Genomic DNA, 140,644 nt, shown 5'->3' with positions numbered 1-140,644 from the left:
GTACACTTATCTAGTAAAAGAACAGTCAATTTTTATATTGTATTTTCAGAATGTGTTGGAATGTTTTTCCTCTTCCAAAAATTGTCACTACCGAAACATCACATTTACTATAGTAAAAAAGTATTATTATTGACCTGTTCAGATTGTGTTTCCTTCCCTTCTCTGAAGAGTATTTTTACAAATATTTCTTGAAGGTTTTCACAATGAAATCCATAAAAATGAATTTTTTACCAAATTTTCAAGTTCAATTTATACAATTCATCAAAATCTAAGTGCAATATTTCTTTGTAAAATGCTAAATACTGATCATATTGATTCCAGAGTTGTTCATTGATGATATTGAACATACATTAATCCAATCAGTATCATAACATTTTAGTTGATTACTCAATATACTTAATTTTTTACAAAACATCCTGTGTTTCGGTAGTGCTGCACTGTTTCGGTAGTGACATCCAGTGTTTCGGTAGTGACTGCACTGTTGGATGGATGTTCATTTCTCTCCCAAAATCTTCCAAAAGGTGCTCTGGGCCGCCCTTTAGTCAACACAACACATTTATTTAAAAATTATGGGATTGAACTACTTACCAATTCATTTTGTCACTACCGAAATCATCTGGTCACTACCATATGTTTCGGTAGTGACTGTTTCGGTAGTGACAATTCTAGCTAACTTTAAGCATAAATAAAGAATTCTAACAAGCACACGGCATGCAAACACATCTTTGAAGAGGTGAACACACATACAAACATAAGATTTTCCATGAAACCCCAAAAGGTTTACTTAATTGAAGAAAACATGCGTTTCGGTAGTGACAATTCTTAAGGTTACATGTCGATTTTCAGACTTTGGAACACATTTATATAAAAACTATGGGATTTAGCTACTTACCATTCAACCATGAGGGTCAGAGATGCAGTGTCACTGCATGGTCAAAAATGCAGGGTCGTGGCTAAAACACAGGCTCAGCCAATGGACTAAAACTCTTGTGTTTCGGTAGTGACATGAAAACTAGGGACATGATTTTTTGAGTATAGAAAATTGATTTAAAAATTAAACCCACAATAAATCTAAATATTCCAAGTTCTGTTTCAACCCAATCATAAAGATCTTTGAAATTAAATCATTGAAAAAAATCTAAAAAAATTGAAAAGTGTTATTTAAAGGCATTGAAATTTAGATGTCAGGGTTGGGGACAGCTACTTCCCAATAGAAAGTACCCTATAAATGATGATTTTGTATATATTTAGCTTATCACTATCTCATGTAATGCATTGGGTTTATATAGACCATAACATTTTCTAATTAAATATCTATGCCTAAATACCTAATTGTTTTGTAAATAGTTTTTATTGTTGAGGGACTGCATATTACACGAATTCGGTAGAATGGCCCATATACAGTACATAGTAGTACAACAAACATTGCCCTTTTTCTTGTTCAACAAGTTTTCCTTTCAATGTTTCTTTTTTTCTTCTCTCTTGAATAAGATAGCAAGGCAAAACTGACTGTAAAGAACACTAATTGACCAGATGAGTTGTCTGGCTGATAAATAAATGCCTCAAATCCTGCTAGAATCACAAAACCAGAAAGGAGAACCACAAACAAGGACTGTCTGGACTCTGACTGTCCCAAATGACGGGAAGGCCAGGCACCATTTCCCATAGGACTGCAGTGGGCAAGAAGGAGCACAAGCTTGCATGATGGAGTTCAGGGTTCAATGGGTGCATTGTAGTTTTGCAGCCCAGACTGATTTCAAGCTTGTTTGGGTAAATTAACACAACAGAATAAGCAGTCGGTGTCAGTGTTTCAGGAAAATGGCTTATGTTTGATGCCCACGTGAATTCCTGTGGTGTTTTTGATGCTAGTTGAGCCTGTTGTGGGATGAAATGCCAAGCATGTCAGCCATGTTGGGCACAGATGCGTGGATGGATTGTGGGGTAAATACTGCACTGTCACTTCCTGTTGTTGTGTCTGGGTAGAAATAGGGATTCTTGTAAAAATGCTGTTTAGAAATAGGGATTCTTGTAAAAATGCTGTGTAGAAAAAGGCCAAATGAGGGCAACACACACATAAGTCACGCACTCGTATAACACACACACACACACACACACTCTCACACACACACACACACACACACACACACACACACACACACACACACACACATAGCAACAGGGAAAGAAGCAGCATTACAAACATAACCATTATTATTATTATTATAAACATGTATGCTGTGTCTTCTTGTTATTGTTTTTTAATTGTAATCAGCCTATTGTGTATCTGTGTGTTTGTTTACCACAAAATACTATTGGGCTCTGCAACGGGCCAGCCACTTTTTACGTAACACCTGATGGAGAGAAACCTGCCTGGTGTTCCTTGGAGCCATGAATTTAAACCAAGCCTATTCAACTGGTGGCCCACGGGTCAGATGGGCCATTAAAAACATTTTGTTGCCCACCAGCAGCCAAGTGTTGTTGGCATGTGGACGCTTTGATAAATAAAATGTGCAGCGGCGATTGGCTGCTACGATTACTAGCGCGTAGCGCTTCAGAATCGATCATTATCCATGTAGAATCGTTGGAGTCAAACTAAAATAAAACGACGACAATGAATGCAGCCCAGTACTTAAGGTTCTGAGCCACATCTGGGCCATATTTGAGCCACATCTGGTTTGCATCTGAGCCACATCTGGGCCATATCTGAGCCATCACCTGGCTGAGGGAAGATTTGCTGTTCAGGATACTGTTCCTAGTTTCTTTTACAAAAGAAAAATCTATAGTTACATCTGAATAGGCCCATCTACTGATTCTGTTTGGCTGGCATATTTGATTAAGCACCTTATGTCTAATCGAGATGTTGTTTTTTTAAAAGGCAGTGTACAGTAATTTCCCCACTGACACAATGATGTGTATAACAATGACAATTACAATGAAATGAAATTATATGTATGGTTATATGTTTAGTCTGGGTTATTATTTTACCACCCAGATCTGTTTACATGAATGACAAAAGTCAGTTTAAGCCTGTCTGAGCTCTATAGCTAATCATAGCTCATTGAGAGAATATTGCTTGTTTGTCAAGGTATTGTTTCACTAACAAATATGTGCATGTGGCCTACTTTTGTTCTTCAGGATACTATTTCACTGGTTTCTTTAACAAATTACAAAAGGTCCATATGAATTGTAGTTGTATTACCCATCTAATGAATGTTTTGATTGGTTATCTGACAAATAACCAATAAATGGGAGCATTATAAGCACCTTTGGTCTGATGAGATGTTTGAAAAATGTGATCAATGATGATCTCAGAATAAAGTTATGTGCATCATATCCAGTGTTTATGAGAATCTTTTACTCTGACTATTAAATGTGGTTGGGTATGAATACCTGCCACTTGACAATCTACAATAGGAATATATTTTTAGTGGTGTCGCATTTTATGTGGCCCCAAAAAACCCAGTGATTTTACCATTTGGCCCTCTTGGTACTGAATATGAATATCCCTGATTTAAACCATGTGGCTTACACCTAAAAAAAAAAATAGCATATGATAAAACTACTATTTGTTTTTGGAGATCAACTTGTTGTCTGGCAACATGGAGTCATTGCAACGTGAGACTGTCATGGCAGCCATCAATAAATCCAACATCAACATGCAAAATGTCAATGTACTGTTGAAAGTCATGACTGTGCATTGATGTGATTCTGTTGACTTCAAGACAACTACATATTGTCATGAGAATTTCCCCAATTGTGACACATTTATTTACAAGGATATCTCACCAGCGTCCTCTGCTGGTGGTACTCAAATCAACATTGTGGACTAAACTAGTTGAGTCGAAAATGAAAATCTCATTCCAGCCACCAGAATCTTGAGAAGGAAAACAGTGACTTAGAGAGAATGTGCCCATGATCTTGCTAATCAAATGAACAACATCCTGAAAAGCGAACGCCAAATAACTTCTATTGAATTAGGAAGAAGTTAAGCAGATTTGTGTTTGCCTATGTTGCCACAAACAGATGATATAAAGCCAGAAATTACACCAGCATTCCTGTATAACTAGGTGGAAGAGACAGTGAAGCACCTAGTCCTTTCAGACATCCTCCAATCCAGAGAGAACCGAGAAAGGATGTCCCATGCACTAGACTCAGATACCATCAACATACAATCACATAATTCCAGTCCTGTTGAACTTTTGCTGCCAGTGTCAGAATTCTCAAGGGCATCACCAGAGGTGTCCTGCACTGACAAAAGTGGTTTAAACCATCCTGGTTTCAGTGAACAAGCTGACCTTGACTACCAGTGAAGCTCTGGCATCTGTCTCAAGCCAGTGTCAAGCAGACGTGCCAACTGCCCAAAATACTGAGTCCCTCCCTTGCATGTCTGAAACACTTGATAAATGGCCAAAGACTGTGGAATATCAGGTTTGCAAGGAACAACCTGCTTTCAAAACAGTATCAGCAGTTCAGATGAAGCTCTTGGATCTGCCTTTAAACCTTCAGCTTCACCACAGCTGTCCACTCCACTAGTGGTCCCCACATCCCCATGACTAGGCACTGGTCACCACAGCTGTCCATTCCATCAAGGGAGGCAAATGCATTGGTGTTTCACGTTTCCCAACGGGACTACATGTGGAACACGAACCTCGCTGAAGGCTGCTTTTGCAGGACAGTTGGCTTGAAGTTGTGAGCAGACTAGGTGCTAATCCTGAGCTAAACTAGCCACTGACTGCATTCGCTCAAGGATGATCGCGGGAGAAGAGGACAACCTATTTCCACTGAACTATAGGCTACGGGTAGTCGTGAGTCGATTACTTTTGTTTCACCTCAAATTGACGGTTATGAGCTCCAACGAAAGTGCACCATCTTTAAATAATACTGGCCAGTAGAACATTTGGTATTGTGTGCTATGTATGCGGTGTTTAACTTTTTGCTTGTTAATATGTTGTGTAAATAAATATGTAATTGTTTTTTCAAAACTGTGTCCGAGTTGGATAAATGGTCATTTAAATTAGCAACCCACCACCGTAGTTATATTTTCTCCAGACAAAATGAAATGAGCCATATCATTGGTGGGAGGGCTACATACGCTAGCTTGTAACTATTGATATCTTATGAATTACTCATCATAATACAATAAAAAAACGATAGTTTAAAAATAATGGTTTTAGACAAAAAAACGTAAAGTTTTTCAATTCTGATCAGATGACAATTTTAAAACCAGACATATATACATGTATATATACATTATATATTTTTTTTAACAACTAGAGCTCAAAATGATGTAATCACTTCCGGTTTCTGTGCCTCACCAGCTACGAACTTCACGGCATGTCACTGTCCTGAACAGTACCTGGGCACCATTGAAAGCATCCTGTCCAGCTGCATCACTGTGTGGGGCAGACGCTGCACTGAACACATCAGAAAAGCACTAGTGAACACAGCTAGTAAGATCATTGGTGCCCCACTCCCTTCCTTGCAAGACACATACACCACCCGGCTCATCCGGAAAGCTACCCCGATTGCGAGTGACACCAGCCACCCCGCACACAGTCTGTTCAGCCTCCTACCCTCTGGAAGAAGGTAAAGGAGTCCGTTGCCGCACCACCAGACTCAGAAATAGCCTCATACACCAAGCTGTCATGAAGCTAAATTCTCTTCCCTCACTCCCCCCAGCCATATCCGCCAGTCTGACAAGAGGCTGAAATCCCCCTCCCCTTAATCACTCAGGACTCTGCAACAAAACTGTCTCTTGCACTTTAATCACTTACGTTTACCACCACTTACTGTTTTACTTGCACTGCTAATGTAACAAATACATCTTACAGGATGTTTTTTGCTGCTATTACCCAATTGCCTTTTTTTGCACTACTATAACCTCACCTTAAAAGAAAACGTATGCTGCTGTACGTGTAGCTGTATGTTTTTACTTAGTATTAATGTCTTGTCTTATCTGTTGTGCCTGTCCACTTTATATGTTTCACCGTGGGATAGTGGGAAACGTCCTATCAATTCCTTTGTATGTCTTGACATGTTAAGTAATTGACAATAAAACTACATTGATAAAAGAATAAGCAGCAGCACTCGGAGTGATTCAGGAGAACAACTCATGCTTCATGCCCATGTGATTTCCTATGCTATTTATGTTTATGCCAGTTGATCATCTTGTGGGATGAGGTGCCAAGTAGGGCCCATGTCAGCCATGTTGTGCAGATGCTGAGATGGAATGTGGGGTAAATGTTTTATTGTAATTAAATATGGCTATTTGTGGGCTACAAAATAATTTGTTTAAGATTAACCGTTTCATAGTAATGGCTTATTTGATTAGAAGTGATTTTTTCCTTTCTTTCTCTCTGGCTCAGGTGACGAGAAATTAAAAATTCCGAAAGCGGGTAAAAGTTAGCCAGATGTTCGATATTCGACAGATATTCGTTTTCGAAAGACGTGTTCGCATTCTGATTGCATACATGTTCTCATTTTGATTGCTGTAGTAGTTGCCAGTGGCAGCTACATACTACAGGTGAAATCTTCCTGATATCTGCCATCATAGTGAAACAGCATGCATTTAAATGTTTAAAATATGCACCAAAACTCAACCGAAAGATATTTTCTCATTCGGAATGCTGTAATAGTTGCCAATAATAGGCGGGTACTTACTACAGGTGACATTGTATTGATATCCGCCATCGTAGTGAAACAATATAAATTTGAATGTTTAAAATACTCACCAATACTCAACCGAAAGATATTTTCTCATTCCGATTGCTGTAGTAGTTGCCAATGGTAGGCGGGTACTTAGTACAGATAAAGTTTGGCTGATATCTGCCATCATAGTGAAACAGTATGACATTAAATGTTTAAAATATTCACCAAAAATCAACCAAAAGACATTTTCTCAGTCTGATTGCTGTAGTTGTTGACAATGGTAGGCGGCCACTTACTACAGGTGAAATTTGGCTGATATCTGGCATTATAGTGAAACAGTATGAAATTGAGTTTTTTCAATATTTACCAAAAATAAATAAAAAGATATTTTTTCATTGTGATTGCTGTAGTAGTTGCCAATGGTAAGCAGCTACTTACATGTGAAATTTGGCTGATATCTGGCAATATAGTGAAAGAGTATGAAATTGAGTTTTTAAAATATTCAACAAAAATTAATAAAAATATATTTTCTCAGTCTGATTGCTGTAGTAGTTGACAATGGTAAGCAGCTACTTACTACAGGTGAAATTTGGCTGATATCTGGCATTATAGTGAAACAGTATGAAATTGAGTTTTTTAAATATTCACCAAAAAACAATAAAAAGATAATTTTCTCAGTCTGATTGCTGTAGTTGACAATGGTAAGCAGCTACTTACTACAGGTGAAATTTGGCTGATATCTGGCATTATAGTGAAACAGTATGAAATTGAGTTTTTCAACTTGCATTTGAGAATGAGGCCCAATGTTAACTAAAGGAAACCTTGAGAAGCACCCAGCTCAGATAGTGGGACACATCTGCCTGAAGACTGCTCAAAAAGGGTAGAAAGAGAAGGGAGTGAGGCCTGAAGGAAGGGAGAGGAACAATCCTTGAAATTAACCGTTTGTTTATCGTGTAGCCCTAGCTCCATTACCCTGCATTAGTCACATGTGTCTACCATTTTATCCAAAGCGACTTACTACTGAGGAATAATACAAACGGCAGGAGTAGTAGGCAAAGCCATTGAGAGTAAGTGTGACATCACGCAAGGTCAATCAACCTGACATTAGTATCATTAGAAGCACAGAGCACAAAACTGTAGGGACACTGGTTGCACACCTACTTGTGTGTGATATGGGTTTGCTACTTACACAAAGAAAAAGCAATGCATATCGATACATCCTTTTGAGAAACCTTATTTAGACATACACTCTCAAGCGATGGACAGCTCACTGATGTATTTTGTAGAAGTTTGTCTGCCTTCTTGTGCTATGCAACACTGTAAAAGGGAGGTCTATTCATCGTATTTAGTCAAACCTGGACTTTCACAAATTACCAATGTTTTGTTGGTGCGATAGCCTACAACACAAGTTGTGCTATCACTATTGGTCACTTGATGGCACTGCAGTACAATGAATCCAATACTTTCGTTTCACATTCATATCTTCCTAAGGCAGTGGAACTACACTCAAATACTTTTTCCTCAAGTCACATTATTACTATTAACCAGACACCTTTTTTTCACCTGAGGATTGTGTCAATGGGTCTCTTACGTCACATCCTTTCTCGTAACAAACTACACTTCCCATTCTGTCGTCCTTCCTCTCACCCCTCTTGTTCTCACCTCATCAAAAGCAATTTGAAAGGTTTGCTGGGGCTGCAAAGGGGTTTCCTGGGAATGGCTTTGCTATACCAAATCCATTGATGCGCTCATGAGCAACTGGGAAGTGTCCGAGTGGGACAATACATCTCAACATCTGAAAGAAATTCGTTTTTTTCCCCACATTTATTGCAAAAAAGTGTACAAGACATACAGACAAATGCTCAGCACATCAACCATGAAGCAACAACAAACAAAGCAATATCAAATAAAATAATAAATAAAATAAGATGGACACATGGGATAGATTACATAAATTGGAGACAAAAAGTTGATACAACAAGGGAAAAGGATGATACTATTCACCATTGAAGAGAGTATATCAAACTACCCCAATTTCGCAATAGTTCAGAGAAACCACAGTGTACCTCCTTTCTTACGCTGCTTGTGTCACTGCACAATGAAGTAGAAATAAATAGTCACAAACTTTCATTACCAATAGCATGGAATAATAATTACAAATGCAAATTGCAAATGTTATAGGCCGAATTGACCTACTCTGATACTTCAAAAGTTATTACGCTGGGAAAACTACAAATTGTACCCCCTCAATATACGGGTCAAATCACTTATTAGAGGGTGTATAACAATATTCTGAAATAAAAAATGGGGAATTGTTGTTCGCGTGGATTATGCAGCCTTTCAAGCATGTTGCCTATTGCTCGTATAGTTTGAATTGACATACATTGATATTGCAAAAGTATACGCCACGTGGACGACATTTCCCTCATACAATACCCCATCTACTTGCACTTTTTTACTCATGGAAATAGCTGCACATAACCAGTGTGAAGCATTAAAATTAATAACAATTGTTCATCATCGGCAGGGAGCTCCCAGCCCTGCAGGACACCAACCATACCATGCCATTTCATGGGATGGTGGGTCAGGTGCTTGCACTGCCACCTCACAGCAAGAAGGTCCTGGGTTTTCTGTTGGTGCTGTTGGTACTGGGGGCATGTTCTCCCCAGGCCTTTTGTGCTCAGGTGGGATATCTCCAGAGCCTTTCTCTATGGAGTTTCCATGTTCTCCCTGTGTTCACAAGGGGGTTCCTCCACTAAGAACCCCAACAGAAGAACAGAACACTCTCCTGTCCGTCCCTGACCAAGACTGACGGATCACTTGACTTGGTCCCCTGGCGCATAAAGGCTGTCCACTGCTCCTGGCTGCCCTGGAGGAAGGGCAGTCCAGGAAGGGAAAATGCAGAGTAAAAATTCACTGCGACCTGTGTGTGTGTGTGTTTCCTGTGTCGCCACCCTAAAATGCATGTGTGTGTTGCTGTGTGTCGTGTGTGCCAAATAAAACTGAATTTGAAATAAATAAAACTGACTGAATATACAACGCCTCAGAAAAGCTCGCAGGATTCTAAAAGACTGCTACCACCTGTAGCACTTGTCTGGGGCTAATGATATGAAAGCACTAAATATCTGCCTAGGTTCAAAGGAGAGGTAGACCTACTACAAAGAACAGTTGAACAATTGATTGTTTATTTCCTCGCAACGTTGTAAGGCAACATTATAGTATACACAGTATAAAACAATTGAAAAAGTGAAAAATAAAGAAAAAAAAGTTGATTAATTGATGCTGATGATGATTCTTTCAGTGTGTGTGTAAAGTCCAGGATATAGTCCTTCAATTCCTTTCAGTGTGTGTTTGCATCGTTCTGGTCCGGGTCATCATACTGTGTCTCAACAACCTTTCTACCTGTCTTCTTGATATGCAAAATCAATTGTGATCTGGATCCACGGTTGGCCTCACCGCATCCACAATCTGGGTTAGCTCGCCATCAGGTTCAAAGGGTTCCAAGTTTCTAATGTGCATAAAAAACCAATCGGAGTTTTCAGTGTGGAATAACCCTATGGAATTGCTTCAGTTGATCTGTCAAATTTGGTGTTAAAATCCGGGAGCTCATTCTCAACGCGTCTTACAGCCAAATCTCGGGAGGATAAAAGAACGTCTTGTTCGCGGGGATTTCCCTTGAACGGGACGCAAGTGGGCCCTCTCCAGGCAACAACCTGCATTTCTAATCATATTAGTAGCCCTAATTTCATAAGGGTTACACCACCATCCTTCAGACTTTTTACCCTGTTGCCTTCTGGTAATTGTAATGTTATGTTGTGTTATGTTATATTATGTTATGTTATGTTATGTTAGGTTGATGTGCGGTGTCTTGTCTTAAGAATTTCAGTGTCCAGTCTCACACTGTGTTGTTCTGTGCATCTGTCAATAAAAGACTTGAAACAATTTTTGTAATTTCTGTGTGTTGAGGGCATCCAATCATAATTGCTATAATATAAACTACCAAGACTTACAAAAGTTGCTTACAAAAGTTGCTGGTAACCCAATCACAATAACAGAATCAGTTAGCTATTCTGTACCATCAGTTAGCTATTCTGTACCATCAGTTAAACACCTAATGTCCTCCTTTCTTAAACTACAAAAATATCTCTGGCCTATGCATTTTCCTATCTGAGAACTATTACTGATGACCTGATATGTTTGTGTACAAACATGTTGTTCCTCAAATATATATCGAAATCTAACACACATTCTTAGAATTTACATCAAAAAGTACAATAACAGAGCTACTTCCTGGTATGTAGTTCCCATGAAAAACAGTGACTTTAATGATGTCAGAAGTATAATTTTAGAACGTATTTTGTCCTGGAGCATTCTCTCCGCGGGCGGGTGGAAACTAAGCTTATCTCCTTGGGAGTCATCCTGTACGAGGAGTGTAGGAGCCGATTTGGAGTGGTAGCTGAGAGGCGAAAAGCAGCCCCCAAGCAGAATAGAAGGAGGGAACAAGAGATCGAGCAGTTGGTGTGGAGGCGGTGCCAGCTCCGAAAGCAGTGGAGGAAAGCAAGCCAGGAGGAGAAAGAGGGATTGAAGCCACTGTGGGAGGAGGTGAGGATGAGCCTCTCCAACCTGAGGGCAGAGCGGATCCGCCAGCGCAGGAGGAGGAAGGAGATAGAGAGGAGCAACTTCTCCAAGAACCCCTTCAAGCACGCAAAACAACTGCTCGAGGACAAGAGGAGTGGGAAACTGGAGATCACAAAGCTAGAGCTCGAGAAGCATATAAGGGAGCAATACAGCGAACCCAGCAAAATCACCCCGCTGAGATCCCCAGGTTAGGTTTCTCACCCAGCCCCTCCAGTCATCCCATTCAACACGACTCCCCTAAACTCTAAGAGGTTGCAGATGTGGTTCGGAAGGCAAGAGCAGCCTCAGCCCCTGGCCCCAACGGCGTACCCTACAAGCTGTACAAGTACTGCCCAGGGGTTCTGAAAATCCGGTGGCAACTCCAGAAAGTGGCGTGGGAAAAGAACATCATCCCTTCAGAATGGCAGAGAGCTGTCTCAGTCCTTATTCCGTAAGAGCAGAACTCCAACTCGATCGGCCAATTCAGTAGCATCGTGCTATTGAATGTAGAAGGGAAAATCTTCTTTTCCGTCATGGCCAAGAGGTTGACCAGCTACCTCACAAGTAACAGCTACATAGACACCAGCTGTCAGAAGGCCAGCGTCTCAGGGTTCCCAGGGTGCGTGGAGCACTCAGCCGTCATTTGGGAGCAAATCCAGAGGGCAAGGATAGAGAAGAGCGACCTGCATGTTGTGTGGCTGGATCTTGCCAACGCATACGGGTCCATTCCGTACCAACTGATCGACTTCGCCTTGGGGTTCTTCCACACTCCTAACTGCATCAAAGACCTGGTGGCCAAGTACTTCGCTGACCTACAGATGTGCTGTGCCCATCAGGACTTCACCACAGGCTGGCAGCACCTTGAAGTGGGCATAGCAATGGGATGTTCAATCTCTCCCATCCCGTCACCACCATCCTCCAGACAGCGGCATGTACAACAAGACTGCTGAGGAGGATGGACGAGCTTGTAGGCTGGGCGAGGATGAAGATCAAAACGTCCAAGTCACGAAGCCTGTCCCTCAGGAAAGGGGTCAGAGATGACCATACCATCTTCACTGCAGGGGGAGAAGAGATCCCGTTGCTCTCGAAACAACCCATCCGTAGCCTGGGGTGGGAGAGGCCTTGAGGAACCAGCTTGCAGACGGCCTGGCCAGGATCCAACGGATCCAGCTCCCGGGCAAGTACAAGGTATGGTGCTACCAGCACATACTCTACCATCGGGTGATGTGGCCGCTGAAGTTGGGTGAGGTCCCTTCCTCCATGGCAAGCAATCTGGACGGGCTGGCAAACTCCTTCATCAGGAAATGGCTGGGACTGCCAAGATGCCACTCAGTTGTGGGCCTCTTCGGTCGGAACACACTCCAACTGCCGCTCCACTCCATCAGCCTGGGATACAAACAGGAGAAGGCTCGGATGGTCTTGGAGTTGAGAGAATCCTCTGACCCCCTGGCCAGGGCAGCAGGCACCCAAGTGCGAACAGGAAGGAAGTGGAAGGCAGAGGAAGAGGTCAACAAGGCAATCGGGAGGCTAAAACATCGCGAGGTGGTTGGCAGAGTCCAAGTGGGTCGAGCAGGTCTTGGCCGGAGCGAGACCCCTCTCTTCTGGTCAAAGGCTTCCAAGCAACAGAGGAAAGCCATGGTGGTGGTGGATGTGGCCAGGTCTGAGCAGGAACGCTATACCATCAAAGCGGTGTCTCAGAGCCGGCAGGGGGGCTGGTCATCATGGGAAGGCATCTTGGACAGGCCGATGTCATGGCCCGACCTGTGGAAGATCCCCCAAGCCAGAATCAGCTCCTTGATCCGAGCGACCTACAACACCCTACCTTGTCCCCAAAATCTCCACCTGTGGTTCGGCACTGAAGGGAGCTGTCCCCTCTGCAATACCATCAATGCTAGCCTCCAGCACATCCTGTCAGGCTGCAAGACTGCACTGTCCCAAGGTCGCTACAGATGGCGGCACGACGCTGTCCTGAAGAAGCTGGCAGAGGTGACCGAGTCGTGCAGACGGGAAGCAAACAGCGGGGCAGCTGCCACAGCGAGGCACACCATCCAGTTTGCAAGGGCTGGCGAGAACATCAATGCCCCCCGCCGTTCAAACATGGGAAGGCTCCTCTTACCCGGCATCAAATGGAGCATGAAAGTCGACCTCGGAAAGCAGCTGCAGTTCCCAAGGGAGATCACCGAAACATCGCAACGGCCAGACATGGTGCTATGGTCCGTGGCCAGCAAAACGGTCCTCTTGGTGGAGCTCACTGTTCCATGGGAGGGGGGACTGGAAGCTGCGCATTAGAGGAAACGGGCAAAGTACTCAGACCTGGCAGCTGAGTGCAGGGAGGCTGGCTGGAAAGCCACTACAGTTGCAATCTAAATTATTCAACCCCCATTTCCCTTTTTGGTTTATTGGCAAAATATACAATTTCTCAGCTGTTTGCAATAAACAAATTACACTAGAATGTTTAAAGTAGTTTAATGAAACTAATATTTATCCAAATTCAACACAAAATGCTACTTTTAATGACTTTAATGAATTTACTGCAGTCTCTAAATGATTCAACCCCTTCATGACAGGCATCTTCAAAACTTAGTAGAGCACTCTTTTGCTGTTATGACCTGCTGCAAATGTGATGCTTAGCCAGACACCAGCTTCTGACAGCGTTCCTGAGGAATCTTAGCCCATTCCTCATGAGCAATGGCCTCCAGTTCAGTAATATTCTTTGGTGTGCGTTTTGCTACCGCCTTCTTCAGATTTTCGATGGGGTTCAAGTCAGGCGACTGTGATGGCCACTCTATAATTGTCCATTTCTTCTCCTGAAACCAAGCCTTGGTGGACTTTAAGGTATACTTGGGATCATTGGCCCTCATTCTCAATCTTTTTCTGTAATTCTTCAGAAATGTTTCTTACACGACTTCGCAAAAACAACGTAAGGGAAACGCCTCCGCTGCATTCCTGCACGCTTGAAAATGCGTTCATAAGCAGCCGAAGTCTTCCCAGCTGTGTTCCTTCCGATTAGTTTCTTAGATTGATGCACGTTCTCGTGAAAGTGGATTTGCATACATAGACTCCCCGCCAGCTCCTTATTAGGAGACGCAATTTTAGAAACGTGTGCTGTCGGAATCTCCTGAATCCACACGAAAGCAACTCGTAACAGGTGTTCATTAATAAGGTGGAGATCTTTTATTACGTTGAACTTCCGAAGTCCGTAAAACACATTTAAGAAGACACTTAAAAAAAATAAAAAATAGAAAAATAGCCACCATAAGTGTGAAGACAGGTCATGAGTAGTAGTATAAAATTCAGTCAGTGCATATCATTGTTATTTGAGATTGGGTTTAGTGTTTATTTATTTATTCACTTACATTTGCAGTGTTCGTGTATATTTACATTCACATTCAGTCATTTAGCAGACGCCTTTGTCCAAAGTGACGTACAAGGGAGAGAACAGTCAAGCTAGAGCAATAGAGACCTAGGGCCCTATCTTGCACCCAGCGCAATTGACATTGTCACCGACGCATGTATCATTCCTATCTTGCACCCGGCGCACAGCGCGATTTTCCCTCCAGAGGCGCGCTTCGAAATTAACTTACGTCGACATGGGCGGGGGCGGAACAGAGAAGGCGTTTCTCTGGCGCAAGTGGTATTTTGCAGTTTCAAAACAACGCCGTGCGCCGTGCGCCATTGACCACAAAAAAGTTGGTCTAATGTCAGAGGCGCAATGTCTAAAATCTTCACGAGAGATTTACACCAATTGTTTGGCAAGCCATATATAATTACAAGGAAAATAAAGTATTTACCACATGATGAAATCATTGTGATATCCGTATCCAAGACATTTTAAAACTAGGCATACATCTAGCGTACACAATTGACCCAAATGATTCAGGTTAATTGAAGCTGCGTGACATTTGATTTATTGTATGGCTTTGTTGCATTTATTTAATGCCAGTATTATTATAAATCTTGTAAACTCATCTCAGTGTATGTGGACTTTATTTATGTACCTTGGGTTTGGTCAGCTGGTGCACTGGCTTGGGTGCCGATTTCCATGCCCCCAAATCCCTGCACGCTCTCAGGCGTGAGGGTAGACGTGGCGAATGTCCTCTGCTGCCGTCAGATCCTGGGTCGAGGCAGATCCACCTCCCGTGAAGCCACGAGAACGTGCGTTACCTTCCAGCTTGGATGTCCCACGTCTCCGGACGTCATTATAGCGTTTTCGGCAACGTTTTCGGATGCCCCGTTGCAGAAACAATCACGGCAATATCTTGACATGCTTGCTTGACTTTGCTTACTTTTGGAGGGTTTCTCGCATCTCCATATATATCTATCTCCCGGCTTTTTACAAAGCCATACAATAAATCAAATGTCACGCAGCTTCAATTAACCTGAATAATTTGGGTCAATGTGTAGGCTACGCTAGATGTATGCCTATTTTTAAAATATCTTGGATATGGATATCACAATGATTTCCTGAAGTGGTAAATACTTTATTTTCCTTGTAATTATATATGGCTTGCCAAAAAATTGGTGTAAATCTCACGTCGTCTCCTCGGCTGTGAACTTCCGGTCTTCCACCAGGTAATTCCGTCATCAAAATAACAAGCCGCTATCGACTATGCGCTCCTCGCTCTTAAAGGGAATGTGAGATGACGCTCGGATTGGTTTATTGCATATTACGCCCAAACCACACCTATGGCTGAGTAACCTCCTTTGGACCAATCCTTTTGACACTTGCGCTGGACGAAAGTGTGTTTTTTCCGCCGTTAAAATAGCAACTGCGCCATAGAGCCGCCCACACAGCTACTTGCGCTTGGCGCCGTCCTACTTGCGTTTCTGATCGGCAAGATAGGGCCCCTAGTGTAACAATAAATACTACCTTGTAGAATCATGACGTGAAACGTAATTGTTAATGATAGAAATATTCTCGTATTTATTATTATTATTATTATTTTTATTATTATTAGGATTATTATGTATTATTATTTTAATCTGAGGATGTCTATAGAGTTGATGTGAACGCAATCACCAACGATTTCTCACAAATTCAGCCGTTAAGCCTTTTAACACGGACAGATTTAATGTGATTCCACAAATAACCACAAGATGGCCCCGTGGAATCGCATTTGAGAAGATTCCGGAAGAGTTACGACTGCTATTTCGCGTTCTGAAAGTCTTCTGAAGTTCAGAAGAATTCGCAGACGAGAAAACTATGGAGAATGGCAATGGTTTTCCTAAATCCACCGAAGCGGAGTTCAGAAGAAAGTCCTTCTGAAAGTCTTCCCAACTGCTGTCGAGAATGAGGGCCATTGTCCTGTTCACAAGTTCAAAGTTGAAGGAACAGTGGCTACACTACCTGGACGTGGCAGAAAGAGGAAGCTCTCAGCGGCTGCCACCAGATTCCTGAGAAGGCACGTGGTCAAAAACCCTTGAGTGACTGCAAAACACCTGCAGCAAGACTTGGTGGCAGCAGGCACTGAAGTTTCAGTTTGCACAGTAAGGCGCATACTAAAAACTGAAGGGTTCCATGCCCAGACTCCATGACGCACACCACTACTGACCCAAAAGCACAAGAAAAGTTGCTCCAATATGCTGAAAACCATATAAATAAGCCAACAAAGTTTTGGAATTCTGTTCTGTGGAGCGATAAGACAAATCTTTTTTTGGTGTGCGTCGAATGGATCAGCGGTATGACTGGAGGAAGAACAATGACGCATATGCTGAAAAGAACACCCTGCCTACAGTGAAGCACGGCGCTGGCTCAGTGATGCTCTGGGGCTGCTTTTTCTGCCTCTGGCACTGGAAACCTGCTGCGTGTGGAGAGCATGATGGATTCAGTCAAGTATCAGGGAATCTCAGGAAAAAACATCATGCCGTCTGTGATGAAGCTGAAGCTTGGGTGTCATTGGACCTAACCCTAATTTTTTCTTATATACTTAATTTCTGAGGTTGTTTAATGTATTTTGTTAATTCATTTTGTCTGTTTTGTTTGGTTATGGTTTGTTTATGTATTGTATTATGTACCCTCAATCAGGGCATTGCTGCAAAAGAGCCCTGTGCTCAATCAATTCTCCCTAAATAAATAATGATGATGATGATGACAATGATACTCGATACTGGTATCGGTATCAGTGCATCCCTAGTTTTAACTCATTAAGAAAGCTGTTGATTACACCTTGTGTTCATTATGGAGGCTACAGTTTGTCGTGCTGTTGAATTGTATTGCATTGTGCTGACACTATTTTGACCACCCCAGTCCAATCTGTGGGGCTGGGCTAAATAGTAGAGACACATTCGTGTTTAATTCCATACAGTTAAACAACACCACAAACTACATCCCTTAAAATGATTATACCGTTGAATTGCCACCTCTCTTAAATAGGTTCAACATAAACTCAATATGGGGATAACATGGGGGATTTTTGCAGTACTATTGCATTAGACTGCATTAGTTTTCACTAGGTGTACCTAAAAAACTGCCAACTGAGTGTATTTTTACATTGGATTATCCACAAGCATTTTTAATATTGCCCTGTGGCAAAGGCTCAACGCTATTGCTTAGGTAACATCATAAGGGAAGCTCAAATAAGATAAACATTGACGTTATAATGAACATTGCAACAAAAATATGAGTCACTGCATGCCAACCCACCCACAGCCTTTTTCATAGAATTTTATGAAAACATTCTGTTCGATTTGTCTATCTTATTAATAAATCTCTGCAAAATATGAATGAGCGTGCACACATCAATGTTTATTAATTACTATCTTAGTACTTTATTAGTATTTCTTCTCCAGACTTTGATCATATGTAGAACTTACAATAGATCGTTCAATCATTTAGTAAGTAAGAACCAGTAACCATTTTACACATATAAAAAGCAAGAAGGTACTATTTGTCACACCCTGTCCACCAAAGTTACATAGTTACAAGTTACACAAGTCAGTGTACCACCAAAATTATTTTTAAGCTGTTTTTTACAGATACAATTGTTACATAATGTTGCTTTAAGTCAGAGTGAATATAGCCTACTCAGAGTTGATTGAACTAACTCAGATTAGCTACTCTGGAACCGAAATTTCCCATCTCAGGGTTCATCTACTCAAAGTTCAGGGTTAGGCTCAGAGTTTGTTCAACCAGCTTTCTGGAATACGCCCCCAACACATGTGTTTGTTTTCTTGCCACATCTAGCAACCCTGGTAATCAAACTTTAGCTAGCCTACATTTGATTAGTAATCTAATCTACAGTTTAGAGACAATTGTTTATGTAAACCAGGCTTCCCAGTGAATTGGAACAGTAGATAGATAATTTTAACTAATATAAAATGGGCGCTACAAACACGAGCATTTGTATATTGTCCTCAGTCTATTTAACACGTTTAAAAGCAGTGTGCAGCCATAGCCGCAGCCGGTTGCTCTGAATCGGTCGTGATCCTGTCGGAATTCTGTAGAGCTTGAGTCCGCTGCTGGCCGCCGATTCTGACAACCGGTCACGCAACATTTTTATGATGATGGCAGTTCTGTTTAATGGTTTTATTTATTAATTAATTTTAGTTCTAGTTAAAGTTTGCATGAATGGGTGGCTGGGGCAAAACACCACTTTCTTTGCCAACATGCGCGCGCATATTTAGGTGATAAGGGAGGTTCCTTTACATCTCCTAGGCAACCACGGTGACGTAGGCGAATAAACTATCCACCCTTAAATACAATGTGCCCGACAGAGCTTAGGTAGCCATTGTGTGTTTATGCTGTCGTACGGTCGAAAGAAGCGATTCAGTTAAGGATTTCCAGACTTCGGAAGCTCGTGATTAACTTACGGTTTTGACCTCGTAACTTTAACATTCTGTGCATTTGTGTTAATAGACACTTATGTTTTAACATTAGTGTAGTGAATTTACCACAACCAAGCAACATTAGCTAGCTACGTGCACCGCCCAGCATTCCGGACGATTGCTTTTTTTCAGTGAGGGGATAGCCGTGTAGCAAGTATTTAAATCAGTAGCAAACAGTGTAATTTGCGCAACGTAACGTTACAATTTTAACTGATAAGGCCTTCTTTTCAAGAAACGGTTTCCTATTTAGATGGCAAGCTTCCCAGATTTTGTAAACGAAAATGAAATAGGTAAGTTGACAATGTTCTACTCTCTTGACCGCATTTTTGGCGTGTCCATTTCGTATCTTGTTTGCGGACATAGAATGTGGCCATCAGCGAGCTAGAAAGCTAACCATAAAACAGGTTATATGAGCAAACGAATTAAGTAACAGACTGTTCCGTAAAACACTAAAGTAGACATTAGTTTGCAGTGTTATTACTCAGTGATGTAATGTTATTATCGCTTGGGTGTGGTGTTAGGATGTTATTGTAAGATAGCTAATGTTAGTTATCGCTACTTTAGCGAGATATGTTAGCTATGTAGATGTACTTGTAGTTACTGCTAGTTAACGTTAAGTTGGCTATTATTATCGAATATAGCGAGAAATGTAGGTACTTGTTTGCTTGTGATAACATTATTGATTCAGCTCGCCTATAATCTTTGCCTAAGCTTATTATATCCAAATACATATCCCTGTGTTGGGTATGTGTCAACCCTTAAAATGCAGTTAACCTTGTTTTGCGCGATGGTCGCGGTCGACGTTTAAGTTAACCCAATGGGCGTAGCTGTCATACTTTTACATGTTCTTCACTGAAGTTACCGAACTAATCATCTTATATTTGTAGTATGGGTCATAGGAAAGACCTATTTAAGACCACATGTAGGATTAAAAATGCTGGTTTGAAAACACTTGCCAGACTTTTAGCTACCATTCTACCATCCCCCGTTAGTCACGTCCACTACCCCGAGGAATGGAGGATGACTCATATTGTTCGACTGCGAGCTGCGAAATCAGATGTTGGTTAAGAGGTTTAGCCTCATTGAAACGTTGTTGATCGTTCGATTCTCATGACTTACCATATGCATGCAAAACAAACGTTTTGGTATAGCATTTAATCACCTCTGCCACCATTGACACTTAGCTGATAAGTTGTATAGAATGTTTTGATACGGCGGTGTGGTCCAATGCTGCAACATTTTATAGCCCTGGCTGATTTATTGCTTTAAAAGTGTGACCTGAAAAGATTTGCATTATATATTAATGATGTTATGTCTCCTCACCCCGCCATCTTCAGGAAAGGCTAAGTTTGTTGGGGAACTCTTAGCTCCAGTTGCTCCCTTTGACCAGAAGTCTGGACGGGAGACTTGGACTGTTGCTTTTGCACCTGATGGTTCCTACTTTGCTTGGTCTCAAGGGCATCGTATTGTGAGGCTCCTACCCTGGTCAAAATGCTTGGCAGATCTGTGAGTATGCTTCACTTTCTTGTTTTCTGAACGTAAAACAAATTGCACTCTCATGGCTCATTTGCTGTCAGCGAATATATTTCAAATCTCATTATAAGGAGCTTGCCTTGCATCATCTTGACTTTTATCATCTTGCCCTGCATTATCTTCCCCGGCTATTTACATGCAAAGGCGATAGCCCCGTAAATCAAATCTTATTGTTTTCTTTCATGGAAAGCAAACCAGTTATTGTGAGGCTCATATCTCTAAATTTTGGCTGCCTGCCATAGGGTGCAGTGTTTGTTTTGTATTCAACTTGTGATTCATGAAGCACCCACCTCTGTTTCACATACAAAAGTTTACAGTTTGTTTTGTTTTGTCCCCTGTTTTATTTGAAAGTCTCAGCCTGCCATAAAAAAAGTTTTATTCACCACCTGGGATTTGTGTAAAGTCTGTCCCATCAGTACAGATTAGCAGCTTGGTTAATTTTCAACAACAAGGCGAAACAAAATCAAAGTTGTTTTGCCGAACAAAGCAAACTATATGAAGTTGCCCGAATGACTCCTGTAGAAAGGGGTCATAACCATAAAGACATTCTTGCATTCCACGGATCTAGTACACGTGCCTTGTAATAAATATACGGTAGATAAGAGGAAGTTGGTCATATCTTGTTAATGATTAGCTGTGAAATAAATGTGAAAATACTCATGGCAGTTTTATGTCCGTTACATTTACTCATTTGGTGGATGCTTTTATTCAAAGCATCTTAGAAATGAGTTAGAGCAGGTCTCACTCTCTGGCAAAATTGAATAGGCAATGAGCAAGACTTGCATCCAAGCATGTAAGTTTTAAATAAATAAATAACGTTTAAAAAAATCTATCATCCTGAATGGTAGATATTGCAGTTAGAGTCTCTATGGTTGTTGTCCATTATGGAATTTCCATACTTCTTACTGGTGTAGTTACAAGTGAGTGGCCTTCGTTGTATGTGTGGTGAATACAAAAATAAATTATATCTTGGTAAAAAGAAAAATGAAACAGAACAGAAATTCTGAAAGATATGGTTCATGTAATTACCAGGAATTTCAAGGATAGACCAAAGAAAACTCAAGATTGTACAATGTTGTTTTTACAGGGTTATACTGTGCCTGTCAGTTGATTGCGCACCCAGAATGTTCTAGAATCTAGAAGTTCACAACTGTCCCTTCACCTCCTGTTCTGTGGCTGCATAAAGAAACCTCTGTCTGTTGTTCAGCTTGCCAAGGACACGTGGCCTGTATTATCTACTACCATCCTGCCACATTCACTCTCATCGCTGCACAGTAGCTGTCTGTGAAAGCCTCTGGACTCAGTTTTAAACTTGGGTCAAACAATACCTCCTTGTGAACAATTAAACGTTCCCTAGCTGAAGCATAGGGTCAGCCTCTTGAGAGGATGGATTAGAGCGTAGGACTAACTCTCACATTAGATAAAGCAATCGTCAGCAGTTTAACAAGAGACATGCAATATATTGTTCAGAACGCTTGGTTTGAGTCTTGTTTGAGTTGCTTCAACGGGAATGCATATTTTGTAACGTCAGTTGTAGAGTAGATGGTTAGCTACCCAGGAAATGTGAGCCATTTTGCTGAGGTTCTTTAATCCCCCTGCCAGCTTTTCAGCCATCATACTTTATATTAGAGTACTGCATATAAATGTCAGTTAATTTATTTTAAAGTGATGACTGCTCTAGTGCAGTGGTTCTCAACCTTTTTTGCTCCATGACCCACATTTTTAGGGGTCAGCTCATTTTTCCGACGCCCCATTGGTCCGATGCGTCAATATTCCGAAAATGTCCCATTGATCCTACAGCCCTTAGTCTTACATAGATTTTCACCGATAAATTGAAACCCTTTGTCCCGACAGTTCAATGTTCCGACCAAAAGCTGCTTTAGATCACCGTCACCTCATGATAAAATAATGCATGCCTACAGGCCTATAGTATTATTATTATTATTGTTACTATAATTATATAGGCTAAATCGATAGAAAACTGTGAATCTCAAAACCAAAGCGGAATCATCTTTCCATGACAGCTCTCGAAAAGCAGCGCAAACAGGGTTCTTTCCATTAAGCTATCCTCCCGTCCTCGAACTGTGCGTGGCTGCAGTAGACCTATGCTGCTGTTAGCCCATCCGTAGTTGGTTTGTTTTGTTTATTTTACATTTGCAAAGACGCTGCTGGCCTAGACTTCACTAGCTCGACCAAAGATCGAAATAACTTGTCCGTATCTGTCTCCATTGCGTCTCTGGTGTCTGGGCGCAAAGTAGAGCAGCAACAACGTGCGTCTGCAGTCCTTACAGCGGCAGTCTACTTGGCACCGGGTAAAAGAGGGGCGAGGAACATACGACCTGGGGAATTATGTTGACCGACCCCAAACAGCCATTGGTCTGAACATTGAGCTGTCGGAGCAATGGGTTTATGTTAATCATTTCGAATTAGTGGGCTGTAGGATTAATGGGAAATTTTCGGAATATTGACGGGTCGGACCAAAGGGGCGTCGGAATAATGGCATGCTACCCATTTTTAGATAACAGTGCAGTTGCGACCCAACAATTAATAATCAGCGTGAATCATCAGGCCAATCATTTAACAATTGTATTATTATTTTATTATTATGATTACTACCACTACTAATACTCTACCACTGTTTAACCATTGGAAACACATGCAACTGTTTAAAGTCAGGATCAGTTATGCAATCATGGACTTCTGAACTTCTTTGAACAAAAATGGACTTTAGCCATACATTTTCAACTTTTTAATAGGAAATTATGAACTTACATGTTCAACTTCTTAAGAAGAATCCATGGACTTACATGTTCACCTTTTTAGTCAGAGATGGACTAACATGTTCCACTTATCACAGGACTTATGTTGATTTTTAAAATGAGAAATCCTTACTTACATGCTCAACTACTTAATGAGAAATGGACATGTTCAAATAGTAAATGAGATCTCTGAATGTTTTCCTGTCATCGAGGCTGCCCCATCCGTTGTCACACCAACACACTTTGACCAGGAGAGCTGATTGAGATAAAGTATGTGTCCATTGCAGAAAAAAATCTCTGCCGCCTGCAGTGGTAAATGTTGGCAAATCTGAATTAAATAAGAACTGCTCTTCAGTCATCATTCCGAACATACTGCACGTAAACCAAGAGAATGGCATGGCTAGCCACGTCTGTGGATTCATCGAGTTGTAAGGCAATATAGTCAAAAGTGCAGAGCCGTTCAGTGAGCTACTGCTCAACATCATTTGACATGTCACATATCCTCACATGAACAGTGTCGTTTGTCACGGGAATTGTCTTTAAGTTCGCTGCTTCTTTTTCACCTATGAGTGCAGTGCACAAAACGATGGCAACTTCTGCAACCGTATGGGACGTTTTGCTCTGAGCTAGCCGGTAGGAGACCTAAACAGTGATGGCACGTTAAAAAAAAAATGTTTTGTTTGTTTTGTTTTTTTGGGATGCCTCGAGGTTTTGGTTCATACGTTAAAAAAAAAAAGTCTTTATCTTTATAGACAGTTGGCCTGCTTTGTTTCAAAATGTATCTGCAATTTCGAAGGCTTCATGCTTTCATTAGCCAGTATTTCGTTGCATGGCACACACAACGGCGGGTGCTCACCATTCACGCAATACGTAAATCCATATTTCAGAAATACCGGGTCACACGCCTGTAAAACTCCCTCTTTGGTTCTTCAGAAGAAGTCGAGAGCTGGAACTCGTTTTACACGTTTACTTTTTGCCTACACTAGTCTTCTCTAGGCATTCTCCGGTCATGTCAGAGCATATTATTCCGCAATACATTTGAAATATCTTGTATGCAAATTTGATTGGCTGAATGTTCGAACATGTTATCGTTAGATAGGCCTACATGCAAAACCATTACCGGCTTATATAGTTTAATGTCAGAATTGGGGGCAGGGATTCCCTTATGGACAGAGGGAGCATGGCTTGAAAAAAATGTTTTAAATTTAGAATTCGTCTCGCGACCTTTTCAGAAACTCTGGTGACCCAAATTTGGGTCGCGACCCACTGCTCTAGTGCCTAATGGCAGGGAGATTACATGCAGAAAATATCTTGTCAGGCCATGTAACAGGTTTGCCTAACTAGGTTGGCCAGGCTAAAAGATATGTCAACATGAGTCAAGAGATTTTTTTTTTGCAAAAATATATGTCTGAGGTCAGCAAATGAACTGAGAACAGTAATGGCACCCAGCATAAAGCTTTGTGGCACACCACCAATAATATCATGCTAGTGACTAACACATGTTAATATACACTATGTTAATGCGTAGTATATGTTGTTGATACAACATATAACAGACATGTGTTATTGGAAGGCTTACACATTTGCCCAGTCACATGTCATTTATTTTATTGTGAAAAATTGATTATGTTTGCAGATGAACAATATCATGTGTGAAATATGCACCTTTTTTCCCCCTCTTCCCTTACCTGTCCTCTTCTGCAGGTCTGTAAGGAAGGACGACCGCAACACTGGAGTCGGACTTCAGCGTCAGTCGCGGCAGAACAGCATTGGCAGTGTCACCCCGTTTCCAGGCGAACCACGTGAGCACACCATTGACTGTGGTGATGTGGTGTGGGGGCTTGCATTCGGCTCATCGGTGCCTGAGAAGCAGAGCCGCTGTGTCAACATTGAGTGGCACCGCTTCAAGTTTGGTCAGGACCAGCTGCTCCTGGCTACTGGCCTCAACAATGGCCGCATTAAGATCTGGGATGTCTACACAGGTAAGGCGATAAATCTGCTCTGTCAGTTTGCCATGATACGAGTTGCATACCTGGAAGTTCATACCACTCAACGAAAAATGTACATCATTCTGCAAATCTGCAACAAATAACACTATAGACCTAGAATGTGTATTCTAGAGCTATCAGAACATTTATGTTTTATATATTTACTTATTTTTCCTTCCGTGATTTTCTAAAACTCAAAAGCCATTCAACATGATCACCCTACAGGCTGTACTGAGATTGATAACTTTAAACAACTAATGGTTTCAGTCTTAATCACTATAACTAGTGCAGTGCCCGTAGGAATTATGCATTCTGTAGTGTTGGCAGACGTAGGTGTAGCTGTTGTTCAGTGCAGAACTGGGAGGATAACATGACGACGTGGCCCAACATAACTTACAGCGAGATTTGTGCGTGTTTTGTGGACTCCATAGCAACAGATGGGAAAGCAATGGACAATCTGAAAGCCTCCGAGGCTTATCAATATAAGCTACCATTTGTAGCGGTGTAGTACTCCACTCTTGCGTTGTGATTTTGATTGGCACCCAGCCGTTTATTCATACACTCTGACAGGTTTAATGAACACAGAGCAAAGGCGATCACATACATTATCTACGGAATGATAGCCTCTCCCAGCCAGGGTAAATGCAGACTGAGGTTTATAATATTGCAATAATGAGAAAACAAAGTACACAAGAATTACAACATATACATCGGGACACTAATACATCGGAAAACCTCTCTCATTGCGTCAGTAGATGCATGAACGCATGGTCTCTGGTCTAGGCTAACCAGCAACGTTGAATAGAAAGCTAACTCTTATACAAATACATCAAACTACAATATACTACTTAACATGGTAATGAGAGTTGGTTACATGCAAGGCCCATACGCGTCAGCTGGGGTAACATCTATGACGACGACTGTTCTATGACTGTGACATCATTCACGTTGCGCGGGTCCGCCCCTCTTTCTCTGAATTACTACACTGCCCATAGTGCCTACGGCAAACGATAAATAGTGCCTACGGCAAACGATAAAATACAAATATGTCGCAAACTATGAATTCAGAAATCTTCAAAATCAAGGATGCACAGGTTCATGACATGCGTAAGCTACATGCGAAATCTCATAACTAACGTAACTAACCTCAGGGAGATACGCCCTAGACAGACTGACTGACACACAGAGATTTCTGGATTTATAGATAGATTACCTTGCTTATCCTGCTTATCATGCTCTCAGCACTAATGTAATAATTTTCAAGCTTTAATCATCAACTTTTAAAATAAAGATTGAACAGGTAGTTCAAGTAATGCAGGGTCACAGTGGTCATTCCATTTGGTCAACATTTGTAATGCCCCCTCCTCCACATCCTGTTTTTGAGTCGTTAAGTGTGTGTCAGAGGTTTTGCAAAGGTAAGGTGTTGACCTTCTTTCTTCTACTGGATGGCATGCCTGCCCTTTTTTGGTTTTCCCGTCTCTCTCTCTCTCTCTCTCTCTCTCTCTCTCTCTCTCTTAAAATGAACCTTTGTCTGTCACCATTCTGTCGTGCTGTTTGCAGACGTCTAGCCTTGAGTGAATGTCCCTGAAACAAACAAACCGCATCAAAGTGCAGCAAAATACCACTTCCCACCCCTTCTAGTCAGTCATTTGCTCAGGTGACATGTCTTTCCGTGCATTTCTCCTTATGTCATAAGGGTTGGTAAGGTCTATGTCTCTCTGTAGGAAAGAGAGCCATACAAATTGATTTTGTGAATAGGCCCTTTCCCTGTGTTTTGCAGTGCATTCCAGTTCACATACTGAGGGGTGTGTTTTGGCGTAGCAGAAGGTGGGTGTGTAGCACCACAGGCCCGCAGGCAGCGCCCCGTAGCTATTAATTGCCAGCTGTGTTGACATGTGTGAATGCTGGTTTGACTGTTTCAGAGGGGCAGGTCCTGTAGCTGTGCTGCAATTGGCTGTTGATTCTGCTGCAACATGCAAGTTGTTTCATTGTTGATTTTTTTTACCTTGCCAGTGACGCAGGAATATATTTAACTTGCTGCTGCTCAGAATGTAGTTCAGTTGAACAGAGGTGTCAGAGCTGTGTTTGCAGTGCTTCAGTGATTTATCAGAATTCTCAAAATTAAACTTTTGAGAATTAAGCTAACTTGAAGAAATCCCGTTGGAAATGCACTAAGCACATCAACCACAATCGTTTCCTCTCTTAGACTTAATGTTCATGTACTGCCTATTATTTTTGAGCCAGACCATTATACTCCTGTCATACATGTCACAATAATTCCATCTCTTGGGTGAGTTAGGAATGGTTTGATTTAATGGTGGTAAGTATTTGGAAGTCGGAAGTTTTTTTTTTAAGGATAAGCCTTTTTTAAGTAGCTGCAATTCAATTGCTGTTCAGGGCTTTGGCAATGTGGCGTAGCTAGGGACCTTCTGTAGTTACTGCTGCCTCACCTAGGATACTAATCCTGTTTTGTGAAGAAGTACAATTTTTCACTGTAAGGGGTACAGTTTTCCTCTCCTGCCATTTGTTCTCCTGCTGTTTGTTCTTCTGCTGCTTCTGCACCTTCTGCTCCTGCCACCGTGGGAGTCCACAGAACTTAGTGCACTGACTGGGAACAGTCCAAGCAATTAATTCTTCCCCCTTTTCCTTAGGCCATGTCAAGTCTTCTCCCACTTCTAGCACATTATGTAATCTTCACAATTCTACTTTTCTTTTTTTTACTTTGTATGCATCGTGGGTCCTTCAGATGATGCATTATCTCATCTTTGTTCTCCTAGGTTTGCTTGGATCCATTATTCCTGGTTACAACAATTTGTATTTGTTTATTTGTTTATATACCCTTTCTAAGTGCATATGTGTTACTCTCTAATAGTAGTGTTTATTGTGTAACTGTTTCTTCTCACTTAAACCTCTTCTTGTTTAGCTGTTTCTGAAGTCATATGCCTTGTTAATTGTTTCTAATTGGTGGTCTTTTATTCTTGTTTTGACAGGCAAGCTTTTGCTAAACCTGATGGACCACACAGACATTGTGCGAGACCTGACATTTGCCCCTGATGGTAGTCTGGTGCTAGTCTCAGCATCCCGTGATAAAACTCTACGTGTGTGGGACCTGAAAGATGATGGTAAGGATGAGGCCAAAACACTCACACATGGACACGCATCCTTCAAAGCTACCACTGCTACTGTTACTGCTACTCAACTCTTAGATCAAGGTGCTAACAACAGCAGGAGCATTGAGGAAGAGAGGGTATATCTTGCCTGTAATGGGTGTTCATATGCTCTTGGCAGTGCTGGCTAGCTGGGCGTTGTGGTCTAAAGTCTTAAAGGGGTGTGTGTGAAAGCGAGGGAGTGTGTTTGTGTGAGAGCTTGTGTGCTCAAGTGTGCGTTGTGTGAATTGTGACAGAATGTGTGTGTGTGTGTGTGTGTGTGTGTGTGTGTTCCTTTGTTCAGTCACTATAGTTCTGTGTCCATGTGTGTCCACGTCTGTGAACATACACGTGATGTAAACCAAAGATGAGTCTTTGTGAAGCGGGAAGTTTGATTGTTCCCCTCACATGTGTGGCTATGTTGTATGTATGCAATCCGTGTGATTATGGTGTTCAGAACGGTGAAATAGTTAGTAATGCATGCAAGACCCTATGTCTCTGGGAGACGATACTAACAATAACCCTTGGGAGTTGTGCAGTGTAGAGCGGAGTGGCTCTATTCGCTTCGTTTGCAGGTTATCTTCAGGATTACTTGCTCAGCTTGCTCCCATCAGAGAGTTAGCTAGCATGCTTTCTGTTATCTGCTTGCGCTAACATTTTTTAACACAATACTAAATGAATACAGAACAATCCAACGGGTATGTCAAGACTGTAAATACAGTTTTTAAATTCCTTCATCTGAACCACGAGGCCCAAGCTGCCAGAACAATTGGAGGTCTAACTTGTTAATCATGCGGGGATGCTTGACTGCAAAATATCACAACAGAACACAACAGTTGCACAACAGAAACTGGATTGTTTTCAACAAACTCTTTAACCATATGATGCACTAAAGCTTTTTATGGTCTACTAATTGGTTTGTGTTTCTGCAGGTAACATGGTGAAAGTGTTGCGGGGCCATCAGAATTGGGTTTACTGCAGCGCCTTCTCTCCCGATTCCTCAATGCTGTGCTCCGTAGGGGCGGGCAAAGCGGTACGTACTTCCCTTTCTTACTTGTCTTGTTTACTTGTTGTCCTGCTTCTGCTTGTGAGTATGATGTGTTCCAGGTAACTTGAAAGTCAAAATTTCAACTTGATGGGGCTGAGAAACAGGTTTATTTCAAGATAACAACTTGGTATAAGCCGTTCCAAGCTTTTTTTTTACCCTCTCGCAGGTTTCATAATTTCGAGTTTCTGAGTTACCTGGAACTGCAGAGCTTTGTTTAGTTTAGCACTGCTCAGTGTCGTACTTGATCATCTGTGTAGTCTGTAGGTACAGATATTGTTCTTCCTGAAAAAAAACATGTTGAGGATAACTGTGTGTTGTATGAAATGATGAAAAAAAGCTTCCTGGATTTATGAAGTGTGCATGTAGATTGTATGCACTGTTTGTGTATGATTGTTGGGTTTAGCCATGGCGTAACATAGCTGCACGGTAAACATGTTAAATTGATTTAAAACTCAACTGCTTTTGCATTTTTTTATTCTTTATTTTATTCTTTTTTTAACGTCACAAATTGGCTCGCCTAATACTGTTGCTATTTTGGTGCAGGCATGTGACAATTGTAGCATTTAGCAAATGGTATGAGGACCTGTATACATCCTCTCGTATATATACATATATATTTGTGTGCCAGAACAGGCAGTAGCATTTGGGAAAGCTATGTGCCTTGAACTTTGTTAGTTTAGAGGCCTAATCCTCCTCTGCAAAAATGCTAATCCTACAGCTTAAGGTATGTGCGCGTGTGTGGGAGGGTGTGTAGGTGGGTGGGTGTGTGCGTGCATCCGTAAGTGTCTTGCTTTTCCTGTCCCAGGTGGTGGCAGAGCTCTGTGTGTGAGTAGTATTGGAGGGGAGCACGCCGCTGCAGGCGCTTTAGCACGGTTGCCATGGAGGGCCGCCTCCCCAGCCCCTGTCCGCAGGATGCTCTAGTGCCCATGCCTGCAGTCCCCCCCTCCTGTTGCCATGGTGAGGGGGGGCAGCCTTTGCTCCTGACGGCAAGGCTACCTGCATGTAGGTGCTGCACTGCATCTGTCTCCCCAGCTTTCTAGTGTCATATTCCATTTTGAAGACAAGTAGCACACAAAAATAACTTTGCAGTTGTCTTGTCTTCTCTCCTCTCCTCCCCACCCACTCCTCCTCACCAACCCCCCCCCCCCCCCTAACCCTAACCCCCCACCCCACCCCCCACCCCTTCATTCTTAGTATTTCTGCAGACACATCTGTAGTTTCCCTCCACACCTCACATTTCCAGTTCAGGGATTTAGTTTATTGAATGTGTGAGGCACTTCTTAATTGGGGGTGAAGCCCCTTTAACCAGCGTTGAGGTCCTTAGTAACGTTCTTGGTAAACTGTTGTCTATCTTCCTCATGTAAGCCCAGTCTCCCCCATCCCCTCCACACACACACACACACAGACACACACACAGACACAGTTGCTTGTAAGGGGTCAGTTCATTGTGGCATAAACGAGAAATGAAAAGGCTCTTTGTTCCTCGGGCGGGCAGCTTGCATTTCTTTAACTTCCGTCATCAGCAGCAATGAAAGTTTTGATCCAGGCGTCTTTCTCTCAGGCTGAATGGTAGCGTTGCTAGCATTAGCACTGCTCTTGAATTTCAGCCTCTTATGCTCACTGACGTGTTCACGGTTTTACAAGGCTAACTTAAAGCATGACAAACATAACTGCCTCGTAAAAGACAGAAACGATTGTGTAACTACACACGAAACTGTGTCCTCAGTATACCCGGATCAAATGAGTAATGGTAAATGTGGATGTAGTAACTGCAAGCTTTTGCCAGCAGTGTCAGGCTCGAGAGTCCTTTCATTTCTCTTGTGTCTGTTTGAAGGAGGATAGCAACACTACTATGTATCCATGTAAAACTGCCCTCTTATTAGTTTTGGCTAGTTGGAATGTTAATAATATTTGCTCAAGTGCAATAACTGCAGAAGTCATGTCACAAGACCTTGGTAAAGGAACAAACATAGACCTATACAGTATATTTAGATTCTTTTTTGTTTTTTCTTCATTAGAAAGTGTAAGATAACACATTGCGCTGGAGCAAAAACAGCAGTTGCTGTGTAATTTCAGACTGTGTACTACTTAGTCACTTGTTCCTGTGTGTTTGCTGTGTGTTTTTGCCAAAGGTTGTTTGCCTTTTGGCCATCAAATGTTCTCTTCTCTTGCAGTATCTGTCTCTCCGTAGGCCTTCGCTGCCGGCGCGGGCCTTTTGTAAACAAGTGAACTAAAACTGAAAGGGGATGCCAGTGGAGTAACATTATGTTACCTTAAGTTACTACTTGTTTGTATATTCTTTTCAAAATTGTTGTAGTGTTTTTCTTTTTTTTGTAAAAAAATATAGAAAATATAAATAAATAGTAACTTTAGTTTAACTTACCTTTTTGGAATGTTTAATTGTATTGCAGAACATCTGGATTTGTAAGAAAATGTAGTTTTAAAGAGCTTTGTATGATGTACTTATTAACTACTGAACAATGTTGTGAATGGGATGGTAGTGGAAGGTGTAGCCATATTCAACTACAACATAGCCTTGCTGCTTGTGTGGCATGTGCACTATGCTTTTTGTTCGTTTTTGTTTTGTTTTTTGTATTAGTTTGTAAGCATACAACAGAGACACTGAGCTTACGTTGGAAACACCATTAAATTGTGTTTGTAAAATCTTTCATTGAGTATAGAGTGTTGCTGTCTGGATATGGTGAGCAGTCGCGCTATAACAGCTGTATTTTGCTTTTCCAGGTGTTCCTGTGGAATATGGACAAGTACACGCTCATCGGGAAGCTGGAGGGCCACCACAATGATGTGGTGTCGTGTGAGTTCTCCCCGGACGGAGCCCTGCTGGCCACGGCCTCGTACGACACGCGCGTCATCCTTTGGGACCCTCACATGGGCACGGTGTTGTTGGAGCTGGGGTGAGTCATGTCTGAAGCTCCCTTTACACTAGTCCTTAAGTGGTCCTTAACTACTTTTTACATTAGCGAATTATTTAACAGACTTATTTAACAACTGTAAAAACAACAATTACAAAAAGACGCTATTATAGCAAAACTGGTTATATAAAGTATGCCAAATTAATTGATTAGACAAATGTTATATAATGTAAATATACAATATGTTTTTTTTTTTATACTTGCTGAGAACCAATAGGCAAAGTGTAGTTTTTATTTGGTATTTAGAATATTCTGTAGTAATATCACTGTGGGTCATGTTCTTAATAATAACAATATTCATATTAAAACTTAAGTGGAAAACACACTTCAATGGCAAAACTAGATAGACTACAGTGTTTTGATGGTATTTGAAATGTGGTTTGTTCTTGCTCTCTCCATAGTTTCAAAAACAGAATTCAGGAAACGGCTGATGGCTGTGTTCTGACACACGTTTGCAATCATTCTCCTCTGTGCTCATCTTTGACCCCTTTGTCTTCCCATGCAGGCACCTGTTCCCTCCCCCCTCGCCTATATTTGCAGGGGGGGCCAATGATCGATGGGTGCGCTCCGTGTCCTTCTGCCACGATGGCCGCCACATTGCCACAGTCACTGATGATAGGTGAGGAACACATTTTAAACTTGTGAGGTTTTAGTGAGGAAGTTGGTATCAGTTACTCCAGTTGGCTTCATTGAAACTATTTTCACTTTACTCTCGGCTAGTAAATATGCTGACCTCTTCCCTTTCATGTGATTGCTTACACAATCGGGATTCCTCTTTCAACAAAAATAGGTTATTGCATGAAAGAAGATCTCTACTCTGCCTTCACCCCCCAAATTCCCCATTAACTCCCGATACATTTCACACCATACTGATGCTTTGTTGCTTACCCTTAACCCGAAATTGTTTGTAAACTCAACTCTTCTATCCAACCCCAAACTGTGAAAAGTAATTTAGCACCAGACCCTACACACCAGTTTAGCCTGGGCTGCTCATAAGTCTGAAAGCGGCGGTGTTGCTTTTAGTGCGTATCCAGCGCATAGAGATCGACCTCGAAGGAACTCTTTCTCCTGCAGGAAGAGTCGAGAAGGGAGAGGGCCTGGAATCTCGTGCTTCTCACATGACCACCATTAATCACTAGTGAGAAACGCCTGCTCTCAGGGATCTCACCGTGTGATTGGAAAGCAGCTGTAGAGAAGCGGGGGGAGGGGCAGCTCTCCTTGGCCCTGGAGGCCTGAGGAGCAAGGCTGTTTTTGCTCGACAAAATGGAAGACAGAAGGGGGAGTACATGGGTGGAGCAAGGGGTGGCAAAACAATTTGCTCTCTGCTGTGGAAGTGTTTCAAATCTGGAAGAGGCCTCTGTGAATTCAGAGAATTTTGAGATTCAAAATAAAAACTGCAGTGCTATTTGTACAGCTTGGTGTGTAGTGCATCAAATGAAAATGTATGGAATTAGATTAAAATATTGTAATAGTTCTGTTCATATATTCTGCACACAAGTGGAGTGTTTTTCCATCAGTGTGTGTGTGTATCCGTGTGGGAGAGACTATATGGAGAAAAAGAGTATCTTTTTGGTTTGTTTAATATCTGGTCTTCTGGTTGTGACTTTAGGCTGCTGCGTTTCTGGAGCATTGAGGAGAAGTCTCCTCAAGCTATTGCCCCTGTCACCAACGGCCTCTGCTGTGCCTTCTCCACTGGAGGGAGTGTTTTAGCTGCCGGGTGAGTGGGACCAGTATTCATCCTTACCCCATATATACACACACACACACACACACCACACACACACTACACCAGTGGTTCTCAACCGGGGGTCCGCGTACCCCTGGTGGTACGTGAAGGTATTCCACGGGGTACGTGAGATTTTTTTTAAAGATATATTTAAAATAAGCCTCCATTCAAAAATCATTTAAAAATAGTTATTATACGACTCTTCAGAATGTTCCAAAATGGACGTTGATTTGTATGGGCCATATGTGGGTTAAATGTCTGCGTTCACAGGTTTGTAATTCCTTGATATTCACTGCTGCGGAAAGTTTATCACCGCTGTCATTGGCAACAGGTTTTTTGCTTCTAATTCACATTGCATATCATTCCGCAAGTATTCCGGTTAGTTAACGTAACGGAAGGTCATTGAAACTTGAAGTCAGAAGGTGGATTGCTCAGCATTTGCGTGCAGAACTATTTTTTTCTTAGCGGAAATCACAAAATGGCAACATACTCATTCAAAAGAGGTATTCTGGAGGAATGTCTTCTATCGTTTTGGCAAGTAACTGTATAATAAGCGCGATTTTTTTTTCCGCGAAAACATGGGAGCCGAACACACAACTGCTGCTGCACATTCTGTGCGTTTGCTCTCTCGAGGGAGAATACTCAAACGGCTGTTGGAATTACGATCTGAAGTACAGACCTTTCTGATTGAGCACAGATCCCCCAATGCCACACAGACTGGCTTGCAAATATGTGCTATCTGGCAGATATATTCAGCAAACTGAACGAACTGAATATGTCTGCAGGGAAAGGACACCAGAATTTTAAACCTGTATGACAAGGTGGGAGGCTTACCGAAGAAAGCAGAGCTGTGGAGAAGAGCCTCTGCACAGGGGGATTTCACCTGCTTTCCTCAGATGGATGATTTTCTCTCTAGTGAGGATGTGAACAGAGCTCCAGTCCAGTTGGTCATCGTGGGACATTAGCCCAATCAACATTTTAATTTTCAATTTCCTACTTTCCTGACATGGAGGAGAAATCTACACAGCTGGATTGGGTGAAAAACCCATTTCTCTTGTCCGAAGCATGTGGAAGCTCTGTCACTAATCAGGAAACACTCATGGAAGTGTCATCTGACTGTGGGCTCCAGATGAAGTTTTCCACATCCACACTCACACAGTTTTGGATGTGTGTGAAGCAGGAGCACCCTGACCTGGGAGAGAAAGCTTTGGAGCAGCTACCCTATGCCTCCACATATTTATGTGAGGCCTCCTTCTCTGCAAGGACTGTGATCAAAACAAAGCAGAGAAACAGACTGGAGAAGAGCTTGATCACAGCAGTTGCCTCCTTACCACCAAGACTGACAAAGATTTTCAGCGAAGCACAAGCACAAGTTTCTTACTAAAATGTAATTGCAAACGCACTCAGTTCAATGCAACAATATTCAATGTTCAATCTTCAGTGCTGACAGTTTAATAAATCAGACAATGATGGCATAGCGCTGTGTATAACATATTTTTTTCAATCAAAAATGCTTTGCGCTGGTTAGGGGGTACTTGGCTGAAAAAATATTTCACAGGGGGTACAATACTGAAAAAAGGTTGAGAACCACTGCACTACACACACACTACCTGCTCCAGCTCTATTGGCGCAGAGTGTCCATCACACAACATGTCCTGAGAAAGCTGAAAATGCCTTTTCACACATGAAGCCTAGGAGAGTAGGACGTAAGCTACAAATTATCTGGGTGGTTCAGACCTGAGAATTTCTTACACGTTCCAAGAGTAAACCATTCTCTATATTCCTTAATGATGATTGTCCTCATGGACTTCAACACTGACAGTGGGAGGGGGCAGCTGGTTTGGAATGGGCTCTTTATCTTTATCTTAAAACTCACAGACATTCAGGTGACCTGAATGCGTATTCTCTTCATTCCTTGCATTTTCTAGTATGACCTACAGTGGCATGCACAAGTTTGACTGTTGTATCACAGCATTCCCTACTTCTGCCCCTGTGGCTAAAAAACGCTAAACAAAAATGTCTGCTATAAATCAAAAAGTGTTTAATTCATGAACCTTAGACATTTTAGAAGTGACGAGTGTGTACACAATAAATTAAGTCTTGTTTGACAGCAAAGGGGGAGTTCCCTTGATTTTCTTGTTGTCGTGCTCTGTTATTGTCCTTTCAGAAAGTAATAACAATAGATAGCACTAGTATTTCAAATGTCTTTAGATGATAACCCTGATCTCAACAACGCCACACGCATAATATAGTTGTATTCAATTTATTAACTATATTTACAAGTTTAGTAATGAAGTTTAAAACATTTTAGATGAAATTAAAGATGCGGCAATAGAATATGGTTTTAAATTATATATTTAAAAAAAAAAACACACACACACAGAAACGGCCACTTCTTCAGCCAACTACCTGTCCCCTCCAGTGGCATTCTTTCTTTTCCTCTGACCCTTGAGAAATGCTGTGTAAGATTTGGATTTAGACAGCTATTGTCATTTTAAACTATCATACCTTCCGGCGGTGCCAGGGCCTTTTTGTTTGTTTTCTGTCCTGTGGGTAGATAACATCAACCACATGGAACATGTGCACATGGATCCCATGTTCTGCACAGTACAAGCAGTGCTGCACCTGAGCGTCCTCGTCCTCTGAGCACAATCACTTCTTGGGACCTGTAGGTCAGCCGGCAGCCAATTCGTGGTCAACCCTCTGTATCATAAACTAAACACCACCTCACCCCCGCCTCCACTTACGAAATGACGTTGGAGCCTCCTCAGTTTCAAATGTGACGTGCTGCTACTGTTGTACGACAAATTAAATTGCAACATTCTTGAGCATTTGCAATTACAAATTGCATTATTGTATTAAAATTACTATTTCAATTGTGGTGTTAATTGTGCTCTTGTTTCCACCAAGTTTCCGTGGTCGGAAAGTAACTAAGGACATTAATTATCTCACGCCCTCTCAGATTGATCTGGTGTCCCTGTATGTGAAACTCTATATAAAGTAGCTCAAACTAGGTCCACCTCTAGCAGCTGCAACATTAGCATGCTGACACACTGATGCTCCAGTATTAATAATTTAATTATGTCATTGAAAATCAGGCTGAATTTTGTATTGAGGACGTAGGAAAGGTTTTCCTGTGATGAGTCGTTTAGCGGCATACTAAAACAGTGCTGTTTAGAGGAGCCCATGGCTGCTGATTGCTAGGGCAAGGCTTGAGGTGTCAGGAATATTTATAAAGCTTTAATTTAAATTAAATCACCCGGCCTTTCCTAACGACGAAACCATAGTAATTAGGTAATCTTTTACTCGCGTAGCTATTTGCAGTAACATTTTGACCAGGGGTGCCCACATTTTTGCATGCCACTGTATCTACCATAGGTCATGCTTCCACACAGTGAAACAGAATACACTTATTATCAGATAGATTAGACCTGACTGACATTTTTGTTTAGATGTTCATTTTAAAATGACACACTGAAATGATTTTCCATAAAAAAAATGATCTCAAACTGGTTTTGACATTCTGTTAAGGGCCTCATCAAGGGCATTTTCACCCCATTCTGTCTTTTTTATATTTTTTCTCACCTGTACTTATCATCTGTCTTCACTCTCTACTGTGTCATTAATCCTTTCTACCTCCATCACTGTCCGTAGGTCTCGTGATGGCAGTGTGCACTTTTGGACGTGCCCACGCTCCATCGCCAGTCTCCAGCACCTGTGCCGCATGGCTCTGCGCCGCGTCATGCCCACGCAGCAAGTGCAAACCCTCCCCATCCCCGTGTGTATGCAGGACTACCTGGCCTACAAGACTATCTAGCCCAGCTCTGCGCCAATCCCACACTGTACTACCAAGGACATTTCATTATTTTGTAGAAAAAGGATAAACAACCAAAAACAGTTGTAGAAAAGAAAGAAAAAAAAACATGCTTTTTATGCAGACCTCTTAATGAATGAAGTATAAAGAGCTGTATTTTAGACATATGAGGTCATTCTTTTGTTTTTGTTTTGTATTTATTTATTTTTGTAAGTGTGGCTTTCCAGGGTTTTTTTTATCATCTGTGTTCTTCTTACTTGGATGTCAAATGATATATTTTTCTTTGTCTGTTTTTCCTTTGGAGGCGAGAGCATTTATGTGGGCCGGCCGATCGGAGTGGCAATGGTATAAGGCCTTAGCGAATACAGAATATCACCTCTGCATCACCATATGAAGCTAATAAGGGTGTGCAGGTCCAGTGCAGTTTTTCTTTCACCAGCGCCATCACTATCACTCTATCCTAATGCAATTGTCAAAACAGGACTGCCTGGATGGGATTGTAAAAAGCTTTTGCTGCTTGAAAATAAGTGGTAGTAGACGTGTGAATCCTTAATACTTCATGACTTGAAAGCAGTGCTTCCTCTGCCTTGACTTACTCAAAGGAAGGCAAACTGCACCTTTCTTGAGGACCGAGTGCACAAATGTGAGCGAGTGGTTGACTGAGATGAGGGAGGTGTTATTTTAAGGAGTGAGTATTTTTTATTGTATTTACTTCTGGATTGAAAGGCTATGAAGGGAAGCAAGGATGTGGATTGGTGTGCATGTGTGTGTGTGTGAGTGTACATGTATGTGAGAGACCTTCTCTGGCAGGTGAATGTGGAGTGATTTCAGGGAGAGAAACGGCTTCTCTGTGCCTCCTGAGTTGGTCCCAGGTCTTTGCACTGCCCAGCTGTAGCGGTTGTGTAACTTCACACGCATGTGGGCATGTATATACATATTTAACACACACACACACACTCTTATTTGTCCTTTTTAAGTGTCGAGACATGACAAGAACTTATTGGCCTGCTTGTTTTCTAATGCTGAAATGTACGTTTCTATCTGTACAAAAAAAATTGACATTAGATTTATGTATGTATGTATGTATGTATGTATGTATATTGTATTGTATGTATTGTATGACTTACAACTTTTTTTGTTTTGTTTTCACAAATCAATACACTAACTTTACAGGAACTTTAAAGATCCTGTTCTTTACGTCAACATCTCTGTAATGTGAAGAGACATGTACATGAATGATTACTATGTCTTAAATGAGTGGATGAGGAGGGAGTGCCTCTCCTTAATTGGCCATTGAATGACTGGGTTCCATTAATCTGTTGCGTGTGGGGGTGTGTATGTGTGGAACTCGGAAGCTTTATCTGTTGATGTAACATCTCTCTACAGTACACATTTCCATGGAAATAACTCACTTACATACTTTTACTCTCACTTTTACTCTCACAATGGTGCTGTTACCATGTGGATTGGTGTGTGCACTTCAGTTCTGTAGTGGTGGGTGTTGCTTTGGAAGGGTGGAAGTCTTTGGGACATGTCTCTCTCTTAAGGGCATTGTGTTGGTGAGCTGCAGTGGGAGAAACTGGGTGTACACACGGTTCAACGTAAACAATATAATGTGATAATGATTATGATGATGAATCAGAGAGTACGATTTCAGTGTGAATGTCATTGTTGTGCATAGTTTTAGTTAGTTCCATTTGTTTGTCTACTTTTTGTCTAGTTGTCTTCTTTCCCCATCCTTACATACAATGGAAACAATCTTGGCAATAATATTTGTTTTGACTTTTTTTACCATCTGTGCTGATGCCCAAAGACCCTTAAGATTTATGTGACTATGAAAGTGGCAGACAGTGATGGTTGGGGTTCTGTGTTTGAGTAAAACGGATCGTACTTTTTGTGTTCGTTTTCTTTTTCTGCGGTATTGCTTTTTTCAGTTTAAGCCAAACAATTAATCCTCAGCAACTGTTTTAAATTTTACTTCATCTCAAGAAAGTATTAAGTACAGTATTCATAACACATGCTTTGATATCTGTGGAAGAAATGAATGTATCTCCATTTTCTTCAGTGTGTTCATTCATATGTGGGTTTCAATAAAGTCTCATTCCAACTACACTTATATGTGTGTGTATATGTATGTGTGTGTGTGTGTGTGTGTGTGTGTGGTTATATATTGTTACCCTCTGGTAACACGTGCACACACAGATCAACAAAGACATAGGCAGAATGTGGTTATTCAGTGAGATTCATGTACAAGATGGGGAGATGTGAGCTGTCTTTGCTGGATCGTCTGTAAGGTCCTTTCAGTTCTTGCAGCTGTGGCCTCACTCCTCAGGGTATATTCAGTCTGCAACCTACCTAAATCTTGCAGTCAGTGGCTCAGGAGCAGAAAAGATTTAGGAACTACCATCACCCTAAAAGATGATCTACTTGTCTTTCCATTTTTCTTCTATCAAGCTGTATGAGGGTAATGAAACCGAGTCTTCAGCTATTAGTGTCAGTTTTCCACGTGGTGGAAATTTCCTATGTTGCCTGCAGTCTTTAATCAGTGTTTTTACAACGTGGTGTAAATTAGGTGATCAATGGCTGTCTGGCTTATTATTGACTTGATAAGAGGTTGACACCGCCGGGTTAAACATTAAGACCATGGTAAGTGTAGATAGTGCGTAGAGGACTATGTTCCCATGTGGGCAGTGGGCGATGGGCGGGGAAGTGCACTCTGGCCTCAGTGGATAACATGTAGGTGCCAGTAATTTTCCATGCCGCACACTTGTTTACGTCAGTCCATGCTTCACCAATTTAATGAGTATGTGTCTCGTGCATGTGTATGGATTAACCAGGTTCTGGAAAATTTGAATCTGGTATTATAGACGGTAAAGGATCTCAAAACCCAAAGGAAGAGACCTTTGCCCTCTAGTCATCTGAAAAGAAATGGACTGACATCATTTTATTATGAAATCTTGACTCCTTAACTGTTACCCTTGCTCTTTAAAAGAATATTTTTATTTATCCATATAATACAGGTCTGGTTCATTCACAAGGATCTTTTTACAGCAAAACTGGTTAATATCCAGACTAAAGTGGAGTGGGGTCAGTCAAGAGGGCATGATTAAGGCTGGTCTCAGTCAAAAGTGCATTATTAAAGCTGGTGTCAGTCGAAAAGGCATGATTAAGGCTGGTCTCAGTCAAAAGGGCATTATTAAAGCTGGTGTCAGTTGAAAAGGCATTATTAAGGCTGATCTCAGTCAAAAGGCTATTCTTAAAGCTGGTGTCAGTCAAAGGGCATTATTAAAGCTGGTCTCCCTCGACAGACTGTTAAGGCAAAGTCATGGATGGGGGTGGGGGGTTTCCGAAGCAGAGACTTCAAATGGGAAATGGAGAGAATGGGTGCAGTGGAGAGAACCATTGAGAGAACCATTGCGGTGGCAGAGAGTGGAGAGAACCATTGCGGTGGCAGTCTGCTCACTATGCTGATGATGGTGGATGGTAGACTCAGAATCTACCATTGTCCACTTTCACTCTCTCTCTCTCTCTCTCTCTCTCTCTCTCTTTCTCTCTCTCTCCTTTGGTTGACTTGTGACCTCTTCAGAGTCCTTTTGTGCGTGTATTCTGCTGACCACTATGCACTGTTGACTATGGCTGGCTTCAGTTTCTGGATTAGTCCCAGCTGTTCAGGTCACAGGTGGTATTAGCTCAGGCCAAAGACAGTCGTATTCTCCAGTCACTCTTTCAGATGTAATAATAGCCACCATTGGACCTCTACAAACATAAATCTTTAAACCGTGTTGTTGGTGTCTTTGTATCAGTGCTCATCTGCAGTGCTAGTCTGTCTTCCCCTAGTCTAATTGTTTCCCGTGCAGCCAAAGTACTTGTTTCAGTATCACTTGGCATGCAGGCTGTTACAGGAATGTCTGTCTTTAGTAACTTTACATAGGCAGCTTTCCAAGTAGTATATTTACTTTTATTATTTCCAAGTAGCACAGGATATTATCATACCATATCTCCTAAAGGGTTTATCATGTTCTCCTCAGCTTATCCTTTATCTTTTCACTGCTTGCTTTTTGTTAGTGTGTTGTGTTTTTCTGACTTAATTTACACAAGATTTCGAGGAAATATATTTTGTTTAGATATATAGATATACAGTATAAGATATATTGTTAAGGACATTACATGCAATCTCTCTTTTCTCTCTCTCTCTCTCTCTCTCTCTCTCTCTCTCTATCTCTCTCTCTCTCTGAGTATTGTGTCACTCAGTCAGTCTCTACCAAAATGCTGACAGTCTGAATGTGGACGAGAGCTCCCTTCAGATGTAATACATAGATTTGTACAGCAGCATGTTAATGCCATTAACAGAAGCAGCGGGTTGCGCAAATTCCTGCTTTTCCGGCCATTGTCTGTTTTTCCTGTTACTCACGCTGCCTCACTCAGGGTTCGTGACTCACTTCCTGGCCTTGACATATTATCAACTGCTTTGGTCTGTGGTCTCTCAAGCAGAGGGACTCCATGCTCAGGACTAGAAACCCCAGAATCATGGCTGATATGTGGGGAAAGCAAAGCAGCATCTCCTTTTTAGCATTCTGTGATCTTCAGAACAGATGCATTTATTGGTCTGTGAGAATTTCTGTCCAAAATCTGTGCATTTACTTTTGCACAGCAGGTGGCAGTATAGTCTCACGGATCAGTATGAATTACACTACACACAATCAGAATCATGTAAAGACCTGAAGAAACCGTACTCACACACACCGAGCAAGAGAGAGTGAGAGAGTGCATTTAGGTATTTTTCGGTCTGTGCATACTCACATAAGTGTGACCATTTCTTCCATAATTGTGACCATTTCATGTTAAACTATTATTTCACATATCCTTCAGTGTATACCCACTTATTTCCAATTGGGCATTCAGATTTGGTGTTGAATGCCTGAACATTTGCAGAGGACAATGTTGAATTTTCATCTTTTAGAATGAGCTTTTGATCTTTTAATATCGCCAATATAGTGAAAGAGCTTGTGTACCTACTTCTCTGTCAAGCAGAATGTGTAATGATGACAAGACAAGCTGAGTGTGTATCTTTACCTGCTGTATCACCTCTAAATCACCATTTAAGTCTACCTCTAAACTGACATTTCACAGAGCAATTACATTGTATCACATAATCACATAATTTATCATGTATGCATATTATATATTTTCAGAAAGTTTTCATTTCAATTTTATAATAAACATTGCTCTCATCAATCTACACAGTACTCCACAATGACAAAGCAATAGTAGGTTTTTGAGTGTTTTGTGATTTTACTGACGATAAAAGACTGAACTATTGCATTTTTTTTATCATGTATGGTATAGAGTGGCCAGATGGAAGCCATTCCTCAATAAAAGACGCATCACAGCCCGCTGGGCGTTTTCCAAATAGTACCTGAAAGACCAAGAGAAGCTAAATCTGGTCTGATGAAATGAATACTGAACTATTTGGTCACAATTCTCAATTGTGTGTGTGGAGGAAACCAGGCACCTCAGGAGTATCACTTCATTGATACCATCCCTACAGTCTAACACAGTGGTGGAAGCATCATGATAAATATAGATAGAGCAAAATATAGAGCAATTCAGAGTGAAAGCCTTTTCAAGAGTGCTCCGGATCTTATGCTTGGGTGAAAGTGACCATTTCAACAAGACAACAACCCAAAGCATGTCTCCAAGTAAAAAAATAGTGGCTTTGGAAAAACTATATGAAGATCCTAGAGTGTCCAGAGTCCAGACCTAAACACAATATAGAGCATCTCTGGAGAGACCTGAAAATGGCTGTGCACCAACACTCCCGAATCCAACCTGTTTGAGCCTAAACAATTCTGCCAAGAAGAATGGGAAACACTTCCAAAAGAATGCTGTGCCGTGCTTGTAGGTTAATTCCCAAGATGACTTGAGACTGTCACTGCTGCCAGAGGTAACCAAGCGCTAAATTAAGGGTCTGAAGACTTGTACATTTTCAGTCCTTTATTCTTAATAAATTAACAAAACACTCCACAGGGCTTTGCCATTGTGGAGTATTGTGTGTAAATTGGTGGGGGTGGATTCAATTCATCTTTAAATCTCACAAGTCTGAAAGATAACAAAACATTAATGAGATATAAATTGCATATAATTTTCTTATTTAAGCATATTTTAGTGTGCATCGGCATAAAAGTGCAACCATGGTGTCTCCAGGCGGGTGACAGAACTGAACAGCCAGGGCAATATGACATAAAAAGACAGCAATAAACTATGGGAAAAAAACTGAGATGCTCATTCTTCATCTTTCATGAGACTGAACTTAATGTCTGTGGAAAATGCTGTTGCTTTCCCCATGATCAAACAGCAGCAATTATGAGAATCTGTTGCTGTGGTTTCACAGCTTTAGTTTTTCTGAGTGGGCTGGCTCTCACAGTGATGACATCATGGATTCATTCTAAGTCATCAAAATTCAGGCATGCTTCCCACATTTAGCGCAGAAAGCAAGAAACATCTCACAGGGGGAATACTAAAACTAACAAAAATAGTACATGTGATATTAGATACACAACTGTGCATGAATAGTTCCTTTATGTAGTTAAACTTTAGTCCTGAGTGCAATTACATTTCTCTTACAGTATTTGGCTTGAAAATTACACATGCAGGGACAAATAATAGCTGTGATGCATTCATCTCGATATTAAGCATTTGAAACAGAAACAATAATCATCAATCCGGGTTGAGAGCCTAATGGAAAGGGAAAATAAAAAGTCGATCATGAGTAAATGGTCCTGGAGAGAGAAAAAAAGAAAATATAGCTTACCATAAAAAGAGTAAAAACTTCATTTCCTATGATGCACAGCGCGAAGATGATGCTACTAACAGCTGACAAGCAGTCGAGCCCTATGCAAACGGTTCTAAGGAAGGGAGGGGGATCTTATGAAGCCTAGACTGTGACAAACGCGACCTAGCTGTGTTGTCAAAACAGGTAGTGTAGCCTATAGCATGGTCCACCTTGGGATCTCCATCAATAATTAGATGATATATATTTTTTTTACAGCATTTGGGGCTGATAACTCAAACTTTGGGTAGGCTACATCTTTAGAACTGCAGCATGTGTTTTGCAATAGAGCTCATCTCCAGCCTGTCACGCCGTGTCAGTGCCGAGGAATGGACAGCGTGCCTGGCACAGGTGAAAACCATGGTCGAAAGTGATTGTCAGTCGGGCCAAAAATAGCGGGAGTAGCGCATTGATGGCTGCGCTTCACCAGTGCGAGCTCATCCAGAACATGATCGAAATTTCCATCTCTAGTTTACAAGGGCTGAGGACGAAATGCGCCGCATCTAACGACCTCACACAACAAGAGATTACACACTCTAGAGGTAAGCGCCAAACCTTCCTCATAAAAACTAACGTTAAAGTTAAAGGATCATGCTAATTACTTATCCTTAAAATATTGGCCTACGAGTGCTTGAGTTGCATGATGACACTTTGCTCTCTTCCCTCGTCGTCATTATGCTCGCAATCAAAATTGCTGAGACAGCGGTCACAGTTGTCTGTGTAGTGAAACGAACGCGACCTATGTATTAACTAGTTGTGATGGCGATATAGAATATTGCAGGCGATCACGGCAACAAACTATCAACCTAACAATAGTTTGTGACAAGTTCTGAGAGCCATTCACAGCATAACTTCTTTTGGATAGGAATTGTCAAGACTTCCTGGTTCTTGCCTCAGCAATGATATAGGTCACACAGCAAGATGAAGAGTAGTAGTGCGTATCTTATGACAATTTTGCCTGACATCAGTTCCCTCAGATGTTAGAAGTATGGAACACTTGTATGACAACTTACTGTAGCCTGATTATGCAACATTCAGATGGCAAACAGATATTTTAAAGTATCCATAGGATTAAAAGAAAGTAGTGAAAAGATATAACTATATACTAACATACATGTAAGGACAAAACTTGAACTGAGGCATCATAAATCAATATGTTTTTCTTTCTTTCTCCTCAGTGGGCAAACTAATTGAGAATGTAGCAATGAAAATCTTAGAATCCTAAATTAATCATGCTTACATCCAACTAAAATAAAAAAGCAGCCTTTACCTTGCTCTACAAGACCTTTCAAGGCTGCAGCTACTGGGTAATAGTATGAGCAGTTGGGATGGATGTAGGTTAGTGTGTATACGTATTTAGGGCCTGCACCACTGACCGGGTCCTTTAGTATATCCTGTCTGCGGTATCATTGGAGGGGATAGATTGCATACATGCAATATGCTTCATGCTTCATGACCAGTTAAATGCTGTCAGGAAACAGGAAGTGGCCGGGCGGTGCCTCTTCTGCATGCAGGCTTTTGTAGGGCACTAGTGTTCTGGCTTTCTTTGTCTCTTAATTGGGTCCCTGCTTTCAGAATCACCACAACCCTTTAGCAGGGTTTTACTGTTGTCATTATTACATTGGTGTTAAGATTTGACATAATTAATATGCAGTGTTGCACATCTACTAGTTGTGAGAGTGCACCAGTAGGGGTACAACCAACTGACTGCCAGGATGGATTCTAAGGCCTTGTCATAGTGCTACAGACAGATGATTTGTTATTGGCTGAGATACCTGTTGCCAGTTAAGGTGAAGTGGTTTAAAAGCTTTTGACTGCCCACTGCTTTCAAAAGCAATCATCCAAGGCTTGAACTGACACAGCTAATGCTTTAAGAAGCCAGTTCACACTTGACTACGGCACGTGGCTGGCAGCAAACAGACCGGCATAGCTCTGTAAAGACTGAAGTGTGCTTCCAATGTTGACCAGGACTAACAAGATCCCAGATGCTCCTAGGCCTCTTCCTCATGTACTGTCATTGTGAAGTTGCTGTGCTGATGGTGCTGGTAATGCTGGGAGGGTAAGCTGCAGAGCTATGAAAGTCAGGACCAGGAAAACTTGGGCCTTTTTTTTACCAGTCAAAGCTGGTTTTATTACTGTTTAAATGATCACTCTGTGAGCTTTGTTTTTTTTTGTGTGTGGAAGCATACACTTCTCTTCTTTGCTTCTGGAAGGAATAAGTGAGATGAAAGGTTGCCAACCTTTGCTGGTTGGTTGAGTGATTGCTAAAAATTGGCAGAGGTGCATGTTGTTTTGACTGTGTCTATATTTAGACATTTTCTATCCTCCTACCCTCCCTCCCTCCCCGCACTCACACACACACGCATTTTCAAAACTGGCTGTTAAATAAAACAATCAAATGACACATCAGTGCAAAGTGAAACAGAGGCAACAAAGCAACAGAACAAGGTGATATAGGAGAAGAAACAGAGTGGAGGGGAGAGAGGGAGAGACTTTAAAAAAGTGGAAGACAGATGCTGAACTGAGATAAAGACAATGAGAGCGGAGAGGAAAGGAAAGGAGAGAGAGGCAGGGGAGGAAAAGACATGCAGACAGAGAAAGAGAGCGAGACGGAAAGCACTGATGAGGGAGAGAGATGCACGGAAAATACTCCCCAGTCACAGTGAGAGCCTATCCGAGGCCATCTGGCCGTCAGTCAACTCCAAACAAAAGAACCTTTTCCCCACGGTTCTTTATACCCTGCTCCTGTCCTTCCCTGACAATGGAGCGCTAAGGCAATTTGCCTGGCCTCATATTCATTGGCCACGGGGTAAGGTTACACTTGTGCCCCTCCATAGAGCCAGCCCTAATGAAGAACGTGTCTGTCTCAGATATTGGAGATGACCTCAGTTATGCACAGCATCTTTCCCTAATGAAGGCCACTGCCACTCTACATATAGTCTAAATTAAATTGGGACAGTGCCCAGGATGTCCGTAGACCAACATGGATGTAAGACGCCAGCAGAGGTTTGCTGTTTTGGATTGAAATCTAGTGAAAATTGTAACTATATATTAACATGACAGGTCGTTTGTGGTCAGTCAGTGTAGGCTAACTCGTTTCAACAGCTGGTCTTGTTAATTGGGACTGATTTGATAGTCTCTGCAAGTTTCTTGGGTCTCTGGGCACACAACATTTTGAAATGCTTGTTAGCCCTTTGGGCAGGCATTTTTCAGATATTTGTTGCCCGAAATAAATAAAAAGAGAATTTTAATGTAGACAAGTAGATATATTTGAGAAAACACTGACTACAACAATCATAATAAATATCATGATGCATCTTACCAAAGTCTACCTGAGCGAAATATCAAAAACACATTTGCACATAGTTATTCTCTGCAAATATATCACTGTTACAAAACTTGAAATGTACTGTTTTGTATTTGATACAAAATAAATCACCAGAGGTCTAAATATATCTTTAAAATATATCACCACATATTTGAAAAACAAAAGATACACAGGTATGGAATCAGATCAATGCCAAAAATATTTTGTAATCTGTAATATAGATTTTGTATCTGTAATATAGATTTTGTATAGTGAAACCATACACTTTCAAAACCTATCTACAGATACGGATTTCAAATACGAAATGTATCTACACTTTCAAAAACTATCTTCACTTTCAAAATCTATTTACAGATACGGATTTCAAATACGAAATGTATCTACACTTTCAAAAACTATCTACACTTTCAAAATCTATCTGCAGATACGGATTTCAGTTACGCATTACGGATTTCTGTTACGAATTACAAAATCTTTTTGGCAGTGTCTTTACTTCCTTTCTAAAGAGCCAATCAGCACTTTTGGCAGATTTTCTAAATCGCCAATCAACACATTGTATCCTGTACTGACTAGCCAATCAGCGCTAGCTTGCTGGTACCTGGGAAAGTTGAGTGAAACGGTGTATGCAGGCAGCAGTCATGGATCAGAGACCGAGAAATGGCACAAGTAAGAAGTCCTATATTTGGAGTTGTTAATAAAGGTATTGTAAAACGCACAATCAAAGTCAGTGGTTTTCACTCCACAACTTCGTTCCACCTGTTTCAAAGATCCTTGTCGTTGTATGGAAGATATTAGGATCTGCTTTGGAAGCTAACGAAAGCTAACGTTAGCATTTTCGTGACAGATCTCCTATTCACAGCATTCATATGACCCATTATCACGATAAGAACATTTAGCAGACAGACTGCTATTGTCTTGTTCTACAGACACATGCTAAGTGATGGTGGGGGTATACCGTTAAGTGCATAATGCATCCTCAACAACTGGATAATGACCAGCCTGATTTCAAAACCACCTTGCAATGTCATTTTCGTTTCTTTTCATGACACTTTGGGGTAGCCTATTTGTAACCATAAGTCCTTGAAAACGCTTTATTATGTATTTTTTGTGGAAGCGAGTTTTCTAGCGTCTCAGTGGAAGAGATATATGAGGCAGCAAGCTGGAGTTCTCGTCACACTTTCATTAGATTATATTTGTTAGATGTGGTTGAGACCAATTTCTTAGTTACAATGCGTTCTGCAGCCAAGCGATCTCTGAATCGCCAGAGCCTAAGATTAACTTAATAGTACAGGTGTTCATCAGCCCTTTGGGCCAGACATAAGGCATGCTTGTTTAACTTCCCCCACCCCACGGCGTTCGTACACCGAATTTTATTCAAACCATGCGGGGGAGACCCCAGATCTCTCCCTAGGCAGAGCGGTGGCAGATTTAGGTTATAATTATTGAATACTGAGCGGGCCAGCAGTTGCCAGCAAGCTAGCGCTGATTGGCTAGTCAGTACAGGATACAATGTGTTGATTGGCGATTTAGAAAATCTGCCAAAAGTGCTGATTGGCTCTTTAGAAAGGAAGTAAAGACACTGCCAAAAAGATTTTGTAATTCGTAACAGAAATCCGTAATGCGTAACTGAAATCCTTATCTGCAGATAGATTTTGAAAGTGTAGATAGTTTTTGAAAGTGTAGATACATTTCGTATTTGAAATCTGTATCTGTAAATAGATTTTGAAAGTGAAGATAGTTTTTGAAAGTGTAGATACATTTCGTATTTGAAATCCGTATCTGTAGATAGGTTTTGAAAGTGTAGATGGTTTCACAGATACTAAATCTATATTACAGATACAAAATCTATATTACAGATTACAAAATATTTATGGCATTGATCTGATTCCATACACAGGTTGATACAAAATAAATAGCTACACAACTGAAAGACAACAACACAATTTGACAACAAATGAATCAGCAAAAGTGTGATCGACATCCATCCTCACGCTCACAGCTCAGTCCGTGGACTGTGGTGATATATTTGCGCAGGAACAAATGGATAATGGTGTGATTAAACCTGAATTAAATCTGAATTCATGTTTTGGTGTAAATGCTATGTTTATGAGATACAGGTTTGTCTGTTAGGCTATGTGCACAAAACAGTATTGATCATCTCAGTTTTTCTGGTGCACTATTTTGCATGGAATCAGAATCAGAATCAGAATCAGATTTTATTTGCCAAGTAAGTTAGAACAAACAAGGAATTTGACCTGGTGAACTGGCTCTCAATGTGCTTACACATATATTACACAAAATATACATTACAACACAATACAAAAAAACAAACACAATATATAACACAAAATATACATTACAACACAATACAAAAACAAACACAATACAATACAAAAACAACAGCGCAATGGTCTATGAAAGTTTGACAAAGTATGTACAGGAGCTGTGAATTTTTACAATAGTGCAAAGAAGAAAGTGGAGAGTGCAAGAAGTGCAGGGATAAATATATATGCTACATGGATAAATATGTATGTTACTTTGAGCAGTTCAATAGTGAGACGGCGAGGGGGAAGAAACTGTTTTTGTGTCTGGATGTTTTCGTGAACAGAGATCTGTAACGCCTACCAGAGGGGAGGTTTGTATCCGGGGTGTGAGGGGTCTGCAGTGATTTTTCTGCCCGTTTCCTGACTCTGGCGGTGTACAGGTCTTGGATGGTGGGCAGGTTGGCACCGATGATCTTTTCAGCAGACCTGACTGTCGTATGCCAGTAGGGCAGGCATCAAACACAGCCTGATCAGTACCTAATGAACCCATACATGTCCTAGTACCTAATGAACCCATACACGTCCTAGCAGTACTAGTACTGAATGAACCCATACACGTCCTAGCAGTACTAGTACCGAATGAACCCATACACGTTCTAGCAGTACTAGTACCGAATAAACCCATACACGTCCTAGTACCTAATGAACCCATACACGTCCTAGCAGTACTAGTACTGAATGAACCCATACACGTCCTAGCAGTACTAGTACCGAATAAACCCATACACGTCCTAGTACCTAATGAACCCATACACGTCCTAGCAGTACTAGTACTGAATGAACCCATACACGTCCTAGCAGTACTAGTACTGAATTAACCTATACACGTCCTAGCACCTAATGAACCCATACACGTCCTAGTACCTAATGAACCCAAACACGTCCTAGCACCTAATGAACTCATACACGTCCTAGCGGACAAACCATCATGTTTAACAACTTGTTCCTTCGGTGCTCAAAGTTTTACCTCTAGACCTCAAAGTTGTCAAAAAGCAAATAAAGGAGAACATTTTATTTCACTTTGCAGATCATTTCTGATCAGCCCATTAGACAGGGTGCTGTTATATTTTGGTTTGCTGATGGTAAACTAGATTGTCCCAGGACGTCTTTTTGCAAGCTCTTGGTCTAGAATCAATCTTCTTCAAGCCATGTCTTGTTTGACCAACATACTACTCAGTAAACATTAAATACAACACACAATATTGAATCATACCACTACCCCCTATCCTAACAAAATCAAGAGAATAGACTTGTGGTTTCTACATTTAGACATTACAGTTAACAATGATGACAGATATCAGAGTCATAACAGTATTAGTCTTCTCTTTCATGAGAAATGTCAAATCTGCCGTTATGTGCAATATACATAATATGTGTGTCCTGAAAAGACTGTCACATTTGGGTTATCCTGTCGCATTTGACTTAACAGGATGATGGATAATAGATACTAACTGGCATTGTAGCTCATTTTGGATAGAAAGAACTTGTCAGAAAAGGCCTTATGGAGACAGGGTGAAGGCTGGGTTTTGTGGGGTAACAGAGAGAATAGATGATTTATTATGTGAGGGATAACGGCCGACGAGCTGTACAGTTCTACAAAGGTAATGGACGCTGCGGGGCAAAGAACTCCACGACGCGAAGTCCATTACCTTTCTGGGAAAATCCCTTACATAATAAATCATCTATTCTCTATATTATGTATATTGCACATAACGGCAGATTCTATACAGCTCGGAGGCCGTTATCCCGCTTATCTCCAGTTTACAACATCCAAAAATGTTTTCAAAATTATTAGGGCCCGAGCTGCTGAAGGCAGCGAAGCCCTATTGTTATTCTATGGTTAATTCTTTTTTTGTGTGCGAAACCTCCTCGAAAACTCACCAAATTTGGCAGGGACGTTATGCCGGGAATTCTAAGATCTTTTGCGTTGAAGGCCCCCTAGAACACCCTAGAACACCCTAGAACAGTGGTTCTCAACCGGGGGTACGCGTACCCCTGGGGGTACGTGAAGGTAGTCCAGGGGGTACGTGAGATATATAAAAAAAAATATTTAAAATAAGCCTCCATCCAAAAATCATTTAAAAATACTTATTATACGGCTCTTCAGAATGTTCCAAAATGTACGTTGATTTGTATGGGCCATATGTGGGTTAAATGTCTGCGTTCGCAGGTTTGTAATTCCTTGATATTCACTGCTGCGTAAAGTTTATCACCGCTGTCATTGGCAACAGGTTTTTTGCTTCTAATTCACATTGCATATCATTCCGCAAGTAGTCCGGTTAGTTAACGTAACGGAAGGTCATTGAAACTTGAAGTCAGAAGGTGGATTGCTCAGCATTTGCGTGCAGAACTATTTCTTAGCGGAAATCACGAAATGACAACAAACTCATTCAAAAGAGGTATTCTGGAGGAATGTCTTCTATCGTTTTGGCAAGTAACTGTATAATAAGCGCGATTTTTTTCGCGAAAACATGGAAGCTGAACACACACAACTGCTGCTGCACACAGACGTGCGTTGGCTCTCTCGAGGGAGAATACTCAAACGGCTGTTGAAATTACGATCTGAAGTACAGACCTTTCTGATTGAGCACAGATCCCCCAATGCCACACAGACTGGCTTGCAAATATGTGCTATCTGGCAGATATATTCAGCAAACTGAACGAACTGAATATGTCTGCAGGGAAAGGACACCAGCATTTTAAACCTGTATGACAAGGTGGGAGGCTTCCCGAAGAAAGCAGAGCTGTGGAGAAGAGCCTCTGCACAGGGGGATTTCTCTCTAGTGAGGATGTGGACAGAGCTCCAGTCCAGTTTGTCATCGTGGGACATTAGACCAATTTGATTCAACATTTTAATTTTCAATTTCCTCCTTTCCTGACATGGAGGAGAAATCAACACAGCTGGATTGGGTGAAAACCCCATTTCTGTTGTCCGAAGCATGTGGAAGCTCTGTCACTAATCAGGAAACACTCATGGAAGTGTCATCTGACCGTTGACTCCAGATGAAGTTTGCCACATCCACACTCACACAGTTTTGGATGTGTGTGATGCAGGAGCACCCTGACCTGGGAGAGAAAGCTTTGGAGCAGCTACTACCCTATGCCTCCACATACTTATGTGAGGCCTCCTTCTCTGCAATGACTGTGATCAAAACAAAGCAGAGAAACAGACTGTGCCTGGAGAAGAGCTTGATCACAGCAGTTGCCTCCTTGCCACCAAGACTGACAAAGATTTTCAGCGAAGCACAAGCACAAGTTTCTTACTAAAATGTAATTGCAAACGCACTCAGTTCAATGCAACAATATTCAATGTTCAATCTTCAGTGCTGACAGTTTAATAAATCAGACAATGATGGCATAGAGCTGTGTATAACATATTTTTTTTCAATCAAAAATGCTTTGCGCTGGTTAGGGGGTACTTGGCTGAAAAAATATTTCACAGGGGGTACAAAACTGAAAAAAGGTTGAGAACCACTGCCCTAGAACATTGCAAATACCCCTATGCATTGGGGTTAGTTTGGCATAGCAAAAAAATGATTCTGCAAACTTTTTTGTCATGCCCAGACGCACCAAAAAGTGTACTGACGAAATGGTGGCAGGTCAACAGGAAGTTGGCAATTTTGAGTGGAACGTGCGTTTTTACCTGTTTTTGGCCCTTTTCACACCTTGCATCTGATCGAACTCCTCCTACAGATTTAATGGGAATGCCTTCAAACTTGGTCAGGATACTCTTCAGCCATGGGGGATGAAATTGTATTGAGGGATTGTCCAAAATCTGAAAGGTGTGGGCGTGGCAGACCCTCAAACATCGACTCGCCACTACTCGCCAAAACCACAAACTCACTTAAAAATCCTGCCTGCATTGTCAGATCCTCACCAAACTGCATAGGGTGGACGCTGGACCCGGCCTGAACGCATACATATGCCCATAATGCCACTCCCCTATAGCGCCCCCTGTTGGTGGTTGGAAACATTGCACATTGTCCCATCCTGACCAAACTTCATAGGGTGGACGCTGGACCCGTTCTGAACTCGGATATATAACCGTAATGTCACTCGCCTATAGCGCCACCTGTTGGTGGTTGGAAACGTCGCTTTCTTTATTCTTTGCGCTGTATTGTTGTGATGTGTTTATGTACGTGGCATTCTCACGGCTCCCTCTACGCTTGACGGACGGCTGTGCGGTGCACGTCTGCCATCGACCAGCGCCTTCCCCAACGCGCGCACGTGCTCGGGCCCGCTCATCACTGCTTGCAGTTTTAATTATTATTATTATTTAGAATTTCCTTTATATTTAGGGAACTTAATATGCATAATACCCTGATGAATTCTTGACTTGAAGCCTAGTGCTCCCGTTAGAGAAAGTAGTGAGAAAGTAGTGCGTGGAACTTCCCCGGGCATTGCTGCAAAGTGACACTCATGAGCTCACCTCTGTAAACGGACACACGGACACAGGTGTTGTTCATAAGGTTTTACTATTTAAAGTTTAACTCCACATTTCCGTTGATGGTGGACAGAGCAACAGGGAGGACAGAGCAACAGGGAGGTCAGCTTTGGTGATTTTGGTCGAAGGCTCACAATCGAGCCGGCGAGTTAGCCGTGAGCTACTATCTGTTTGAATGAACTTTTGGTCTAAGCGTTAGCAGCCGCCTACAAATAATAATCGAGACTTTCAGTTAAGACTTACAATACTCTGCAACATTCGTGTAGCACATAAACAACTAACCGAGTCAATTTAGACATATAAAAAGTCGTGTAGATAGCTTAATTCACATAAAGCATTTCCCACTAACTTCTCCCAACACGCCGCCATCTTTGTTCAAATTATCCTAGCTGTCAAAAAATAAACGTTTCGTTGGTTGTCAATGGTAACCATTCAAGAGCATTGATATGGAACGGCGATTTAACTTTTCTACTGGGACTACGTCCAAGGTGTCCGGTTATACGAATTTAATGTACACCCCATTAACCAATCAGAAAACAGTATTTCGTTCCAGAGGGAGATAATAGTTGATAATTATTATTAGATTCTTCATTGCAGCAGCTTGTCTCTCCCTGGCCTTGTGTATTCTATTGCAGGTGAGAGCCTCATGATTTCCCTGTTTCCGTTCTTTGATCTTTCACAATCTGGCTGTGTGTCACAGATGATAGTGTTTTGTCACATTACTTGTGAATGAAATGTCCTCAGTCTTGTCCTCAGTCTTGTGCTAATTAGCTATTGCAAAGTATTTTTTTTTTACCAATCATTATTGTCATTGTGAACTCTTGCATAAGTATTCAACCCCTATACATTAATACTTGGTAGAGAACCACTTTGTGGTGAGGCAGTACCAGATTAGCACATTGTTCTGCACTGTCTTTCCTCATTCTTTTTTGGTACATATAGAACATCTAGGTTAATAGGATGGCAGTCGTGGACTGCAGTGACACAGACTCTGAGTAGAAATTTTTCAGGGCTTTGACTGAGCCGCTTGTGAACGTTCACTTGACTGTTTTTGAGCCACTCCAGCGTTGCATTAGCCTTGTGCCTTGGACAATTGTCCTTCTGGTAGGTAATCCCGTTCCCAACCCTAAGTTTCAGAAGCTTCAACAGGTTTTCATGGGATATTGTGTAGATTTTACTTCCATCCATCCTTCCTTCAATTCTTAAGTAGTCCCCCAGTTCCTGCAGTCAGACGGCACTGCCATATTTCACAATTGGGATGGTGTTTCTTGAGGCATTGGTGGTGTTACATTTACGCCATAGTGCTGTGAGGATTGGCCAAAAATAGGACCATAAAAACCTTTTCTCATATCTTAAGCATCCTACAAAAATGCTTTAATGTGGAACTTTTATGACAATAGGCCCTAATACATGTGCCAATGTGATCAGAACAGTTTATTGTATCGTATTCGCGTGTAGGTGTGAACATTTTCAAGGGAAACGGCTCTTGTCGTTACGTGTTTACATGTGGAAAATGTAAAGCGTTTACATTGCCTCGGGCATGCGCAAAGACCACGGAGATGTGCTCCCACCTGGTTTGTTTACTAACAACATCAACGTGGATCCGCATCGTGCACAGGCAGTGTAGTGGCTTAAAGTTCCCTTCTTTCTATCAGCATATAGTTCTTAATATTTTCTTTGAATAACCACTCTCAGATGGAAAGAAAACGAGTCTACGCGTGGATGTGTTTCAACAACGGTAGAAAACTGTGTTTACTCCGTCTTTTACTGAACTCATAATTATATGACAGTGGTAGGCTATTAGTTACAGTTGAGACACCCGAAATAACTTGCATGCGCAGCAATCCTGAGACGTGATTTTTTTGTTTGCACATGAATACTAACGTCTTCTCTGATCCCAGGAAATTTCAGCACACAACCCATCTCCCTTACGGAGATATTGGCGAAAGTTGTTTTACCTACTTCATTGCAAACGTCTAGTTTTGCAAACGTGTCTCAGTCTACTACACCATACATAGCATATCATGTTTGTAGAAAATGATTAAGGTGCAACAAATGGCAATAAGCATATTTAAATGAAATGATTCACATTGCAAGTAAAATGGTGCGGCTGGAGCAGATACAGGGAGAGACAACGGTGACGCAGTTTGGATGTAGCGACAAACGTTTATGTGCTGTAACAAACACTAGTGTTAACCAGTAGGCCTATGTGAGTAACGTGGGTTTTATTAAAACATAGCGTGTGTAATGTGTAGCTATTTCATTCCGTTTGTTAACCTTTCCGGCTGTCTGTATGTATTTACTAGACAGCAGTAGACGTAAAGGAAAGGGAATTAACCCCGGCAGCGGAGCATTTTGCGGAGCATTTTACTCCCCCGCATTCTCTCTACAAACTTCCATATAGACGCGGGATCAGAAGAGGAAAATCTTTGTTTCGTTAGGCTATTAGTTATATTTGAAAACAGCCAGTCATTGTAGCCTACCACTCGTGGAATAAGGAATTTCAAAGAGATGATGGAGTGATTTGACTCAGAAGTGACATTGGGCATTGGCAGCGCGATATGTTCAGAACAACTTAAACTTCTAGCTCAGTAACATCAACAGCTAAGAAAGAAGGTAAGAAAAATAGTCGGAAAACTTTGATTTGCAAGGGAAGCAGGCAAGTGTTGGGGTTGTTACAGTATATAGCCTACAATGTGGTGAAATTTCGGAATGAATAGGCTTGAGTGGCGTTTCCTAAATATGCTTTCTTTCATTTTGCAAAAAACAGTAGGCTATATTACCATATTAAAATGGTGTACCAAATTGTGTTTTATTACTGATAAAAAATTGTAGGCCTACTAGCCTATTGGATCAGTCTCCTTTCAAGAACAGGCAAGAACTTTCTAGCCTCCTGTCACCGTCTCCCCCCAGTCACGCACCGACTCCCCCATGACACATCGGCCTGATTTGACACGCCCTTTTCTGAGCCGAACGATCGTGGTAAACCACCTCTCTCGAAAGGCTCAGACGATCGGCGGAAAAATGAACAGTTCACATCTAGACCCCTTATACATGAGGCAATTGTAACACGTTCGCGAGTTTCTATCGGTGCAGACGCGATGTAACCGCTTTACATTGACGCATGTATAAGGGGCTATTGTTTTTGTAGACAACCCAATAGATGTTTCGGTGGAGATGTGCGGGCAGTGGTGGCTTCTGTCACCAGTTAATATCTTCTTTGGATACTTGGTTTGGGGGACTGGCTCTTCTACAGCATAGCATTTGGGTGGGGTGATGCAACTTCCACTTTCATCCTATGGGTCCAGTGTTGCTCAATTGGATATGAAAAAAAACTTAGATAAAAAACGTTTTCTCTCTTGCAAGAAATATATTTTTTTCAACGTTTTAACGTTGAACATTTATTTTGCCTTCAAAAACATAAGAGCATAAATGCTAACAATAAAAACTTGATGTAAAAACTTTTGCAAGTCACTGTAGTTGCAACTTTAATCTTTTCTTGACTAAGTTGGGGTCCTCCTTAGCTCTCATCAGCTATTTCTCTTAGCTCTTAAGACAAGTTGTCATGGAGACAGGGAGTACAGGCAGCCTGAGGCCTTTTCAGCTGCTTGGTCCTGGTATGGCATGGGGAAAGCCCATGTGAACATTTTCACTTGCCTTCTTTGCTAAACCTGTGTTGTACAACTGTGAACCAGATGAGGTACCGTAGATTCATTGTCAGTACTGTGTGACAAATAACACCCACTAAAGACAATGTATGCTGCTACCCCCCCCCCCCCCCCCCCCCCAGGCTGAAGCACAAGAACAGTAGATGACACATCTCTGTCTTTGGGAAGGGTGCTTAATTAAGAGGGTTAACATTGGCCTGACTAATGGCAGTGCTCAATAGTAAGAGGAATCAGTTAGCTTGTTCTCTCAAGAGAGGATACAGCAGATGCTAGTTTTATGCACACACACACACACACACACACCCACACACACGCGCCACACACACACACTCAATCACACTCACTCACACAGTCAAACCTCTCCTATTGAGCTCACTACTGAGGGGCCTTTGAGAGGGGCAGGCAATCATACTCAGTCAAGGCCAGCTCCTTTTTCCCTTTCTTCCTCTTTCCCTCTTTCACCAGCTGTGAAAGGCAGAAAGAAGTTCCGTTTTTGGCAGTTTGCTTTGAAAACGAGAAAAGGACATTTCAGTGCAGCAGGTGAAGACCCCTCCTCCCAAAACAATCCGTCCCTCCCACCCTGCTGCTAGTGAGTGCACTGAGTGGTAACTGAGATGATGGGTGAAGCTTGAGTGCAATAAGACACTGAATCCATGGGGGTGCTCCGGCCGAATGGAGCCAAGCCTTGTCTGTGTGCAAACCAACACCTGCTTGTTTTTAGGTCTGTTTGACGGCTCTCACCGTTCATTAAGTCAGGTGAGGAGGAGTACAGTTTATCAACTAGCCATGCATTCAGCCCCCTCACTTTATGACTTTAATGCTCTCTAACATTTTAGTGATGGTCCTCCTCGTCAGGCGCAGACTGGTTGTCACTATCCCTGTGGCAGAGAAGTTGGCCATCATGACCAGTCCAGGACATGGCAATAATAATATCCACAGCCCTCTTCGTTTCACAATGTATGAAGAACAAGAAGCAATGTGGTGGTGGATTTTTGCTGGTAGACTTGGAGCCTTGTGCGTGTGTGTGTGTGTGTGTGTGTGTGTGTGTGTGTGTGTGTGTGTGTGTGTGTGTGTGTGTGTGTGTGTGTGTGTGCATGTGTGGTCAAAACTGGACCAAAAAGGTTTTCAGTAGTCTGTTACTGTGCCATTTAACAATTAATGTAATATTTTTGTTCATCCTTCTATATTCATCTGTATGTTATTCAGTCTGTCTCTCCCAGCGCTGTCAGAGATGTATGTATTAATGATGGGAATGGTGTTTCTTAATGAAGAGGCATTAGTGCTTAGGGTTCAAAGCTCCAAGCAATAGATTTTTAAAAAAATGTGTTAGTTTGGAGTAAAATGTCATACTCCTTTCCTTATAACCTCCCCTCTGGGAAACTGATATTGATAGTTAGAGACACACCACCCAAACAGACTCACTACCTAGTTAAGTGACTACTATGGAGTAACATATAGAGAGGGACTTCAGGATTAGAGACGAGATGAGATGAGATGATGTTAGTTTTCTGTCAGATGCCTGTCAGTTGGCTGGATGAAGTGCAGCTACAGGGAACTGTGTTTTTTCTAATTGCATCTTTCAGTGTTGCTCATTTACAGGCTGTATGGGTGTTTGAAGGTAATACCTTTAATGTAGAATAAATGTTGGGGTCAGTAATCATTGCCCCATCAAATCTGATTTTTGCGAATCAGATCCAATCCACATTTGAAGGTGATTTGAAATGCAATTCCAATCAGATTCCTCCCGATGCATCTCAGGACACTCTGGCTGCTCAAATCAGTTTTCAAAGTGACTTTTGCATCACTCGCGTCAGAATGACAATGTCAGATCCAGAGTGACTGAAGTGCTGGAATTCCTGCTGCTATTAGCCATGAACAGTATAGGAGCTCCCAGCAGAGCACCAAATAACTTACTGTGATCGATGTGTTGGTTCTGTACTCTTTGAGAGCTCTATAGAGGAGTGTCAACATAACAACATGGAGAATAACAGTCTGTGGACAGATGCTGAAATAAATTGTCTGCTGTGTAGAGGCAAAGCTGGAAGAAACCTACTGTAGTTACTGGCGCCTATGTCATAACCACTGCAAGGGTCACCAACCTATCCCATGGGTTGCTGATAGGTTGGTGATATCTGGAAACATAAATCCGATCTGATCACTTGCAAATAACAGTGCAGACAGTCTGTTTTAAAAGTGGCTCTGATTTGAGAAACAAATCCAATTGGCCTGCAGTCTGAGCCGAGCCTCTGTGAACCCCTCTGGTGCGTCTGGAGAGCTGAACCTCCCAGCAGTCGTTCCAATGTTCCCATGGCACTCGGTTGTCATGACGGTGTTGCAGACGCCCCCACTGGTGGGGCCAGAACAATCTCCAGCACCATGATGAGAGCTACTTTCAGAAGGGCATGTGCCCTGGTGGGATGAAGTCTGCATCCTTCTTCTTCTCTCTCCTTTCTCTTCTTCTTGCCTTTTTTTCCCCCGAGAGGTTCATTTTGAAAGAACATTATCTCAGAGGTGTCAAGAGGTCGGTCCTGCAATTCCACTCAAAAAGAGATTTATTGTTGTTTTTAAATGTAAACTTGAATATACTCTTTTTCTGAACAGAAAGCTGCTACTTCTTGTATTATTACCTATTTATATTGATTATTCATGGGTTGGGGGGGGGGGGGGAGGGGGGCGGTTGTAAGTCTACCCCATTCTGAGGAGAGGTATGGTTTCACTGATCACAGACTACCTGGGAACTTGACCCATGATGGGTATGGAAGCAGTGGGCCAGGGATGCCAGACACCACTGTTGAGCCTCTTCAAGGTGTTGAGGGCCTTATTCATTGAAACCCAAATGAAGGAAGGCGCCTGCGTAACCACTCCTATTAGGAGCTCTAAGGGCAGATCTTAGACTGGCAAGGGGTGAGTGTCAGTTACCTGTTACTGCATCACTCCTGCTGTGTTTCTCACGGGGAAGGAGTCTGGGTTAGCCCACGAACCCCGCCCACAACATTTGAGGTCTGGAAGTTCGGTCTGGCACTGCTCCATTGGGGAGAAATTGTCAGTTTTCAGCAAAATGATTTAACCAATGAAATTGTCAGGGTCGGCTTTATACGATTATGGACAGATGATCAACCAACGCTTGAGTTGAATTAACGGTAGAGTCGAAATCGTACCAAGATGGCGGCCTCTCGGGAGCCTGTTAGTGGGAAATATTTTATGTGAATTAAGCAATCTACACTTTTTTTATGTCTACATTGACTCTGTTAGTTGTGTATGTGCTACACGAATGTTGCAGAGTATTGTAGGTCTTAGCTGAAGCTCAAGACCATTATTATTAGGGTACTGCTAACGCTTAGACTAAAAATCCATTGAAACACATAGTAGCTAGCTAGCCTCGCTGCTAATAAGTATAACGTGAGCATGCATATCTCACAGATATTGACAGCGCATTATTTTTTAAAGAGGAACAGAGAAACGCGATCAAGGCATTTGTCGATCGAAAAGATGTTTTTGCCGTCCTTCCTACGGGATCTGGTAAAAGTTTAATGTATCAGATGGTCACACTACGTTGCTCTGATTGGTTCTAGGTATTCAATTGAGCGAAGAGGCATTTTTTTCCCTGGTTCGTTGAAACACAGCTCAATGGAGCAGTATAAGACTCATATTCTGTCTAGAATTATGAGTATGACATCGTCAGGCTAGGTCTGGGTAGGTTAGGATAGTGGTTATGGATCATCGTGCCACTAATACTGGAATCCTAGTACAGGGTTGTATGATGTGTCACATGGGAGCCATACCCCTTCTCTTACTGGGTTCATATCCAATGCCAACCTTGGCCCAAGCTTGAGCTAGTCTTGGGGATCTCATGCCTGAAGGGGCTTTCCTGTCATTCAGATGTTAGATGTTTATCACTGGGAGCTTTTTTTTACAGATGTGCTAGTAATAGTATGTAATACTATATGTATAGTAATATGTACTCGTGGTGGTAATAGTATGTTATACTATATGTATACTAATATATAATAGTGGCCCTGACACTGACTAGGCTGACACTGACCTGTTCCCCTTCTTTCTGGCTAGTAGACTCTCTAAAAGTCTCTTAATATGTCTGTGTTTGTGTCTGTCTTTCTCTTCTTCACCAAGGGCATGTGGTAACGTTAGGCCTTAAATAGGCTTTTGAGAGGGCTTACTTTTAGACCCCCTCGGTTCTAACACTGTCTCACCTATAGTGCTGTGTAGCCCACAAACCCTCCCCCCCCCTCCCCACACACACACACACACACAGACACAGACACACAGGCATTATAACCACAATCGCTGTAGAAGTGAAGCCTGATTCTAGTCAGCCCACTTCTTCAACAGAAGCCCTGACGCTCGGGGATTTCCTCAGTACACCAAGTCGCTTTGGCAAATTTGCATTCAGTGTGCAAAAGCATTTTTTTTTTGAAATGCCAAACTGACTCATTTCAAGAGCGAACATAAAGATATCTCCATTTCGATTTTTTTGGATGATGAACTTTACCTTTTTGTATGCATCTTTTATCAGCTTTATATTATACATATAGTTCAGCCTGGTCTAAATGGACGATTGTATGCTTTATGTCTAAGACTGTAAAAAAAAACTGACAAATGATAGTCTGTCTCTCTTCCCTTTTACCTTTTTTCCGGTCTTTTTCTTAATCCCAAAGGCATAATGTTTTTCTTTGCCATTATTATTATTATTGTTATTATGATGTATTGTACCAGCTGTTATGTATGTATGCTGTTGCCCCTGCTCATGTTTGTGTGGGGCCGCCATCCACAGGTGAAGCTGGTGAACTACATCAGCAAGCAGCTCCAATTCAAGCAGTGTGTTCCCAAGCGTGAGAGAAGCACTGCGCTGGAGAGCTACCCGCGTCTTGGCGACTGGCTTCACACCATCAACCTGAAACCAGAGATCATTGAGGTGCGTCACATTGTGTGTGTGTTTGTGTGTGTGTGTGTGTGTGTGTGTGTGTGTGTGTGTGTGTGTGTGTGGTGTGTGTGTGTGTTGTGACATGTGAATTTGAATGCTCTCTCTCTCTCTCTCTCTCTCTCTCTCTCTCTCTCTCTCTCTCTCTCTGTATAGTCTTTCTCATCATAAGGAAAAAGGCCTTCTAGGGGTGTCGCAGCAGAGAGATAGCGGACTGACATGTGATCTGTGAACAGCCATATGGTACCCTACTGCTTGGCAGCGCTCTATGAGTGGCTGATGGCTACCTTAGATCTAGGGATCAGCTGGAAGAGCTTTAATTTACTTAAGTAATTACTTGCAACTGGAAGACGGCGCCGACTGCTTCAGGTCTTAGATTGAGATAACGCTGTAACTGCAGTGTAATGCAGGATTGTATTATGTTCTGTTAGTGTTGTGGCCCGTGCAGTACATGAGTTGAGGGTGTTTAACCAGCAGACTTTACTAACTTACAAGCATGTATCCGCATGAGTGGAAGTTGTGAAATTCTCTTGCAAAGCGGTACAAAAGATACTTCTCATTTTCATCCTGAGGAAACTGCGGAGAAAGTATGTGAATTGAGATTGATTAAGTCAGCTACTTCTGTAATTCACACTTTGACCCCAATAGGCCTTTTGTTTGTGATCTCCATGACTTTTGTGATTGATCTTGTCTGGCGCTAAATGGCACAGATCTGCCTGGTTATCAATGCACATTATATATATATCTCTCATTGTTACATTTGCATACCATAAGCAGTCCCCATGGTAATGATTCTGCCTCGGTAGCATATCACCCACAGGCTGTTTGCAACCAAATACCTCTTAAGGCCTTTGCCTGTAATTAAGTTGATGGCCAAAGATCCTGTGTCCTCAGAAGTGTCCAGTGAGTGCCTCTGCCATTTAGGTCATTCCTTGTTTCCAGCATGTTTACAGTAGCCACAATAGAAGAGGGGTAGAGAAAACAGAGGGAGGAAGAGAAGAGACAAGGAGGAAAATGGGAGTAAGGGACACAGTGGGATAGACAGAGTGAGAAAAAACTGGGGAAGAGCGAGAGAGTCAGCCAGAAAGATGGAGTTAGCGAGAAAAATAGTGAAATCCAGGTTAGCACAGTGCGGTTCAGTGGGTGGCCAGACTCTGCCTGAGTCACATTCCTGCCACACACCCGATACAGCACTCTAATCCAAGGGAATGTGCTGCGTCAGTCTATCTCTGTTTCTGTCTCTCTCTCTCTCTCTCTCTCTCCCTTACACTCCCCCTTTCTCTCTCTCTCTCTCTCTCTCCCGAACTCTCTCTCTCTCTCTCTCTCTCACACACACTCCCCCACCTATCCCTCTATTTTTACATCACAAGGGGGCGGGTGGGTGCCTCCCCCTGGCTGTCACGTCGCCTCACTGTCTGACTGGGCAGAACAGGATCAGAGGCTCATCTACTCCTCTGTTTATTAATCTTCTCATCTAATCGCTCCAAAAAGTCCATGAAGTGGTGGTAAGAAGAGGAAGAGGAAGGGAGAAAGAGGGAGAGAGAAAGAAAGAGAAAGAGAGGGAGAAAGAGAGAGACTGAAAAGAGCATGGAGAGCCTTGGTGGTTAGCCTGCGCTGTTGATTTAGCTGTCTAGCACACACACATGGGTGTGTGTCACTTTATGTGTGTTGTAGATTACATCGGACCCTCCTGAGGTATGTGTTAGTGTGTGTGTGTGTGTGTGTGTGTGTGTGTGTGTGTGTGTGTGTGTGTGTGTGTGTGTGTGTGTGTGAATGTGTGTGTGTGTTCCCTCATGCATGTTTTCTGCCTTTTGCCTGAACCTGGGGATGGGGACTTACATGTAGTCTAACATCCCAATCATTGCAAAAACTTGATTTCTTAAACACGAGGACTGAAAAACATGTCTGTAGTAATAATGCTGATTGTCTCAAGAAAAGCATGTGACTGTGTCAGTGTGTATTTTTGAGAGTGTGGTTTGTGTAAACATATCGTAGACAATGCATTTCCCAGGTCACCCTTAGTCAAACGAAAGCAGAGTTGTCTGTTTTGGCAGGAATTTGGCAGGAATAGTTGTCCGATCGGTTTTGCCACCACATAATGGAGTTGGGTGCCTCCCTCCGCTTTCTCAGGCAGTATAAATCAAATCCTGATCTGAAGGTGCGAGATGTGATTGCCACTAAAGTCCCCCCCTCCCCCCACCCACTCCATCCCTGTAACTGTTTATACACCGGGTTGAGCGGAATCTCCCTCTGGGCAGGCAAGATGGGGCTAGCCTTTGACTGATTTGCATCAGTGGACTCTTTGGAGAAATGTGTTAAAAAGCAGCCTTGCAACAGCCAAGTGCTTGGGTGTACGTGCATGTGTATCCACAGGTGGAAACATCTTAAAGTCTTTTAGGTCACAGATAATTTGGATTTTTAGATTATTTGTGTTACTTGTTAGCGTTGAGGTTAGGGAGCATATCGGGACGAGGCTATTGTAGTCTTTCATAATGATCTAATCTTATCCATATACTAAAGATACTGACTGTGATTTGGGATGGCACAGTTCCGACTTGAACCCGTATCTGAGGTCACAGGAGGTGGGCCTGTTTGCACAAAGGCTAAAAAGCACCCACCATAGTCACTTGATATTCGATGGAATGGCTGATACTTTGCAACTCCCTCAATAACAGAATACATAGAAAAACATTATCTTGTCTGAATCTTCTGTTGGCTCAAACTTCTATAGCTTCTCTTGAAGATCATCCTTATAACCAGTGAAACAAGCCCTGCAGTCTGGGATCCATGAAGATTGGATTATCCCCCAATTAAACCTCCACCATTGGTCAGGAGTAATGAATGGATGATGTTGCATTAGAGTCTTCCAGGCAGAACTTGCGCTAAAACGTCCCTTTCCACTCCTCCCAGTGTGGTTATGCACATTACCTTACCTCTTATTGAATAGCCTTTGAATTCACCATGGGGAAGCTTTCAAGAAACGGAATTCCAAGAACCAGGCTTTTCCAAGATTGCTATATTGCCCTCCAGGCTGAGAGGGTAAATCAAGGGTTTTCATAAGCCTGGTGTGGAGTCATTGGAGAGCAGGAAATGGGTGTTGCATAGAGTTGGCAAAGAATATGACTGACTCAAGAGTATGTACTCAGGGGATTTGTACGTTTTTATAAGTTGTTTGACCTTGAAGATGAAGACCACAAACCTTTTTTTTGACACCTTACAGCCTGTACATGTGGGCAAAGCGGTACATATGAGGGACATAGTTAATGTACCCAAAGTGGCTGTGGACGCAAGATGAAGAGACTTCAAAGATCCCTATAATCTGGACTCACCATTGCTTACGGAAACTGCCCAGACAGAGGTCCTTCTTTTAGTACAGAGGTCAAATTGATTGGCTGTCACAGCATCAGTTTGTTTGTACAAGTTTACGGCATGGAGCCAGTGTGACCGCTTTTAGGCACAGGCTTAATGGTTCCACAGTTAATAAAATGCTTGTATATGAGAGGATATTTTTCCACTAAAGTTTCCAGTGTGGCCTGATTTGTTGTGTTTGAACTTTTCATCCTGTCTTTAAAGATCCCACACTGCTTTGTGTGTGATTTGAAAACAACTTGACGTGTTTCATACACAGATCCCAAGAGAAGATAATGGCAGCTGATACTTGGAACGCACTCGTACTCTCCACTCGTATTTTTACTGTTGCTTGACCTGATAGTTTAGGATTAGCGTTTTACCATTAGTAGCCTGTAAAGGGTGGCAAGATGCGTCCTGTTTACAAACAAGAGCCACCTGTTTCTCCAGATGGATGAAAGAGCCTAGAGGCATGTGGTATGATATGGCCTTTAAGTATTTATTTTGGATGGGGGGGTGGTATGTTTGAGAAATACTGGGCAGAGTATGCTTGGGGGGCAGGGGCAGTAGGGGGAATCCCGGTTGCTTGGAGACCACTTTGACATGCCAGGAAGAAGCCATTGGTTGCCTGGCAGAAGCTTGAAAAAAGAGAAAGAGAAGGAGAGAGACAGGAAGGGAGACCAAGGGAGGGAGTTGTACTGAAGACGGGGTGGAGAGAGAGAGAGAAAGGAAAAGGGCTGAGTAAGAGAGCACGGCTATCACAGCGTGACTGAAGTGGAGTGAAGTGGCGTGGTCGCTGGCTGCCGCTACTGGATTATGAAAGAGAGGGATACAGCACTTCTGTTCTAAGCCCTGTAATGGTATTGTGTATTTTGAATAACTTTATTATTGTAGAATAAAATATGAAATACTTGCTTTCCTAGTCTTAAAGCATTTTTCTAGCTTTCACTTTTCTAATTTGTTTATGGCGTAGGAATAGTAACCTTGGGTCAACAGTCAGAATCGCTTTATCTGTAAACTTAAAAAATGTCTCCTCTCCTCTTGAAGACCTCCAAAAGAGTTTTAAACAAGTCTGACACGTGCCTTCATTGAAACTGATGCTTCTCACGGCTGTGTACCCCTTTGACCAAATACACGCCCTCCTACAGATTTGACGTCTTTCAGTGGGCACACTTTTCCCAATCTTAGTCTTGTTCTGTGGTTTGTTAGCCTGTATTTTCCTTGATTATGGGACTCTTACTGTCAGTTCTGAAGTTTCACATGAAGTCTGTACCTCACAGCAGACAGGGAAGATGCAGGCACCTGAATTCTTGTTTGTTTAATGATTTGCGAAGAGCGCTTTCTTGGGCGTGTTGGTGTTACTGCGAGTGGGAGAGAGGATTTAGTCTTGTTCCGTGGGTGTGTGTGTGTGTGTGTGTGTGTGTGTGTGTGTGGGGGAAAGGGGGTATATAATTGTGTTTATGTGTGGTTGGTGGATTTATGACGTCTCTTTGTGAGCCACACTTGCCTCTGCTCTCTGTCACGACGTCATGCCTAAACACGAGTGTGGACATGTCCAGACCCTACCCAGGTATGGGTATGTGTCAACCTCTTTTGAAGCTTTGTAGCTTAGTATCACAGCCTGGCTTCTGTTGGATATTATTTTGTTTTCCAAGCTGATTCACACATGCTCATTACACGGCGCACACACACGGACATTTGAACACACTGTGATTGAAGCCCACATACATACTGAACTGATTTGCATCATATGGATGTCTTAGCAGTATACTCAAACAGATATGTTTCAACCAAGAAGCCATATTGTTTTCACCTAAAGCACTATAGGAGAGCTTCAGGTTGCACACTTTGCCTCAGCTTGTTTTGATCAAAGGTGTATTTAAGGTAAATACATGTATGTCCACAGTATATAGACTATGCTTTCTGTAGAAATAGGTCAGGTTGAATTCCCAAACCAAAACACGACTTAATACAGTTGTTTCACAGGAAGATGATGCCATAAAGGGGATGAGTCGGCAACCACCTTAAAATCAAGTGCTCTTTAATCATCTCAGCAGTGAGCAGCATCATGAGTTTACATACGAGGCTTAACTAATGCAGGGAGAAACAGGTGGATATTCCAAGGACGTGGTTTAGTGACTAACCCAGATCCAAACCGCCTCCCCATGACTTAGTTCTCCTCGCTAAACAAAGCCACAGGGCTCTTCCTTTAGGAGGTGTATGACTTACTTGGAGTTAACTTATCTGGGTTAGTCACTAAACCACGTACTTGGAATAACCCCTGGGTGTGTGCAGGCTGGAACTCTCTGAGTACACGGTCTCTGGCACTCTCCAGCCTTCTCTCCAGGATGGACAGCAGGAACTGTCAGAACTTGCCGAAGTTATGAAACATGGCTCTACATTGACATCAGTGGCTGGGCCCCAATACAGCTGTTTGTTCTCACCTAGTTTGCTGTTTTATCTGGGCACAGACTGAGACAGTCAAGGTAGAACCGCTAATCTTATAGTGAGAACCATACGAGAGTGCGTTGCTTGGACGGAGACACTGGTTCCTTAGTCCACATTCAATACAGCGGGGTGGTGTGTTTCACTGCCTCCCTACTGTGAACGTTCGAGGCATATGAGTCAATAAGACAACTGCTACTACCTGCACGGTGTTACACATGCACAAATACTGGTCGAGCTGGTTTATTTCTGGCAAGCCAAACAAAGGGGCCTGAAAATACCCTTGCCTATAAATAGGAGCTGATGCTGTTGTCACCAGCTGGTGCAGCCGTGAATCCCCTGTGTGAGAGAACAAGGGTGCTCAGCTGGCGAGGCAGGTTCATTGCTCTCTCAGACACACCCTCAGGTTATAGTCCAAGTGCCTTACTTTTCACTGTGATGGTTCATATTTACATGGATTTATCGATGAGAAGCTTTCCTCTTAAGTACAGGTAAGGTCTACACAAGTACCGAGGCCAAGATGTTGGTGTTTGTCAGCACCTTATTGAGTATAGTGTTACCTGTTTGGTGTAGTGGTATGTTATTTTCAGTAAAAAGCATGTTCACATATGGGACGGGAGAGGAAAGTCTTTAAGTGGAGGCTAACTCCACCCACTATATGATTCTGAAAAATGCTCAAAGTTGGGCAAGGGGCTGAGATGGGGCAGGAGGGGCTGAGAGTTTACTTTCATTGATTGGTGTTTCATCCCAGTACAGTGATATCTTTCAGTGTACAGCTAAAACATTTAGAGATATTGATAATCAACCTTTAAAACTGTCAACAATGCATGCTTTTGAAAGAAGGTTGATATTGAGGTTAGAAGACAAGATTTTTTTCTTACAAATGTAGTCTAACAATCTCCATTACATTTTGGATTGGCAGCTTGACTTTAGAGGGTTGGTGCCATACCCCCCTCACCCACTTGGTAGAAGACACCTGATACACACACTCTCTAAGCATTGCAGAAGAACACAGACATGAACTGATTGTTCCCTACATCTAATTGGGCAACAGGACATTATATAAGTGCTGTGCTCCTCCTAACCAACACAATCTTATGATGATGATAAGAAAAACCATTATGCCCACATACTTGCTGTTTCTGAGGTACGCCTATAAATTGGCTCCTTGGTGTCTGCTGGAGGGCTATAAATCATTTGTTTTATTAGCATGAGATCTACCATCTCCCTGTGACTGGCAGTCAATATGGTGATATGCCCTTTTGGTGATACTAGAAATATTTTATGAGTGATGATATTTGGACATGCAGGTGTGTGTAAGTACACAAATAAGTACAATACGTTCTCAGGGCTCATTTTACTTTTACAGGCCTGGGCTAACATTAATCTCAATGATTTCATGGTGATGCAACATGATTGGAATGACATAATTGCTGATGTTGTGAACATTAGGTGGAACTCATACCCATATACTTATTTCAGAGGCCAAATCGATTGCATTGTGGTATGAAGCCAGCGAGATACATTCATTTAGTGTTGTCTCATATGAATTCAACAAAATATTATTAATATTGTTGATTTTGTGATTGTGAGTGAATTTAAATGGAGCTTTGGCTTACTGCTGTCATCCCTGAAAGGAGTGAGAAGGTGTCTCTTGCTTCAAGAGCAGCTTAGAACCAGTTAATGGCTTTTCTAACTGAATAAATAAGATTAGCTCAGGGAAGAGTCAGTGGTCAGATTAACCAGTGTACTACCTCTTACATAAGAATGTGATTGCATCATTGAAATACCACTAAAGGTCTGAGGTGCACCTAGAACATGGGGTGATGTTCATTTAAATGCTTCTGTTCAAGCAGAAGGGGGATGAAGGCTTCTGCTTGGTGGGGGGGGGGGGGAAGAAGGGGAGCAGCCAAGAGAGTAAAGAGACAGCAGATGAACACATACTGGTGGAGGAAGAGCATACCTACAAACATGTATCTGCATACATTCCTACATATAAAAATGAGCATCATCCAAGTCATAGTAGTAAAGTATAGTTCCAGGTGAGCTGTATGTCAGTCTGTCAGTCTGTCTGTCTGTCTGTCTGTCTGTCTGTCTGTCTGTCTGTCTGTCTGTCTGTCTGTCTGTCTGTCTGTCTGTCTGTCTGTCTGTCTGTCTGTCTGTTCGTAGTTCCTCAGAGTATCACGATCCTCTGCCTCAGTTTTAGGGTTCTTGAAGGAGTGGTAAATGCAGTTATAACTGGCAGTTACTGTACATGTCCATCAGGGTGCTTGATTTGGAACAGTAATAATAAGTGTGTTTGGGTTGGTAGCTGGCCGTGGTTCTGGGATGCCTGTAGTGGGGATGGTGTGAGCAATGTCCCCTGTCACCTCCTATGGTTACGGGGTAAAATTGACCTAGATCTACTAGTAAATTGGAGGGGAAAGGAGAAGGGATGGGATTCTTAGCCACGCCAGAGCCTGTGACATAGGGAGAGGTAAGGCAGGTTTAAATCTCCTGTAATACAAACGTGGGTTACAGCTCCATAGACCCCTTCTGAACTTTGTTTAGAAAACATTTAGAGTGCACTTTGCATTGTTAGTTTATAGTTAAATGGCTTAATGTTTGTTTATGGTGAAATTGCTTAATGTTTGTTTTTCAGTAAAATTATGTGATTTTACTGTGATTCCCACCCCTAGTAGATGGCTAAGAAAATAGGCTGGATGTCAGTTGAGTGGATCATTATATTAGAATTGCCCGTGCGGTTTAAAAATGTATAATATGTTGCATATTTGTGTGCATGTCTGAGATGTAGGAAATAGATGGGAGAGTCAAAGTCCAGAGCCATTATTTTGTCCTAGTCTGTGCACATCAATGTCTGAGCTGCTGAGAGAAGAGCAGTGTCATTTAATGCCAGTGTATGGGTCTCCCGTCATCCTTTGCTTCAACATCAGGGTCCAAAGCAGCATTCTGTCATAGCAAGATCACCAGCGTAGCTGACACAATACTACTGATGTAATGATGTTGTAAATAAGCAGTTCTAAAGAAATACATGTTCAGATCACAAAGATATGTCTTGAGCATTCACCAAGAGTTACATGACTGCCCCATTGGTGTGAACCGTTGTTGTGTGCAAGATTCAGTTTAGAAACTCTAGAACTTAGAAACTGAAAGTGGGAACATATTAAAACTTAGAGTTCTTTTGTTTCATTAAGGAGGTGATTCTACTTTTTCATATCCATGCTCTCTCACCCCATCAAAAAACATTTGTGGCGCAGGCATCAGGTATCATGTTAGATATCTTGTATTTATGAGGAGCCTTGTCAATTGCAATAGCACCAATGGTACCAAAACAACAACAACAAATCGAATTCTCCAGCAATGGTGCAGTAATTGAATACACTGGGTGGGTTGTTTGGCTGACAGTGAGGCCGTGTTTCTGCCTGGTGACTGGGAGCATCATGTGTCCCTGTTCCTGTTCATGCTGTCCCCTTCTGTTAACTCACCATGGAAACAGCGCTGGGAACAGACCGACGGTTTCCATACAGTTAAGCCTCTGACGCCTGTTTCTCAACCCTTGTGTGCTACCCTTTAAAGCGGCAGGGTTGCGAGGGAATCCGTCCGCATCTCTGCGGGAATGCAGCGTGATGTAGTAAAGTACGGGTCACCGAGTTGCTATCTTCGCTTTACCTTCTGTGCTAAATGGCTCAAGAATGGAGGAAACTGAATAGCAAACAATGGCCACCGCAGAGACTTCCACCTAATGAGGAGAATTGCAAGGTGTAGATTTCTTGCTCATGCTGTCCCAGAAGGCTTTGCGGCAGATGTGAGACGCCATGTGGACTATGTAACTCCAACTGTGTAGTCTAGGACCATAAAAGAAGGGAGTGGGACAGATTGCTTTTTCCATTCACTGTTGTTTTTTTTTAGTCGTGTACTTTTCCTGTTTGTCTAGTTTTAGTGACATAATGATGGGTTAACACTAGTTTCGATGGCCTATGCTCCACTATGGAGTGAGAAGGCGAAGAAGAAGAAACACTAGTGTGGTTGTGAAATTCTTTTGTTAAACTTTTAGATTCTGTTGCCTCAAAGTTTATGATCTCTTTCACTACTTTCAGTTATACACTTAACTTTTTTTGTTTTGTTTATGGATAGAAATAAAAGCATTGATGCACTGTTTCATAGTCAGTTAAAAAGGCACTTCATAAAGATGTATGGACATTGATGAAACAAGGCCTGAATGGTCCAAAGGGTGTCTTTTATAAGTCTTTTATAAGGGAATTATTTAAGGGGGTTTGTTCTAGACCATGAGTACCAGTGAGTTTCTGACTCGACTAACCTAAGACATAAGCCTAAGAGTCACTAGGAGAAAAGAATTCTGAGATGTGGTAACTATAGTCTTTATCCCAATGTGATGGGGCTTTGAGTGACGTGCAAGGAGAATTTTAGGACGGTCTGTCAAGCAAGACGCCACAATGCAAGGAAGATTTCAGCACAGTCTGCAAGTAAACACATTGTGAGGTAGACTACTGCCACAATGCCTCTCCCTGGGTAGATAGAGAGAGAGTCTCTCAGTTGGTTCAGTTCCAGAGCAATTGTGCTTGTGGGGATTTCATGTGGAAGGAAGGGACGCTGGGTATTTAAGCACGCTCTCCTGAACCACATTCTTGTTCTTCTGGGAAGTGCACACTCATTCCTCGTGATCCTGCTGCGACCAGAGAATATGAGGCTCCAGATTGGGGTTTGACTCGCCCCTTTCAGATAGAGGGCAGGGATTTTTTTTAAACAAAAGAGTGCATTAGCTAAATTCCATTCATTCATCCATGTTTCCTGCTGTTTCTACAATGTGTGTGTGTGTGTGTGTGTGTGTGTGTGTGTGTCTGTGTGTGTGTGTGTGTGTCTGTGTGTCTGTGTGTCTGTCTGCCTGTCACAAGGTCTCTATGGTAGTCCTCATGATTGTGCTGTCATGTGTGCGTATATTAATACATGTGTGTTTGTTTGTTGGGGGGTTTGTACATACATGTGTGCATTGTGTCAGCATTTCTCACTTCCTGTTCCTGTCTATACCTCTTCCTTCAAACTGCCTCTCCACCACACTCTCTCCCTTTATCTCTTTTCTCCCCTTTTTCTTCATTCTCTTTTTTTCTTAACTCCCCTTGCTTGCTCCATGGTTGTTTGTTGACCTGTTCCCAAATTGGTAGTCATTTTGTTTTAATATTTCATCTTCAATATTTAGTTTTAATATTTTTTTTCTCAACATTGCTCATCCTTCTCCTCTCTTTCATTCTGCCCTTTCTCTCCCTTCATCCCTCATTTGCAGACAGTTCCTGTGAAGCTTTCTCTGGATGCTCTGCTGCAGATGTCTACCTGTCAGGTGCAGGACACAATGAAGAGACTTGGCTCCAGCTCAGAGGAGTGCTCACACATCACTGCTGCCCTCTCCTGTCTGAAACGCACTACTGAACGAGGTCAGACCACCTTCAAGTCGCCACACCCTCAAAGCCTTGGGAATATATTTTCGTACAAAGAGCATTTACCTATTTAGCACCTTCAAACATGTCCATGGGGTTTAGTTTTGTGTTAGAATAACCATCATATATTACACTTCCCCATAATGGGAACAGGTTCAATTAAAATGAATGTGTGCAATGCTGAGAAGGCCAGATATGCAGAGGTTAATGACCTATACTTCCTTTTTGGACTCAAGGCCAGTGATTCCACATTTTCAAGGTTTCTGTTGTGGGCCTGATGAACTATAAAGTACACACACACACACACACACACAAACACACAGAAAGAGCACTTTCTGAATTCAGTCTGGTTTCCTTCTGTATCCAATAGGAGAAGAGTTGAGAGAGGACGGAATTCCATGGATCTCAGAACCTACACGACAGGACGGCGCCTTCCCGTCTCCCTCAGACCAGTGCTCGTGCCCCAGCGTGGGGCAGAATGTAGCCCACAACCCTCACACCATGAGCCCAGGCACACCTACCCTCATCATGACCCCCTGCAACCCGCCCACGGGACATGGTCGCTCTGTATCGGTATCGACCGTGCCCACCTTCGACGTCCACGACAGTCAGGGTGACCTTTTCCCCTTCTCACGGATGGGTCGTAACCACAGCAACGCTGCTACCCCACCAGGCACGCCCACCTCTAAGAGGAAAGGCCAGCTGAAGCCCCATCGGACGCCCCCGCCCTCATCCAGGAAGCTGCTGGCTCAGCTCCTGCCCAACATCACCCTGACCCGCTGCAAGAGCCAGGAGTCTCAGCTAGCCAATCGAATTGAGGAGCCCACCAGCAAGTAAGTTGCTAACAAGCCCAACTTTTTTTTCTCTCTTTCAATTTGTGTGTGTGTATTTGTGTGTGTGTTTTGGTGTGTTCGTGATGATGGTGTTTTTCCAAGGAAGCCTTCCCACCTGCACTGCAGCTTGACTTCCTGTTAATGGAACAGGATGCCATGCTTAGTAATGGAGGATTACAATGTGGAATGCTGGGTGTCAAATATTCCACTGGCAATTGTAACTGAACTTAAGTCTGCCATTTGACTCTTTGCTTGGCTGAGGAAACATCTTTGTTTTTTGCATCTTAGCTTCCCTGAGCTTAATGGAGCATACGTATGTGTTGATCTAACCTGTTTAATGTGTGGCTCAAGCTAAGGTTCAGCCTGGGTTACTGAATGAATGAAGGGAATATTGTGCTGACCACAATCTTCAGCTGGGTTCCATGGCTGCATTCCTTGGAGATGTTCCATGTCAAACGGAGCAGGCGTTTACCTCTTTCCTCACTTCACTCTGGCTTTCCCTTATCTCTTCCCCTTTCTCCTATGTTTCTTTCCCTTCCCGCTCCTTCTGTCTTTTTTCCTCCTCACTATCTGTCTTCCTCTCTACTTGTGTCTCCCCTCTCCACTTCCAACCCCCTGTCCATTTCTCGAAAAACATAGTCATAGTGCGGTCAGGCGTGACCTCAGACTAGCTGGCGTCCAGACCTCATAGCGTTCCAGATCGTTCTGTAACCCAGCCAGATAATGTAACCAGGAATCTAGTGCGGCCTCTCCAGGCCCCTCATGTTGGACTCTCAGTATTTTCCATTCACCGACCCCTTCTTCCCTCACTGCTGATATATTTTTCTTTTGTAAAACTGATTTATGGCTGTCTCAGTGGGCAGAAGGAAAAGATGTGGATGTCCCATGTTATATCCGGTTTTTAGGTGTAAGTGTTTTCCCAGGACTTCTCAGTCCTATGCTTCAGTCCTATGAGTATTGCCTGTAGCTCCAAGCATATGCTCTCAGATTTTCCATTCTCTCTATTGTTTTTTGCTTTTGTTATGTTTTGCTCAGTGTCAAGCCTCAAATATGTGGGAACATTCCTAATGGACTGTATAAGAACACTTGGTTATGATGACATTGCAATCTCTGTATGTGGGAGGTTTTTAATTAAATAAAGTGTAAGAGCACTCCCAGCTGTAAGCCTAACTCCACCCACGGCATAATTTTTTTTTAAATGCTAAAGAGAGGGCAAGGGGCTAAGTATACTAGAGTGAATCTGTTTACATCATGACATAGATATCTACAAACAGGTTGAATATATGTCAGCATTGGCCTTGATTTTAAACAGTAAATGGCATGTTTAAATAGTCATTGATGTGTTTTATCACAGTACAGTAATTTCATTCTGTTTACAGCTCAAAAAACACATTTCAGTCTATACTTACCCTTTTGTTTATGTTTTATAACATTTTTATGAGCTGACTTGTATTGTTTGTATCTTCGCAAAGAAAAAGACTATTTTGATATTAGCAGTCCTTTGTCATAGTATATCAGTAAAGGGGGGTTGGGTGTGTTTATATGCTGTGTAAGCGTTAAGATCTATGAGGTTTTTGAACACTGTGTGTGTGTGTGTGTGTGTGTGTGTGTGTGTGTGTGTGTGTGTGTGTGTGTGTGTGTGTGTGTGTGTGTGTGTGAGCGATCAGTGCATGTGGTCTGTGCGTGCGTGCGTTCGCGTGTGTGTGCGATCAGTGCATGTGGTTTGTGCGTGTGGGTGTGTGTGTGTGTGTGTGTGTGTGTGTGTGTGTGTGTGTGTGTGTGTGTGTTGGAGTTCTCTGAATGACCGATCATAGCTGTACTGATGCTGCCCTCTCTCCCTGTGGGAAGCAGGAAGAAGAACAAGCTGCCCCTGAATGTGCAGATCAATGGCAGTGGCGGGGCCGATGACTCCCCCTCTCGCTCCCCACTCCTCCCCATCCACAGCCCCTACATCCTCCCAGGTCACTTGGAGGATGCGGTTCTCAAAAGTGCGTTTAACAAACACATACATACAGTCTCACACCCTCTTTAGAGCTTTCACAAACCAACACATACACACACACACACACACACACACACACACACACACACACATACACATACAACCCCACACACCCACACCCACACCCACTCCCAGTCACACCCACACCCACACACCCACAAACACACACGCACACACCCACAAACACACACGCACAGGCTAATAGAGAAAGCCTTAGCCTTGCCATTCCTGTTTGAACTGGCAGATATGTTAGCTCCGTACCTCTGTTTCTCTCCATAAGTTTTCTCTCTCTGTCTTGCCACAGGTAATTTGGCAATACACCGGAGCTCCCCCCAGACTATGAGGAGGGATTTCGGTCTTCCAGTCACACACAGGTGGGCACTAGCCTGGTAGCGCATGTCTTGACACCAATATTCTAGACCTATACTGAGTCACTGGACAGGATTGTTTTTCATAGAGATTTGTTGTATTCTGTTTATGTTAATTTATATTGATGCAATGAAATAAAAAGAACAAAAAATAATACAGTGAATTTGAGGTTAAATATCAAAAATCTAAATTGTGTTTGGAAATCCCTAATACAATCACAGCAACTGTTCTTCTTTTTCATGGGATATTGAATGTTGAATGCACAAAGTTGAGTGTTAAGAAAAGGAAAAACCCTCAGACAACCTAGGATAACCTTCCGTCTTTTGTGTTGTTTTGAGCAGGTTCTCTACCAAGTCGTGGCTGTCACAGGTGTGTAAGGTGTGTCAGAAGAACATGATGTTTGGGGTGAAGTGTAAACACTGCAAGTGAGTAGAAGCCTAAATGGAACACCATTTCATCAACCCAATCATTTTGGTGTGTATTACTGTAACCGTGACCTTTTGCCGCACTTAGGTTAAAGTGCCACAACAAATGCACGAAGGAGGCCCCACCATGTCACCTACCTTTCCTTCCATGTAAGTCTTCCCCATTACTTGCAAATTACTTAATATAGTCATATGAAAGATTGCAAACTGATGTATATTTGCCTTTCGTTGAAAACGTTCACATTTCTATTATTAAGAGCTTCATTCCGGGAGTATAGGTTCTGATCACAGACTCTAAATTAGCTGTATCTTAAAGGAAAATATCAGGATTTTTTAACCCGGGCCCTATTTTTAAGTCTTTTTTTGGGTTCCATTTTACTAAAAACACGTAATGCCAGATCATCAAGCATCTGCGTCAAACAAAACTGCCTGTTTTCACCACTGACTGGCTCATAAATGTTTTTATAAGTGTCTGACAACATGGAAAGGATCCCTACAGAGATCTGCGTCTGTTTACCTCAATGACTGTCTCTTCTTCCGGGCTCTGGCGTAGCAAACCATTCAGGGCCTGTAGTCCATTACTTGTCCATTTGTAAACATTAGAAGACAGCCCCCCACTGTGACCATTGGCTACAGGTACTGAATGAGGTTCAAAAATTCTGAAGGTTCAGGTTCAAAATTCCTGAAGTTTTCCTTTCAGTGTTCCTTTATTTACAGTATCCAGTTATATGTCTTTTTGAATCACTAGTCTTCTCCATACATTTAGCAGTTATGAAGAAGCTTGTTACTTGTCACATTACAAGGCAGAAAGAAACACTACAGTATATTATATACACCAGACACAGATGTGAAGGCCAGCATTCCAGAGCATCTTCAATGCTGCTGATGAAACTGTTACTAACGGCAGAAAGTGGGCCTTTTACACCTAGATATAGATATTGAATTTAAATTCAGCCATTTCCAGCTTCGGTAGGCATTTTACAACAGTAAAAATGTCTAAACTGTAAGCCTGGTCGATTTTAGGTTATTTGAATAGAATATGTGATTTTTCTTTAAAAAACAATGACATTTCTCAGTGAATCCAAACCTGTAAAAGGTGTATAAGTACAGCTATATTGCCTTCGTTAATGGTAGTGTATAAGTACAGCTATATTGCCTGAGTTAAACGTAGTGTATAAGTACAGCTATATTGCCTGAGTTAAGTGTTCCATTTGTGTTGCTAGGTGTGCTAACATCTATTATTTGTTGGAACACCTGTTTGAAAAGTTTACCTTTGCCATCCATCTGCCTTTGAACTTTGCAAATATGGTGTGTTTGATTCCTATAAGATTTTCATATGCCATGTTTTATGCGAATAAACAAAGAATATCAAGTTTGAAAGCACTTGTATCAGAGTCCGTTATTCTTCCATTTGACCAAATCTATTCTTTCTATTCTGTCTCTGTTTCTGTCTCTTGTTCTGCAGTTTCAAAGATCAGACGAGCTGAGTCGGTCCCGTCAGACATCAACAACCAGATTGATCGGACGGCTGAGATCCCTCTGTTTGGCACTTTACCAAAGGCAATAACAAAAAAGGTAGTGTAGCCAGATGATCAAAAACACAAACGCAAACACACACACACATAAACACACACGCAAACACATACGCATACGCACACAAACACGCATACACACATACGCATAAACAAAAGCATTTGGATGAATATAAGAATGCATATATTATTATTATGACCATCATTATCATCTGTAGCAAAATACCATTCACTGAAAAATGGTACTGATCTTTTAAGTTTCTCTTAGAGGTCTTTAAAGTTGAATCTGATGCGTTTTGGAATTTCTTCCAAAACGTCCAGACACACATATACAGTTTATCTGTGTGTCATGAAGTCATGCCATGCTTGGTTGTGTGGGTCTCTTATCACTATCAATATCAAATGTTTCTTTTTCTGAAGTGTTCATGAACCCTTTTGTTAGCAAGATGTTTGTTCCTCATTGCAGTAGTGTAAAACTAACAATGATGATAAGCGCTAAACTTTGAATATAATATAGTGGTGACCATGCAGTCTGTGGGATTTGGTGTGTACATGTGCCTGTCTGTGTCTCCCTCAGGACCATCCTCCTGTTCTAAACCAGCAGCTGGACTCCAGCAGCAACCCCTCCTCCACCACCTCCTCCACCCCCTCCTCACCGGCAGCCTTCTCCCAGGGCAACCTCCATAACGCCACTCCCCCACCCAACCCCTCTCCCAAAGGCCGGGATGTAAGGTTCAACTTCCCAGGTCAGTCATGTGGTGGTGGAGGTATCAGTATTTGCACCTGACAGCTTTCGGGCGCTCACTCGCATTGCTTGCACTGCCATGTTTATGAACATGCTGGACCTACAGCGGGTACAGGGTCTCGTGAATTAACCTCTCACATTTAACCATTTCTACCACCCAAATAGACATTCCATATTTGCTATTTTACACATACTTAAACAAGTGAAGGGGTGAAAGCGAGAGCATTTTTTGTATGTGAATCAAGATTTATGGCACCTCACAAACACAAGGTTTGGTCTGTTAGTATACCGCAATCACCTCAATACTAAATCATGAATGATACTAAATCACTACGACATTTTCTTCCTCTAATTCTGTCCCTTTCTCAGTTTGGGCTGCCTTTTTTCTCCATTCCTTGCACTCCTTCACTGCCACAGAATAGATAGAGGGGTTCTTTCATTCATTACGTGAAAGGAAGATAAAACTTAAGAGTGCCATCTGTAGGACAGAAATGAATCGTCTTGTAACACCACTTTTAACTTTGGTCTGTCTCTCCTTCTCTCTCACTCTCTGTCAATATCTTTGTTTGATTTTTCTCCTCCTACCCATTTGCATTGCTAGCTGTCTGCTACTTTCAGCATAGACAACAGTTTATCTTCCCTGGTGAGTTAACCCTGCTTGCTGTGTGAGATGGATGACTCTGTTCAAACATGCTCATGTTACTTCAGCTGCTGTGCTGGTAGTGAAGCCACGTCTTATGTATTGGCTTGTCTGTTCTGTTACTGTAGCTTCCCTCTGAGCAGGAATGTGATTTGTGAGTGTGTGTGTGTGTGATGGGATGTTTGATGGTGTGGCTGCTCCATCTAGTGGTCAAAAATATGTTTTTTTTGTGTGCCTTTAGTGTGCTGTGTGTGTTCTTATGAGTTAGTAACACATTGTATGTATTACAAAACTATTCTCATGTTGTGTAAGGCACTTTTGTCAATATTTGGACAAACATTCCAACTGTGTGTCTTCACAGATGTGCCCAATGCGTCCGGCTCTGAGAGCTACCACAACACGGGGTAAGAGACAGCTGTCCGCTCTACTGTTTGCTCTCATTCCAAAAACACTGTCATCTTCACATCTTACCCCTGAATCCCACAGTGTATTACGGAGATTGCTGATGGGGGAGGTGGATGAGCTTCCATTCCAACGTGGAATGTGTTTTTTTTCTTCCCATAGTGAGTCAGAGCAGAGTGAAGTGGATCATGACCAGCAGCAGCACCAGCAGCATCAGGGAGAGGTGAGCACTACATTATCAAACCATTAGGGCTTTTAACTGGAGAGAAGCATGCCACTTGCTAAGACAGGAAGGCTTCAGGTTCATTGGGAATTCAAATGCATTCATATACAGTGCACACAAGCAATTAGGAGCAATGCTATCGGAAACCTGATCTCCACCATTCCTGTTAACTGCCATTTCTTAGTCTGATCCGAAACTTAGGACACAGCTTCAGGACACTGGTTTGCTATCTTTGTATAGCCTTTTCCTGCTCCATGGGTCAGTTATGGATTGCTGCTGATGATGATTGTTGGGACAAGTTTTTAGGGGTCATGGTATTTATAAGCTTTGAAATTTGCATCACTTGGCCTTGAAAAAGTAATTGCCGTAATATGGCCTGATACCTTGGTAAAAGTTATGGCCTGATGACTTTTACCAAGGTATCTCTCGGCTGCCCAAACTTGTAATCCATTCCTTTGTTTCATTCTAAAATTGTACAAAAAAAAAATAATACACTAATCTTGTGTACAACTTTGAAAAGAATGTTTTTATGCCTGAGTGCATCTTATACTCATGTAGCTGTTCACAGTAGCATAACCTCTGACCAGATGTCACAATAGACTTACAGAGGAAGTGAAAGAACTGAAAGAGGATGTGAGCGAGGAGGCTAGGAAAACCCTTACGGGCCGAATCACAACCTCAAACACATCCGTCATGCTCTCTTGAGCCCTGACGAGTTCATCGGTGGATTTGTACATTTATGGAAATGAACTTGAGGCCTCAAAGACCAATCCTTATTGTTGCACTGTCACTCTACATCCTAGTGTTGTGTATCATGTGTCCTTTTTTATCCACTGCATGTAACTGGCAGTTGTGTTCTCTGTATCTCCATCTGTTTCAGTGTCTTAGTAGTCTATCCAAACCCCTTTTAATTAGATCCTTTTTAAAACAAAAGCGGTCCCTAATAGCCCTAAATGACTCTTTTAACTGGACTGTGCAAAACTCACTCGTTGCACTGTGTGCACTGTTACACATGTAAAAAATATTATTAAATAGCTGGACTGTGTTCTGTTCTTACACACGGCAGCATGACAGGGTAGGCGATTATTACGAACAGGAGGAGGAAGAGGAGAATGGAAACTCAGAGAGGAAGGCCGGGAAGTTTGGTAGCGGCTCAGACGGAGAGCCAGACGGCGACGAGCTGGACGACCTGCCCAGCTCTCGAGGAGGGAGCTACTGGCGAGGGCCGATCTCACGGAAGGCCAGCCAGACGAGCGTGTACCTGCAGGAGTGGGACATCCCCTTCGAGCAGCTGGAGCTCGGGGAGCTGATAGGGAAGGGCCGCTGGGGGAAGGTGCACCGTGGCCGCTGGCATGGAGAGGTGAGCTGAGTGTTAATGATCAGTACGCCACTAGGACTAGTGGCAGTGATGGCTGCTAGGTGTTGTGATGGAGAAAGCAATAATAATGTTTATTATATGGCAACGACAGTACAAGCATTCTGATTGGCTAATGGGTAGCCATGCCAGCCGCGTATTGACGTCCTTGCCGGTCTGCGGTCTGATAAGTATTCTTATTGCCCTCCAGTGACGTCATCTTAAAAATGAGCGATACCATGTACCAAGTACTGAACATTACATCCTTAAAAATTTGCGATATATCAACAGCCAAGAGCATGTAATTATAAGTAGTGATAGAATCAGGACTCCTATAATGAAATTATCTGAGAACAGGAAACGGCGACGAAACCAGTTGAATGGCGTGGTACCATGACCGTTGATGACAATTGAAGAATAAAGACTCAAGAATTCGCAAACATTTTGATATCGGGTAATACTTTATAGGACTTAGTACAGGTCAGTACAATTCAGAAGCAGCGAAAATGTGTTATTGAAAGTGATGATGAAGACTTGACTACTATAGTTTGAAAATCTTGTGTTTAACTGTAAATTAAAGCCATTTAAGCTGAGCCCTGTTGTCCGATTTCTATTGATCATTGTAACTTGAAGTTAGCAAAGCATTGTTTGCTAGGCAACACCTGAAACACACTGTGTCGTGAGAAGACTTGAGAGCTGAACAAAACGACATGTTTTCTATTTACAATTACCATTTATTCTCAAACTGAAAAGAGCTAAAAATGCCATATAATAAACAACTTACTAACCTCGACCGTTCGGTCATGCAGGGACATATCAGACTTCGGCTTTGCCGTATCAACCTCCCTATCGCTCGGTAGATACGTTACAGCCTCAGTCTGATATCTCCCTGCATGACCTCACTCTCGGTTAATAAGTAGTTAGTAGTATTTGTGTAACAGCTGGTGCTGTTAAAACTGCTTCATATACTTGTTAAGCACACTAACCACACACGAGATAAAATATGAATACAAATGAGAAATTACATTTAATCTTTTACAATAAATGTCAAATATAGAGGATACAGTATTACATGTAAAATATAGCATCAAAATAAAAACCGAAAATGTACTTTTATTGTATCATATGAAAGGTGGCAGTCCGGCTGCTGGAGATTGATGGCAATAACCAGGATCACTTGAAGCTGTTCAAGAACGAGGTGATGAACTACCGCCAGACCCGGCATGAGAACGTGGTTCTGTTCATGGGAGCCTGCATGAACCCACCTCAGCTTGCCATCATCACCAGGTCAGGAACCAGGGAACAACTGGTTTGAATGTGGTGATGTAGAGAAGTGTTACGATTTTAAGGATCAAAGCCTCATATCGCCAGGTCACAAATAGAATTTTCACTAGACCCTTACAAATAGATATCAATTTTGAGTATCAATATCAATACTCTTGAGTAATGTGTTTCATTCAATTTCAATCTGCCTATACATATATCATTCCTTGTCCTATACTATTTCAAGTTGTTTGTGTACCTGTGATGACACACTTCCCCCCCCCCCCCCTTTTTTTCCAGTTTCTGTACGGGGCGGACACTCTACTCTGTTGTCAGAGATTCCAAAAGTACGCTGGACCTCAACAAGACCAGGCAAATAGCACAAGAGATTGTAAAGGTGCCACCACTGAATCCATCTTAATTCATCATAAGATTGTCCCAAGCTCATTCCATGCAGAATCACCTAGAATCTGATGAAGTTCCCACATGAGCCCGTCAGGTTTTCTTCCTATTTTTATCATATATACCTGTACTCCAGGCACAGGCCAAATTTCAGAGACCAACACCAAACGTCGGTCAAATCGAAACCAAAAATATGGCAGATTGAATTAAGGTTCCCTCGAATTTTCCCTTTTGCACTGTCTGAAGCATGCTGTAGAATATTTTATTTTCAATCAGACTAGATTGAGATCAAGACACTTGTACTTTAGACTGCAAGAGGGACAATTTGTGTGATCCTTTTTTCAAATAGCCATATTTTGTTAACTTTTGGTTTTCAGGTTCTGAAACGTTGCCTGTACAGGATAAAACAATTGGAACAAAACTGAGGGGGCCATGTGGGGACCTCTAGGTGATTTGACATGGAATGATCCTGCAGTGTTTTTCTTCATTGCTGTTTACGGTGGATGTTTACTGGTTGGGTTTCTCTCAGGGGATGGGCTATCTTCATGCCAAAGGAATTGTGCACAAAGATCTGAAATCCAAGAACGTTTTTTATGACACAAACAAAGTGGTCATCACAGACTTTGGCTTGTTTGGGATGTCTGGAGTCGTGCAGGAAGGACGGTAAGAATCTTGGGAAATCAATCATAAATTGAAAGACCAGAAGAGTATGGTTAAAAGATGTCTTTGGAGTTGAACTGTGTGTGTGTGTGTGTGTGTGTGTGTGTGTGTGTGTGTGTGTGTGTGTCTTTTCATCAGGCGTGAGGATCAGCTGAAGTTGCCTCATGGTTGGATCTGTTACCTGGCTCCAGAAATTGTACGCAGGATGGGCGCAGGTGTCAATGAGGACCGGCTTCCCTTCTCCAGAGAGGCTGACGTTTACGCTTTTGGGTAGGAAACCCCCTCCTCGACCAATCAATTCGACTGTTGAAATGTTAATCTGTTTTAATAATTTTGTGAATTAGACATTGACTAGAAGGAACATTTATGTACCGGGATCTGCTAAAGGTCTCATATTTTTAAAAGGGAGTTTGTCCTTGCCACTGTTGCCTCAGTGACGGCTCTAGGGGTGTTCAAGCTATAGGTGCTGTTAAGCGCCTGGAGACAATTGCAATTGTTTTTGGCCCCAGTCAAAATAAATAAAATTGAATGTGATTGAATAGTTTTGGTTCTATTTTTAACTGACTCTTTGTAACTGACTCTTTGTGCACGGCTCAGCACTATCTGGTATGAGCTGCAGGCCCGAGACTGGCCAATCACAATGCAGCCAGCTGAAGCCACCATCTGGCAGGTGGGCAGTGGAGAGGCCATAAAGAAGGTCCTGACAGAGATCAGTCTGGGGAAAGAAGTCACAGTGAGTCCCTCGACATGCTTTAATAAGGCTCTGTGGTTTGTATAGGCCCTATTTATAGCCTATATGGTTATGCTGTTCTACTTATGGTAGATCTTTAAGTGTTAAAATTCCTTTTTTAGATTTTTCTGAAGTGTAGTTTCTTCTTAACTCTTGACTTTCACACAGGAAATCCTTTCGGCATGTTGGTCATACTGTTTGGAGGTGAGGCCAACGTTCTCCCACATCACCGACATGCTTGAGAAACTTCCCAAGCTCAACCGCAGGCTTTCCCACCCCGGACACTTCTGGAAGTCTGCTGAGTACGTATCCTAACGGACAGCATGGATGAACACCTTCCTCTGCTCTTCCAACAGGGACGCAAAGATCTATGGATCATGTAGTCTGGAGATTGAATAGCTCCCCTGAAAAGACAAGTCGTCTTATTCAGGGTTTGTTTCGGGCCTTATTTGGCATGATGCTTGGTAGCAGGTCACTTTAAAAGGGATACCTGTGCTTAATTTCACAATGATGAAATTATAAGAGCCTCACAGAGAGATGGAGGATTTAAGTTTAATTTAATATATTGAATTTAACTTAACCTATTAAGTTAAATTCAAGTGGGTTGTTTGTCATTTGCTGTTTTGTTCTGGTGTTTTTGGTGTATTTTTGCTGTGAAACATGTTCCTTTTTTTAAAGGATGTGGAAGGTTGTCACCTACTGTTAGTGTCCTGTTCTGTGATCTGTCTGAAATGTTTTTTTTTTTTTTTTTTTACTGTGTGTCCTCTCTCTCCTTTTGGGGTACTGATTGGTTGCCGGGTCTTGGTCTGGATCCGGTGTGTTTCTGCTCCCTTCACCTCTTACCCGGTCTGATTTGGGCTTTGTCTCTGCCTACTCAACGCCTCTCTCTCTGCCCCTGCTGCTGCCCTGGCAACTCTACATCCTTTCCAACTGCAACCTCTGCTTCCACTGTGTTCCTCCTGTCCTTGTGGATAATCAACCTTGACCTATTTCACTTTTTTTTGTTTACTGTCTGTCTGTTTTCTCCCTCACACATCCAACCTGTTCACTCTATCATCAGGTCATGGCATCACCATTGTCTGCGTGAGCATTGTAGTGAAGGTCTCCGGTCTCGATGCCCCTACAATTGACAGCCTTCTCGCTTGAGCATTTGTCAGAAAAAAAAAATTGTTTTGTAGCACCAGTCCTGATGTACTTAGGCCTTATTACGTTTACAAACCAAGTACTTGACCCGATATTTGCCTTCAGAATGTTTCGGACCTCTTGCAAACAAGAGTGTGAGAGCTTTTATAAGTCAGGGTCTTTATATGAACTGTGACATGGGAATATGCCATAGATTTATTTCCTTTATGTGCCTTTGTGATGGGAAAGTTGTAGTATATCCCAGATTATTTTTGGTCACATTCTTTGTCATGAACTTCCTGCTGCTTGTAGCTGCTAACATTTTCTAGCCACTAGCTTCTTTCTCTTCCCCATTTCCTTGTTTAGAGTGTAGAAATTCATGAAGTAGAAGCTGAGCAAACCAAATCATGTGATTCTCGATCTGCTTTGCAAGCCTCTGAAACACTTTAAGTCCATTAATATGCTTAGGGAGAATATTGTGTGTGATATTTCATTTCAGCACAATAACACAAAGAGAAACATATAAAATGAATGAATGAAAGAAGTTGTCATGTAGCAAGTTTTGAAGAGAGATTAAAAACATAATAATGGAGTGTCTTCATATATAGGCACCCTTCTGTGTCACTGTCCCTATGTTTTACCTTTTACCTGGTTACTGTTTCTAATGTGGCCTATCTGATTCTCTCTGCTATTTTTTTTGCAATGCATGTGGTTTCCTGTTTTCTATTGGAGTGTGTGTATGTATGCAGCTCATACCGCTCTTTTTGTAAAATTCAAAACCTCAAATGAATCATGTTCACTGCTATTTTGCCTTAACCTGACCAGAATAATTCTCATCTGATCACAACACTTAGCTCTTCACAGGCAAAATGACTCTTTTTGAAATTGTAAGTACTTGCTCACTGTAGTACCTGAATACTATAATGGTGAGAAAACAGGTTCATGAAAGTTCTGCTGTACAAACTAATATGTTCCAAATCAAGTAAGAGGTTTCCAGTTTCAAAAATCAACACAGATCTGTCTATGAGGGTCAGTTACATTTACTGCATAGCCCATAGTTTGATGATCATAATATGCTAAATGTACCAGGGTACCTTAACATCATCTCACTATACGAAAATATTTTAGTTCTTCTCTTTAATGCTGGGAACCTGCTTTGGTTTGGATATAAATATATAAATGTATTAAGCATGTGAGGTCTGGTTCAAGGGGGTGATTTTCAGTTCTTTGATCAAACAGGACAAACCTTCAGTACCCTTTGAAACAAACCTCTCCTGTGCAATCTTAAGTGTGTCTGTGCACTTTTTTGGACGGTCTAGTATGCAAAAAGAAAAATGTGAGTGCATGTGTGCATGTTTGTGTTTCACTGAATGTATTGCACTGGGCTACGAGTGTCTATCACTAGAGAGACCTAGTGATACTGCTCTGATTGAGTATTCATTTAACTATGGAAAGCCTTTAGGGGATTTTTAAATACATGGATTATTTTTTGTTCAATGTATGGCTTAAAAAACTGCTCTCAGTATTTGTACAAATATTTTTTTATCAGCTTTTGACAGAAATGAGTAGGTACTATGCTTCTGTTGATGTACAGGTCTTTATACAGATGTTTTTTTTTCATGTACAAATTGTTGTTAAACAGGAATTGTACATTTTTTTAAAAGGGTAGAAAGATTTTGTAAGGATTTTTTTTTTGTAAGAAGAAATATGTCCTGTAAAAATTCATATTTTTGTACAGCCTGTTGCCTTCCATCTGTAAACAAGTGTTCCTCATTGAAAGAAAATAAATCTAGCTCCAGTCACCCGATCATGCATATTCATTCTCCCGAAACAATTCTTAACCTGTCAGAGTAAACCACTATGCACAGCCTAATAACCACATGCAGACTTCTCTAGATTACTGAAAAGATAAGAGAGAAAAGCACACTGTCTTTTGGCACATTTGTGCTGTAACATGATGACACACTGGAAAGCTGTAGTGATGTTTAGAGTGATAAGGAAACTCATCCAGCACTGACCATGTTTCAGTTATATCATTGACTCATAAAATCACATAAATTATGATGGTTTTTAGAGAACAGATAAAGAGAACCAAATAGGGAAGAGAAATCTGGGAACTGAGGCTATGGTGAGATCAGATAACAAGACTCCGAAGGTCAATATTTTAGGTGTACAGAGCCCATGGTGGTTTTGGTTCATATTCTTCTGCAGGTAGTTTTTTTACTTTGCTGCTGTTGTAATGATGCTCTAGAGGACAAGCACATAAGACTCTGTTGTTTGAGAAATGTGTTTTACAGATCCTCGTGTGACTGCTTCTTTAAAGAATACATGCCACATACCAGTGTCACTGGCAAAGGTTAAAAAGATGAATTGTAGGTGTGAGCCTTAGAAGGGAAAGGGCAACTGATATATGAAGCTGTTTTAGCAAAACAATACAGACCTTGCACGGAGAATTATTGATGGATGAGCAGGTTTTTTAAAAATGGGATCAAAGAGGAGAACGTACGTTAGATGGGAACATGCTGGAGGAGTGCTTGATGACTACGGTCAGTCCTGGTAGAGGAAGAGAGTAGGACGGCCCTCTGGTAAAGTGCAGGGGATTTAGGACAGGAAATGAACCAGAAAGGTTACTAATCTGAGTTACCGTACCTCTCCATCCCCTGTGACCACAGTGCTCGATTGGTGGAAATGTCATTGCGTAGGACAGTCATGCAAAACCTACTTCGTGTTCCTTCAGTAGGTAAGTGCAGGTAATAGCTTTGATATCCCAGGGCAGGGAGCCACACATACTGATGGACACAAAGAGCAGGGGGGCACACATACTGATTGACGCAAAGAGCAGGGGGGCACACATACTGATTGACACAAAGAGCAGGGGGGCACATACTGATGGACACAAAGAGAAGGGGGGCACACATACTGATGGACACAAAGAGAAGGGGGGCACATACTGATGGACACAAAGAGAAGGGGGGCACACATACTGATGGACACAAAGAGAAGGGGGGCACACATACTGATTGACACAAAGAGCAGGGGGGCACATACTGATGGACACAAAGAGCAGGGGGGCACACAAACTGATGGACACAAAGAGCAGGGGGGCACATACTGATGGACACAAAGAGCAGGGGGGCACATACTGATGGACACAAAGAGCAGGGGGGCACATACTGATGGACACAAAGAGCAGGGGGGCACATACTGATGGACACAAAGAGCAGGGGGGCACATACTGATGGACACAAAGAGAAGGGGGGCACACATACTGATGGACACAAAGAGCAGGGGGGCACACATACTGATGGACACAAAGAGAAGGGGGGCACACATACTGATGGACACAAAGGTTAATCTGTGCTGTCCTGATAGCCACTTTGATTGAAAGAGTGCAGAGGTGAGATCTTAGTTGAGTAATCTGAAGACACTGGAATCCAGAGAACTGTTTTGTGATTCAACATTGTTCCCGGGAATCTCGTCCTGACTCCCTAGGAAACGTAGATGAAGTGGAATTTTCTTTTAAGATTTATTTGGGGCTTTTTATGTCTTTATTTGGATAGGACAGTGAAGTGTTATGACAGGAGGTGAGTCAGAGAAGAGGACCGGGAAACGGCAGCAGGCCAGACTTCAACCTGTGTCCCAGTGGGCAATGAAGCCTGTGAATGGGGGGCTTATCGGCTTGTGCCACCGCCACAGACTGTTGGTTATTAGTCACTGTTGTACGAATGGACTGGCCTGCACTATCACCCTCTAGAGCCTTCACTGCAGTAGGGTTGTAAGGATATCTTCAAACTGCCCAAGGTCTTTGATGATGTTTGTTTGTAAAAACAATACAAAATAAAAACAACTTTATAATATTCTCAATGCATCAACTATGATTTCTTGTGAAATGAATGCCCTGTAAGTGAACAATAGCATAATTTTAAACTTGACTTCCATTTTTGAAACACTAGTGTGCACTATCTTTGTTGTCTTGTCTTGTTCAAACTCATCACTTAAGCAACAGAACCACTTGTCTGTGAAACCTGAATAGTATACATATGTTATATTAGGGCTACCCGCTCTGATTATATCTGCTTCAATTCAGTTAAAATGTATTTATATAGCGGCAATACAATTTAAATGTTCGCTAGGCGCCTTACAGAGTCCAGAGCCTGGGCCATAGAGCGAGCCAGCACTGAGAGGACTGGAGCAAGGAAACACCCCCTTTTAACAGGAAGAAACCTGGAGCAGAACCCCAGATCAAAGATCTGCTTGGGGCTGGCTGGGTAGAGAGACAGAAATAGAAAAGGGAGAGCGGAGATGGCAGAAGGGAGGGGAGGCACACATACCGGTATGTTCATAATTCCATGAAACAAAAGAAGGTAGATCCATGATACAGAATTACTGATGGATAAAAATGGAGAGCCAGCATTCAATTATTGGTTGTAGACAGGGGCGAAGCCAGGACATTATTTATGGGGGGGCCAGCTCTGGCCAGTCTTTTATTTGGGGTGGCACTTGATAATCAAAAACTGCTATTTTAAAACGCACACAAATGCTGCACTATGGGGCTTGTAGTGTAAGTGACAAATGACAATATAAGACGCCCCCCTGGCCACCACGTGGCTACGCCCCTGGTTGTAGAACAGCTTAATGGGTATACAATGTCTTCATAATGATGGCATTTGTTTGTATTACTTCCTCCACCTCCTCAAGCCCAGCCAGTGCCTTGTTGCCTCTTATATCCATAGCCTTCAAGTCTTGCTTTAGTTTTGTTTGAATATCTCTGTGCAAACCAAGTTCACCAGCTCTAATTGGGCAAGAAGAAACCCCCCTGTCCAACTCAAACTGGCGGTGCAAGGCCCCAACCAGGAAATGGATTATGGTTATTTGTTCTTGTTTCCTCTCTGGTAGTTATCTGGATGTCTTTCCAAGAGGGGGGTACTTGATGACCCTTTCATGGTACTGTGAGGTGGATGCAAAAAATCAAACACACTCTCTGAACTGGAGAAATTCCCACAGTATCCTGACTTTTTGTGTTTCCAAGGAACTTTTGTTCGGGATGGAGACTGAGTGAGCTGCGTGAGCTACACTTGAACCTGCTTCCCTGCAGGTGAACAATAGCCTTATGTATTTCTTATGTACTCAGGAAGCACGCATCACATCTAGTCATGATACAAATGTTGATCATCAAGCTTAAGAATACAAAAGATCATTCATGATCACGATATCAGTCATGCCACTGTTGACAGATAGGCTATCTGATATACTGTTTTGAAGTGTCAGATTCTTCTCAGATATGCAGAATCGTGGGTCTTCGGCCACGAGATATGCCTTATTTTTAGTAGCTTCCTCAATATAACATATCATTCCAGCTTACTGGAAACATTCCTTGTTTCCTTGTTTAATAAACCCAAACATTGCAAAGCCCCCTAATCAAGACCATCACTATTTGTGAGACTTAAAGGATGAGAAGTCATTACTCTAAATGCATTGATGAAGTTGTATTATTTATACATTTTGAGACACATTTCAAGTGTCTACGACCTTCAGAAGGGGAGATACAGATGTGCGGCCAAATCGCGATGTTCGAGCGGGTTACACTAAAAGACAGCACCCTAGTTTTGTTCTTCGTGGTCAAATTAGCCAGAAACCATTGAAGTGTGATTTGACAGAACATACATTTTATGATGAAGATTATTATCTGACCCATACTTTATGTTACCCATTCTGATTGCATCAATATGTCTAGTCCTGGGTAAGGCCATGACTGAACCACAGCCATCACTATCAAACAAGCCGCCAAAGCAGTCTTATCAAACAAAACAAGGCAATAAGATACTGAATGTGTATACTCCAGTAGCAGGCTCATTATGAGCGGCATGACCTTTTTCAATGGTTTCTGGCTAATTTGACCACGAAGAACAAAACTATAGGGTGCTGTCTTTTAGTGTAACCCGCTCGAACATCGCGATTTGGCCGCACATCTGTATCTCCCCTTCTGAAGGTCGTAGACACTTGAAATGTGTCTCAAAATGTATAAATAATACAACTTCATCAATGCATGTATTTGTCATTCTGGCAGTCAATTGAATTGTCACTTTCAGGGGTGCAACTGCCCAGTGTCAGGGGGGTATGCAGCAACAATTTCTTAAACAAATAAATAAATAAGTGTGCCAGACATCATCATGTATGGGCTTTAAATAATAAAGGTTTATTTTAAAGTATATCAGTCACTGCATGCCTACCATAATGGTAATGGTACGCTATGGTGTCAGTATATACTGTACACACACACACACACACAAATATATATATATTAGTAAATAATAAACAGTTGCAAAAATTAACATTATAATGATAGGCTAACCATTGCAACATAATGCCGTAAAACGCAAGAGTAAGCCTGCAAATAAAGATCTTTAAAGGTGATGATGTGTAACAATGCTGCTACCAAAATATTCTAGAGTTCTCTTTAGTTGCTACTAAATAATAACACGCCGTGCCTTTGCACTTGCCCATTCATCTAGTATTGCATCATGCCTACAGATAGCCTGTATGTTTGACAGCACAGCTAACATGAACAGCTAATGGTAACCATGGTAACCAGTTAGTTACTGTGAATGCTACCAGAGCCCGTCTGCCACCTTATATTTACCAGCTGTTATTTTTGCCTTAATAAAATTGAGATGTGTCATACATGGGATTGGTACAGTAGGGGTTTAACCAAAATCTAAATGTAGCTATCATCAGCCTAACTGATAAGGCTTAAATTAAAATAAATAAGGCACATTAGTTTTGTTTTCTCCGAAATAGCGTATTTCCATCTATCTCCGCCCCTCTTCTCGTGCATTTTTCTGACACACGCCAGTCCCACTTGACCTAGAGCGTGCTTCATGCTATCCTCTACCGTAATAAGGAAAAGTGACTAGTCAAGAATGGCCTTTTATCCACAACAGCCGTTTTACAGCCCGGTAAGTAGGCTATTAGGCTCATAGGATGTAAGAAGTAATGCTCATGTCATGTGATAGACTGCAAATTGTTTTGTTGGTCGCTCACCATAAACATATTTTTTCGTTACACAAATCGAAACTAAATTCTGTCACTTTCACTGGGTTTCACTGAGATTTGTTGTAAATGTAGATGAACGCAGCCCAGCTTTGGAGGCATTTACGCATGACATTTACAGAATTTTGTACATGTCACACAGGACGCAAGAGCAAGTAGATTTGGCGCAGGTAGAGCAACGGCAGGGCTCAGCGATGGTTGTAGGGCGCTGAGCAGCAGTTGGTACATCAATTGGGGTCTGTATACCCTGATCGTTGATCTGGTTTCCAAAATCTACTCCGTTGGGGAACGTGTTTGGGGAGTCAGCAAAACGATACCATTTAAAAGCCTTGAAATATGAATGTTTAGTATGCTCATGAACTGATGCAGAGCAACATACAAGCTTTTTGAAATTGACCAGATCGTAGTATTGCTCTTTGCTGTACTGATCGGAGGTCTCAGCCTCCCTGTTCTTATAGGGAGACATTGTACAAGTGTTCTGCTCCTTTCATCATTATCAACAACCGGGAGTTGCTCAAAATGGTATCGTTCTGCTGAATCCTCAAACACTTTCCCTAACGCAGTAGACATTGGATACCAGAAGTAATTTAGAATATAACAGTACTTAAAAAAAAAAAAAAAAAAAAAAAAAAGTGGGCACATTAGTTTTGTTTTCTCCGAAATAGAGTATTTCCACCTGTGTGCACGTATTTCCATCTATCTCCGCCCCTCTTCTCGTGCATTTTTCTGACACACGCCAGTCCCACTTGACCTAGAGCGTAGTGCTTCATGCTATCCTCTACCGTTATAAGGAAAAGTGACTAGTCAAGAATGGCCTTTTATCCACAACAGCCGTTTTACAGCCCGGTAAGTAGGCTATTAGGCTCATAGGATGTAAGAAGTAATGCTCATGTCGTGTGATAGACTGCAAATTGTTTTGTTGGTCGCTCACCATAAACATATTTTTTTCGTTACACAAATCGAAACTAAATTCTGTCCGCATGACCCTGGTTGGTTGTACTTCTCAAAAATGTCTTTAGGTGATCCCTTTCAGTGGAACAATTCAGGGACGTCTACAGGAGGGCAAAAGTGTCATTATATCTGGCCGAGTCCTTCCAGGGGCAAACAGGGGCACAGACTATTTGCACCCGGGTGTAAATAGCAATAATGGTATTTACACCCAGTGTTAATAGGCAATGTGGCTATTTACAACCGAGTGTAAATAACATGGCACAGACACCCGGGTGTCCATAGTCAGCAATGTTATTTACACCCGGGTGTCAATAATCAACAATACTATTTACACCCGGGTGTCCATAGTCAGCAATACTATTTACACCCGGGTGTCAATAACCAACATTACTATTTACACACATTCTACCACCACCAATGTGACTGACACACCAATGTGATTCACACTATTAAAGAACGCAGATTTCACACTTGTGCCGTGTTCTGATGCTTATCAAAGTGCATACAAAACTTGTTTTTTTTAACAGTTTAAAGTGAGTGAAGTGAACGTGACTATGGCAGAGATAGTGACACACACACACTGAATTTGGTCTCTGCATTTTACCCATCCAGGGTAGTGATACACACACAGTGAAGCACACTTAACCGGAGCAGTGAGCTGCTTTGAGCGCCCAGGGAGCAGTGATCGGGGTTAGGTGCCTTGCTCTAGTTCCAAGGGTTGTTATCTGAAGAGGAGCCGGCTACAGCTGCGCAGACATGCATTTCTCCCCACAAGTCATATAGCAATCACAATATTGAAGCTTGTTATTGTTGTAACTCATGAAAAGGTAATGTCAATATGCTGCTCATAAGCTGCTTTGCTTCCACCCATATACGGTGCACGTTACAAAATAACCTATTACAGCACCTACTTATTTTAGCATAATTTGAATGCCAAATCTGCGATGGAAATGTCTCTTTTAAGATACACACCATTCTTATTTACGGAGTCATGATCTACTTGACCATGTAGATGCTTTCTACTCACAACCAGGCTTTTGTTGTTGGCTGGCATGTCTGTTACACCATGAGAACATTTTCAATTTCTATTATGCTACTTTATGAAATTCAACCATGAAATTTGAAATCTATTTCACATAAACTCATATAATCTTCCATGGAGAAATAAAAATGTCACCAAGAAATGACTAAACAACCAAAAAACACATGCTTAGGCTTGTCGTGGTTTGTCAGGGTTTCTCTCGGAGCAGGACCCAAAAATGCACACATACACAAGAACTAGTAAACTCAAGACTTTTATTCGAACTTAGAAAGTAAGTAAACAAAGAAAGAAGGAAGTCACACAAGTAAAATTACAAGACAAGACAAAACAAAACAAGTCCTGACATTTTTTAATTTCTTACTGCCCCAATCAGCCGCTTCTTCACATACTCCCTGATATCCCTCATGTGCTCCTGCTGGACTAAAGTCGGGTCAGCCTCTTTCAGCAGGGCTTCAGCATTCTGAAAAAAAAAATAATAATAATAATAATAATAATTTGATGGCCCGTGTGTGTATTTAGAGTGGGCATGGGTGATTTGGTATTATAATTCAAACACACACACAAATCAGTCACCATATTTATGTACAACAAGATTAATGAATAATGTATTTCTCTATATAGCCCATCCCTGCTCTTTACATCCACAACGTCAATACTTCCCATCAGGACAAATAGGCCGCATCTTTTGCAAGCTCCATCCGTCCAGACACTCCCCTATTTTGGACCCTCTTTTCCTTCATGAATTTCCTAAGGGTGAGAAAAGAATACAATAATTTAAAAAAAAAAACAGTGAGATGGCTCATTGACCCTTATTTATCCCCAAAAATATGAGCAATAGTGTTGACATTGGACTCAAACGTCATGCTTCACTCGGTTGTCGGACAACACAGATCCGAACCTTCCTGGACAATCCACGAACGCGGTAGCGGGGGATCTCACTGCCTCCACTCCAGCGCAGCCGTCAACTTCGGATCTCGCAAACGACAGTAACATGACAAGCGACAACAATGCTCATAACTCCAACAATGCTCGTATAACTCCCAACACTGCTCGCAACTTCTATCAACGTGCAGCCTTCGTTCCTCCAGCACTCACAATCCCGCAGGGTGTCCAGCCTCTCGTGAACTGTTCAGTGCTCACTTAAAAAGCGTGTAAATTTAGGTAATAATTACCAGCACCTGCACAGGGCCATTCAGTCAGTGCACCAGTCAGGGGGCGGTGCCCAGCAGTGAGCAAATCCTAATTGAAGCAACTCGTACAGGTCTCTGTGATTACAGTCTGGCAGTTGCCCATGTTGTTCGATGCAATCCTCAGCCTAATTTCGTCGATCTTATTGACAAGTGACCGGCAGTTTGCAAGAAAGAGACTGGGAAGCGGTGGTCGGTGCGGGTTTGCTCTTAGTCTAGCTTGCAGTCCACCTCTTTTGCCCCGCTTCTGCCTTCTCTCGCGACGTTGCCTCCGACGCCTCCTAAGCCTGTAGTAGTAGGCTTCATTCTCAAGCCCTTCAGGTCGCAGTATCTCCGGAGGAATGGAGAAGGGAATGGAGTCCGATCCCTCGTTATTATAATCCAGACACTGTTCTCCGATGGCAAGGAGTTCAGTGCGCTCGTACTGCAGTCTGGAAAGTTGTTTACACATCGCCATGGTAACCAACTACATGATTGCACTAAAACTAAGTTAAAACTACAACTAAACTATTGTAAGTAATGTATAATATTTTGATATAATCCGTGATATTACAAATATCATAACTTTCTCAATCCTCAACTGATTCACAATCCAGGTGTCATTGTAAAGGGAATTTCTGGCTCTTTTCAGTCATGTGATACATTTTGAGTTTAGGGGTGTTTGAAAATGTTGTCATCAAACCCACAATAACCTCAAATCTGGCACTGAAATTGTTAGTTTAGCTCAGCATAATTATTGGAAGTGAATGTATTTGAACAGCCTTTAGTTTTTATACTATTCAGATACATTAATTTCCATTGAATTAGGCTAACACTGCGTGTTGCTTGATTGAAAGATTCACATGGAAGTTGTGGGAGCTCTAATGGGTCTACTTGCCACTGATTGTCTTTGAAGGATGGCTTCTTCATTTTCAGTCTGAAACACAAAAAAATGCACCACACATGAGATATCTGTCCTTCCCCCATGTAGTCTAGAAATGTAAGAGTGCACACCATAGTTCAGGTTAAACCATTGACAGATTTTTCAGTACCTTGCCCGGGATCCTTGTCTGGGTTTCCCCCGCCCCTTCACTACATTGCATTTAATTTGGCAGGAAGTAGAGGGGCGGGACTCCCCAGACCATTGGGATCCATCATACTGGTTTACTTTCGATTTCCCATGTGTCTATGCTGACCACATGAATGCTAACTCCCGCTAATTTAGAACAATTAAAACCAATTTTGTTTGCTGCTAATGAGAACTCAAGTATAACATTAATCATGTACACATACATTCATTTATAGTTTTATTTTTACGCGCATATTCAATTTGCGGGAGTGATGCCTTTTTTCTGTGTTTCCCGCATCCCGCGGTCGGCGCGGGAGGACTACCTTTCAAACTAGTCCTCTAGTCCAAACTGCTGACCTCTATTAGCTAGCATTCAACCTGCAAAGTTAGTTTGCTTAAACTTGGCTAACCACATCTAACTGACATTAACTGACTGTTGACCATTGCAATTTACAAACAATAGGTATACCCTTAAGATTTATATGGAGCATAAACTATTGCATTACTTACATTCACAAAACCAAACCTCAACGGCTCGAACCTAGCGGCTAGCTTAAACTCGACAAGCCAACAGAGAGGACGACACATAGGCATTACCAAACTGTAAAATGTAGAAACAAGAAATCTTACTCTCATACACAGAAATAAAACAAATAGCAACGTTAAAAATGTATGCCTACCTTGTAAAGGTTAATGTGCTTAATCTGCTGGTTAATGTGGTTCTCTGCGCGCCGTTTTGAAATTCAATTTTTCCTCTCTGGCGCCGTTCCTCAACGCTTGTCCAACGTACGAGGATATGGCAAGATTGACAGCCTCAACAACCTATCAGCAGGCTTGAACCAGGTTGATGGGGCCGGAAGTGACACATGTGGGTTTTTTCACAAATTACCCAGACATGCTAATTTACATTTTTTCCGGAGTGGGTGTAAATAGAAGAATAGCCTCTAATTCACTATTTACACCCGGGTGCAAATAATCACTCCGGCAAACAGGTGCGTTTTTTTTTTTTATAAATTCAGAGACTGGCACTCCCATGACATGAAAAGAGTGCTTAATTCTACTTTTTCGGCTAATACAATTACCACCATTGCATTACCATTGTAGACTGGATTTGTATCCCTCCCCCTCATTTACCTATACACACAGATTCCACGTTAATCTGCAGTGCGGTTCAAGGGCTGGGGCAGATGTCGCCCTTCACTTTAACCCGCGATATGATAGCAACCCAGGATATGTGGTGACCAATACCCTCCAGAACTCCACCTGGGGCCAAGAGGAGCGCAAGCATCCAACTCCCTTTCCTCAAGGATCAGCCTTCAACCTTATGATTCTAGTTGGACGGGACTCATACAAGGTTGGTGTGGCAGCTGAGAGTAGCCTATGTGATGATCTCATACAGTGGGGAAAATAAGTATTTGAACCCCTGCCGACTTCGCACGTTTGACCACTTGCAAAGAAATGTGTGATCTAGAATTGAAATGGTAGGTGTATTTTAACAGTGAGAAGCAGAATATCAACAAAAAAAATCCAGAAAACTGCATTTTATAAGATTTATGACTTTATTTGCATTTGATGCAAAAAATAAGTATTTGAACCCCCAAGCAAACAGCAATAATTCTGGCTCCCAATGGCCAGTTATGTGCCCAAAAAGCACACAGATTAGTCCTCATTAGGTCTAACAAGGTATACCTGATCTCAACTGGTGACCTGTATAAAAGAAACCTGTCCAAAGAATCTTACTTCACACCTTCAACCTCACCACCATGGGCAAGACCAAAGAGCTGTCCAAGGACGTCAGAGATAAGATTGTAGACCTGCACAAGGCTGGAATGGGCTACAAAACCACCGGCAAGCAGCTTGGTGAGAAGCAGATAACTATTGGTGCGATTATTCATAAATGGAAGCAACACCAAACAACTGTCACCCACTCTAGGTCTGGGGCTCCATGCAAGATATCCCCTCGTGCGGAATCAGTGATCATTCGAAAGGTGCAGAATAACCCCAGAACTACACAGGGGGAGCTTGTGAATGATCTCAAGGCAGCTGGGACCGGAGTCACCAAGAAAACCATTGGCAACACACCACGCCGTCATTTTTTGAAGTACTGCAGCACTCGCAAGGTCCCCCTGCTCAAGGAAGCGCATGTACAGGGCCATCTGAAGTTTACCATTGCACACTTGACTGATTCTAGGGAGGATTGGGAGACAGAATGTGGTCAGATGATACCAAAATCAAGCTCTTTGGCATCAACTCGACTTGCCGTGTTTGACAGGGGGGGCAATGCTGAATATGACCCCAAGAGTACATCATACCCACCATCAATCATGGAGGTGGAAACATTATGCTTTGGGGCTGTTTCTCTGCCAAGGGAACAGGACGACTACACTGCATCAAGGGGACTATGGATGGGGCCATGTAACATGGAATATTGGGCTTGAATCTCATTCCCTCATTCCCTCCCATTGAAAACACAACCTTAAAGATTTGGAGAGGATCTGGAAAGAGGAGTGGACCAAAATTCCTCCTGAGATGTTTGTAAACCTGGTGACCAACTACAAGAAACGTCTGACGTCTGTGTTTGCCAATAAGGGTTATTCCACCAAGTACTAAGTCATTTTTGTCGGTCAGTTTTGGGGGTTCAAATACTTATTTTTTGCATCAAATGCAAATAAAGTCACAAATGTTATAAAATGCATTTTTCTGGATTTTTTTGTTGATATTCTGTTTCTCACTGTTAATATACACCTACCATTACAATTATAGATCACACATTTCTTTGCAAGTGGCCAAACTTGTGAAATCGCAAGGGGTTCAAATACTTATTTTCCCCACTGTATGTGATGTGAAGAAAGACAGGGTTAATTTTCATACAAGTTACAAATGTCAGTTAGATTCAATGATTATAGTGCAGAATAAATCTATATTGAGAGAATGGATATTGCGAAATGTACAACCTAAATCTCCAGACTCATCACTCAGGTTAAAAGATTGTAAACTTTGAATGAGTAGGTATATTCTTTGAGATTTATCATGGTCCAAGGTAATTTCTGCCTTATCTCCTGACCTTGGAAGAAAGTCCTTGTAACATAGTTTACATTTCATTCAGTGGGCAGTGTCTCTCCATGTTTGAAAGGTGTGCATTTAATGATATGGTAATACAATTTATTCTGTGGGGGACATACTGTCTACATTTATTCACATTAATATATTTTCTCACTGGCAGCAGATGCAAATTTTTCTGTTCCCCTCAGAAATCTTTCCCCTTTTCTCTTGAAAAACACTTTGTTATTGTCCCCCCAAAAAACGATATTTCCGCCCATGATTACAGTGTTGTGGGGCTGCAGCACAAGATAGCATGAACTTAGACATAATTCCATTTTATGGATGCATGTAACAATTTGATGGCTGATATTAGTTTTTAGATGTTTATGGATGTAATGGCTTTGCACATAAACAGTTTTTCTGCCCCAATGTCAGATTGCCACAAATGGTAGCCACTTCATGGAGTTCAGACATCGTGTCCCTTTTGCCGCTGTGGATACAATACATGTGGAGGGAAGGGTGGAGATCAGTTCCATAGCTTTTCAGAACCCTGAGGTGAGAAAATGTTACAAGTTGATGTATGTTACAGTATTTACAATGAGTATTATAAGGACTAGTTCTGCATTACTACCAGGATTATTTTGGAGCAAAATTATATGAATCTTGACTTAAAATTTCACATTTGTACTTATTAGAACTACATCCCCCAGATGCCATTTCCTGTGAGTAACTCTGGTGTTTTGAAAAAGTTTGCATAATTTTTCTGTACTTTTCTGTCAGCTTATAACAAAAAGTGACTGTCGTTTCAGCCACAGTATGCTGTCCCACCTTACGGATATCCAGTAAGTATACTACTTCCAACATTTTTTAGCTTCAGCTGCGAGTGTATCTGCTGTTGCAAGGGACAGGGTTAGAATATACCTTGCGGTAGTGACAGATTGTCATGTTTACCATCTTTATCATCAGTTGTTCTCCTGTTACTTCACTTCTATAGGTTCTATTACCTAGTTTCAGGTTGGCTGTCGCAGTTTAACAACATTGCTGGTCTTGTGGTGGTCATATGTTGCAGCTCATGTTGCTTTTCTTGTCCTCAGGTTCCTGCTCCATATCCGCCACCAGTGGTCTATGTGAGAACATCTCCTGTTTAAATCTGCCTTTAGAAGGAAAACACAGAAATAGTATTACATATGGCAACCAACTGCCCAAAGAGGCATTCCATGAGTATTTCCATAAATTGTTATCATAGTTGTCTATATACTGTAAATTTGAGACTAGACACATACAATATTGCATGCATCCTACAAATGATGTATGTAGGTTAATATACTAAAACCAATACTTCACAATTATCTAATCTGTACTTCTCCAAATGGGGCCAAGAGATAGCACCAAACTGTGACGTTGGTATTAAGTTGATGATAATGTTGCTCCGACCTGCACTTCTAAATTGCATTTGGAAATAACTTCAACTTCAATGTCTTTGCCTGATGTGGTTTTATGGTTGAATAGTGTCTTGTGATGTCTCCTTATGACAGACAGTGCCATATAAAAGCATCATAAATGGGGGACTCTACCCTGGAAGGACAATAACAATCCAAGGTGTGATCAACGGCGGTGCCAAAAGGTAAGACACAGCGAGTCCACATACTGAGCCGAATGAGTACTCTTGACCACATTCTCTTTTGTGAATAATGGTTCAAACTGCAGTGCCCTCCATCATGCCCAGTACCCACAGACTACCCTCTGACCCTTCTGATGTTTGCCCTTTCAGAATGACTGTTAACCTGCGCTGCAGGACTGGTATAGCTCTGCACTACAATCCTCGCTTTGACGAGAACCTAGTGGTGCGTAACAGCCACATGCACGAGAAGTGGGGCAGCGAGGAACGTGGGGGTGGAATGCCCTTTCATCGCGGCCAGCAGTTCACGGTACTTGCTTTAATGACCTCTGTTAAATAAGAGCCGCTGTCATGATAGTCGTTAAAGGACATAATCATTGATGATCAGTTATTCACAAAGTTAGTTACTCTACGAGTGGTTTTAGAAAGACGTCTAAAAGGCAGCCTGTGGCACAAAAGCAGCTGACTGTAAATACAAAATCACAAAATGCTAGCTTTTTGTATTGTATTATCAATGTAGTGTTTGGTATATTTTATACCCAATGTCATTATTTCACAATAAATGTATAGGCCTAATTATTATTTATTTGTCCATAGTCAATATAGTCATATAGGCTTAGTCATCATATAGGCTATTCAGTTGCAGCCTGTATTTATGTCTTCATCATCTCACTAAGTATAATGTTTCATTGTGTGTTACAGCTGACCATTGTGTGCAGTCCTCAAGGTTATAATGTGTCGGTGAATGGCAATCAAATGCACAACTTCAAGCATCGCCATGGCGGTCTCCAGGAGATAGATGTGTTGGAGGTTGAAGGAGACTTGACTCTCAGCTCTGTTATGGTTTAGGCAGAAAAACTCTTTTCTCTATTTTTTCTTAATTTTTTTATTTCTATATTTTCTCTATATTTAGTCTATTTTACCTTCAAAATAATCATCTGAATCGTAACCGACTGAACGAATATATAAACGAATGTATCCTATTTTGCTTACCAGTAAAAACGATGTAAAGCAATGTTTCGCGAGTCTATTTTATTTAATGCAATCTAATGCAATGCAGTGAAAAGCTAGGGATACAAGGTAACTGTTGCCTTAGGAGCGAGGTGGCTGTGTTGGCTACTCATGTCCCCTTTGTAGCCAACAGTAGGGCTGATCACACCTTAGAGTACTGCCAGCAACATATCCATATCCTGTGGTAGGATGGCATTGTAAAAAAGTTCACTGAGCATTGGTGTAATTGCAGCTTAACTAAACAATTCCAAAAAACACAGGTAGCGTTATGAACATAGCTCATAGCAGAGTAGATATCCCTACCTGAGCATGGAAGAAAGAGACAAATGTATAACACAGACTAGAATTATTGCAAATTACTTGCAGGATTACCTGATGAAAGTGGAACAAAATTGTCCAAAGTGTGCAGTCTATAGGTACCACTTCATGTCCAAAAACCTTGCTACACTCCATTATTGACCAGTGTTTTTTTTATTTTATATTCGAGATATTATATTTGCTCAGCTATCAGACATGGAATGTCCTGGAGTGGTTGTCTCAGTCCCTTGGATCACCCTTGCATCAGCCCTGGGAAGTGGGCTAAGATACCAGCAAATTACCGTTTTTGGACAAAATTAATTTTCTCATTTGAACTACTTGTATATTCATCATTAGGTTTCTTTGTTAAACTGCCCCCAAAAGGCATGTAAACACAAACAACATGACAAGTGGCACTGATAAAAGTTTGCCAGCATGCTAATTGGAGATCTAGATGGGGGTGAGCTGTAAAAGCTTTTCTCACATTTCCACAACATGATCACAACATCACAACACTTCATAGGCTAGTACACAGTGTGGGTGGCTAGGGGGAATGACCGGTGAGTTTACCTGTAGGCTACTTCACATGACCATATACAGTGCCCTCCACAATAATTGGCACCCTTAGTGAATACGGGCAAAACAGGCTATGAAAAAATGTGTCTTTGCTGTTTATCCTCTTGGTCTTACACTCAAAATATTCACAAATGTCTTACCCTTTCATTGAAGTAAAATTATTGAAAGAATTTTAATTTATTTTACATTAAATAAAATATTTTTCTCTAAAAAATGGGTGCCACAATTATTGGCCCCCCTTAAAAATCTTATAATTAAAATCTAACTGAGGTATATAGTCATATAGTCATGTCATATAGTCGTATATAGTCATGTTTTACATTTAAAAGTTCACCTATTTAATTAGGAACTCTTAAGTGGTCAACCATGACTTCCACTCGGGTGTAAATATGAGGTGACACGGGCCAAATACCCTTATCATTCATCAAGATTGGAAAGACAAAAGAACACAGTGTCGAAGTGCGACAAAAATTAGTTGAGCTGCAGAAATCCGGAAAAGGATATAAGAAAATATCTAAACAGTTGAAAATACCCATTTCCACAATCAGGGCAATAGTTAAGAAGTTCAAAGCGACAGGAGATGTAAGGAATTAGCCTGGAAGAGGACCTGACTGTAAATTGATCCCACGCACTGTGAGGAGGATGGTTTAACTGGCAAAAGAATCTTCAAGGATCACAGCTTGAGAATTGCAGAGATTAATTGAGTCCTGGGGTCAGAAAGTCATCACTACCATGAGGCGCCACCTACATCACCACAAGTTGTTTGGGAGGGTTGCCTCTGCTGTCGATCAACAACAAACTAAAGCGCCTACAGTTTGCCAAATGTAAGTCAGACTTTCAATGGGGCCGAGACCAAATATAAAGCTTTTTGGCAACAAACATCAAAGGTGGGTTTGGTGTAGAAAGAAAGATAGCCATACAGAAAAGCCCATTCCAACTCTTCCCACCTATACCCACTCTAAAGTATGGTGGCAGATCTTTGATGTTGTGGGGCTGTTTTTCTTCCAAAGGCCCTCAACATCTTGTAAGGATACATGGTATCATAAACTCCTTCAAATACCAGCAGATATTAATTGAAAATCTTACAGCCCCCTCTAGGAAGCTTAAAATGGGCTGTGGTTGGACCTTCTAGCAGGACAATGATCCGAAGCACACCTCAAAATCAACACAAAAATTGTTCACTGACCACAGAACAAAGGTTTTGCCATGGCCATCACAGTCCCCCATAAAATCTGTTGAAAAGCTGAAGCCAAGTTCACAAGCGTTGACCTAAAAATCTAAAGGATCTGGAGAGATACTGTAGGAATGGTCTCAGATCCCATGCCATGTGTTCACCAACCTCATCACGCATTAAAGGAGAAGACTCAGAGCTGTTATCTTGGCAAAGGGAGGCTGTTCAAAACATTAACTTAAGGGGTGCCAATAATTGTGGTATACCTGCTTTGGAGGATAATATTTATTCAAAGTAATGCAAAACAGAGGTTCTCAATTTCGACCCTGTAACTCCCTCTGTTGCAAAGAAGGCTACAGTTAGAAAAATACAGATTTGTCTGGAGTAAATTTTCTTTTTTTCTACATATATATGAGCCATATGTTATGTGTTGCGCTAATACATCTGCTTCAGAAGGCATTATTGTGTGGCTAAAGATGTGAGCCTACTTATACAAAGGGTTCGCAGTGATATTGATAAAGCATGTCATGAAAAACATCCTTCTTTTGGATGGTATATATGGTCATGTGAATGAGCAGTAGCTTCCTTCCTGGTTTGTGATGCAGGTCTGAAACACTGAAATGCAAGAGAAGCTGCAAAATACGTCAGTTACCAAGCGAGCATTGCAAGTGCCAACTGTGCTGGTTTTGGTTGTAAATTGGATTTAGACGAAAATCTTCTCCACTTCTCGCACTCATTGCAATACCTACTTAAACCACTAGAGCTCGCCATCTTCGAACTTTTTGAGACTGTCATTCCTAACATTTCATTCACAATTTAGATCCATCTGGTGGCTGTCGAGCTTCCTTTGTAAGCATATCTGGCCTGTACTCGCTTCTCAGTCACAGATTTTCTCTGTAAAGTTATGCTGTCGTCTTTGTATGGGCTTTCTCATACAAAGTTTTTACTATTTTACTATTAGGTTTTTCATTTGTCAGTATCTGTGTTGGACTTTTGTTTAGTTCCCTCTACAAAATATTCATATGAATATGTATTAGGATTATGTCTTTACATGGACCATGATAGTTTTGTCAGTGAATTTGACAACATCAGTTCAACTTGTCTTCAACATAACTTCATACTGCAGATAGGTATGCCACGAATGTGAATGCTCGATAGATCGTGGTGTTGATGAAGGCAGGAATTCATCCAAACAACAACTGAACAAAACCAACTTTGACAAACTTATCACTGATAGCAAAATTATTTAGGAGATCAGATATTCCAAGAACCACGCAATGGCATAAGGTGCGGAGCAAGCGCATGACCAACTTCTCTGTCAACTACACACAGGAGTGTTCCCTACGCAAGCGCGTTCACCACCCCTCAGCAAGTTAACTCGGTTCCATCCCATCGGTTTCACTGGATTCGAGGAATGAAACTTCCGGTAGTGTGTCATGGCGGCATGGCAGAATATGCTTGAAGTGAAAAAATAACCAACCCCCACTGCCGTCCTTCGCTAGCTGGCGCTGGGTTTGTAGGTTGAACATTATCAAGAGCGGCTGCATTTTACTTGGGATCAGCACGACTGATTCGGCCTGCCATGGCGGCACACAAGCCCGTGGAATGGGTCCAGGCCATTATAAATAAATTCGACGAGCAGGTAAGATACGGTTTTGCGCTTGGAAAGAGGTTGTACTGCCATCAATGCATTAGTCAATCATGTGTGTGTTGTAGGGGGGAGAAGGTATTTTCCAGTGACAAGCTTGCACGAGCATCTGAGCTGTGTTTACCTGATTTTTCAAAGATGGGCGACGGTGAAGAGTAGATAAAACGCTAGCTAGCCATCATACCTAGTTTTGTGTAAGTATGGCTAAAACACGTACACGGCCAGCATTGTTACCCAGTGGTTCTGTTTGTTGCAACATTCTGAGTGAAATGGTCCAAGACAGATTGTGCAGACTGCTTAAATAGTAACACTAAGGTCTAGCAAGGTAGTTTGTAGTTAAGAATATTTGATAGATCACTGAAGCAAGCTGGCAAAATATAAACAAAGGAAATAAGGACCGCCTGGACATGCATTAGCATGCTAGCTCTCTGTTGACATGAAGAAATTGTGGAAATCATACAGCTAGCAATCTAGCTAGCTTATAGCTTCTGTCCTGATGTTTGCTAAGTCAACTAAGCCCTCGATTTATGAAACGGCCAATCCAACCAACTGAGATGCACCCATCAATGACAATAAACTTTAAATCTGCACTCTCAATAGATATATCTCTGCAGTTAGCCAATATGATTGCTAATGTTTGAGATGCTGCAAATACCATTGGTCCGCTGAATAGTTTCTGCTATTGCATGCAGGATAGCAAATTAAGAATGGCATGTTTGGGAAGAAATCAGCTTTCGAACAGATTGTCTTGGAATGTAGCCTGTATAGGCTGTGGGTGTGATCTTTCGATGCTATATTGCTCAGCATGCACTCTTGCCTCTGATTCATTCAGAGAGCCAACACAAGGGTTTGAAGTTTGCATCTACAAGAGTTCATATTAAACTTTACAGACAAGGCCATGCCCTGCAAGGTTTAGCTGTATCAGTCCCTAGCTAGTTGAGAAATAGTCTGATTGTTTGAATGATTAGAACGTTTATGAACAACCTAAACAATATTTACTTTGTCATTACTTATCAAATTTTTTTGCCGTTGCTGACATTCATGGTCATTACATTTCGGTCATCTTTCTATAACACTTTTTGCAGTAATATCATTGTGCCTCAGAAAATACTGTAGGTAAATACACATGTATTGATAACAAAAGCAGTTTTAAACTCTATACTGTGTATCTTGGTATTGTTGAATAGGCTACACGAATATCTGGAAACTGATGACATGGCTTGTCATTGCGCCTCCCGTAGCAAGGGGCGGTCAGGCTAATGATGTATCCTGCTTTAGGAAAGATGCGTTCGAATGGGGTCGAGCCGGGATGCAGAACACATATCCGTTTTGGGGACGTACTTTAAATAAGTCCAGCATACTGGATGTTTTAGTGTGATACTGAAACTCTGTTTCGTTTGCAGAGTTTATACACCATCACGTCACGAAGCCATACACATGCATACATGCAACATCACTAAATATTTCTTTGACATATTGTTCTGAGGCATGGGACTTGCTCATACCTAAGTTCAGTACACTGTATGTATTATAATACTAGCTAATTGTATGAATGATATGAACCAAACAGGACTGGTGTGGGGATTCATTATGGGTTAGTTATTAATAAGTGAAATATGAATACACTTTTATTTCAGGATGGAGACATAGTCCATTGAGCCCTGGGCCTGTAAATCCCACTGGGCTCCTGATGTTTTGGCGGTACAGGTGGTAGAGTGGGCTCCCACTCTAGTAACGTCAGTTTTATTACTTCTGAAATATAGTTGTGGCAACTGCCTATTGATGAAAAATGAAAAGATCCAACAAGTCCATGCAAGGATCCATTCAAACTAACACATCAGCATTTACGTTGATGCCATGACCAAGAGAGATGCACTGGTGCATGAATCCTTAGCTGTTTTGGCTGTAGTCAGCACCGGGTTGTAATTGAGCAGTTTACTGGGCACAAACATTTAAATAAAAGTGGACCCTCTTAAATCTTTGAAAGAAATCCATCTCATAAAGTTAAAGGTTTAAATTAAGAGAGAGTTTTCTTTTTAATCATCATCAGTTTCCTGATGCAAGTTGTGTTCTGTTTCCCCCCTCTAGTCTGCTTACAGTTTTTGCAGCAGCGGTGCAGATGGGATTTTTAAACTGGGGGGGATGCTAACATCGCCTAATCAGCTGTGCAGAGTTATTAACTGATGATTGTCGCCTTACGTAGGGAGAGTGGGGGGGGGGGGGCGGATCGGGGTCACTATGAATCTGGGGGGGACATGTCCCCCTCGTCCCCATTGCTATCTGCGCCCCTGATTTGCAGTGGAGTGATTTGATGGGGTGTCATTAGCAGGGCAATGCTCAGCAGTTGGCTCTCTTGTTACATTTTAAATATGTTAACATTTTTAACTTTGTGACTTTCTCCAGGACCGCCATAACAGAGAAGTTGTGAAGTTCCTTTACTACCTACACTACACTTCCTACACTACCTTTAGCCGACACTGGCCAGACAAATTCTTCATAGCACGTGAAAGAGTTAAAAAATAAGACTTTATCCATTTACCTGGGGAAGTAATTGACCTCAAGGCTGGCTGTGAAGGCAGACACTCCTAGACGAGAGGCTCATTTCCCTTGACCGCCATGTAATTCGCTTAACCTAGCGATGCACTGCTTAAGCAATTCACTCTCACTAATCGTAATTACAGATTGACTGATTCTCGGGCGAGCTGCTCTCTCTCTCCTTACCCAGCGCCTTTTAGACATGAACTCCAGGTAAGGTCAAGAGAACAAGGTCAAGAGCTACCCTGACACATACGTAGCCCAGGGAATTGTCACAGTAAGATGCCCGGCCGGCTAGAAATGTCTAGGGGGTGGTCATGTGTGCGAAGAGACAGGACATGACGCAAAACGTCTGCTGCGGAAATAGCTTTTCCTAGTTTATACACCGCAGTCAGGTAATCATGTTAACTGCTAAACAGTAAAGACTGAAACATTCAAACAATAGTCTCTAGCTGTGCTTGTAATTGGCCTAATTATCTCTGCCTCTACCCTTAGGTACAGAACCTCCCTGACCTCTTTGTGTCATCAGTTAGCGTTAACCATCTTTGCAGTGGTGTTCTTGACCATATGATTTAGTTCCTGTGGAATGTGTGTCCATTCACTCAGTGCAAAATGATCGGACAATTTCAATGCTCCTGTTTACATCCGAGTTCGCTCAGGTAATGCCTAGACATTGTACTAATATGTGGGAGGGGTAATGTCCACACACATCCTACCCAATGTCTGGGATTCTGTGAAGGGAGTAAATGACTCTCCTAGGCATGCTACTCACTCCCCACCTGGCTATTGATTTGCTTAACTCTTCGTTTGCCAGGCCATGTGCGGGGGAAAAACTGATTAGCCTCCTCTTTTCAGTTTTGTTGGCCGTTCACATTCACTGGATACATTTTGTTATGTTTGCTGAGAACCAAAAATGATACCAACCAGTTCATTTTAGGCCGGGCAGCGTAGGCTTATGGATTTCTAGGTTGTGGAGACCTCTGGTTTCAGTGTCCACAAAGTTGCAATTGCCACGGCTTAGCAGCTGGGAAATGCTCATTGCAGTTTGATGAAGGCATAATAAGGATTAAGTCACCTCCTTATTGCTAAGCCAGTGTGAAAGTTGTTAAGCCTGAAAGCTAGCTAACTCCACTAACCCTTGTGTATACCAGTTCCAGAATCCCTTGGCTACATTGTTTTCTTTTCAGCTGTGTATAGGTGCAGTTCTTGTAATATAATTTTTAGACCCACAACATATGGTGCCATTGTTTCCACCTTGTGTTAATGTTCCAATATAGGGCGTTCTTATGGGCAACCTGCACCATTTACACTTGCTACTTATTTGGCCCAATAAGCTGTCTGATGGTAGGTTGTGTGTGTGTGTGCTTGCGTGCATGTGTATACAGTATGTGCGTGTGTGTGTGTGTGTGTGAGGCGTGCATGTGTGTGTGTCCGTGTGAGGTGTGTGTGTGTGTGTGTGTGTGTGTGTGTGTCTGTGTGTGTGTTTGTGGTGGGGTGCGGGTGTGTTGTGCCGTGGTGGTCCTTGCCTTCTCATCACTGGTGTGTATGGAGAGGAGCACCTTGAGAGACAATGACCTTTGAGCATCATGTGCATCATCATGGAAACTCAATCCACCGAGCCTGCAGCCCTGTCCCTCCTCTGTCTGGAAATCTGACCTCTCATTAGCGTGGGCTTTTGATTTGCCCTGCTGCCTTTAACTAACTTCATACATACATACATACATACATACATACATATATACATACAAGCATGCATGCATACACACATACATACAAGCATGCATGCATACATACATACATACATACCGTAAATCCTCAAAATAAAGACCGGGATTCAATTAGACGCCGGGCTTCAGATAGTAGCCGGGGTCGTGGTCCATACGGACAAATAAAGGCCGGGCCCCGAATACAAGCCGGGGGTAAAATAAAGTAGCCTATATTACTGTAGCCTACCAGCATCAGTCCGTCGGCTCAAAGTAGACATCACAATTAAATTGAATGCATTTCATAAATACATGTTCTCCTCATGTTTAATATTATATTTATTAATATTGTTGGCTAATTTCATGAGCTGTTTGCAATAAAAAAAGAAATTTCCCCACGTAGGATTACTAGGCGAATTTGTTATTGTTCATGAAGGCGCGTCTGGCAATTTTTTATGGTTTAGCCTAAATGCACGTATCGTATAGCCTACTGTTGTTTATCTGTAACGTTTTAGTTGGCTAGGTTACTTTTTCCAGAAGGGATCATAAAGCAGTAGTACACTAAGGCGAAACTTTTATATTAAATTCAAAGAGATGGTGTATGCTGAAGAACATTGCTAAAGAAGTTTGACATTGACCCGAGACAAATGCGATAGGCTACGACTAGCAGGTGGAGGTAGAAAGAAAGTTAGGCTGGATATGAAACCAGCTCGTTGAATACGTTTTTTCAGTCTGCGATAAGCATAATAGTGTCTAGAAAAATGATTAAAATCAAGGCTTTGGAAATCTTTTCCTCCGTGACTGACAGTGGAGAGAGTATTTTTACGTTGACACCGTACATAAAGCTCTACGCGATGTGCGGGAAGTGTTGAACGCATATTCAATGAATTATATTAGCCTACTGCAATTATGCCCATTATTTGATTTAAATAATAAAATTCTATAATAGAAGATAAGTAAGAAATAAAGGCCTGCCCCTAATACAAGCCTGCCCCAATTAAAAGCCGGTACGCTTTGCAGGCTAAGCAAATAAAAGCCCCGGCCACAATTTGAGTATTTATATACATACATACATACATACATACAGTCATGGACAAAAATATTGGCACCCCTGCACTTCTGTCAGATAATGCACCACTACTCCCAGAAAATTGTTGCAATTTCAAATGCTTTTGTATTCACATGTTTATTTATTTAGTTTGCACTGGAAAAACACCAAAAATCTGAGAAATAATGTCTTAACCATTTCTGGGTGCTTTTTGAAGTGTGCTATGGGTCATTGTCCTTCTGGAAGACCCATGTCCTCTGACGGACACCCAGCTTTCTGACACTGGGCCCTACATTGCGCCCAAAAATTATTTGGTAGTCCTCAGATTTCCTGATGCCATGCACACAGTCAAGGCATTGGGTTCCAGAAGCAGCAAAGCAACCCCAAAACATTGTTCCAGCTCCACCATATTTGCCTGTAGGGACCGTGTTCTTTTAGTTGAAGGCCCCATTTCATTGTCTGTAAACTGCTTTACCAAAAAGCTCTACTTTGGTCTCATCTGTCCAGATGACGCTCTCCCAGAATGATTTCGGCTTCCCCAGGAAGGTTTAGGTGTAGGCAAACTCCAGTCTGGCTTTTTCATGTCTCTGTGTCAGCAGTGGGGACCTCCTGGATCTCCTACCATAGCATCTCATTTCATTCAAAAGGCGACGGATAGTGTGAGCTGACACCGTTGTACCCTGTGTCTGCAGGATAGCTTGAATTTATTTGGAAGTTGTTCTAGGTTTTTTATCCACCATTCAAACAATCTTTTGTTGCATTCTTTCATGAATTTTTCTCTTCCTTCCACATCCAGGGAGGTTAGTGACAATGCCATGGGCTGTAAACTTCTTGATGACACTGCTCACAGTGGACACAGGAGCATTAAAATCTCTGGAGATGGACCTGTAGCCTTGAGATTGTTCATGCTTTTCTACAATTTTGGTTCTCAAATCCTCAGACAATTCTTTGGTCTTCTTTCTTTTCTCCCTGCTCAGTGCGGTATACACAGACACACAACTCAAAGGTTGAGTCAACTTTGCTCCATTTTAACTGGTTGCAAATGTGATTTCTATATTACCAGCATCTGAAGCTTGCCACAGGTGTGTTTAAATAAAGATTAAAGGAGCATTACATGATTGAAATACAGTTATTTCTTACAATTTTGAAAGGGTGCCAATCATTTTGTCCGGCCCATTTTTTTTAGTTTTGTGTGAAATAAAGTCAGATTTGACGTTATTTCTCAGATTTTTGGTGTTTTTCCAATGCAAACTAAATAAATAAACACGTGAATACAAAAGCATTTGTAATTGCGATTTTTTTTCTGTGAGAATTGGTACATTATCTGACAGAAGTGCAGGGGTGCCAATATTTTTGTCCATGACTACATACATACATACATACATACATACATACATACATACATACATACATACATACATACATACATACATACATACATACATACATACATACATGTATATACATGCATGGATACATACATACATGCATGCATGCATACATACATACATACATACATGCACATGCACATAGGTGTATACATACATACATGCATACAGTGGGGAAAATAAGTATTTGAACTCCTGGCGATTTCACAAGTTTGCCCATTTGCAAAGAAATGTGTGATCTATAATTGTAATGGTAGGTGTATATTAACAGTGAGAAACAGAATATCAACAAAAAAATCCAGAAAAATGCATTTTATAACATTTATGACTTTATTTGCATGTGATGCAAAAAATAAGTATTTGAACCCCTAGCAAAACTGACTGACAAAAATGACAGTACTTGGTGGAAAAACCCTTGTTGGCAAGCACAGACGTCAGATGTTTCTTGTAGTTGGTCAGCAGGTTTACACACATCTCAGGAGAGATTTTGGTCCACTCCTCTTTGCAGGTCCTCTCCAAATCTTTAAGGTTGCGTTTTCAATGGGAGGGAATGAGGTTCAAGCCCAATATTCCACATTACATAGCCCCATCCATAGTCCCCTTGATGCGGTGGAGTCGTCCTGTACCCTTGGCAGAGAAACAGCCCCAAAGCATAATGTTTCTACCTCCATGCTTGATGGTGGGTATGATGTACTCTTTGGGCCATGTTCAGCATCCCCCCCCCTGTCTAACACGGCAAGTCGAGTTGATGCCAAAGAGCTTGATTTTGGTATCATCTGACCACATTCTGTCTCCCAATCCTCCTTAGAATAATTCAAGTGTGCAATGGCAAACTTCAGATGGCCCTGAGATCATTCACAAGCTCCCCCTGTGCAGTTCTGGGGTTATTCTGCACCTTTTGAATGATCACTGATACTGCACGAGGGGATATCTTGCATGGAGCCCCAGACCTAGAGCGATTAACATTTGTTTGGTGTTGCTTCCATTTACGAATAATCGAACCAATAGTTGTCTGCTTCTCACCAAGCTGCTTGCCAATGGTTTTGTAGCCCATTCCAGCCTTGTGCAGGTCTACAATCTTATCTATGACGTCCTTGGACAACTCTTTGGTCTTGCCCATGGTGGTGAGGTTAAAGGTGTGAAGTATGATTCTTTGGACAGGTTTCTTTTATAAACGTCGCCAGTTGAGATCAGGTGTACCTTGTTAGACCTAATGAGGACTAATCTGTGTGCTTTTTGGGCACATATCTGGTCATTGTGAGGCAGAATTCTCGCTGTTTGCTTGGGGGTTCAAATAAATGTTATGAAATGCAGTTTTCTGAATTTTTTTGTTGATATTCTGTTTCTTACTGTTAAAATACACCTACCAATACAATTCTAGATCACACATTTCTTTGCAAGTGGCCAAACTTGCGAAATCGGTAGGGGTTCAAATACTTATTTTCCCCACTGTACATGCATACATACATGCATACATGCACACATAGGTGTATACATAGGCCTACATACATACATACATACATACATACATACACGCATACATACACACATACACACATAGGTGTATACATACATACACGCATACATACACATACGTGCATACATACGTACATACACGCATACATACACGCATACATACATACCCACATACATACATGCATACATACATACAAACATTATACATACATACACGCATACACACATACGTGCATACATACTAACATTTATACATACATGCATATATACAGTACATACATGCATTGATTAGAGATCACATCCATCAGCTTGTCTGGTAAACTGATAAGTTAATGTGAGTGGTGTAAATCATAGACTACAGGAGGCCTCACAAAGCCAAGTGTGTGAAGGACTTGATTAGGCCCCATTGTGTTAAGTCATCATACGTGACCGGTCGTATAGATATAACGTATATTTGGGATTATTCCTGTGTGTGATTCTGTACATAAGGGTGCATTGCCACTGTGACTCCAGTCAGAGTTGACCGTCATGTACACTACTTGTGTGTCTGGAAGAAGGAACAACAACATACTATTTGAACATGAATAGCTTGCTTCAGTTCACTTGTACAGAAGTGCACCCAACACATTCACATTCCCAAAAACGTACACACACACACACACACACACACACACACACACACACACACACACACACCACTGTATTTGCACTCATGTAATATCTGGTGTTTGTGTGCACTGTATCGTGCAGTCCTGCCAAAGTGCACATCAGGGAAGAGATTGGTGCGTGACCTTTGAGGAATTTTTAACTGTGCCTGTGAAACAAAGTGCTCACTGTCTCCTTGGCCATCCTGCATTGAAATGGATGTCAACAGGCTTGGCTCTGTTTGTGTGTGTGTGTGTGTGTGTGTGTGTGTGTGTGCGCGCTGTTTCATACTGTGGTGTGTGTGTGTGGTTGAGGATGCTCTGGGCTCAGATGCCTGCCTCTCCAGTCTTGAGACTTTCATTTCCAGGCACGCGCTTTCCCCCAGGGCAGGGAGTCAAGAAGAAGGAGGAGAGGAGAGGAGAGGAGAGGAGAGGAGAGGAGAGGAGAGGAGAGTGGAGCAGAAGAGATGACAGAGGAGCAGAGGAGGGGAGAGGGGAGGAGAGGCATGGGGTAATGATGGGGAATTGAGACAGTGACGTAGAGGTTGGGATGGAGTCACTGACACTGGGAGGCCAGGGGAAGTGAGCGGGCAGAGGCTCAGGAGAAGGAGATAGCCAGAGACGTATGAGGGGTTAACATGGGGAGGCAGGGACTATGGCAGGCAGTGGGGCAAGGAGAAAGAAGGCCACCTAGAGCGTATGATGAGAGCATAGCAGAGGCCAGGGAAGAGGGAGAGGGAGAGTGAGAGTGTGCAGGTGTGACTGTAGGCCTGCTTCTGCTGCTCAACCGCTGCAGTCCTGCCCTAGCCCCTGTTCTCACTCTGACCCAGATTAGGCTCAAGCTGTGGCTTTGCCAACTGGCTGTCAGCGGGGGCACACACACACACACACACACACACACAAACTCTTCCGGAAACCGATCAAAGAAGGGAAACCCATGATAGGTAAGGGAAAGTAAGAATGGAGAGAGAAACAGTGTAATAAGTGAAAGGTGAAGATGAAAACTGAGAGATGGAGGGAACTCAATGGAGGGAAAGGCAGATACAGAGGGAAGTGAAAGCTATGCCTTGATAAGGCCAGGTCCATCTCTGGGAGAGTGCCCCTGCTTAAGAAAGATTTGGCCTGCTGTGCTATTCCCTAGTTTCAGGTCTCCAGACTGGCTAGATAGTTCTAAAAGTTAGACCACATATGTTTTTGGCACACAAATGTTGCTACAAAACTGGCAAACTTTGCTGGGGTTCATTGGCTTTCTGTACACCACTCCACTGCACTGTTCATCACTGCTCTTTTTCCTCCTCATCCAAATGGCTTCATTGAGTTCACTGTTAAACTCTTAACAGATTAGCCAATCCCATCAGTGAGAAAGGTGCCATAATAAAGTGTGTGTGTGTGTGTGTGTGTGTGTGTGTGTGTGTGGTACCTTTTGATGAATGATGTGGCAGGTGTGGGAGTCTATTCCTTTGAGTATCCACAGGTAGTTAGGACTTCTCTCTGAGGTGTGTGTGTGTGTGTGTGTGTGTGTGTGTGTGTGTGTGTGTGTGTGTACTTGTCTCTAAGGTGCCGGTAGCCTCCATCCTGTAACTTCTCTTATGATTAAGATTCCTCTGGCTACTTAAATCTAGTAGGCTGTCATCTTCATTGGTCAGGTGGGGCAAATACTATTATCCCACATATTTGCAAGTGCTCCAGACTCACTGAGGTACTGAAGTCCCCTTATGTACGGTATGGGCCGCAGGTGGTGATGAACATGGGCCTTTAGTTACTGAATTAGTGCTGATCTAAGCCTTACAACTGGGCTTTATAGAGCCATTTCTGAAATATTGTCTTTGTAGAAATTATTATGAAATCTCCCTCCATGTATAATGCTCCCATGGCACGTGCAAGTAATAGAGTTAATGTGTAAGCTACAATTGATATATTTTTTTAGTTTTTGTACTTAGTAGGAGGTAATCTAATCAAGTAATTTTCTGTCCCATTTCACAGCTTCCGATCAAAACAGGACAGCAGAGCACCCATTCCAAAGTCAACATAGAGCACAACAAGGAATGCCTTATCAACATCTCCAAGTACAAGTTCTCCCTCGTCATCAGTGGCCTGACTAATATGTTAAAAAATGTGAATAATATGGTAAGTGTGGATTAAGGTGTAATGTCTGTCACTATTGGCTGAGTTTGTGTTTTTTTCTGTAATGGGTGTTGATTTGCATAATTTATGCTTCTGCCAGGCCTTTGAAATATTCTGTTGTTTCTCTGCTGTTTGATAATCCCAGCATAGAGACATTGTTTTCTAACATTTGTAAAGGGCGAGTGGTGTTCAACTTTACCTCGGTGTGCTGCATTTTGTGTGATGCTGGCCCGGTTGTACTTTGAAAGCCCCTAGGTTGCTTTTTGGTCTGGACAGGCAGAAACTTTTGGAAACGATGACGCAGACACCCACGTTCGCACGTTTGGGTCTTAACAGTCACGTGACCCTTTTCCGGATGAGTTTATCCAATTTCAGGCATGTTGTCAATCATTTCTGAAACGGAGCTAAAACATTCCAGATGGAGATAGTTTTTGTTCAAAACCTAAAATGATTTGGTGTGAATATAGCCTGAGTTTAATGCATTTCTGTGTTCCTAGAAGAGTGTGGAGGAGTAGATTTCTGATGACATGACCAGTGTGGCCACTATTTAGTTTACATGAAGTGTTTCAAATCAGACAAGAACAGTTTTGTAATCCACTCTTCATTGAATTGTGTGAAAAGGGTACATGCATTACCTGTACAGCGAGTAATACAATCTTTCAAACAGATGATGTACAATGATGTGAACAACAAACTTTTCAGAGGAAAGAGGTTGTACAATCCCGTTGTCCTAGCAAAGTTTTTCACACGCGATGATGACTTGGAATCATTGGACATTGATTTGTAGGTCTAAATGCAGGCTGGATTTAGGTTACATCCTACAGGTGATATGACATACACACAATAATTTCAGACTTACTGTGGTGACAAACCCAGCTTATTTTTATTGCACTCAAAATTATATTTGTAATGTATGAAATAAAATTTTGTTATGTCAGAATGTAACACCAAGACAACTGCAACTGATTACAACCTCACACACCTACTTAATCGTTATGAATTCTGGTTGGTAAGAGGTCAGAAATGATAACATAACTAAAGATTTTGTTAACGGCCCAGCCCTAACATCTACTATACCCATCATATAGGTATGTCAAAATAGAGGACCATATGACCACCTAAGACAAGTTTATCATTGGTTCTGTTTTGTGTGGTGGTTTCTTTCCAATAAATGATTGTTTTCCCAGTTTAAAGTACTCATGTGTCTCTGGTAGTGGATAGCCAGGTATACAACTCTGGGGGGGGGGGGGGGGGGATAGCACTGAAAAATTCTCTGGTTTAACTTTTTTTTATTTAGGTATGTATTTGGGCGGAATTGCCAGATTATAAATTACCGATAATATTTGTATTTGGAATTGTGGAGAAATGTTATCAGAGCATTTATTAGCAGAAAATGACAACTGGTCAAAATAACAACAAAATCATCCACTTTTGGTCGTGATGGCTCTGAACCTAAGACTGCCTTTTATTGGTGGGCTGATTTTGAACTGAAATTAAACTTTGCTTCAGGTTATGCTGCAAATTGTGTTACTTGGTTGCTATGGTGTCCCAGTTGTTATGCTAGCTAACTAGCTAGCTAAAGGAAACTTTTAAATAACCTGTAATGGTGTAAATGGCAGAGTTCCATTTGTATTACGTGATGGCAGGTTATCTAGCTGATGTTACTGTCTCCTCAAAATTATATTTTGCAGCTTTTACCACAAGTTCTTATTTACATGAGTTCATATTAAGGCACGCTAGCAGCTGCCAACTGTGAACATGGTTCCTTAAGCATTAGATAGCTTGGATGGTTAAAAAGCTATGATCGTTAGAAAACCTCTGGGTGCCTGTGCAGCTTATTATTAACATGAGTTCATATTACACACACTAGCAACTACCAATTGTTAAGATGGTTCCCTAAGCTAGAGATAACTATGATAGTGCCATTCTACCTGGCAGAGTTACTGTGTGCGTTACTAACTTCCAGGCGGAAAAAAAGCACTCCCATGTGTAGACCACAACTGAGTATTAACTGCAGGGCTCTAAACATTTCACAAAATCAATGTATTTACCATGTATAGTAGAAAAAAAATATTCAGTTTCATTTGATCACCTAAACAGTACCTCATTAGGTAGAATGTGTTGGAATTTAACAGACACTGGAATGGAATGGCTGCCATTCATGCTGATTTCGGAAACCGGATAGAGTATATTTTGGCTGACAATTACAGTGTACTCTCAGCTTGTATGGAGTCTTCCTTATGTTAGTTAGTTCATATTAACACTAATGTAACTAACATCCTACTCTAGCCATTTAAGCCTCTTAAATTTGGCCAATATTTCAGGGGTGCTGAGTAATGATCTGTGATGTGATGAAGTTGAAGTAAGAACTAAGCTCAGGAAGCAATGGTCTGTACGCCCAGCTAGAACCAATCCTTGAGTAAACCTGCATGAGCTCAACTACACGTTTAGTCATTAGTGCTGTGAGGGTACCCTTGTGCTGTATCCGTTTCTTCTCTGGGGGATTTGCCTGTGTTATGGTCTTTTGGGCCAACTAAAACTACTTTAATGTTGAAGTTCAATGATGTAACACCCTTCTTCCTGTCTGCAGCGGATCTTTGGGGAAGCTGCGGAGAAGAACCTTTACCTCTCTCAGCTCATCATCTTGGACACGCTGGAGAAGTGCCTGGCAGGGGTGAGTGGAGCCATCTTTGACTGTTTCCCAAGGGAACTCCGACTGCTCTGTCTGGGAACCCTGTGAATGGCTTAATCTATTACCCCGATCTCCCTCCTCCATCTTTGTACTGGTAGCAATTGAAAAGTAATTGCATGTTTTTTGGATGGACAGTGTGCAAATCAAACATGTAGACTATCCCAGAAATACTAGTCAAAAACAACTTTGGCATTGTGATGGACAAAGGGGGGGATTGAGGCTGGGAATGACGTTGTCCTCAGCAGGAAAGCTCTTCCCACTCTGTGTCCACCTATGAAAAGGCGGAGAGGGAAGCAGTAGATGTTCCTTGCAGATCCCGGTGGAGAGTTTTCTTGTTCTGTGTGGGCAGTGCTCATTCACAGAAACTCTGGTAATGCACTTAAAAATCCTTGCTCTTCTCCCCATAGACCAGTCCTCCATCCCTACTGTCCCCACCCCCTCCAGTAAGAAATCTTAGGCTCTCGGCTGCCCACTTGCTGAAGATTACATTTGCAGGTGTTTCCTCGACTTGACTTAGCATTTTCACAGTCTCCACTGGGATTGGCTGGAGTTTCCTGTATAGATTATTCACTAATGCAAGCTGTCAGATGGGAGCCAGCTGCGGCTCCCACCTCCTCCGAGCCCAGTCCCCATCCCACCGCCCCCTTCTCTGTATTCGTTTTCATTTGGTCTTTTTGGGGAAAACCTTTTTTTTTTTTCTTCTTCTGAGCAGAACTCACTGCTTGAGTAGTTTAAGTGATTTCAACTACCATGACATACCTTGATGTGTCAGTCTAGTTTGCAGGGAGAACCTTTGGATACCTTTTCAGCTTTGCTGGCTTTTCCAAGGAATTTTGAATTTGTGGAGGCTATATTGTTATTCTATATTAAGAACACTGAGTTTTGTTCTGTAAATGTAATGTAAAGCATGCCAAATGCACATGAGCAGTGTTTCAGGATGTTTTCTTTTATTTATGATGTTGCCCACTCAAAATGAAAGAGGGTATCCTGGTGAGGAGGATATTCTGAACCTTCTTGTGAAATTGTGTGTCTCGCTGGAAGAGCACTTTTGAGTTTGCAATGACAAAATGAGTTGTTGAGCAGCGCCCATTCCTGTGTTCCTCAGAGTCCATGGAAGAGTGACTGGACCCATGGCCAAGCTGAGTAGTGAGCACAATTGCGCACAGTATAGGTCACTTCTTTTTAAAGCCCCTAATTATAAGGGGAGAAACTTCTGGTTTAAACTGCCATTTGCCTGTAGGGTTATGCAGTAGTTTCTAGAATGGGTTGCTGGATTTGATTGCCTTGTCCCTGGTGGGGTATCCCTCTGTTGCGGAATTTGAGAGGTCCACTTAACCTTGAATAGCTGCAGTGTGCATGTAACTGTAGAAAGCAGTCACATATTAAATTCATCTCGTCGCAGGTCATATAAGCATTGGATGCCATTTTTTTTGTTATCTCAGTAGTTCCTGCGGGTTCCAGGGTCTGTTAATGCAGTCTGTATGTAAAATTTGTTCAAATTCTGGCTGTCGTGTTTTGCAGCCAAAGAGCACCAGTGGGGTTTTATTCCAAGTGAACCTGGGCTTTTGAAGAATGTCCTCCTTGTAGTGTGTATCTGGCAGGGCATGTTAGAACAGAGGTTAACAGATGTACTATTATTCTGTACGTACCCTAGATATTTGAAAAAATATTAAATAGATTTAAATTGTCACTTTGATGAAACAGTAGCCATGTACACATCATAGCTGTGCGAACGTAAACAATCATGTATAAACAGTTCTGTTCTTAAAGGTAGTGGTGGTGATGGTAGGTGGTGGTTGTGCAGAACAGATTTCTGTTCATTTCCCTCTGTAGGATTTTTTTAATGTTCAAGGAACTTCTTCTGGGGATGAATATGTGGGCCTACTGATTGGCTGCAACACTGTGGAGGACTACTCACTCTTGAGTCCTTTTGTATTTAGATTTTCTACAGTGTGGCAGAAACCATGTTGTCGAAATGTTCCTCACGACCTACCGACTTTTGAACATCACAGTAGCGAATAGCATTGGCAGCTCTCTGTAAAGACTTCTCGGTTGTAAATGCATTTAAACATGGGGACAGCACACAAGGCCTTGTCCTCAGTGTTTTTTTTTTCTCTGTCCATAAATCAAGTAGACGATTGGCTGGGAGATCAGTCCTTTCTACCCCATGCAGATGATCACGTTTCATTCTGTTCCCCCTGAAGGCTTCAGTACCAGGGGCTCTGGGTGACATTGTGTCTGTTATTTCACTCCTGACACCTCTTTGACCTTAGCTCTTGGTCCTGGTCCCTAATTTACACAATATCACAATGTAAAAGTCGTCCACCTCCTCCATATCTTCATAACCTTCCATATGTGATCACCTGAATAACAGTTGGCTCGGGATCAGTTTAATCCTTGTGCTTAGATATGGCCAAGGAAGTGAAATGGAACCATGAGAGATCAGTCAGATGGCCTTTAAAGCCTGTGACACACCAGGCTGATGTTCGGCCGTTTGCCAATGTTGGGACATCGGTGAGCATTTGTGGCTATTGTTTTTGCAGTGTGTCCCACACTGTTGGCAATAGTTGGACCCCTGTTGGCGGTTTGTGGCCCGGCTGAGTATGTCAACGGCGGCGCCCGTTAGTGAGAGATCACTGTGATTGGTTGTAAATATTTAAAATCTGAGGATTCATTTATCTCCAGCTCTCAACTCAGGTTGGGGAAAGCCCCATCAGCCTGTAACTGTAGTAGGCCCCATCCATGATTGCACCAATTTAGGGCGCTTTCTCCTTATTTTTTACCTCTGTCTGTTCCTTTCTTTTTCCACAACCAAAAGACCAAGGGCTGACAACGGCAGTGCCATTTATGACTTCTTATCAGACATATTCTCGATTAGAAGTAACTATATTAAGAAACTGCCTGTGGTGACTGAGAGACGAGTGGTGTAAAAATGGTAAGCACTTATTTGTTTATGATTTGGTTTGGTACGCAGGCGCAAAGCGTGTATGTTAGTGTTACAGTTAGTTAGCAGTTAACTGTAGGCCTAGTCTTTGCGATGTGTTCAAGTGCAACATTTTGGTCCAGACGCCGGTGACGTGAGACAACCCAACAGTCGGCCTTTGTCGGCGCTAGTTCTTTAACGTCGACTGGGGTGTTTGGGGGCTTAAGGTTTGTTGCTCTGGGTCAAAGATGTCCCCTTTCTGTCTCTTGGTTAACTTTCTTTTCTCCTCAAGGCCCTATAAACAATGTTAGCATTTCCGGCTAACCTTATCCAGATTCGGCCATTGTAGGAGTTCATTCCACCCCCTCATATGCAGTGCAGATGCAAAATGATTGGCTGGTAGGGATGCTCATCACTTTGAAGTGACATGATTTGTTGATACAGTTAGACTTGAAGTTGATGGTCACAGAGAGCAGGAGCGTCTCAAAGACATTTGTCTCTCAGGGCATCTATTCTTGTGACAGCAGGATGCAGGATTCAAGCTATACTGTGAATGAGGAGCCAACGACCACTAGATGCTGGCCAGATGTGTATGTCCCACACCTGGCTCTGTAATCCATGGTTATACGAGCTGAACTAAAGCACATCTTTGTCCCATGTACGCTCTTCCTCCTAGGACAACCAGAGGACTACCTGTTACCTCAATCGTATGTGCTAGACCCACACTCTAATGGGTTTGTTTAGTTTAAGGGCGGCACTAGAAATCGCCACATCTTTGTTTACATCTTTTCCTCTCGTCATCCCTTCTGTTTCTCCATGTGTCTGTTGCAAGGATAGACAGAAGTGTGAGGTGTAGCACCTCCTCTCTCTACCCCGCTCTACTCCTTCGAAAGCAACCTTTTGGTTTATTCTCATACATTGTCAGAGTTCTCCCTGAATGTCCCTTTTACGTCTCTGTCCCCCTTTTCTTCTCTCCAGCAATCGAAAGACTGCCTGCGTCTGGACGAGGCGATGCTGGTGAAACAGCTGCTGCCAGAGATCTGCCACTTCATTCACACGTACCGAGAGGGCCACCTACACGCCGCCGACCTGCGGGCCTCCGCCTCCGGAGTCCTCTTCTCCCTCAGCTGCAACAACTTCAATGCCGTCTTCAGCCGCATCTCCACCAGGTTAGAAGAACGGAGCCCTTCCTTGCTCTTGCTCTCTCAGCCTCTCGGTCTCTCATTCTCCCTCAGCCTCAGAGCTCTGCTGGAATTACTGTAGCTCTGTGATGCTTATCCAGCTCCAGTTACTGACCCAGAGAACACACTGCTCTGATGTGGTGTCCTCTCACTGCCATATACTCCAGGGTATGAGAGTCTGCATCAGGACCCTGCCCAAGCAGCTTTCTTGTTGCGTAAAACACTGGCATTTCATGAGATTTAAGTTAGATTTAAGAATTCCAATTCTCTTTGTCTCTGTCTCTGTCTCTGTCTCTTTCCCTTTATTTCTCTCTTTGCTGTGAGTTTGTGTGGGATGGGCAGTGAGGAGTCTGGGCTGTGCTTTAATGGTTGGATGCATCCACACACGTTGGCATCCACTCTTGCCTACTTACTACTTACTATCAGCAAGCACTAGCCACCATGGAGCTTGTGTGTGTGTGTGTGTGTGTGTGTGTGTGTGTGTGTGTGTGTGTGTGTGTGTGTGTGTGGCTCCCCTACTATACTGATAAATGGAGTGGGTCTGTGTAGATGAAAGTAAGGGTTAATGATATGAAGACAACCACCCACATTTACACAAACAACCATTGATGTAATTTACTTACTTAACCTGTAATTCTGTTTCCTACCCTAGAATGCAGGAACTCACTGTATGCTCAGAAGACACTGTGGATGTCCATGACATCGAACTCATTCAGTACATCAATGTGGACTGTGCCAAGCTAAAAAGACTGCTGCAAGGTGAGCATGGGCAACATGTCAGAAAGACATCAGATTCTGAAAAATGGATGCAGGCATCTGGGTGGGCAAAGCTTTATCATTAGCTTTCATGTAGTATCTGAATCTGTCTGCCATGTTTGGGATGTTACACTATTAAATATTCAAATGAAAATTGGGACAAGACGAAGCTGCCAGTTATTGAATCCCTACTATGATGAAATGCTATCCTACACACAGATATCTGTATTGAATACAACATTCCAATACCGTTACATTTCCAAAAATTGCAGAGGGTGTGACTGTCGGAAACTCTGCCATTATTGGATGTCTTTCTGTGTGTGCCTGTATCACTTGGTAATGATACTCTGGTGTTTTGCTTTCTCCAGAGACTGTATTCAAATTCAAGACTTTAAAGAAACCTGCCCAACTCTCCGTCATCAACAGTTTAGAGAAGGTTAGTAAAGGGCAGCCTACTTTCAGGGCTTGACTGTACAGGAATGGGCCCAATTGCTTTTTTCTGCCACCTAGTGGTGTAATAGTTAACCTACACTTTTGTGGTCAAATTTTACTGTCAATTCATTTCGGCATTTTCTCAGACGTTTGGCTAAGACTTTAGTTGTACTATAGCAAAAGGTGTAGTGCACAAAGGGGCAGTTTCATAAACAGGCACAAACTACATTTATTACACTTTTTCACCTATATAGTTTATGTTTCAACATTTAAATTAAACTGTATTGTAAGCTCACATGTTCCCCTGATTAATGCTAATGAAAATGATTTTGTTGTCATGTCTTTGTAGGCCTTCTGGAACTGGGTGGAGTATTATCCAGATGAGTTTACTATGCTGTACCAGCGGCCACAGACAGACATGGCAGGTAAGAACACACATTTGTTTTTACTTATCATTGTGTCCAGTTTTGTCATACTCTTTGTAACTTCGATAAAACTTGCACATGAGAATAGGGACCTTTGGTTGAATGATATGGCAGGTTTGGAGGTCTATTCTTGTGTGTGTGTGTGTGTGTGTGTGTTAGGACTTGTCACTGAGGTGTGTGTGTGTTAGGACTTGTCTCTGAGGTATCGGTAGCCTCCATCCTGTAACTTCTCTTATGATTGAGATTCCTCTGGCTACTTAAATCTGGTGGGGCAAATACTATTATCCCACACGTATGTGTTCCGTCTCCCATCTCAGACTGCGCAGAGAAGCTTTTTGACCTTGTGGACAGTTTTGCGGAGAGTGCCAAGCGCAAGGCTGCCGTGTGGCCTCTCCAGATCATCCTCCTCATCCTCTGCCCCGAGATCACACAGAGCATCACCAAAGAGGTGGTGGACGAAAGCAAGGCCAACAAGGTTAGAGAAAAAGGCCTGCCTGGATTGCAGCTTATGTCATATTATATCAAAATAATATGTGTATGATTAAAGTGCAGATTAAAGTGCTCATATGCTTTATATCTATGTATGTGTATGTATTTTTCTACTACAGCTTGTAGCTGTGCTAATGACATTTTCAACATTTTCACTGTCATTGCAGAAACTGTTCCTAGATAACTTGCGGAAGGCCTTGACAGGCCATGGTGGTAGTAAACAGCTGACAGAGAGTGCGGCCATTGCCTGTGTGAAACTCTGCAAAGCCTCCACCTACATCAACTGGGAGGACAACTCTGTCATCTTCCTCCTGGTGCAATCGATAGTCGTGGACCTCAAGGTTTGTGAACACAAGCCATGTGACCTACATGAGTGTCAGAAAGTGGAGGAGTAGTGGTTTTGCTCAGATCTGTCCATTATCTCTTCTGGCAATATATTTACGGGATGCCAAGTGTTTAAAATGCATCAGTAGTGCTGCATTCCAAATTCCAAATATTGGAGAGCGTCGTCTCCCCTCCTCGCTAGACTCGAAGCTCATGTGGGTTGCCAGGTTGAGGACACTGAACCTACACGAACAAGCGCAAGACGAGCTCAACATTTCACTTTGACAATGGCAAGCCACAACGAGTCACACACAAGTAGATCAGCTAACATATACAGAGGTAGAGGGTCGAGAGGAAGACCAACAGAGAGAAGAGACCGTGCAGTTTGTTGGCTTATTTCTATGGCGGTCACATGCTGTGTTCATGTTCTATACTTGCAACCCAGGGTGGAGAAATGGTACTGGAGACATGGGCATGGGACGGAGCCACACAGGCCAAAACACAAACACACATTCTGCTCTGGAACGGAAATTTTAAAAGGAGAATATACTGGCTGTAGCGTTGTTGCAGAAGCCAGTATTTCAGTTTAACACGTTTCCTTAATCTCTGATACATTTATTTTATGAGTTATAACATATTGGTCCTTTTAAGATGCTGGTGCAGAGCTGGTGTTCCACTTTAACAGTACGAATATGCAGACAGACACACAGCTAATGTTCAGACAATAAATGTAATGCCCACACCTTTTATGATTACTTTACCCAAAATGAAACACACACACACACTCTCACACGCAAAGAAGACAAACGTGAGACACAGAGACTAGAGCCAACATTTCTAATGATTTTTCTCTTTTCCTTCAGGCCTTGCTCTTCAACCCAGCCAAGCCCTTCTCCCGGGGGACAGGTAGTCAGAGTGCAGATGTGGATCTCATGATTGACTGCTTTGTCTCCTGCTTCCGTATCAACCCCCACAACAACCAGCACTTCAAGGTGTGTCCGTCCCTCTGTAGATTCAACCGATTGGAAAGTGCTTCTTTGTTTTCCTTGTAAACTCTACTCTAACCTGTAAACTCTGCACAAACACAAACTGTCTCTGGGTAGTTCAGACTGATCAAGATCAGACTATTCTCCACATTTAGTTATCTTGCCATGTTATGATGCAGAGGGGTTTTTGAGATGGCTATGCGGATCTCAGAGGTTCAGAACCCAAGGAGCACGGATGAGAGTCAAATTAGCAGCAGCATTAGTAGTAGTTGATGTTAATACTGGAAATATATGGCCAATTAATGTACACTGTGATTTAAAATCATTCCAGAATAACAGCAGCAGGTGTCAGCCACATTGGAGCTGTTAGCCACTATGAGTGCCAGGTCATAGTTAATAGCTTCCCCCGATCATTGTTCCATCAGCCCTTGGTACAGAATTGACATAGAATGTTTTACCTTTGTAAAAGAAAATCTAATCTTTAATATTTCCCCTTGATCTTAAGGTCTGCCTAGCCGCCTCCGCTCCTCAGACCTTCCACTATGTCCTGGTGAACTCTTTGCACAGAATCATCACCAATGTAAGTTGCAAACTCCTTGCAAACAGAATCCACATAAATTCCACCTACAGATCCTATAGATCCATACACTGCTGCATTAGGAGTAACTATGTTGCCTTAGCTATCTGTGCAGATGGTACACTCCTGCCCGGATGCTTATCTTAAGTGTAGTTTTGAATAGCTTGCTTTGGTGATGTCTGCAGGCCAACACTATTTCACACGCATCAGCTTTGTAGTCAAAGTGAACCATGGTTGCCCGTGAGCTATAGATTCTTGTCCTGTTTGTCCTGATTTAAGGCAAATTCAAGGCCTCCATTATACTAGCTTAGGAATTGTATTTTGATATTGAGTGGATAAATGTGGTCTTTCTTTCCCCTCTTGTAGTCTCATTTGGACTGGTGGCCTAAGATCGACACAGTGTACTGCTACTCTGTAGAACTGCGCACCATGTTCGCAGACACACTGGCAAGAGTGATACAGGGTGCCAGTGCTCATGCTCCTTTACGTATGACAACGGTGAGACGCACGCACGCACGCACGCACACACACACACACACACACACACACACACACACACACACAGACTCTGTGGCAGTCTAATGATCATATGAAATGCCACCATAGTTGGAATGATTCTGTACTGTCATTGCATATAAAGCGACTGGTTGAGCAAAGTCCTGGCTCACTTATCGGGCTGCATGCATATGGATAAAATCTGTTTCAAAAATCTAAGCAGCAACTTTTACTTGAAGTGACTTACAGTAGTGAAGACAGTTCTTACTGTAGCCTCTGCATACTCCTTTTGCTTAATGGCAAAATGGAAGGAGTTCTTGGACACGCATACAGTAATAATAACAAATATATGCTATTAATCATAGCCATAATAAGCTTTATTTTCATTTTTTCATTTAACAATTTTAAGCAGTAGGCACAAAGTAGTGTTTCATTTCAAGATATTGATTATGACATACAAATAAAACAGTAGAGAAAAATTGTATTCTTGGTCAAGGGAGTTCAAGTACAAGACTTTACACCGAACTGATAGCTCACAGATACGTGGTGGGACAAGAGCATTTCATGGTTTTCTCAGTGAATGTAATCATTTTTAAATCAATTCTAAATTTCATAGGTAGCAAATCTAGGCTAGTATTTGGGAGCTGTGAACGGTACATTTAGTTCTGTTCAAAAATGCTGCAAAGATGTGAAGTTTACCATGGTGTGGTCTTTCATTCCTCTATGCAGAGCCAAACATTCAAAGAGAAGATGACGACGAGCCTTAAGTTCAAAGACAAGTCCACAGACCTCGACTCTCGCTGTCTGCTGCTGGCGCTGGTCAAGCTTATCCATGCGGACCCCAAACTCATGCTGCATGTGAGTTGTGCACGCACTCTCTAACACACACACACACACACACACACACACACACACACGCGCTCAGACACACACACACACACACACCCATGCCTTCAGGTCAGGTTTGGCATCAGCAGCCAAATGTTAGGTATCAAAGGTGTCAAATTTGTAAGATTCTGTGATTACTGCTGACCACTGGACCATTTTATGATGTTTTTAATCCATGGCGCATGAAAAACCTTATGTGTGTATGTTTCGCTCACAGAACCCTGGGAAGCAAGGCCAGGAGATCCAGATCAGCACGGCGGACCTGATCATTGGGCTGGTGCAGCTGGTTCCCTACACCAACTCTGCTGAGATCTCCCCAGAGGCCATGGAGGTGAGGCCAGTGGGTTCTAGTTTCACCATGCCATTGATTCCTCGTGTCCACCTCACCACGCTTGTTCCTCTCGACCCTGCTCTCCTCCTCCACTGTCAGTGCCCCCCATCTTAAGACCCTTGCTGAAGTCCGCCGTAAGGAGTGTGAGACAAATGGGCATTCTTTGATACAGACACGACTAAACCAGAGACTGGTCTAGCTACTCCATCTCAACCTTAGTCATCCATAGAATTTTTTTTTTTCAAATAACTTCCTTGATCTCTAGCAAACTCCACATTACTCCAGCCTGTCCTCTGTCCTTCAGGCCACGCTCCCCTGAACCTCACACAGGTGCCCACCCCCATCTGAGTCCCACACTCTTCCTTCAAGGCCATCACTCAGTCCTGGAAACATTTTCTCACACCTTTCTCGGCTGACTTATGCTCACATGTTGTTGCTTTATGACCTTTGGATTTCGGTCTCCGTTTCTCTCTCTTTTTTCCCCCTCAGGCATTGTTGGTCTTACACCAGCCCGAAACTATTGATTTGTGGAATCCTGAGGCCCCCATCGAGGCATTCTGGGATATAAGGTATATCACCTGACCTGTGAAGATCAGATCCCAAAATGAGATGTGCCAGTCTACTAATTCCAGTGATTTATCTAGCCTTCTCCTGACGCTAAGAAGCAGAATGGTTGTTTTGACACTGCCGAGGACCTTGGTGTGAGTTCTGAGTGGGTTCTGAAGTTCTGTGTGTTGTTTCAGCTCCCAGATTCTCTCCTCCATCTGTAAGAAGCTTATTGGTCACCAAATGATCAACAGCACCGAAATCCTCAAGTGGCTACGGGAGATTCTCATTTGCAGAAACAAGTTCCTGCTGAAAACCAAGGTGAGGAACACAGAAATAATGAAAACAGTCACCAGTAGTTTGTCACTTTTCAGTAGCATTGGCATTTTATTCTTATTTAAATCAATGGGAGCTAATGACCCAAACTAGTTTGTCTTGACGATTGTATAGTTACAGTTGCAACTTTGTCATGAAACCATTCCTCCATGAAACTATCTCCAATGAACTTTCCCACTTTCCAATAAAATTTAGGCTTGTATGAATTTGAAACGATTAAAATGTCTTACCACATTTCCTCCCCCCTCCCAACAGGAGAGTGCGACGGTAGGTAGCGGTATCTCCACGTGTAAGGCGGCGCAGACCAAGCTGGAGGTGAGCCTCTACATGTTCCTCTGGAGCCCAGACATGGAGGCGGTGCTGGTGGCCATGTCCTGTTTCCGCCACCTGTGCGAGGAGGCCGACATCCGCTGCTGTGTGGACGAGGTGCCCGTGCAGACGGTGCTGCCCAACTACCACACCTTCATGGAGTTCGCCTCGGTCAGCAACATGATGGCCACAGGTCTGTGGAAAAGAGATGCCTCTTTTTTTGGTTTGTTTCCCCCCCCCCCCTCACACATCATTCACTTTACTGTTTCACTGTGGCTTATTCATGTTGAGAAACTTCTTTAATGGTTGTGTCTGTCTATACAGGCCGTTCTGCCCTGCAGAAAAGAGTTATGGCTCTGCTCCGGAGAATAGAACACCCCACCGCCGGCAATACTGAGGTCAGGAGTCAAATTTAAAATGCCCTGTGTCTGCATGCATGGTATTAAGTACTGCAGTGATGAACCGCCTTTTTTCTTTCCTTCTATACCAGTTCCACTGTTCATTTCAGTTTGTCGTTGTCTTTATAGGCTTGGGAGGATACTCATGCAAAATGGGAACAAGCAACAAAGCATATTCTCAATCATCCCAAAAACAAGGTTGAAGATGGACAGGTGGGGAGATCCGATCTAAAAACTAAAAGACTCCAGTCTATGCTGGCTATACAGAACAAGCAAGAAACAGTCATTAAAGACACCAGGGGGCGACATTGTCGCTGACTGGTGAAGTTGACGTAAGCTTACACCCTCCCATCCTCTCTCTTCCTCTTCCCCTCCAGGAGTGGATCAACATGACCGGCTTCCTGTGTGCCTTGGGTGGGGTGTGCCTCCAGCAGCGCAACACCCCTGCCACCTACAGCCCCCCCATGGGCCCCTTGAGCGAGCGCAAGGGCTCCATGATCTCCGTGGGTTCCTACGAGGTGAGCACAGAGACGTCGCTGGGCCGCTTCCTGGACCGGCTGCTGTCGCTGATGGTGTGCAACCACGAGAGGGTGGGCCTGCAGATCCGCAACAACATCAAGGACCTGGTGGGCCTGGATCTGAGCCCCGCCCTCTACCCCATGCTCTTCAACAAGCTCAAGAACAGCATCGGCAGGTTCTTCGAGACGCAAGGGCCGGTGGGTACCAGGGGGAATGCAGGCAGATGGAACGGCTTGTCTCTGTGCTCTTCGGAGTCTACAGCATGTTACATTTTGTTAAGAAATTCGGCAGACATTTTTTGCAAAATTTGCAGTTTCTAAGTTTTTAAATGAATTCCGTTTAAAATCAGCTTTTTAAATGTATGCTTTATGTTCACCTCTTTATGTTTTAACTAATCTAAATAGAATTCTCATCAATTTTGTGAGCATCTTTTTTTTGTCTGAGCATTTTTAACGTTGCGATTCTCTCTAATCTTGTAGGTCCCCATTAATGACACTAACACTCAGTTTGTGGAGCAGACCATTGCCATCCTGAAGAACCTTCTGGATAGCCACACAGAGGGTAGCTCAGAACACTTGGGCATGGCCAGCATAGAGACCATGATGCTCAACCTAGTCAGGTGAGGGGGTGAGGGGGAGGGAGGGAGGGAGGGAGGGAGGGGTAGTTGGGTCGGTGATGTGGAGAAGTCCACTCCACCAAATAAATTGACAGTCTTTTGTACCAAGAAGTGATTGTGAAGAGATTTGAATTAAGACAATACTTAATAGCTCTTGGTCAGAGGTAGGTTTCTGGGATTGAAACTCGTGTTTCTTAGGCAAGTGCTAGAAATGTCCTGTTTCATCCATAAAGGACCTGATTGTCTTTTGGAGGGTGCAGTTCGTAAGCAACCTCCATAGTGACCATAACGCATTAATGTCCTCCCTTTGTGGACAAGACAACATGACGCAGAACTGCCTCTCCTCCTCCTCAGGTACGTGCGTATACTGGGGAATATGGTCCATGCCATCCAGATCAAGACCAAGCTCTGCCAGCTGGTGGAAGTGATGATGGAGAGGAGGGACGACCTGTCCTTCTGCCAGGAGATGAAGTTCAGGTGAGCATGCCCAGTGCTCCGTCAGTCATCTGTGGAAAGGACGCGTTGGATATGTCAAAGTGTGAATCCTGAATAACTTTCAAAAACTAACGTTTTTTTGTTTTTGTATTGCTTTGTGGTGCTTTGTTAACTTGAGAGAGGGTGTGTCAGTGACTTGAACTGCTGTACTGTTTATGCCAACAGAAACAAGATGGTGGAGTACCTAACAGACTGGGTGATGGGTACATCCAATCAAGCTGCAGATGATGACATCAAGTGTCTAACACGGTACAGATTTTTAAAACCATCTCTTGAATGCGAGACTGGAGACCCTGCAACAGTCTGTGAGGTCTGATTTCTTGTTGATTGGCAGATTAGGGAGGGTCTGTAAATGCGTTTTGTGCCTGTGTGTGTTTGGCAGGGACCTGGACCAAGCCAGTATGGAGGCGGTGGTGTCGCTGCTAGCAGGATTACCCCTGCAGCCAGAAGAGGGAGATGGGGTGGAGCTGATGGAGGCCAAATCCCAGCTCTTTCTCAAGTAAAGCAAAACTGCTAGAATCTTCTCTTCCTTCTTTTTTTCACCTTTGCCTTTCCTTCCTCAACCCTTTCCACCTGTGATGAACTGGTTTGTCAATGATCAGAGGAAGGGCTGAAGAATATCAGTAGATTCTTTGCCAGTCATTTCATTTCTGCTCTCACGCCATTTCTTTTCTGTTTGTATTGAATGCTCCTGGTAATAATTCTGGTGCTCTTGCATCCTAATGGATCCTCATAATTAAATGCACAAAGCACACGGACCCTGTCTTTTACTTTCAATTTTTAAAACTAACTTAACCACTTACAGTAATGCTCAATGTCCCACCTAAATGTGATAAAGACCATTTGCCAAGAGACGTCTGGAAGCTACATAACTGCAAATTCTCACAATTGGAAAGGTGTAGTGCCTACTAGTGGTGGAAACACACCACCTCTTTATCATGAGGTTACGTCATCACCAAATCGCCATGGTATGGGACAGTTTCAAAACCATGGGTGGTGGTCAGTTTTCCGCTGATATGTGTACCCTACGGGACCTGACTACCAGTGCTGATTCTGGCTGCTTGTCCAACTTGTGAGAGTCCACTTGTTCCTTTTAATAATGCCGTGCATCATGGCCAGAGATTTTCTCACAATTTGGTATAGCAGAACATTCAGGTTTGGGCTATTCAGTGGCGTAACGAAGTAACCACGGGGCCAGGTGCAGGCTATTATGACGGGCCCATGTCAGTGGTTCCGTATCCTTTTTTTCATGTTTGTAACCGCCGCCACAGGGCTCTCATTGCAATCTCTTTGGCTTCCGGTAGGGCTATCCCCACCGTGCTTTCGTCATACATAATTGCAAGGTAAGGACTAGGACGCGATCTGGCACTCCTCGCCTGGGCGAGACGCTCCACTTTGTGAATGAGGCGCGCCTCACCTAGGACGCGATCTGGCACTCCCCGCCGATGAGACTCTTTTTAAAGATCTTACCCTACTATAAACGTTGTTGAGACTCTTACTAAAGATCTTACTCATTCTCACAGAGACAAAACAATACACGTAGCCTACTATAAACGTTGTTGAGATTTTTATTAAGTTGAAAGTCGGTAACAAAACAGAGACAAATAGCTACACGTCAAGCAATGTCATTTATTTCCTAAAAAACATTTTACGAATCCAACTTACATTACCACTGCACACTCACAACCTTACAGATAACGTATAGAAGTTGTACTAGCATTTGTATTCAAAGTTTATACTTTAATCTACCAAAGTACTCACCGTTTAACAATACAACTTCCACAAGTTACAGATTATCTTTGACAACATTGGCGCCCACATGTGATTGACAACACTGGCGCACACATGTGACATCACACAGATAAATGACTATTTGTTTTGTTTCTGTGAGAATGAGTTAGATCTTTAGTGCGAGTCTCAACAACGTTTATAGTAGGCTAAGATCTTTAATAAGAGTCTCATGTGCACCCGGGCCCCTGCCTCTATGCAATGCGGCGCAGAGTGCCAGATCGCATCCTAGGTGAGGCGCGCTTCATTCACAAAGTGGAGCATCTCGCCCAGGCGCGGAGTGCCAGATCGCGTCCTAGGTGAGGTGCGCCTCATTCACAAAGTGGAGAGTCTCGCCCAGGCGCGGAGTGCCAGATCGCGTCCCGGACCTTAGCTCTAATTGCGTATAAGGACATCACACGGCTTTCATCAAGTCACATTGTGTCAAGATGGCTAACGTTCAGTGCATCAACTCGATTCGCTCTTTGAAAGAACCTCCTTTAAGTCGGTGTACTGAAGATAAATTGACAAGGATCAAGACAGCTTTCTAAGTTTTCGACCACAACCCTGTGTTGTGAAAAAAATTGATTTAACATGAGAGTCAATGAGAGAGATCTGGGGTGATTTCCTTTTCGCCCCAAAAAGGGGCAGGCCATAAGAAGCAACACTTTGGCAAATTGACTGATTCGACATTGACATTCAGAGGCAGATCAGATGGTCTCGTGGTAGAATCCGACAGAAAAAAAATCTCCTTCTACCTAAACACTGGAGAAAGTAATTTGAGTATTTTAAATACAAAATTACTCCATTCTAAAGTATTTTGTTACAAATTACATTCAATTTTGTATCGGCCCTATCAAATACAAATGACAAAATACTCAAAAGCAAATTAACTGGTATTTCAAATACAAGTAATTGAAATACTGCCCATCTCTGATCATGGCACCACCTGTCTCCATCAGCATGTAGAGCAGTTGTGCCAAGACAGAGGTTTTATTTACAGGCCATGCACGTATAGCCTAAAGTATTTTTTTGATTCTCTGACCTTCTATTCTCTCCCTCTTTTGTTCTTTCCTGGACTCTCCTCCTCCTCCTCCTCTCCATCTGTCCCTTAGATACTTCACTCTGTTCATGAACCTGTTGAATGACTGCAGTGAGGTGGAGGACGACGGGCAGCAGGTGGCGGGGAGGAAGCGTGGCATGTCTCGCCGCCTGGCATCGCTACGTCACTGTACCGTCCTTGCCATGTCCAATCTGCTCAATGCAAATGTGGACAGCGGGCTTATGCACTCCATTGGTAAGTTCGGTAGGACGTGGACATAAATCGCACTCCAAGAGCCCTCTGATTTGAATTCGTTTTTTGATTTGAAACGTTTCGAACTAAACAATGACTCTTTACATAAGTCATATTAATACATATGCTAGTGCTTGAGGTTTCCTGCTTTGATGAATTCCTAGTGAAGTATTCAAATTAAAAGCACGAATGTCCATAGAGAGGTAAAATGAGAGCGACCGGTTTTTGGCTTCCTCAATGGTTCCTCTGTGGTTGTTGGCTTGGATCCCATTGCAGAGTTGTTTTACGCCCAAACAAATTAGATTTTAAAATATATAATAATAAAATATATATCTATAATCACTAACAGTATGACTTCAGAAATCTGTTCCAGCATATATTTAAAATTATTTTATATACAAAGTATCACCTCATTTGTCTCCAATAGGCCTGGGCTACCATAAGGACTTGCAGACACGTGCCACCTTCATGGAAGTCCTGACCAAGATCCTGCAGCAGGGTACGGAGTTTGACACGCTGGCCGAGACAGTTCTGGCTGACCGATTTGAGCGGCTGGTGGAACTCGTCACCATGATGGGCGACCAAGGGGAGCTACCCATCGCCATGGCACTGGCCAACGTGGTGCCTTGCTCCCAGTGGGTGCGTGAAAACAACTTGACTCTTTTTTTTTCTTTATTTAGCTATGGTGACTACTAACTGGTAAACACTAGCAAGACCACTAACCTTACCATTGGTGTCAGTATTAAATTCTAAGCAGGTAGAAGTGTAGAATGTAGAATCTGTGTATGTATGTGAGTTATGCGAGTAGTGTGTGTGTGTGTGTGTAAAATGTATAATAAAATTGAGCAATGTGTGTGTGTTCTGGTATCTTTATATTTAAGCAGACTCGCCTTGCACCACCTGGGATACGGCTGTGTGCTGGCGACGTAAATGAGACTGTCTCAGGCACCATGTTAGAAGTGTTTCCACAGATCCTTTTAGGCATACAGAGTACTGATAAGCTCCAGGGAAATTCTGACAGGCTCTGTGATGTTCTGTGGAACTGAATATAGCCTACAACCTGTGTGCAGTCTACAGCGCAATAAGCAAGTTTTGGAAATGATAGGAAAATGACATGTCATATCGCATAACATGTGCATCTTGATCTGTAGGAGGAGTACCGTATGGTTCGACATAATGTACTGTGTAAAATTGCATCCCTAGTATGTGTGTGTGTATACACAAACACACATAAACACTGATTAGCCAACAGATTAGCTCACTGTAAAAAAGTATATAATATTGGTTTCCATGTACCAATAGCATTCATTAAAGCATTCAAGATCTGTCATATATAAGTTCCACTCCACTGTTGTATCTAAGTGAAATGGACTGGTGTAAAGACCTTAACAACATAAACAAAGTGATGACTTCTTGGTGCCAGGTAGGTACCCCTTCAGGGGTCTGGTTGAATCCATGGCTTGGACTGCTTTCATGGCAGCACATGAAGGACCACCAGGATTTAAAGCACATGGTCATAATGTTTTGTCTCCTCTGTGTATGTATATATATGTATGTGTATTATGTATATGTTTGATGCAGACATAACATTGTCATTAGTGTATAAATGCTGCGTCTCCAACAGTAGTGCCGTGGAGAGATTAGTGACTTGATGTCTTCTCACAGGATGAGTTGGCTCGGGTGCTGGTGACGCTGTTTGACTCCAGGCACCTCCTGTACCAGCTGCTGTGGAACATGTTCTCTAAGGAAGTGGAGCTGGCCGACTCCATGCAAACACTCTTCAGGGGGAACAGCCTGGCCAGTAAAATCATGACCTTCTGTTTTAAGGTACGGAGAACCAGTGGGCTGATGTTAGTCCTTTCAAGGAACATTTAGTGGTTCAGCCTGTGGTCCAAGGAGAGACTACTTTTAATTATTTTTCTTACTACAGGAATTGTACTTCATGGCGCTGACACAGAATCGTTGTCATTGAATAACACAACATTTCTTTTGCGTTGATCACTGTTATACATGGTTATGCTTTACTGTTTTTTACCATGCAATACAACAATACAATGTATTTATTTGATCAAGAGGGACAGTGTACAGTGAACATTAAGATGTAAATGCACCCAATTATAGCCAAAAGGCTAGTTTTCATTGACAGTCCCCCTGCCAGAGTGACAACGGCTATACAACCTAAAAAAAAGGCATTAACGTATATATCAAACATACATCAAAAAAGGACAATAAATACAAAATAAAATAAGATAAGATATATAAAATAAACAAAATAAAATAATTTTGGTTATTTATCAACCATGCTTTGAGATTTCTTTTAAAGCAGTTGAGGGAGGTTGATTCTCTAATGTTCTGTGGGAGATCCAGTTCCATTCCTGGGCTGACCTAACTGAGAAAACCGACTGTCCAAACACACTTTTTTTTCAAAAGGAATATCACAGTCTCCTCTTGCTGCCCCTTGAGTAGCACTGGTTGCTGCTGTTTTCAACTTGACTAGGCTGCATAGTGGTAGGGGGGCCAGGTTAAACCGGATTTTGAACATTAAACATCAGTTCTTAAATGTGATTAGGTTGTCTCAACGTTAAAGTCTGTATTTATGGAGGACTGAACAGTGATGATTTTTTATTTTTGTCAAGTATTTTGAGAGCCTGTTTGTCAAGAGACATGACTGGTTTAAGGGTAGTGGAGTTGGCAGTAGACCAGGTGTGTAAGCAGTAGTTCATGTGAGATAAAATGTGAGTTTTTGTTCAGTTTTTTTCCTATTCTTGTGTGCATCATATGACCAGTGTTTTGCCC

General features: G+C 42.2%; 4 protein-coding genes across 4 annotated transcripts in view; all 4 read left to right on the top strand.

Moving 5' to 3' along the window:
- Nucleotides 1-18,999: 18,999 nt before the first annotated feature.
- Nucleotides 19,000-40,148, top strand: wsb1 (WD repeat and SOCS box containing 1). The gene is made up of 9 exons (XM_080845379.1): nt 19,000-19,379; nt 20,427-20,595; nt 25,086-25,363; nt 28,360-28,491; nt 29,448-29,548; nt 32,306-32,478; nt 33,002-33,115; nt 34,106-34,213; nt 37,877-40,148. The coding sequence occupies exons 1-9, from the start codon at nt 19,340-19,342 to the stop codon at nt 38,037-38,039; spliced, it is 1,278 nt and encodes a 425-aa protein (XP_080701505.1). The 5' UTR covers nt 19,000-19,339; the 3' UTR covers nt 38,040-40,148.
- A 5,046-nt stretch (nt 40,149-45,194) lies between these two features.
- On the top strand, nt 45,195-89,325 carry LOC308370202 (kinase suppressor of Ras 1-like; the record flags this gene model as incomplete). The annotated part of the gene is given in 24 exon segments (XM_080844815.1): nt 45,195-45,223; nt 45,225-45,249; nt 45,251-45,394; nt 45,396-45,407; nt 63,419-63,559; nt 74,658-74,805; nt 75,179-75,641; nt 77,493-77,629; nt 77,948-78,017; nt 78,354-78,437; nt 78,526-78,587; nt 79,903-80,012; nt 80,547-80,715; nt 81,316-81,357; nt 81,716-81,758; nt 81,919-81,979; nt 83,046-83,339; nt 84,466-84,620; nt 84,897-84,993; nt 85,528-85,661; nt 85,797-85,928; nt 86,256-86,391; nt 86,557-86,690; nt 87,449-89,325. Coding segments are annotated over 24 exon segments (2,892 nt in total). The 3' UTR covers nt 87,519-89,325.
- Nucleotides 89,326-95,326: 6,001 nt separating this feature from the next.
- On the top strand, nt 95,327-104,297 carry LOC308370388 (galectin-9-like; the record flags this gene model as incomplete). Its single annotated transcript, XM_080845040.1, has 10 exons — nt 95,327-95,406; nt 95,580-95,722; nt 99,935-100,142; nt 102,266-102,385; nt 102,526-102,552; nt 102,640-102,672; nt 102,925-102,957; nt 103,366-103,454; nt 103,602-103,758; nt 104,151-104,297. Exons 1-10 carry the CDS (start codon nt 95,371-95,373, stop codon nt 104,295-104,297), a joined length of 993 nt encoding a protein of 330 aa, XP_080701166.1. The 5' UTR covers nt 95,327-95,370.
- Nucleotides 104,298-108,031: 3,734 nt separating this feature from the next.
- Nucleotides 108,032-140,644, top strand: part of nf1a (neurofibromin 1a) — an 83,842-nt gene continuing 51,229 nt past the window's right edge. The window contains exons 1-27 of the mRNA XM_080845279.1: nt 108,032-108,145; nt 118,929-119,072; nt 121,660-121,743; nt 125,663-125,853; nt 126,518-126,624; nt 126,990-127,057; nt 127,403-127,478; nt 127,796-127,953; nt 128,135-128,308; nt 129,155-129,283; nt 129,783-129,857; nt 130,221-130,352; nt 131,079-131,207; nt 131,455-131,568; nt 132,058-132,137; nt 132,312-132,435; nt 132,706-132,952; nt 133,084-133,157; nt 133,287-133,370; nt 133,535-133,873; nt 134,156-134,295; nt 134,647-134,769; nt 134,953-135,036; nt 135,170-135,286; nt 137,670-137,851; nt 138,276-138,487; nt 139,514-139,675. Of these exons, the coding sequence (XP_080701405.1) occupies nt 108,086-108,145; nt 118,929-119,072; nt 121,660-121,743; nt 125,663-125,853; nt 126,518-126,624; nt 126,990-127,057; nt 127,403-127,478; nt 127,796-127,953; nt 128,135-128,308; nt 129,155-129,283; nt 129,783-129,857; nt 130,221-130,352; nt 131,079-131,207; nt 131,455-131,568; nt 132,058-132,137; nt 132,312-132,435; nt 132,706-132,952; nt 133,084-133,157; nt 133,287-133,370; nt 133,535-133,873; nt 134,156-134,295; nt 134,647-134,769; nt 134,953-135,036; nt 135,170-135,286; nt 137,670-137,851; nt 138,276-138,487; nt 139,514-139,675 (3,609 nt within the window). The 5' untranslated portion in view covers nt 108,032-108,085. The remainder of the gene's footprint in view (nt 108,146-118,928; nt 119,073-121,659; nt 121,744-125,662; nt 125,854-126,517; nt 126,625-126,989; nt 127,058-127,402; nt 127,479-127,795; nt 127,954-128,134; nt 128,309-129,154; nt 129,284-129,782; nt 129,858-130,220; nt 130,353-131,078; nt 131,208-131,454; nt 131,569-132,057; nt 132,138-132,311; nt 132,436-132,705; nt 132,953-133,083; nt 133,158-133,286; nt 133,371-133,534; nt 133,874-134,155; nt 134,296-134,646; nt 134,770-134,952; nt 135,037-135,169; nt 135,287-137,669; nt 137,852-138,275; nt 138,488-139,513; nt 139,676-140,644) is intronic.

Source organism: Sprattus sprattus (assembly GCF_963457725.1).
Source record: "Sprattus sprattus genome assembly, chromosome: 9".
In the NCBI taxonomy this organism is placed as follows: domain Eukaryota; kingdom Metazoa; phylum Chordata; class Actinopteri; order Clupeiformes; family Clupeidae; genus Sprattus; species Sprattus sprattus.
Note: the sequence above shows the minus strand (reverse complement) of the source record. Positions and strands in the feature narration are given on the sequence as shown.

Bases quoted from the DNA above. Each gene is read 5' to 3' on its own strand.
- wsb1 (XM_080845379.1), top strand. From the start codon at position 19,340: ATGGCAAGCTTCCCAGATTTTGTAAACGAAAATGAAATAG. The intron at 20,596-25,085 runs GTGAGTATGCTT...CCTCTTCTGCAG, and splicing joins TCAAAATGCTTGGCAGATCT to GTCTGTAAGGAAGGACGACC. The intron at 25,364-28,359 runs GTAAGGCGATAA...TTGTTTTGACAG, and splicing joins GATCTGGGATGTCTACACAG to GCAAGCTTTTGCTAAACCTG.